This window comes from Pteropus medius, unplaced genomic scaffold, assembly GCF_902729225.1.
Source record: "Pteropus medius unplaced genomic scaffold, Ma_sr-lr_union100, whole genome shotgun sequence".
Lineage (NCBI taxonomy): Eukaryota > Metazoa > Chordata > Mammalia > Chiroptera > Pteropodidae > Pteropus > Pteropus medius.
The window spans coordinates 18,679,474-18,788,580 of record NW_024349797.1 but is presented as its reverse complement, the minus strand read 5'-3'; the positions used below and the strand labels follow the sequence as shown (position 1 = coordinate 18,788,580).

General features: G+C 42.9%; 1 protein-coding gene across 9 annotated transcripts; it reads right to left on the bottom strand.

The window, feature by feature from the left end:
• Positions 1-15,620: 15,620 nt before the first annotated feature.
• Positions 15,621-78,556, bottom strand: VRK1 (VRK serine/threonine kinase 1). Of its 9 annotated transcripts, none has more exons than XM_039884186.1 (14): positions 78,433-78,539; positions 58,799-58,911; positions 53,458-53,622; positions 51,163-51,218; positions 43,655-43,724; positions 42,636-42,723; positions 37,877-37,985; positions 37,666-37,758; positions 35,583-35,715; positions 34,653-34,773; positions 34,297-34,355; positions 31,559-31,737; positions 20,334-20,429; positions 15,621-15,839 (listed from the first exon to the last, which is right to left on the bottom strand). In XM_039884186.1, exons 3-14 carry the CDS (start codon positions 53,615-53,617, stop codon positions 15,711-15,713), a joined length of 1,293 nt encoding a protein of 430 aa, XP_039740120.1. In that variant the 5' UTR covers positions 53,618-53,622; positions 58,799-58,911; positions 78,433-78,539; the 3' UTR covers positions 15,621-15,710. The 9 variants fall into 9 exon arrangements, with proteins under 9 accessions (XP_039740120.1, XP_039740115.1, XP_039740114.1 ...); XM_039884181.1 differs by lacking the exon at positions 58,799-58,911 and adding an exon at positions 72,975-73,080 and having other exon boundaries at positions 20,334-20,426; positions 78,433-78,489; XM_039884180.1 differs by lacking the exon at positions 58,799-58,911 and adding an exon at positions 72,975-73,080 and having other exon boundaries at positions 78,433-78,449.
• Positions 78,557-109,107: the final 30,551 nt, after the last annotated feature.

Genomic DNA, 109,107 nt, shown 5'->3' with positions numbered 1-109,107 from the left:
TTTTAACTTCCTATGGCACAGATGTGACGGCCATTCGTGTTGGTCACCTGTTCCAATTCTCCTTCCCGGTACAGCCTGGGTCGTGCAACACACAAAAGAACAAATCCCTGAGACTTTAGGCCGCTGAGATTTCAGAACCGTTGGTTCCTACAGTATGACCTAGCCCACGCCGACGGCAAAATCAGGGTTGCAAATATTTGCAGGGTGCGAGGGCCAGGTTGCAATAGCTGAGCACGGCATCAAGCTACTCCCAGAGACTGTGGCCAGAAAAAGCTGGGCTCATATCCCACCGTCCCGCTAAACGGTGTGACTCTGGGCAAGTCACTTGACCTCTCTAAACATCAGATTCCTGGGAAACCCTAGGAGGCTTGTCACAGGGTCCCCGTGAGGATGAAATGAGACAACGCGTGTGGAACATCGTGAGCACGCAGTGAAGTGGGTTAACAGTGTTCACAGCTCTTTATATTGATTGTTACTATTACAAGAGTCTAAGATAAGAATCCCCTCCCCCGCCCCTAATAATATATTTAGCAGCCTCTACTCGAAGTTTCCAGAGGTTTTACCGCCTCACCCGGCTGCTGGTTATAGTTACCGTCACCTCTCTGTATTGGCCACCCCGCTTTAACTTCCACCTCGCTCGGCCCAGTTCTGCCTTCTCCAGGGACTCGGGAAAGTCTCATTCCTCGTTCACATGACAGATTTTCAAATATTTGTGAACCTTGACCTTCTCCACCGCACCTGCCATGACCCCTTGTCCTCTCCTCCGGCTGTTCCAACGTCCCCCCGGTTTCTCAACCATTCTCCATCCTCCCCGCCCTCATTCAGAAGCACCTCGATTTGTGCACACCCATGCACATGGGGCGCCAAGATGCAGTCTACCGGGCGCAGAGTGGAGTGGGTCAGCCGAGCAGCTCCGTCCGGCCATCGCCCTTCTGTTGACCTTGCCCAGGAGACAGAGGCCGACGCGAGCCTGCTGCCTTTCCCCGAGACCTGCTGCTGCTGGGCCGTGTCTCCTTCTTCCTATTCTTGCGTAACTGATATTTCTTTCCCTCAATATAAACGCTTGGCGAATTAATTTCATTTCCCAGTTTTCCTCATCTTCCAAGCAGTCGCTAGTCCTTCGGCGAATATTTAACCCACATACACCATGGGCCAGACACTGTGCTTAGTCCTGAGGTGACAAAGACCAAGGCGGCGTGAGGTGCACAGGCTGCTGAGGGAGACTGCGTGGCAGTCTGAGGGGCTGTCCAGGCACTTTGGACTCAGTATCATCCCGAGTACGAACTGCCACTCCTGGTAGACGGCTTCCTCTGTAAACACGATAGGCGGATGTCTACGCCTTTAGGTAAAAGATGATCAAAATGTGAAGAGGACCGAGCATCATGGCGGACAGGTGAGCTGTCAGCTGGCCACGATGCCACCCAGCGGCCCAACACCCACCTTTCTGCACGTTTCCCAGGACCGTTTGCCTTGCTAAAATAACATTTCACTATTTCGCTCTTTTTTATTCATCCTAATTTCCAGCAAAATATAGAAGAAGAAAATAAGCAAAGAAGGAGGGAGGGCGGGAAGGAGGGGGGAAGGAGGCAGGGAAGCAGGCGAACAAAAAAAACCTTAAAACGAAGAAAGAAAAAGGTTTCAGTTAGCGTCATCTGTTTACATAACTAAACCCAGAATATGCTGTGACACTGGTGTTTGATCTGCCCATCTCTGATCTCTGGTACTTTTCACTTTTTTCATTATTATTTGCAAAACTCCAACAATGTTTCTGCCACCACACCCAGCACATTCTAACTGTCCCCAAGTGTGCGGCAGGTCAGTGCTTGGTCACCTGGAAGTGTGTGACTACTCCTGCTGACCCCGCACTTCTCTTGAACTCCGAGCACCCCTTAAGGAAGTATTTTCCTTTATTAGGAAAATGGAAACAAATTAACAGGTAAATAGTTCTGCTTGTCATCTGCCAGCATTAACACAAGCCCTGGAAGGTAGTGGGCATCCGATAAACTGATTGGTAAAACAAGTGAATTTTTTGAAAAGAAGAGAGGATGGAAGCAGAGGAAGCCACTGGAGGGCTCCCCTGAGCAGCACGGGACCCCGGGTTCCATGGGGAGCCGAGGGACAGAGGCAGGGCTGGAGGAGGGGGCCCATCTGGACCCTTGTTTTCCTTCCCCACTTGGCAAAGCCTCACAGCTCCAAACCTTTATAAACATCTCTAGAAATGTTGAAGGCTAAAAATGAAGGAAACCTCCAAAACTGGAATGAAATAAAGGGCAAAAATAGGACCAGTCCAACGAGCCACTGCTAAGAGTTCCAGAGACACAGAGCAGAGAAATCAGAGGAGAGGAAATAATCCGACGACACAAGAACACCTCCCAGAACCGAGAAACAGAATCTCGGTCTGAAAGCGCCCGAGTCTGAGCTGGTCATCACGAGACCGTCAGAAACGCCCCCACCCCGACCCCCAGTGCTCATCTGTTCCTGATCCAGCCTCTCTTGAACCCATCCCTTCCCCCTCCCCCAATAGCGGCTCAGCCCTTTTAACCTATTTCCCATTTAGGAAAAAAAGTGCAGCTCGCTGCCAGTGTTAACTGACATAAACACGCTCTTTGAGGCTGAAGCACATCTGACTGGTTTTCAATGTGACGATAAAATATAAAAACTGTTCTTGGAGTTATTTCTAAACAGAACTCATCTCTAATCCTGATGTATCAGAAATGTCCGTAAATCGGATTCATCAGATGAATCTTCGGCTAACAACAAAACAACAATTCAAGAATAATGTTAACATCACACGTAGGAATGCTACATTTTCTACGATCTGACATTTTTGGCGATCGAGAATTATTTTGTAAATGGACGTACCACTACTAAAAACAGAATGCTATAAACAGAATGATGTCATTTGTTTCCAAAGACTATTGACATATGAGAGCGATGTGAAAACAATCATAAAAGTGAGATATTTCGAGGCAAATTTGGGGGGTAAGGATAGGACTGTAATCCGTGAGTTATCTCAGGGTAAACGCTGCAGCCGCAAGCATGACCGGTGAGTATTCTCGGGGCAAATGGAGAATGGGTTGAAATGGTCCAGTGGAGCCTGTCACTCCTCCGCATGTAACCCTCCAAGGCTTTTCATTTCAAAGAGAATAAAACGCAAACTCCGCTCCACGGCCCCGTGGGATGTGGCTTCTGCTGCTCTTGGGCCTCCTGCCCTGTCGTCCCCTGCTCCCCCACAGCCAGCCGCATGCTACTCAGGGCTGCGCAAACACCTGAGCCCAGCACCTTTCTGCTCGGTTTTGCCTCTATCGGGACCTGCCTCACCCAGGTGGCTTCCGCCTCCTCGCCTTCCAGGCCCCAGCTCTAACATCGCCTCCTCAGAGCTCCACTGGCCACCCTCACCAACTTAGCTCCCACCGTCCAGCAGACATAATTCAAAGTCACTGTTCTGGTTTACATTCTTCATTGTGCTTGTCACTATCTGAAATTATGGTAATTTTTCTATTTCTTATTTTTTTCCCTTACCACCTTATAAGTGCTGTAATTAAGGTGCGAAAACCTTCTCTGTCTTATTCACTGTAGAATCTCTAGGGTTTAGAACAGTACCTGTGGCAATGTAAGTTTTCAATATTTGACAAATAATAGAGTTCCTAGTATAACAAATGACGTGAAGCCTCACCAAGGCATGAACTATTACAGCACCCAGGATAAAAAGAAGATCCCAAGAGTTTCAGGGAGAAAGGGGAATCAGAAAGCATTAGAACTCTCCTCAGCAACATTAGATGCTAGGGGTCAACGGTGCAACACTTTTTTAAAAAATCTGAAGGAAAAGAATTTCCAACCTAGGCTTCTATACCCAGCCAAACTATCAGGTGTGAAGCTGGTTTAAAGATATGACATTTTCAGACTTGCAAGGACTTAAAAAATTAATAACTTCCTGTGCATGTCTTTCGGGAAGCTTCTGGAGGATGTACTAACACAAAGCAAGAGAGAGAATCAAGAAAGAAGCTATAGAAACTAGAAGAGGAAACACAGTACAGCAAAGTGGTAAATAGAAGGCCAGGATTACAGGGAGGTAGGGGGCTAGGTGAAGAGCTGGGCAGGAACCCAAGGACTAACCGATTTTCTATGGAACAAGAATAAAGACTCCAGGAGGGAGGCCTCTAATTAAAAAAGAAAAAGAAAAAGAAATCGATGGACTTTCTGGCATGATTGACCATATGAAAGAAAAAGGCTACTGGTGAGTATTATAATGGATCTGATGGCATAACTGAAAAAAAATATATGTAGAAAACTTTACTAATAATAGAAAAACAAGTGAGGCGCTTTTTAACTCCAAGAGAAACAGAAGTTTTACAGAGAAAAGATGTGATATCACAGTACACTGAAATAAACAACACCTACCTAGTCAAAATAATGTAAATACTGACTACCAATCTACCTAGAAAAAGAGCTAAGATCTTATCTACCATAACAAGAATGCCTGAGTGTTCAAATTCATAGTGAGTTCATCAATGTCACAAGAGTCAAGATCAACACACAAAACTCAATCGCATTCTTTACACTAACGATGGACCTGTGAAAACCAAAATTAAAAACACACCATTAACAACTGCTCCGAAGAAAATTCAGTACTTAGGTATACACTTAGTGAGATTTGCATACTGGAACTTAGGAAATACCGATGAAAGAAATCAAAGACCTAAATGAATGGAGAGCCATATTGTGCTCATAGATCGAAACACCCAACATAGTAAAGATGTCAATTCTCCCCAATTTGTTTGAATGTCATTTCTACCAAAATCTCAGCAAATTTTTTGTAGACGTAAACGAGTTTATTCTAAAATTTACATAGAAAAGTTTCTGTGACAAAACAACCTTTTAAAAAAAAAAAGAGTGAAAAAAAAATCATTGGCATCGCGCTACCTAACATACAGCTTACTACACGACCGCAATAATCAGAACGGTGTGCTACCAGCAGAGGAATGAGCGTGCAGATCAGCTGAACCGAAAATCCAGAAATGCGCCCACCTACAAACACGCGCAGCTCCTTTTTGACAAAGGCGCATGAGCAATTCAACGGAGCAAGGATAGTCTTTTCAAAAAACGGCCCTCGAACAACCAGACATCTATAGGCAGAAAGCTAAATCTTGACTCGAAAACTCAGCCCTTACTCAAAAATTAACTCAAAAGGGATGACAGACTTCAATGTAAAACACAAAACTAGAAAACTCTTAGGAGAACTAGGTCATTTCCAGAATCTAGGGCTAGGTGAAGTTCTTAGACTTGACACCAAAAGCGCAAGCCATGTAAAGCAAAACCGATGCGCTGGTCAGTGCCACACACCGCCTGTCTGTGCCCCGCCCCCGAATCCATACGTTGAGATCTACCCCAGTGTGGCAGCATCGGGTGGGGACTTTGTGAGGCAACTAGGACTGGGTGGCGTCAAGCGTGGAGCTCTCATGAATGAACTGGTGCCTTTACGAGTCCCGAGAGAGAGCCAGCTTCCCCTCTCTGCTTTCTGCCACGCCACGTGAGGGTACAAGAAGTCGGCAATTCGCAGCCCTCGCCAGAGCCGGGGCACGCCAGCACCCTGACCTCAGACCTCGGCCTCCAGAACCGCGAGCAGTACAGTTCTGCTGCCGAGTGCCATCCAGTCTGCCGTGTTTTTGCTGCAGCAGCCTGGCGAGGACCGTCAGGATCTCTTAACAATCCAACCTTCTGGGCAGAGACAGGAGAATCTCCTCTAGGGACACCGACCGTCCAGGGGGAGGAGGCTTTATCACATGGCAGTGCAAAGGGTCCCTTTTGTGCATTACTTCACATTCCTGCCACCCCAGCCCAGGCCGCACAACTAACTGCAGGTTTCCATCAGCTCCTGAGTGTCACCGTCCCAATGGCCCGTCACCTTCCCTGGGATCTGCATGGGATGCCTGCCAGGAGGAGTGGACGTTCCACATGTGCAACTCGGAAGTGTGGGAAAGTGGGCTCCCCGAAGAAAGAGAGTTGGGGTGGAGGCTGTGAGAGACAGCTCACTTGGGCTTCTCAGACCGCCCTACGAGACTGCAGTGCCAGTCACCACCGGCCGTGGCCGACTCGATGGCATCCCCGTGACCGCGCTCCCTGCTCCCGCCTCGCTCCTTCCTGCGATCACATTCACAAATAAATTGCCCCAACATAAGCCTTTGTCTCTGGATCAGGTTCTTCTCAAAACGGCCCACCCATGTATGGAGAAGCCAAAAAAAATGACAGCTCCAAACTCCTCCCTCTCCCTCACACACTCTCAGAACTCCCAATTAGCTTTTTAATGGTTCACGTTTTTACACGAACAGACAGCCAAGGATCACTAGCCATCTGAGAAAACCATCTAAAATGGAAATAAAGACCAAAAGCAACAAACGGGATGGGGGAGCGAGAATGTAACTTAAAGGACGAAGGACAAGAGACAAATAGAGACAAGCAAGCTTCCCCTACTATAATTAAAGCCCTCAGCCTTGTAAGATCTTGCATCCATGAACCAAGACGGGAATTTTTTTTTTTTTTTAAGGACATTAGGAGAACAAAGAACTCTTGGACAAGAAGTGTTTTAAAGTCAGAAGAATTAAAAGAAAACATTGAGGAAATCCTCCCAGGAAGTAGGGGTGCAGGGGGAAGATGAGACAGAAAACAGGTGGGTGGCGGGGAGAAAGCCAGAGCCGAGAAGATCAGCTCATGACCTTCACTATCTGAATGACAGACGTCCCAGAAGAGGAGAGAATGACTTCAAGTGTGCTCAGCGGCAACCTAGAAGACACCAGAGTAATGCCTGCAAAAGACTGAAGGAAAATTATTTCCAATCTGCAATTCTACACAAGTCAAGCTATCAATCAAGAGGAAAAGTAGAACAGACATTTTTAGACCTCCAAGATTCGAAAAAATTTAGTAATTCCCACACATCTTTTTCTCAGGCAACTAATAAAGGATGTGCTCCATCAGGGAAGAGGACCAGAACAAGGAAGGGGAACACTGGACACAGGTGACCCCACAGGAGAGAGGCAATGGTGACACCCCAGGATGGGGGAGGGGTGACAAGGGAAGACCGTCGTGTGCATGTGGGAGGCTTTGAAAGTCTGCCTGAGGACTGCGCATGGCTATGGAGCCGGTCACTTGTCCTCAGTGTGGACAGGCAAAGCCCAAGTCTCTTCCATCGATGGAATCATGAAAAGATTCTCAGAGATGCTGAGAATGCTGTAAAACAGACCAAATGATGAGACAATGCATCTTCTAACGTCGTGAGCAGGTACATGGAAATCTGGCGTTTGACCCCACAGTTCGGCTAGAGCCTTTAAGTTGCAATACAGAGAAAATCGCAGCTCTCATTCTTACACACACACACACACACACACACACACACAAATGGATATGCAGATTGTAGCTCTGGAAGGCCATCCAAACCAATAACAGTGGTTATTTCTAGGGAGAGGAACTAGGATTAGAGAAAAGGAGAGATTCTTCATTTTATTTTATATTTTTTGCCATTGATTCTTTCAGTTTGGAATGAAATAAAAACAGGATTCTTTTCTATCCCGATTCCTGGAAGGTCCGTGATCTTCAATTTAAGACTTTTCACTATTTACCTTTATTCCTACTGATTTTTGTATCATGTACCATGTCACGTATTACCTATTCGAAAAGTGAAGATCTCCTAAAAATTAGTTTAAAGTGAGGTACAGGTAGGTAAGGTCTAATAAATACTACATATTCACTTAAGCCCACAAAGGTCATCCTTCAACACCTAGAGGGTCCCCTGAAAAACCACGGCAGGACTGTGTCTGCCCTGTCTTCCTTGGGAGAAGCCACCAAGCGCTGACCTCTTCAGCGTTTGTGATCTGATTCTCAAAGCCAGTTCCATCTTCATCAAAGAGCAATTAGTTATAGACATTCTAATAGTATATTAAGGTTATTGCACATAATCTAACACTGGATAAACGGCCTCTCTTGCCCTCTTCCCTCGGCCTCTGGCAGAGAACAAAAATCACCAGAGGCCCTTCCACTTTTCTGATCCTTTGCTAAGACAGGTGACACTCGTCACCTTTGTCAAGGAGGCCACACTTTCAGTGATGGTGTCTCAGCCAAATAGCCCAGGGCTGGAGAAGCAAATCTGGACGAAAGATCACATGTGGATGTGGGCTACTAATCACACTTAAGATGGAAACATAATTATAATGAATGCTTGGGTCTCACTGGAATCTGTCTGCCAGGTGGCCTTCGGTAGGGAAGATGGTGCCATCGAAACCAAAGCTTGACAGCAGTTCTGAGGGTGTTGGAGAAAGCTAACTGGAAGAATGGCCAGATACTGGGAAATGGAAAGCGTTCCCACCCACTTACTGCTTTAAAATTGTAGGATTGAACTACAATTCCTAGTATCTTCTGAGTAGGGAAACAGAAAAAGCGACCACCTAGACTTTTTAAAAATATGTGTATTTTTGAAGCAGAAAAACTATTCACTTCAAAACAGGACATTAGCAAAACTGGCCAGGGATAGGGTAACTGCCTCAGATGCACTCAGCTGAGGTGAGTCAAGGTGACAATTATTTGCCTACTAGTTTCTCTCCACATCTTCATTCCCAGGATTCTGGGAATGAAATGTCAGAAATGAAATGTCAACTGAAGGTGCCCTGTACCAGCCTAATTTCTTATGACAGTCTGCTTCGCAAATTATAAGGAATTTTTGAAATTAAGTATCTTTGAAAATGGAAAACAGACCCACTGTCCCATTTTGAAGGGGGGGGCAGTTCTTATGTAGAAAGTAAAAACAGTAAACTAATCGACAAGGGTGGGGGGTGTGTTGTTGAAACGGTCTTCTGAATTTAAAAAATAACAACAATGAGGACTATCAATTAGGCAGCGAGTGCTGTGAGCCTATGTGCTGGCTTGTCTACAGTTTTTTTTTTTTTAAATGTCTGGCAGAATGTTTTACAAACTAAACCCAGCAAGACTACAATTCTACCAGAAGGTGCCTCAGATGGTTCGGCTAATAATTTCGATCAGCTGAAATGGAGAAAAACATCATTTCAATTATTCACTTTTCAAAAACCCGTCAATTTTAAGTTGGAATATTAATCGCCCCCTTCTTACACCCTCTGTCACCATCAACCAAATAAAACCCAACCCCCAAAGAACTCTCACGAAAAAAGGAAAAAGGAGGTAGGCAGTGAGTTTTCAATATGTCGATGCACTAAAAATCTCGTCGACGATGATTCCTGGCCACTCGCAAGTCGCGTCCAGCTCGTGTGTAGCTGTTGGAGGAGAGGATGGTCCTTTAGAGAACTCAGGGGAGGCGGGCCCTGCTACTGATGCGAAGATCTAAGCGCAAGCCACTATATATTGGCTTTTGTTTTAATAGCCTTTTAACCAACTTTGTTAATGGACTGAATGCAATTTAGATATGGAACTTGGCTAAAACGTCGCTTCAATTGGCTATTAAAATTTAAGAGCCAACTAAGATAGCTAATTACAAAAAAAAAAAGCTCCAGTGATAATGCTAAGCAGAATTAGTAATAGCAAATGACAGTCTGTCTAGCCTTATTCCCATAGGGAAAGAAACTCTTAACTGAGAAGTCAACCAGACAGTGTGCAGCAAACTTAATTGCGTTACTGGTATTACGGCATGCGGATCCGGCAGCCCGCTGGGACGAAACAGGGACTCACGTCTGTCAAAGCGGAGAAGAAAGAGACTGTCCCTTTGACATACCAGTCCGGCAGGTTCCAGGGAAGGGTACTTTCACCCACAGTTGATAAGTGCTCTTTCTGAGGATCATGCCTGCAAACTCCCACGGGGACTAGCGGGTGAGGGTGGGAGGCAGAGACCCTCCGAGGAGCAGGGTTCCAAAGGAAAAGACCCATCACTTGCACAGAATTAGATTTTCCCTCTAGATATTTAGGTCTAAAAAAGACAACAGTGAATATCTGAGCGCTAAAAAGTTGAGCTTAGAGTGGGGAAAATGTCCTACTTCTTTGCTTCATTACAGATACCCTCATTATGGCGTCAGCTGAAGTGCAGACCGGCACGCCTGTGCAGATTTGTCATGTCTGGTGGCCACTTTGAATCGGAGGTACTGGAGTCTTTAACATTCCCTCGTCAAGTGTCTCCCTGCTGTGCCTGTAAATGTCAGTCCAGTTTTTTCACGGCTGTGCGCACAGATTAGAAACAGCGGGGGAGCCTGGGAGTGACTACAACACCAGCAAGGGCACTTGTCTCCGTGGCAGCGCTCAAGTGATTCTTGGAACGCAGGACCCTGCTGTTTTCTAATATTTACACACAACTGGAGTCACAAGAGCAGTGAATGCAGTCTAAAGGCGGCTCGCTTCTTTTGTTAGGGACTTTACATTCAAAAGGAAATATCGACAATAACACCCACAAAATTTTAAAAGCCCTTTTTTAAAAGTTTCCTATTTCTCCCCAATTTTGCTGCTAAAAGATCAAGCAGGTATCATCGCGACGGCTCGCTTAGCTGGGCCCGAGTGGCAGGCGGTTCCCTGGGACCGGCAGGGGCTCCGGTTCTCGACCTTGAACCTCGAATGCTTTGCCCACTGTGGCTCCCCGACCTCTGCAGACGGACGGACGGGGCCTTGGAAACCGTTTTGACGTCACTTCGGCCACCTTTGCTTTCTGTACACCTTGTGTGACATATCAAAGACCTATTTGGGGGTCGTAGCACCTGGAATACAGACTTCCTCAAAACCCTTGATAGGAGCTTAAAAGGCGGGGGGGGGGAACCCCACTGTGTCTCTATGTGTATCTTGGAAAATGTCGAAATGACCCTTCTTTAAATTATAAATGGAAGGGTAAATCACATAGTTTTGTCCTAAGCTTTGAAACACCAGCAGAGGCTTTTTGGGACTAGGACCTTGAGGGGACTGGCGGGGTACAGGGGAGGGCACTGCACAGGACCCAGACCACGTATTTTGCAACTAGAGTGTTACTGGATTAGGTGTCATGGTCCTCCAGTCGGATGGACTCATGCATTAGCCCGGATGAAGTAAACGAAGACAGAAGAACAAAGCCTTTTATTTTTGACGGGGGGCGGGGGGAATGCCCAGAACTTAAAGGTCTTCTCTAGGATCTGAAGGCACGTTTGTCTCCTCTCTTGACCAGGCATCTAATAGGATGGATATGGAACCCCGGCCGTAACTTCCCCAGGATGGAATAACCTAGAACGCCCATGTTCAGGGTTAGCAGACCCTTCCGCTGCTCTACTCTGACTCGTAAGAACTCGCGTACACTGGACCCCAACGAGGAGTCAGAGAGCGTGCAGGGCCTCCTCCCACCTCTGAGGATTACACCAAGGAAGCCCGTCACAAACTTCAGTACGAAGGTTTCTGTGTCAAGGTCAGAGAGAATACTGAACACAGAGTTCCCACTTGTTAAACAAACTGTAGCCCAGGTGTTATAAGGTGTTCATTTACATAACTGGTCACTTTTCACTCGCTTCTAAAAGATATCAGAAGCTGAAAGAAACCTACGCAAAGACAGGAAGAGAGTTCAGGCTACTGTGCCACTTCCTCCCGCCTCCGAATTCTGGATTCATGCCTCTACATCTCTTCTAGCCTCTGCACTCCAGGCACAAAGATTATCTTACAGATCATCTCCACTCATACTTCTGATAATTCAGACTTCTAATAAATGTTGAACTTGACAATAAGTCAAAAAGAGGGGAGGTTTTCGAAGATCACTTGCAGTGGTTTATAAATAAAACTGTAATTTGCTCGATGCAGAAATTTTACAGGTAACTTCATGACCAGCCAAACCACAAAAATTCAGGACTACTATTCATAAATTACATAATGCTACTGCCATAAAAGAAACCACCACCAGACAAGTAACACATCCTTCGTGCAGTGGAAATGGCAAGCATTTTATATGTAAAATAACACCCGAGTGCCAGAGTTGCCTAAACCACGTGGTCAGTGGCATACTGCATAGAATCACTAATACAGTGTGTGGGCCAAATTTATCAAAAGACCCTTTTCCAATATTACTGCATCAGTGATATAGTAGAGCTTCATGAATGAGAGGGGTACAGAATAACCTGCAGAATTAAAAAAAAACCCACAAAACTTTATCTATGCAAACTGTTATAACTATGAAAAATTATGTAGGCATGAAACAGGATGAAAAAATAAGACGGCCAAAGGACAAGAGTTTGAATTTTAAACTGATGATGATGTAAGTCAATTTTTCTTTCATTTAGATTTGTTAATGCAATTTGGGCAATAAATAAGAATTAATAAGTTAAATGGCGTTAATTAAATCAGCATGATACAGACAGAAGAGACAGATCACTGAAATCAGAGTTCGGAAACAGACCCTGGTATAAGAACTTAATACGTAATGAAGCAGACGTCATACACCGGGATGGAAGGGGAACGGGGCAGAGAATTCACGTAACAAATGATACTGGAGCTACTGGTTAGTTATTTGGGAAAAAATCCATTGCGATCCTTACCTCACGGCATACACACCCCAAAATAAACTTCATGTGAATTAAAAATTTTGAAGTATTAAAACAAGAAAAACCTAGAAAAAGTCACGGTAAATATTTCTGATCTCAGGATGGGAAGCATTTTAGAACACTGGCAGAGGTACAATGAAAAAGATCGGTAGGCTAAAGCCATAAAAATTAAACTTCATAAAAATAAAAAATATATCTACAAAAAGGAGGCCAGAAAGAGTTAAGGGTTAAGATCGCCAAACAGTATGAACACACCAAACCGAAAACAAATGATCAGTTTATGAAAAAAAAAAAAAACAAACCCTGCTTAGGCTCGCTAGCAACAACAAAAAAAATGTATCTTATCGAACTATAATAGTGATACTCAAGGATGACAAAAATATAAGTTGAGCACTCTGATTTACTGGGCAAAGTGGTAAGTGATGCTTTTTTGCAAAGCAATTTGATAATATGCATCCACAACCCCTTCCATTCTTACGGTCTTTGACCAAGTGTTTCTCTTCTGAAAATCGAAAGAAATATTTGTACGTGAGGACAAAAATTTCTGCCTAATTTTATTCAAGAATATTGTTTATCTCAACACTAAAAACAACTTAAATGCCCAATATTAGGGAAACAGTTAAGAAAGTAGAAATCTATACGAAAAAAGTACAGAAACATAAAAATTTTATTTATGAAGTATCTGTAATGACATGGAATGTATTTAATGTTATCATTAAAAAAGCGGTATGTAAAGCTTTATATAAAGTATGATAATTATTTAAAGATAAAAATGCGAAGAAAAGACTGGAAGAAAATGGGTCAAAACACTAATGGTGGTCGCCTGCAGAGGCTAGTTTGTCCTTTGATGGTTTTCTGTATGTTCTAAATTTTCTACAATGATCATGTATTATTAATACACTCTGATAACCAGAAGGATAAAGAGCACTAAAAATAAAATTTTAAAGAATAAACAAGCACATAACACCCAACTCTATCGATACAGACACAAATGCATATCATCTATGTATGTTGCTATGGAACTCGGGTCTTCATATGCACATATAATTCAGTAATTGAAAGAAAGAACGGGTTTTCTAGCTCTGGCCTATTCGGCTTTTGTCTTGAGACCACCTCTGAAGAACGCCTAGAAGCTACTTCACGTCAGAGAGTGCGTGGTTACTGAAGATTCATCAGCTGCTTTCTAGAAAATGCAGAGCACACACGGCTCCTGCTGTGAGGACAAGACCCCGGCACGGGTGTCGGTCCTCGACAGACCAGGACCTCGGCTCGCGAAGGACCTGGAAACGGCAGCGCAGGCAGGACAGAACGGCGCCAGGAGCACATCAGAGGGTGGAAGGCGGGTGGCGAGGGGAGGACAATGGCCACGTCCACGGAAAGCAGGGACCGGAAAGAATGAAAGCCACGCACGGTGGAAACAGTAAGCACAGAACCAAAGAGGGCAAGAAAAACGCACCGAACTCCGAATGCCAGGGAGGTTATTTAACCATTTTTTTTTTGAAAAGGCGGGTAAGAGAAACCAATGCAAGGCAGAGGACAGAACGGCAGAACGAGGGATGCGGCTGACGAATCAAACTGGCTACTCTGGCTACTAGTTTTTAATTTCTGCAGCCCTGCCAACAGAGTAACATTCGAGAAAACGCCAGCACTTGTTAAAAACAATATGTGAGGGAATATCTGTTTTCTTAATATTTAACCAACAGGTTTTGCTATGTTTCTGTGTTTTGAAAAATAAAAAAGGCTAAGGCATATATACACAAAAACACACCACACACATTTCATCCTATTTTAAGCGTCAATGTGTTTGAAACAGAACTTGAGAGTTGATTTAGGTGTTACAAATAAACGCGGGACCATAACACTGAAGAGTACTAAAATTCGACTTTCTACACAACGCGGGAGTCTCTGCCCAAAATCTAGCTTTCTACTCTGTAGAGACAGAGAGCTCTAGGACTTGAGGCGGCATTTCAAAGATTAGCCTTCCAAGGATAGCCGCCTCTCCGCGCTGCGTTTTTCAACATCTGACCGGTGCGGTGATAAACGCTTCACGTGACAACTAAACGATCCTCACCAGGGGGCAAAAAGCCACAGCCGTGGTGCAGGGTCAGGGCTGCTCAAACGTGGTTCGCCCCTGACAATTTCTGATCTATCTACATCGTCCCTGTGCTATTATTTACTTAATATTTTCTTCAAATCAACTTCCATATTTTAAAAACTGAAATACTTACTTTAGGCTTGTCCTAAGCAGTACAGAAATCAGCAGTTTAATATGCTACTTATATTTTGAATACATATTAAAATAAATGCTTAAATGTGTAAATAAATGTGTGTCTCTTCACCGTCTAAAAACCCTGTCCGTGCTGTAAGTTAAGGTAAGGTCCACCACCATTTACGGGATCCGATCCCACCCCAATTTCTCTAACAAAGTATATCTTGAAGTTATTCATAAATGTTTAAATTCCAAGTTCTTGTTCCCAAGGCAACTATAAAAAATCCACATCTTAAAATCTCTAATCACTAAAACTCTGAAGTGCTTGGATTACTGTACAAATATTATATGCTACAAAAAGATGAAGCTTGTAAGAAAAAAACCTGTGAGTGAACAATATATGTAGATATGCAGAGACAGATATATTTCGCGGGGCTTCCTTAAAGGAAGCCAGTCTGGAAAGCCTCTCATCGTGCCCACTCTTGATACTGGCCCGCCTGTTTTCTTCCCATAGAGCTTGCACACTTACATAATTCTTACGTAATCTAACTTTCGAACATACATATTTTCTCTCTCACAGATATAATTATTCCACTTTCTCTTTCATAATCCTTTCCCTTCTTTGTACCTCTCATTTCGTATAGCAGGTGCTGAAGAAATGCTCGTGGAACTGAACAAAATCAATGTAAACCAAATCTTACGACCACGACAAATTGTGTATTTGTATCACGCAAAAAGAGGCCTTTATTTTAAGTTTGTTTTTTTTTTTTTTATCTCTTTAAAAAGCCTTTGTCAAACGTTTTGTACACTCTGGGAAATATATGACAGTTAGAAGATGCACATCATAGTAATTTTTCCTACGAGTACTCTAGAACCTTTCACAGACAACGGGAGGCAGCTGAAAGAATATAAACTAAAGATTCACAATTTTATAAATTAGCCTTTAATAAATTGTACGAAGTATTTACTTTCATAAAAAAGCTTGTTTTTCAAAGACAGGTATTTCACTGTTACCCCCACCCGCAAGACTCACATGAAAACAAAACAGAAAAACAGAAAAAACTCAAATGAAAGGAAGAAAAGAGAAACTGGTTCACAGCATTTGATTTACTTCTGGACTCTCGTTCTGGTTTTTGAACCTTCAAGAGAAAACAAAGAAATTAATCATTAATTTACAAAAGCAAAAGAACAGAAATATTTCTATATATAGTTATTAACATTTTAAATTTTATTGACCGTGACGCTTTAGAGGGATGAAATTTCGACAAAGGTGTAACTGTTAATACCCCGAAGATCTTAGTGAACTGTCAATTTTCTAACATGTCAAAACATATGCAAAGTCTACCGTCTACTCGAGTTCATCAGAACTCTTCCACTGATAGAACATACCCAGTTTACATGGGTCCCGAAATATTTCTCCCCCAAAATTTTATTATACAATTTAAAACATTAAACTCATGTAAAGCATGGCACCACAAGATGAACATTCACTCGATGGGGGAAGCGATGAGGTCAGGCGTATTATGAAAAGCAAGAAATTTTATTCTAAGCGTGATGCCTTTCAAAGCCTGTCCCCTACACTCGGGAGAGCACTGGGCTACTCCAAAACGCAGTCCTTCGCACTAGGAACGGAACAGATCCCGACTGAGTAGCCTTCTAGAAAAGCATCGGATCTGATACTGGTCTAAGTAACTCATGACAGTTCCTAGTCAACTACTCCTGCGCTGGAATAAACCGGTGATGCTTTGTCGGGGGCATGGGAGCTCTGCCTCACCACGCCCACCCCTGCCCCACCTCCAGCTCCAGCACAGCAGAGTCAGAGGACGCCATGCGTCAGCCTGACCACGACTGCCTCGTGCTGCCACAGGAAGTGTGCCTTCCGGCTGCCTCACACTTCGCTCTCCAGGGAAAGAGCAATGGTACCAGTGTGAGTGGCAGCCGTGGCTCATAATTAATCAATGAATGCACCAAACAACAAAGAGATCGATACTTCTTTTCTGAAACACACAAAACAGTCTTTGAATCTAGGACAAAATATCTACCACACATGTCTAAGGTGAGTGTCTAAAGGTTTTCTGATCGCAGGTTTATTTAGTTATTTAACTGGAACATCCGTTTAAAAATTAGTGCTCTTTTATTTTTCCGTCCTAGTTTCTATTCGACGGCCATACACTATATTAAAGCAAACTTCAAACATATATGAGTATCTTTTTTTTTCTGCCACTTAAAATGCATAGCCCGTAATTATGGTTGGTTTAAACTTTTGAGTTTTTTCTTCAGTTTTTGTGACATAGCCTTCTTTTAAAATTATCCCGGGGTAGATTTTTAGGTTTTCATTTAAGAATTTTGAAATTAATTTTGCACAGACAACTGAGAATGCTGTGATTGCCTGCGAGAGGCATAATGGGATATCCCAAGATCAGGGTCAATAACCTATACTGGAGTACATCTCCCTTTCAATCCATTTCGAATCTATAGTCACATCACAAAAGACATTAACGTTAACAATGATTACAGCTATACTCGAGTATTATCACTTTCATTAACATCCCAATGTGACATTTTACTCTTAAATTAAACATCGCTGCTGCCTATCCTCTTCGATCTAGATTTAAAGTTTCCCCACTGCAACTAAAAGTTCTATCACCACCCGGAATTTATTATATAATCAATATTATGCAACTTAGACACAATATTTTCCTAATAATTCTCACTGCTACAGAAAAAAAAAATCTAGTTTCCTTCTCATTTCTTTAAAAAATATACTCATTTTCATCATACGCTACCACCGGTTAAAAAGTCCAATCAGACTAATGTATAAAATTTAATATTCGAAAAATAAAATATACCAGTCTGGGATACTCTTGTATGATTTTTATAATGCAGGAGGCAAAAAATAAGTGGGAAATTTCTTTGTACAGTGTCCTTAAAAATACCTCCTTCTTGACTAGACCATAGATATGACATTTAAGAAGTAAACATAAATCATGTTTTCCTCACAGAATCCTCGAGAATGGGCCAAAATCCAAGGTACTTCAAAAAAAGAAAGAAAGAAAAAGAAAACACCAACGAGACTTGGTTTTTGAGCACTGTCCATCTTATGAACAGCAGGGACAAAGCATACTAGCCATAAATATCATGGCTACTTTAACTAATTTTTAGTACAATTCTGAAATATTGGCATGGTTTTGAAATGCCAGAATACACATGCTTTTTTAAGGCTTATCATTTTGTCGGGGAGAGAAATTACTTACAGTGAATAACCAAATTTTCTCAATTGGTAAAAATTATGCCTTGCATAAAAATAAAAGGATTAGAGGCCTCTGTTCTTCTTGAAAACCACCCTGTCACCCCCTCTTTCTTTGAGAAAACCTACACAATACACATTTTGAAAGCTTTCAGAATGTGTTCTTACACAATAGGCCCCCAACTAGTCGAAATGAGTTTAGGTGTATCAAGAAAATTATACATGTTTTTAAAATGGTCTAAATAGATATTAAAGGAAAGTTGCTCCCATTTGCTAGGCACGGCATTCTGAAAGAGCACACAGTGAGAAAAATCTCTTACCATATTGTAAACCATAAACTGTGTTTGAAAATAAAATTGTTAATGAAGAAACTGACATTTCTAAAGCTGCTGTTAGAGGTAACCATTCTTCAAATACATTTATGACACAAAATCTTAAAGCTCTAAAACAGAATTTGCTGAATTGCATTACCTTTTTTAAAAAATCCAAATGCAATAATGTGCCTTCTTCGAGTTACTTTAAACTGATGAATACAAATATATACGTTTTCGTCACTCCTGGCTTTTATTTTTTTTGCTAAAAGCAATAACATTTTCCCATCTCAAGTAAAATTTCTCTCATCAATGAATGTTTAGATACTAAAATACCTTAACTAGCCTTATACTTTAGGGGAAAATGAATTACAATGGGAAAATAGGAAAATAGACAGCATTTAAGTAAAGCAATTCAGAGTTTATATGAATAAGGGAGAATCTGATTACTCTTTATCTTCTTTGTTTAATCAAAAAAAATCTGGACTGTTCTTAAATTAGCGATGGGATCCACTCTCTTCTTTTGTCATTAATAAACAGAACAAAAATACTCTCACGGTAAAAACTATCAATAGAAGGACCTTAAGTTAAATTCTTAGGTATAAAAAACATTTTTTATAGTTATAGCCAAATTTAAAATCATTATGTATCAAAACAAATACCTCTGATGCTCACTAGGCAAAGTGACCACGACCCCAGGCAGCCTGGAGAGACCGAGTCCTCCTCCTGCATAGCTGTGAATTCGCTTTGCTCTAAACGGGTATCGACCTTACTAGAACAATGTAGGGCTTTCCTAAACTAAAACAGCCAGTTGTAGAATTTAAGGGATTTCTTTAAGGAAGAATGTGACTCTGTCTTTGTAAATGCTCCTCAGTCTCGCTCCCACTCAGTCGTAGCCGCTGCCGCTAGCCTCTGGCTGAGACAGGCTTCCGTGTACTGCTCCTCGGGACGCCTCACTTCCTAGTGACAGAACGGACAAGACAGGGGGCAGGGGAACAGGAGGGAACGGAGGACGGCGACAGAGAAGGGAGAGGGACCACTTCGAAAGCTGCAGCCTCCAGAGTGAAGTCACGTACTCCCTGTTCAGACACCCCGAGCGTCCTCTTGGGGGAATTCAGAAAAACCTAAGTTTATGCAGATAGACCTATGTTCCATCCGTAATACGTAACGAAGAAAATGTTCAAATCGGGGCGAAAACAGCTCTTTGCGAGCTGAAGCTCCGCCTTCTACAAACACGCACTGGGGCCACAGTCGGAGGAGGTTACAACACACCGCTGACCTGACTCAACAGGGCACTTACGCTTTAATGGAATTTTTACCAAAAAATTCTCCTTTTCTATTAAAAATCAAGGACCAACAAAATAATAAACAAAAGGCAGACAGGAGAGAAATCTGGAAAAATACACGGTATAGTAGCCAGCGCTGAATCTCTCTTCATAGAGTCAACAAACTTATGAGACCTGGGACACGCTTCTCCCTTCTGGGCGCCCCCGCCACCCCCAGGTCGCCCACGCACACCGCGGCCGGGCCCTTCACCCACCAGACCAGGCCAAAGGCCCCCTGGGCCTGCCCCGCGGTGCCGCTTCGCTAATGTCAGTTTGAGTCATCCAAAAAATAACTTTAGGCTTTGCTTTCTGCCTCAAGAGCTTTGAAAACTGATGATCTAAGGCTTTGATCCCTTGTGTCCCAACTTGTCAAGACAAGCAGAGCTGGCACTGCGTGGGGACCGGCCTCGGTGCACGGGCGGGGGTCGGGGGGCGAGCGCGGGGAGCGCCTGAGAGGTCAGAGCCCTGCGCCCCGGGTCTAAGCCTTGTCCACCGCCCTGCCGGTTACACGCTCGGGGTCTTGGGGTCCAGATCTGCAAAACGAGAGTGGCTCCCGGTCCCAACTTCATGACTGCTGTCAACAGCAGACAACACGTGTGTCCAAAAGACACTGTGACACATGCTACGCAAATGTAAGACCTTCCCCTGTGGTATTTTACCATGACATCTAAGTGCCGTGACCCAAACAGTGAGCCCCCTACTCAAAGGGAATCGTGTCGCCGTGGCAACGGCCCCCGGAAGCCGACTCAACTCACGAGTCCGCATGGCCTCCTCCGCCGGCGCCGGGCAGCAGTCCATGTCTTCCACGCTGGACTCCGTGCGCTCCTCCACGTCCTTCTTCCGCTTCTTGCGTATAAAATTATTTTAAAGAGAGAGAGAGAGAGAGAGAGAGATGTGGTCTGATGGTCGAATAAGTAAACATACAGACTTGCCATGTACTAGTATATACGTGAATCCACACCGGGGAGCGTGGGTGGAAACAGGCAGAGCGCACAGTCGCCCGCTCGCCCGAGGGCGGCCGCCCGGAGACCGCCGCAGACGCATCCGGCACGCGGTACTGTGCTTTTTCCTGTGGACACACGTTTTCACTCAAAGGAAGCACGTAAGGCTTCTCTCTGGCACGCCAGATTGCCAGCATCACTACTCGTGCTTTGCGGCCGCTAAGTAAAGGTGACTCGAACACAAGACAAGCACTGATACTGCGACAGTCGGTCTGATAACCCAGACAGCCCCTTAGAGACTAACGGGCGGTGGATCCTCGGGCGACGGGACGATTCGTGTGCAGGGCAACGGCCTCAGATTTCATCCCACTACTCAGAACAGTGCGCAACTTAAAACTTATGAATTGTTTATTTCTGAAATTTTCCACTTAATAATTTTGGACCACTAGATGCAACCTCGGAGGTGGCTGCCAGAGGCAAGGGGTAGATGTGGGAGAAACTGAGGTTCAGCACCTTGAACCGCCGGTAGGCGGGCAGGGGGTACACCTGTGACCTGCACCTCTGACTTGACGCTTGGTGCAGCTCATCGCTGAGAGCCACGTGTCACCGCCAGCACTGATCACACAGAAACTGTTACAGCAAAGTGCTTCATAACTCGGCATCGCCACTCACGGAGGCCGGTGGCACTTATCCGCCCCATTTCACAGTGTGTGTCTGGCGGGTAACCCACTGGATAAATGCGAAGATATATGCCTCGCCCCACACAGTACATCAGTGGTAAAATTCTATCCATGAATCAATAATGGCAAACTTCCAATAAATGTTTTCTTCTGATGTATTTTTATGAAAAGCTTAAGAGGACCATAAACCTTACAATAAAGGAAGAGTCTGGAAAGTACTTAGCTCTCGTACAATCTCAAAAACAGGTTGGATTTTCTTTCCACCATTCTCTCAGGCCTTTCCTATTTTCTATTTACCTTTCCAGGTGGGTGTTACTGCGGAGTTGATGCTTAGATTCTGATACCAGCCATGCTCCCCAAATGTTCATTCAACTTATTATTTCCTATCACTAGGACATTTTCTAACTACTTCATTTCTGTATAACGTTTTTAAACTAACATTTCTATACTTACGTATAACTTAGAAGGACTTTAGTAGTAAATTTAAAACTTCATATTTTTCATATAACTTTACAGCACGTGGTCTCAAATTTAAATGTGTTAAAATGCAAGTTATAACTCAAAGCTTCTCTAAGTTGCCTAAAATGAGTTTGTGCCATTTACGAAATCATGTGATACTTCCCAAATTTCACTGATTCCCAAATTTCGCTGATTGACAATAAATCAGAATATCCTCATTTATATTTTCTAACAATATTAAGTCACACTTCATCTGAGAATTTTCCTTGCTTCCGGCCATTTTGTGGATAGCTACAAAAGAGTATGACACCTGCTGACGGCACAGTGCTCTTTCTTAGTGCATACTGTGGGTTCTGTTCCTAAGAGAACCGTGTGGCGAAGTCACATCTATTCAAACCACGTTATCCTGAAACCTCCAAATGGTCAGAACTGTTAGGTATATATTACAATTAATCCTGCTGTTTCAAAATATTCTTAAGGTGGCCGTGGAAAGATCAGAACTCAGAGATACCCCCGCCATGTTCCCAAAGAAAATGCTTCACATATGCAAAAATAACAACTAGATTAAGCTTAAGAAACTTTAAAAGCATTCGCTTAGCAGATGTGTACATGGAGGTATTCCTTCTCAAAGATCGCTGTGGGAGTGGCTGTACCATCACACAACCGATGCGGGAAGGGGAGAGTGCCTTACATCTTCCTTTTCCAAAGTGTTGCTTCATGATTACCATCTAGACCCTGCTGGGCTGAACAGATTGGCTCGATAATTACATACAATAACTGCAGTGGGCAGGTAACCCTCGGCTGGCACGGGGCAGCTCCCCTGCGAGGACTTCCATATGCAAACGGCGCTGATGGAGTGCGGCAGGCCCTTCTCTCCTGCCGGTGCACGGGCCTGATTAACGCCAGCCAAGACTCCAAGGTTAGCGTGTCAGCAGATTTGTGATGCATTAGGCAGGAATAAACACAGACACTTTGGTTCGTCCAGACCAAAATTAAGGACGAATATTTCAAGACTATACATTGCTTTCCGTACAGGAGAAAATGCATTTTACGGTTTCAGGAGGGCAGATTTTTAAATGCTCATTCGAAAAGGAGCTATCCAATACATTCTACCCAAGAACCTAGTACATTCATCTTGTTCTCAAGCTTATTTAATAAAAAGGAGCTTTCCTAATCTCCTTGCAGGTAAATTACACAGGGATGAAAATCAGACAGCATTCAACCAACAAAAGAAACACCTGTGTTTTAAGCAGCACGCCTCGGTAAAGTGCCGAGTTTCATTAATGCACACTTCCGCTGGGCATCTCCCGCCTAACTTTTCTGATAATGTATGCAGTTTGGAGAGAAAGGGCCAATGGTGTACAGACTAAGACCAATTTTTACAAAAAACAAAACAAAACAAAAAAACCTTCAAGAATCTAAGTACAAATTGCCAGTTATAAAAATAGTCATGGGAGTGTATAGTACAGCATAATGAACAGTCAGTAATATCATAATAACTATGCATGCTGTTGAAAGGGTACTAGACTTATTGGGGTGAACAGTTCCTAAAGTATAGAAATGCCTAATCACTATATTGTACACCTGAAAATAATATAATATTGTATGTTGAATGTAATTGAAAAATAAATTAAAAAAAAGGAAGGAATTCTGACCCATGCTACAACGTGGACGAATGGTGAGGATGTTATGCTCAGGGAAATAGCCAAATAGTACGTGATGCCACTTACATGAGGTCCCTAAAGTGATCAAACTCATAGGAACAGAAAGCAGAATCAGGGTGCCTGGAGCTGGGGAAGGGGGAACGGGGAGTTAGTGTTTAATGGGACAGAGTTTCTGTTTTGTGAGATGAAGCGTTCTGGGATGACGGTGGTGACGCATGCACGACAATGTGAATGTACTAATGCCACTGAACTGTGTACGTAAAAAATGGTACGTTATATGTATTTTACCACAAAAAGAAATTTTTTTAACCTGTATCTAGGTATGTAAAATTCCAAACAATCTACTGCCAGCTTCTTTCTCTTGATTATCTCCAAATGCTTCGTTTTGTTATTTGTCAAAATAACTTCGGAGAGTGGATACGGCTGTCCCTGGGCTTCTGCAGGGGACTGGCTCCAGGACTGCCCCATGGGTGCCCAAATCAGAGGACACTCCATCCCGTATACAAGATGACATGAAATCTGCATACAGGCTACCGTAGGGTCTGCTGACACATCGCTTCAATTCACGTAGACTCAGCACATGGCAAAGTCTAGTTTTCTCTTTGGCATTCTGGGATTTTTTTTTTTTTTTTTTTTTGAGTATTTGTGATCCGAATATGGTTGGATCAGCGGATATGAAACCCGCAAATGCAGAAGACTGACTGTATTTCAGTTCTCTTTGAACAGAAAGCAGCGTCACAAAGTGATTATGCTAATATCTGATTTTGTCATATTCCATACCAGGTTTCACAGGTGCCTTTTCTTGCATTTATAAATGAAACTAAAATATTGTATGACACACAAGAATAATTTATAAACTTAGGATAGAGTTTTCATTTAATTCAGCATGGCTAAATATCTTTAAAAAATTACGTTTTAAAGGGCATTAGCGCATATATATACACATTGTATTTTTGAAGTGTTCAGATATGGTAGGCTAATATTTAGTTAATTAGTAGCTTCTCACTTCCAATTTAGAAAAGGAGACAAACCACCCAGATGCATTCGGACTGACAATTTACTAACAGTCTAAATACTGACTGGAGACCAGTTATAGACTTGAAGCTGTTTTAATGGAAAAGAGTATTAAAATCCTCACAGGCAAAAAAAAAACAAAGACCGATTCTTTGCTTCTCAAGTCAAACGTGAAAGGATCACCTCGAGATGCTTCCAGGAGCCTCTCAGAAAGGCCGGATTCATGGCTCTGTCGAAAGAGAGGGGTACCCAGGGGCTGCTCCTCGGTTTCTCCCCTAATCACAAAAGCCAGGAATGTTCATTACAGAAACTTAGAATACACAGCCTAAAAACTAAATGTTTGGTACGGCACATGTGTCAAAAACAAAGAATTCTAAATTCTCACGAATATGTGACTGCATTAATCAGTTCATCTTATTTCATTTATCTGATTAAGGCCACTTGAAGTCACCATGCAAAGTGTACATTTTGTAAATTACTATTACATTCCTTGGAACAGAAGAAAACCAAGAGGATGTGCGGGTGTTTCCGCTCTGGCTGCTGTGAAGTCCGGGCTCCTGGAGCTCCGCCCGCCCACGGCTCCGCGAGGCACTACGCTCCCCCGCCCCCACAGTGGTCCCAGGGAGCCCAGTGCACAGCCGGGCTTTGGCTGGAATGTGTCCCTCCCCGCCGGGTTACCACACATGGAGTGCTTGGCGGGGCTGTTCTCACACGTGTCTCTGTTCTGCTATGTGTCCTCCTGGAGGGCCAGGACTTCGTGTCCCTCATCAGTGGAACCCTCACGGGGCATTTCCTTCCACAACGACACGCCCTCAATCTTAACAGAGGCAGAGGTCCCGCGGCATATTGACAAAGCACCTACTGTGTGCCTGGCACTGTTACAGGCTTCATTCTCAAGTTGAAACAGACACTAAAAAATTAAGGACAGAGTAATTTTTGCTTTTAAAAAAACACTGAGTATGCACAAGTTAAATTTCTAAAACGGTGTTTAAGCCCTGTAAGAAATCATTTCGGAGTTCCACAAATGAGTCTTCTTTAGTATCTAATGTAATCCCACAATCATGGAATTTCATTCTATGAAGTATCAATCCATATGTAAATATAAAACGTGCATGACTTCAGGCTCAAACCTTAATTTTATTTGTTTTGGTGGTAGTGTTGTTACTATTTATTTGTTCAAATTTAGGTCTCTCGCCTGTCAACACTTTTAGTTATCAACTCTGGAGGTGAGAAGAGGGAGTACAATGCAAGTAATTTTGCTAATTATTAACGGGTCTGGAGGAAGGGGTTTAGCAAAATAAAATGTTTAAATACATGGCTAACGAAATGTGGAATATCTTATGTTCTTCACTAGTTCAAGCTATCCCCACTCTTATAATGCTATGAAGAATTAACCATAATTGAAAAAGATGCCCCAAAAATTACTGCTAATTCACAAGTGTGCCGAAAAAATACTGATGCATTTTTAGGCACCGTCAGAATAAATAAGTGAAACAAACTTCATCGGGTTGGCAATCGGAACTGCTTGCTTGCGCCGTGAGCAATACATTCTTTAGCAAAAGCACTACTTTCACAAAGTAGATGAAATATGTCTACTTGCTTACTTGGAGCAAATATGTGTCCCTTCGGAAGTTGGATCTGCTGACAAAAAAGGGCTGCTTTACAGCCCCACTGTCACTCCTCCTCCTAGGGAAGAACACTGAGTTGGTGAGCAGACAATGAGACAAAAAATAAGCCGAACCCTGATCACGTGACATGCAGGAACACTGCATGCGTGAGAACTTACTCTCATCAAATGTCTGTATAATAATGGCAATCACAGCCTGGAACGATCTCCCAGCAGCATTTCTGAAACCAGTAGATCCAACTTCCCACTTGTTGGCAACAATGGCCTTTCATGACGAATATCATTCATATCACAAGGACTAGGAAACTTCCAACATGATCAAGCCTATAGTCACTTAACGACTGAAAGAAGTTTCCACAGATTCAGTAAATCAAGGTCTAGAGCAGCCCCCAGGCCGCAGACCGGTACCCGTCCATGGCCTGGTAAGAACCAGGCTGCAGAGCAGGAGGTGAGTGAGCAAAGTTTCATCTGTATTTGCGGCCACTCCCTAGCGCCAGCATCACCGCCTGAGCTCCACCTCAGGTCATCAGGCACTAGATCCTCGTAGGCACACCAGTCCCTGGTGCCAAAAAGGTTGGGGACCACTAGTCTAGAAGACAAATATGTCACTGTATTTTTTCTATGTTGGAATTAATATGACACCTACCTCCTCATTCATATTTTCCTCTAGGGGTTCTATGACCTGCACCATTAATGTTAAAAATTTTTAGCAAAGTTAAGCTGTTTCAAGGGCAATATATGAAGAGATGCAAATGGGCATCTAGTCGTGCCTTAATTGTCTTTAATATCGTATGTCTCATATCACTAGGAGATTTTTAAGTTCCTTGAACTCTCTGAGAAAAAAAAGCTTTATAAATGTATAATAATACATAATGGTTGCAAGGCCCTGGACAAATCACCTAACCTCTTTTGAATTTATTTTCATCATTTGTAAACAGATGCATCTCACATCGATGCTGTAAGGTATACATAAAATAATTCAAAAGTACTGACAGAACACTACACAACTGTTCAACGATAACCTAAAGCTATTAGAAATACTAAGCACCATCAAGTCCCCTGGAGAATTCTCAAAATAAAGCATAAGACTTGGAAGCTGTAAAGAGGCCAACATTTATAAGTAAATATTTCAATGAAAACCAACCCTACGTATGTCCTGGTGGGGAACCGAACAATCTCAAGCCATACCTGAACGAGACTCTTACAAAAGAAATGAGGCTTAGAGTTCTCTTAACAACAGACTGCCTGACCTCCCCGCATAAGGCTACGTCCATGAAATACCTAACGCCTACCACACAGGCAGAAAACGGCGAATACAGAATTCTCTGGCACTTGGAAGTCCTCTGCTTTATATCAGCTACCTATAACCCTTTAGCATCAATCAACAGCTTCAGGGGGGAAAGTCAACTTCAAACTGACTAGATTCATATACTTTAATATGGGTAAATTGAGGGGCTCCACTGTGGAGTCTTCATTCCACAGTAATCACCACCTTGCCTTTGTTGCGAATCAACTTTTATGAATTCGCAATCATTTCCTATTCAAAACCTATTTTAACACACTTGCCAGCGAAATGTAAACCCGTCTTCATTCACATCTGCCAGAGACCCTAGTTCATAAACTGACTTTTAAGTTTGTAAGGTCTTAGCTCAAAAGAAGGCATTAAAACAGACTCCAATGAGAACGTCCCACGTGTTGTTTTCTCGACATCGAGAAACCGGACAGACTTAAGACAACTTAGGGAGACAATGCGAACAGTAAGGACACATCAGCATCCACTGGTCACTGGCTACGTGTCCAGAACTGTTCCAAGCACTATATACATCTCGTTTAATCCACACAACAAAAATCTTATGTGCGAGATGGAGAACATTATTTTTCGCACAGAAAGCTTTTAGAAAATGCATCCTTCATTAAAAAGAAATGTATCAACTTCAACAATCCAAATTTATACATTTAAAATATAGTTTCTCTTTATCATGCTGAAAAAGCTAGATCGATTTTCACCAAATGTGGAGGGTCTACTTGGGGCAAGGGTCTACTCGGGGCAGTCCAGCCTAAACTCTAGGCCACACGCTGTGAATGAAGTAGGCCTGAGGTACGACCACCTCAGAGGAAGAGGAAGCCATCCACCAGAGCGGCTGCAGACCTCTGGTTTGCAGTGCAAGGCCTTTGCTCTTGTTCAGCTCTTTGTAACAAGTGCCAGCGGGGATTTATTTAATAATGGTTAGTGATTTTTCTGAGAAACTCTAGAAAAGCCAACTAGCATATAACTTAAAAAACTCTGGAGGTGGCAAGCAGGGTATGTGCACATCATTCATTAGGAGCAACAATACACACTGCCTAGAGATGAAAAAATAAAACAAGTTTCAGGGCCACTCTCCAGATCCACCCAGTGAACCCAGGTGTGACACCCAAGAGAGCCGAGTCAACAGCACCCTTTTCGCTGGCTTGGGCAAGCAACTTAATCAAAACCCTACAGGAAAATAGCTAATAGAGGTATGAATGTCCTTTTAACTTGCTGAGTTCCTTCTAGTAAATTAAGCTGTTCTTACCCCAGATGGGAAAGGACAAAATTCTTTAAGGACAGAACTAATGTTATTGATCTTTGCAGCCCCAGAGACCTAGCCTGGACCAGGCACATAAATTAGACCTTATACATAATTATTGAATGTTGATTTAAGAGTAGACACTAAATCTAATAACTGTTAGAACTATACTGCCAGATTCTAATGAAAGTGTTTAGTTCTAATCAACAATGAAAATCTTTGGCTGTACTTTTTAAGGGCAGATTGATTATTAGACTCTTTCTTCTTCAGCTTTACGTCATTCCAGAATTCTGTGCTTTAAATAAAACTCTTAGGCTGTTGAGACAGAAAACATTTCCCAGTGAGTCAATTCATATTTTGCTTGTTTCCAAATATTTTGTATCATAATCAAGCAGGGCTGTAAAAAATGGATAGAAACTGTGTTTCATTTCATTGTTGATTAATTCTTACAGGTTTTATACCATAATGGATATCTCTTAGGGACATAAAGAGAAACATATATTGAATTGATTACATCTGTCCTTTCCCAAAAGATCTGAGTCTGATCAATACAAAGAACATATACTTTCTTATTTTTTCTGAACTTACTGTGGTAATCATTTCATAATACATTTAAGTCAAATCATTATCCTGTACACCTTAAACTTATAGCACTCTATGTTGATTATATCTCAATAAAACTGGAAAAATTAAAGATAAGGCATTAGCAAAGATTTTTATAAACTTAAGTGCTGTCAGACTTAAAGTAAGCTACCGAGTCAGAGGATGTGGTGTATAACGAAAAGAGTCAAGAAACTTCAGTTCCAATGCTTGATTTTGCATAAATCACATAATAATCTCTTAAGGTCCTCTGCAGTCCTAAAAATGGATTTGCAAGAAATGAATGGGTTCAAAAACAAAAACTACAGTTTATATGGATTATTTGAATAAATTTGAAAAAACTTTTAAAAATTATGACAAAAAGGAGGAGCAAATAATCTAATTTAAGGATTAATGTAGTTTCTCTAACCATAGGATCATATTTAGCTCTGAGCTTCCTAGTAACGAGGGCAAAAAAGACATCCTGATTATATACCCTGCGCTAAAAAAGAAATGGAACACTTAGTTCTCAAAAGAGAAAATTTTTCTTTAGAGGGCACCTTCGACCTTTTTCAATCCGTGGAGTTCTGCTTTTATTTGTTTTAAATATGGGGTATTTATAATTTAGTTGAAGAAAATGTTCTAGGGCTTAATAAAAAAAAGAAAAGTTTAAAAGAAAACTGGTCAGGTCCAACTCTTTCACTTTCACAAACAAAAAGACAAAAAGCCAAGAAAAATAATAACTCACCTACACTTACATGGCTACAAAGCAACTTCACGATCTTACCTAATCCTAACTTTTACTAATTTCTTTTTAATACTAAGAATAGCCCTGTGTCAGCCACAATAAACAAACAAACAAACAAATAAATAAATAAAAATAAGAGCAGTAAACTAATTAAGGAAACCTCATAGTTCGATTTGGTATTCCATGTTTCCCCTTAAATGAAGCTTTATACATGTAGCTTTACACAATGATCCGACAGGAGTTCCTGGCCTTCTGATCTACCCAAGGACACAAGGGAATTATTAGGTCACAGATGTTCGCTCTGCAGCAGACTGACCTACTCAGCTGTAAAGTCAGCCAGCCTGCAGAAACCAAATCACTCCAGCACATGGTCTAAACAGTGGTTTGCAAAGGAAGGGGAAGCAGCTCTGGACATGTGCTCACTGCAAGAGACCTTTACTTCTCAATGAGTAAATTCTAGGGAAACAACTATAGAAGCTAGATATAAGTATTAATGTAAAGAAATCTGTCCTGAGCAAGAAGATGCTCTATGTTTATCCATGTATGTAAACTCTAAGTTTACTAACTCCCTGGAAAATTCCACTCAGGCTTCCATTTTATCCTCTTCCTTTCAAAGCTGGATATGGCTTTCGGCACCCTTGCTGACCACAAACATGGAGTAGATGCAGTTAACACAAAACTTGCAGGGAAGAATGTCTATGTGATGCATGTGTATAATTTCAGATTCCGTGATGAAATTACTATTTGCCAAAAAAGCAAATTCCTATTTCTTTTATAAGTTAGAATTACAAAAATCCTTTAATTTGTTGCTTCTTATTTTAAAGAGAGAAAATCTGTTTTCAACCCCTTTCCCTACAGTTTGGGATATGATATTTTCAAAGGAATCTACCACAACTGAGTTAATGACGGTAAAACTGGTCAATAACGTAAGAATATCTTTCTTCTAAAAGCAGTTTCCTTTTCCATATAATAGCAGCTAACATGTTTTATTAAATAATTTTTTGGATTGTAAAGGAAATCAGTAAATCAACAATTATTAGAAATAACTTATAATAAACCAATAAGCTAAGGTATACCTGTAAAATCTAAAAATTAAGCTGATACCAAGTTATTTACATGGCTGCACAATACTTCTACCATGAAGTTCATTATTTCTTAAATTGCTCTCTAAAAAATTAATCCCCGACATGCGTACACACAGCTTTACGAAGTAACATTTCTCTGTGAAGAGCAAAATAATGTTCAAATGGTAAACACACCACACCAACGAATAAGAAAACTTTAAAATGGTAATTTTCCAAAGGCCGGTTTTCAAATGGTAAATACTTTGACCACACCAACAAACAAGGAAAAACTGAGAGACAAGATCAATCCTAGGGGCTCGCTTGGGTAAAAGAACACCCTAAATGAACTGAGTGCCACGTCAAAATCCCTCTGCCAGATACTGCTGCCCCGAGTTAGAATCGTTTTAGAAATTTAATAACCTGCTACTGTATATAGGAAATATATAAATGTTCATTTCCCTACAATCCTCTACAATTTTTCTGTATCCTAAAGAGTCTGCCTTTACATAACGGTGATAAATGTTTAATTGCCAAGCAACCCGTTATTATTTTCTCTACTGAGCTACTGATTTACTTTACTAAAATTAATATCTGTTGTCATTATAATCACAGGAAGTCCAAAGGATAACTAACTCAGTAGTAAAATTCACCTTTGTTGCAGTTTTTGCTTTCAAACCTCCGTTCTCCGCAACGCTGAGTTCCAGTTTGCCATCGTCCTTACTCCCTATAGATTTCAGTCCTTGCAAAAGAATATCTCGTAAATTTTGATAAAGAGGCTTTTCGACATAGTCCAATAATTTCACTGTTTCCATGTATTTAGCAATTTCATCTAAAAAAATAAGAGAATTATTTTATAACTTTTTTAATCATAAATACAACATATTTATTTCTTCTAAGAAAGTAGTTTGTGGTTATAGTCAAATTAAATGCAAACATATATCTTGTTAAAATATTTTTTCCAAATCACTTCTTCAATGAAAAGTATGCTTTTCAACTCAGTAATTGTCAGATAACTCAAAAAATATATTTTGAGATACAATGTAAAAACATTTTTGTAATAGTAAGACAGTAAGGCAGAAGACATACTTAAAATGTAAACATGCACAAAAATAACTCCCATAGTCTTAAAGGTATCAAAAAATACAAAAAGACCTAAAGATTATTAAGTAAAATGTGCTTAAGTACAATGAATAGCACAGCCAATATATATATACATAATTTTTTGCTTTGTGTAAACAAAAAATAAAATATACCAAGAAAGAGGCAGGGTCTGGTTTTCCCATAAAAGAGAAAAGTCAGCTTCTGAATGATGAAGGGTTTGCTCTACACTGAGGCAGAACCGTCTCTAAAAGAAGGAATCATACTAGTCAAGATCAGTACCTTTCAGCATCAGAACTCCGTCTGCAGGCTCCTGATGCGCACATACGTCCCCCGCCCGGCCCTCTCCCCGGACCCCCAGACCTGTACATACACGGCCTCATACCGTGGCTCTTGGATGTATGTATAACTGTCACCTCAAATCCCAACAAATCTAAACCTAATCTCCTGAACCGCCCCTAACCCTGCTGCCTCTACGCTGTTCCCTGTCTCGGTTACCAAGAACTCTGTCCTCCCGGCTCCGCAAGCCGAGAATATTCTCCTCCCACACACCACGCCCAACCTCTCAAGAGATCCTGTGAGAGCCCCTTACACACACGACCGTATACACGCACTCACACGCACAAATGTTTATTAAACACTCACTATGTGTCAGGCAGGATTCTAGATTCTTGGGATACAGGAGGAAAAAAGAGACAAAAAAATCTGTCCCTTCGACTTTCTTAATCTGATAACAGGGGATCTGCAAAAAGCCTAAAACAAACGTCAGCAAGCACAGTGAAACTGAACGCTTTCCTTCTGAGGGGACAATGGCAAGGATGTCCACTTTCACCACTGCTATTCCGAAAGGTCACGTGTGCTTTTACCAGGACAGGAAGGCAGGGAAAGAACTAGAAGGCACAGTGGAATAGGAGATATAAAACAGTTCATTCACAAACATGACTGTATGTAGAAAATCCTAAGGAAACTATTAAAAAAAAAAACTATAGGTGACTTAACAAGGTCACAGGATGCAAGGTTAAGTCTATAAATACCTACTTTTATTTCTATAGACTAACAGCAAGCAACTGGGAAATGAAATTTTAAAAAATACATCCCTTGTAATAGCATCAAAAGCCTCAAATAAATGAAAGATAGGCAAGATTTTTTTTTTGCAGAAACAACTATAAATCACAGTTGAGAGAAATTAAGTGAGACGAAATTGAATGGAGGATCCCCGCCCCCCATATTAGTGGACTGGAAGCCTCGATGGTAAAAGACATCAGTGTCCCCAACTGGTCTACAGTCAACGCGATCGCACCCGGAGTTCTACACACTGGCGACGCAGGGGATGTGCAGGGAAGGGACAAGGTGATTCTTAAATATGCGAAAGGCCAAGAATGGCAAAACCTCAAGGTCAAGTTTAAAGAACAACAGTGCTGGGGCTTGCAACTTCAAATAGCATAAGGTTAGAGCAGAAATCCCAGAAGAGAAACAATTAAGCAAAGGCTTGAAAAGACTTCTAAACACACCCACCGTCCACGTCTCAGTCCTGCCACTTCCTCTGCCTGCGCCATCGCAGAGCCTCCCAGCCTGCTCCCGCTCGCTCCCTGCCTTGCTCCCCTAGCAGCAGCCCTCAAAGCAGAAGCTAGCGCGATGTCCCTTAAAGACAGACAGTTCGTGTCACTTTCTACTCCAAATCTTACACTCTTGCTCGAAGTAAAAGCCAAGACCTTATTAAATGGCCTACGAGGACGCATCCTTCACACACACCAGGCACTTACGTTCCTTCTGCCCGCGAGTCTCTTCCCGGATTCCCACATGGTTCACTCGTTTCCTTCCTACAACTGCTCAGTGTCACCTCCTCAGTCAGGCCACCCCTGCCCACCCTGTTGTATTCCCTGCTTTCTTCTCCTCTCCCTCGTATGAACCACGTGATATCCTGTAAAATTCACTCATTTGGTTACCGTCTCTCTCTCCCAACTAGAGCCTTCGCTTCGTGAGGACAGGAATTTGTTTTGTTCACTGTCACATCCCTAGTGTCTCGAAAGGTCCCTGGCACACAGTAAAATTTCAGTAGAAAAGGTGAACGAATACATGAGATTTGGTCCCTTTCCTGAAAGCAATGAATAACTGAATGGAGCTCAAGTACTCGTGTAGCCCGCTTCTCGGAAGCGAAGTGCTTTTCTGATGACAGCGGGTCCCACACCTAAACGCTGACGTGAAGGGACAGTCCATGGACATCGTGACTTTTTTTTTTCTCCCAGAAAAAAAAAAAATCCCTGTGAATACGTAAAAGGTCTTTTCCTACCTGGCTTATTTTTCTCAGGAAAACATTTGTCCATCAAACCTGCAATATTTTCTCTGTATCTGTTAAAAATTAAAGAATGAGTCATTGTTTGAAGCTTGATGCCATAGAAAATTATTAATATTCAATAGCAGTAAACAGCACGTTGAGTAGCACTGTGTCACACCCTAAATATGCTTACGGACATTCCTCTAAGATAAATTACACAAGAGACCAAGGAATCTTACTCTTTAACACATACTTTCTTATTTCTACATTAGTATAAGTTGAAACTACAGTTCCAGTACAAAAATTCTGACTGAAAAACATTTGCCTTATCATGAGTTTGCCCAAAATAAGTTATTATAAGTCTCCTTTACCTAATTTTGGAATCTCTAACATAGTTAGGATCTTTCAAATTATCCTCCCAGGGAAGATGGCCGCTAAGCCACTGGATCATACAGTAGCCAAGTATTTCCAAGTCACCGCGTCTCGACGGGGCTGTGAACACAGAAGCAGCAGGATGAGCTTACCGAAATAATTTTTAAGGTATAATTTCAAGTATTTCTAAAGCAATAATTGTGCAACAGTCAACTCTACAGTCTTGTTTCTCATCATAAAATTTTGACTGCATTTAAAAAAAAGTATTGAACATTGGGGAGTATAAAAGAAATAATTACCTCCAACTAATAATTTAACTTTAAAACCCAAACTGGCAAACGCGAGAGTTTTCAAACTGAGACTATCAGTCTAGGAAACAAATTATAAAACAATGACATTTAATATTGCCCTTGGAAAACCTGAAGATATTAAAAATGCTGTGAGCTGTTAAGAGGGCCAGAGAACTGGGGGTTTTAGCACCCCACGGTGTTGGGCACGGAAAAAAGAAACGCCTGCTGAAGAAACAGGCTAAGAAACAGATGACAAAATAAAGTTTATCTGCTATAAAGTTAGAGCTGCATAAGAAACTTACAGACTTTTGTGTGCGTGGGGGCGGGGCAGGAGGGAAGGGAAAAGAGGGGGTGGGTGGGACAGGACATTCCGATCAAGCTAAATGTAACCAAAAAAGAAATGGGCGTTGCAGCCGATTGAACCACATTCACTGCTGAAAACCATGGTGTCTCCGAAGCCGAAGCTCCGGCAGGAACTGTCAGTCGCACAGGCACGGGGGAGGCTAGCCTCGCCCTCCGCCCCCATCCATCTTGCCTCTTCAGTCTCATCTACTTATTTACTCATGCGGAACCGGGAACGGTGCAGGCATCTGGTGGAAAACATCAGCTGTGGTTTTTGTTCAACTATCATGGACGTACCCACGCCATTGTGCGCGTCGATGCTGGTGAATTCAATAGTGCCATCGTGACATCTTTTGGGGTCTTCTTTGTATTCTTTGTGGATTCCTTCCGGGCAGTATCGATAAGCAAGGCCATAATCTACCAAGTACACCTGTAAGTTTCCAAGTACCAAGACAAACTTAAGGCAGAGTGAGGCACATACACCCCTTTAAAGGCCAAAACGAAGTGCTGGCATTTAAGGGTGACTTCACTATAAGGCCACAGCACAGCACCCAGACAAGTTAGAGCCTATATGCCAACAATGGCAAAGGCTTAATTCTGAAAGACTTTATTTAAAGAAAAATATTATATGGCCATGTAGCTACAGCCCAGATAATATCACCTGATTTTGTATATTGTTTACCTAAATATGTGCTATCATTAATCTTGTCTCCTCAGTTTGAGCGAGGATTATACACTCATCCTTTTTCTTACAGTCTGAAACAAAACTGAGCACAGAGTAAACCATCGACACTGCGACACAACTACCACACTCGTGTATGACCGCGAGCTTAGCCGGCACGGGATGCAGTAGTTTTCTATGTAGTCTTAGTAGTTTTCTAGTAGTCTTCTATGCCTCTGCTTCACCACTTATAAAATAATCAAAGACCAATTCGCTTCATAAAAATATTTCAGATCATAAAAATGATCTGAAGAACTTTTAGATGAGGCTCTTATCTACATTTAAATATTATATATTTAAGTCAAGTCTTCATAATTAAAACTAAATTTTAATATCATACACACACACATCTGTGGGCATGTTCGTGTGGGACTGATTAGCATCGAAAGCTAATAAATTTGGCTTTCTTCTATTCCATAGCCTCATATTACATCTCTAGTTCTGGATAACTGTCTCACCAATGTATGCAATTGGTCACGAGAGGGAACTGAAGTAAAAATATGGGGATGACCTGGCACATACATCTAATACTAAAAAAAAAAAAAAAAATCCCATCTAAAGATATGCCCAAATAAAAGAGCTGTAGAAATATTTCCATACAGACAAAAGGCAGCATGTTTTAGTCAACTACAAACTGAAATGGGTTGTATTTTTATTTATTATATAAGTCCAGTCTACTTCAATTAATGGAGTCCTTGTCATTCAGACTCTGAGCTACGTTTTGTTTGTTTTTAAGCTAAAACATGTGTTATACGTACATAGAGCCTTTATGGCCACCACAATGGAGATGGAGGAGGGGAAGCAGACATACGAGATCACAGAAAGAGAAGCCAAGGATAAAGGAAAAACTAAGCAAGAGAAAGTTAAATATGGGTTTGAGGAAAAGCAAAATAAAGTACGGACTATCGACACAAACACATTTATACTGTTTAAATATTCTTTCCTCATACAAGATCAAGTGAGAAGTGAGACACTGGAGAGCAGTAAGCGCAGTCACGCGCCAACGCGTGTCAACCAAACCTCGCTTAGGAGAATCATGGAAGCGGCTACACGAAAGTTACAGATTCCTTTACATTACCTAAACTAACCCAAATAAAGGTAAAATAACATTAGCTTTTCTCCTTTCCTTAAAAAGTAAAAACTACAAAGCAAATGTAATAAACTAAAAAAATGCAGATTTGAATTCCACACCCTAACTGTGCACAAATTGAGACAGCTAAGATATTTCTATAAACCAATTGATTTGAATAATCAACATGTTAAAGACCAAATTTTCGAAGTAACAGAACACTTTCATTTGATGGATTTCTTGAACAAAGGAAATAAAAAAAATGACAAAGCAGACAGGCAAACATAATTCATTGGTGCACTATATAATTTTAAGCTTCCACCCCCAAATAGCTATTTGAAATTCATTTTGTATCACAAGCACTTCTTCTGAATATTATTTAGGGCAAAATAGCCAACTTGATAAAGTGCCAAACAAATCCCATCAAAAATGTAGAATGTTAACTAGATAAAAGTGTCAAGAAGAAATGTTATTATTACCCTATCTACTTCAAAAAGTAAAACTTCTGTATGGGTTCGAAAGTTCAAAGGAACCATACATGTTTTCAAACAACAGGTTCTAAATAGTGGAAATTAAAGTTATAAAACTACCTGGTCAGGATTCTTGCAGCTCAGAAGAAGATTGGAAGCCTTGATATCTCCATGCACATACTCGTGCTCGTGAATATACTCCAGAATATCCAGCTATGAAAGCAGCACACAGGACAAATTAGTGCAGTGCCCGACACCGACCAGCAGAGGACCGAGCTTCAACACAACTAGCTCTACTGGATTAAAAACAAGAAGCATGTAGCTCACATACAATTCTTAAGCTTAGCTGCAAGACAGTTTTCCGAGAAAACCTTTTGGCATTTGCTTCATATATTTTCTGAAGGTCACTCCCAAAGCGATCCATTATCATAAACCTGTAACTAAAGGCAAATGAGAAAAGTCAATGAACAAAACATAACTCGGGAAAATCTACTTTGCAATGAGTACTCTTCTTTCGAAGTAGCTTTTCAAGACAATGTTTAGGAAGAGAGAAAAGGCAAGAAAGACAAACATCTGAAACAATTTCTTCTAACTAGAATTCTCAAGAGCTGAGAGAGCTTTCCTGGGGCCTCCTGGCCGCGGCCAGTACAGGAGACAGTATTCCAGTAAGTTACAGAGAGAATCCAACAGATTCTTTCACAGTAAAATAGAACAATCTGAGAATGATATCAGCGTTCTTTCTCATAGCTAATTTATGCTTCTAGATATTATCTTCCTGTGACCGATTTTCTCTATTTTTAAGGCACATTTTAGCATAGCAGTATTACATACCATTCCGTTAAAATCAAGATTGTCAAGAGATGCTGTAACAATAGCCGCATTCAATAAAATCGCTTAAACGATGTAAAAGGACTGTATATGAAATACTCAACAGACAAGATTTGGGGAAGAGGAAATACTCTTGAAAAATGCGAAGATTTTTGGTTTTGCCACAAACCAAATATGTCACCTTAGTCAAGTCACATCGCTTCTTCAGGCCCCAGTCTCCACGGACATGGGTGAGTGAGGAGGCAGGGCTCGCACTCCCTAAGGACTTTCCTAGCACTCTGACTCTAAGGTTCGGCAGCCACGCGCCATACGTCAGCGTGGCCCGAGAAGCATCGCCCAGCTGTGGTGACACGGCTCATCTTCTGCTCTGAGGACCACGTCAATCTTTACAAAGTTTCCTGGGTTCTGACTTGTCTAGTTAAATCACCCAATAAATCAATCGAGACCACACTCAAAATGCATCATGATGAGAAGTACTTCGTGCTCCAGTAAGTGGCAGAGCCACGCTTCTGACCACTACACCACACGTCGGCAGGACACAAGAATCCCACTTACAAGTTTCTAAGATAAAAATACGATATGACAAGTTCAACAGGGAAGGAAGAGCTAACGTAGAAGACCATACGCCAAACAAAGGATTCAGAATTCTATCCATTTTTGAGCTGGAAGAGAATAAGAGATCATCCCGTCTGAACATCTTTTAAAAAGTAATTAACGTCTGTGGAGGGAAAGTGATTTGTCCGAAGCCACACAATTACTGGCGCACGTGCTCATCCATGATCTCCCAGCACCTGGACCTCCAAGGTAACAGAGGGACAATTCTGACGGCCTGATTTCCTTCGTAACAACGGGTTTTCCAACATCGACGGATGAGCACACGTGTACGTGTTTGTATTTTACAAATGAGTGATGTGAGAGTGTGATTATTATAAAAATGTATACAAATATGCACGGGTAACAAAAGTACCACCTCTGTTGACAGTCTCAAAAAAGGCTAAAAGAAACTGTTCAATTCGACGAGAGATCTATCAACAAATCCCATCAAGGAGGTCTTGCTTCACACGCACAGGCCACAGCACTCGGTGACAGCCCCTTAACTGCCTCACCATTTCTAAACACACATCGCCTGGAGCGGGATTCTGTGTGCCGCACCTAAGTTTTTACCATGTTCCTCTGGGAAGGCATTTCTACCACTGAACAGTAAAATGAGAGTTATTCCTAAGTAACTCCCCTAAAGCAAAACCATCGAGGTACAACACGCCCTCCCAAAAACCTGGGTGAAACAATGCGAACAACAGGAAAATGTAAATCAATAGAAATAACTTCATAATGGCAGCAGATAACATTTTTATTCTGACCCTGTTCTCAGCACTATATACATATTAATTCAAATGAGTTTCAGGGGAAAGTAAGGCTCTCTGGTGGATGGGTGGGGCTGGAAGAACAATCTTACTTTCTACGTCTTTATTTCTGTAAGAACCAAAATGATTATTTTTAAGAGCGTCAACCTAAAAAGCAAATCAATACCTTGGAGGTGATTTCAGAGACACTTCCGGCAACTTCACGCTATGGAAGAGACAGGCTGAGAGGCAAGGTGGCCACTAGTAAATGGCACGTTAAAGGTAAACTCAGTGAGTCTGGTTCCGGGGTCCCTGACTCTGCAGCACCCTCTAGTCCCCACGGAAGTTCTCCCGCTGCGCTCCTGTCAGTCAGTGGACAGAGTCCCCCTTCCATCCCCACCAGCTCTCCAGGCCCTGGTCACTTCACAGGAGCCGCACGCACACGTGCACGCACACGCACACACACACACACACGCGCGCGCACACGTCCTGTTTAAGTGGCTGTTTTATCACAAAACGGGATAAGACTGTATAAGGTAAAATGTGCTTTGACAGTGTTGGCAACTTTAAGAAAAGGTGCCATTCCCAAAACAAAGGAAGGAAGAGAGAAAGGAAAGAAGGAAGGAAGGGAGGAGAGAGGAAGAAAGAAGGGAAGGCAGAGAGGGGAAAAGGAAGAGAGGGAGGGAGGGAGGAAGGAAAATAACAATGATGACTGCAACTAACATTTACTGAGCACATAGTATGTGCCAGAAAATCCCCCTTACGATTTACATGTTTTCATTTCATCTTCCCAATACTCCAAAAAGTAAGTACAATTATCCCCACCTTACAAGTGATAGAAATATGGAAAACTAAACATAACCCCGGAACCACGCCTGATGGAGCCGAGTGCAATCTAGTTCAGTGATGTTTAAATTTTATTGTGATATAATTTTTGTTGTTTAAAAAAAGTGTATCCCAAAATTCTGGAAGGAGGAGAAAAATTCTGTTATTCTACCTTTAAAATGCTCCAGTCCCCCCACCACACTGCCCTTCCAATCATTTGATAACGTGCTGTTCCTGAGGGGTACAACCGCTGTGCCCTGGAGTGCCACCACATGCTATCTGCTTTCTAGCAAGTCATCTGTGAGGGTGTTTCCTGCCCAAGTCCCCTCTTCACAGGCTCCGATACACCACGTAAACCAGTTCTCAAACGCCACCTGCACCATCCTGTCACCGTCCCTAGTTCAACACACAGGTTCCAAACCGCTCTTGCCTCCCTGGGTCTTCGAGATCCGCCTCAGTCTCCAAGTTCACCTCCTTCTCTCCTTCACACACGTGTCCTTCGCTTGCTAAGGAAGGGTGGCGGACAGGCCGCACGCGGGCCGAGGCCTGCCCTGCCCTGCCCTGCGTCCGCATCCCCCTCCTCGGTGATTCTCTGAACCAGGAGCTGTTCACATTCAACGGATGACAGACTCCTCTGAGAGTAAAAGCTAACATGGGTTTTACACATTTACCGAGAGCTTTACCTTTAATCACTCTTACTGAGCAGCTGTTACTTCATTTCACAGATGAGAAAAACAAGGCAAAAAAGGAATCACTCACCCAGGCACACGTCTTCAGGGACCAAACGCAGACGGACCAGGCAGTCTGGCTCTAGAAGCCTTACTCTTAAATTACTTCCTCAGTCCTTGATCTATACTATTTCTCCAGAAAATCTCATAAAATATAGAACCTTGTTCCAGCAAAACACATGTGACAGACACTGAGCATCACTTCCGGGAGTCTCCACTCTCCCTGGGGGACACGTGGCTCCACGAGGAGGCCTGCCAGGGCCCAGGCGGCTGCCCGCCCACACCGCGCCCAGCTCTCTCTCCTCTCTCACCAAGCCAGTTTGGCTCGCGCATTCCGTCCTCCTCCACGCAGCCAACACGTGCCCGGGCCAACCGCCGTGACCACTCGGCCCTGGCCGGTGACTGTTTCAAAATGAACTCCAATCAAACTCGGACTGAAAAACAGGACAGAGGTCAGTCTGCCACGAGACGCCAAGCCAAGGGATTCACTCTAGGAAAGTGACACCCACCGGAAGTCATCTTCTCCTGGGGGGTACTGTGTGCATGAGAAGCCACCAACTAGGGCAGCCACCTCAAGGCCACGCAGTCCGGGGTTGATAGAGAACACAGCTGAGACAAGGAGGACAAAGGGCAAGGTAAAGGGACCTGGGCCCTTGCTAGTTACCTACGAGCTGAACCAAAGTTTTCCTTTATTTGCTGGTGAAAGCATTCAAATCCCACAAATCCCAAACTTCAAAGCTCAGCAACCAGCCTCACTCCACACACTGCCACTCAACTACTGAAAAGGTATCGATTATACATCAATCTACCAGAGGTTTTCTCCTACTCAACTACGCCAAAACATCCTCACCATTTTCCAAACTCCTAAGACCCACGAGAGTCGGAATCACACAATTTTGATGTAACTGTTCTGTCTCACACACGTTTCGTGCTAGTCTTCCCTCCTAGCCGGACTGAAACCTCACAAAAGGCAGGACGCTGCGGAGGGCAGATGACACATCCAACACGAAAGACCCAGCTGAAGCCGAAGGGCTTCCTTCTACATAAGGGATGTGGAGTTTTTTGTTTGTTTGCAGGACAGATCTGGCTCTGTTCCTACTTGTCAGCTGGGCTGCAGCCCGTGGCTGCAGGTACAAGCCCACCCCCCACCCCCGCCCCGGCGAGAGGCGCTGCCGTTTCTGACATCGAGTCACAACCTGTCCTGTGGGAAGCAGAGGGCAGCACTAACCCCTTGCTCACCTGTCACACCCCCGCTCAGCCCAGAGGAGGCCCAGCAGCACTGCAGGTGCTCAGGGAGAGATTCTTAACTAAACCGACTACAGTGACTGCTCAGAAAAGGGAGGAGAGAAACAAACATGTATATTTTTACCTTTTTCCATTTTTATCGTGTAGACCAGAACCCCAATATTTAGGAACACCCAGGTACTTCAGTTTATGGGTACGAATCCATTTCTGAACTACAAATTAAAACAGATGCTTGTGATTTCAATTCTGTTGCCGTAAATAATCTTTTAAATCATTAAGAGTAAAATGTACTTATACCTATAATAAGATTCGCTTTTATTTATTCATAAAAAAGAAAGTAAGCAGTACATTATAACAGATAAAAAGTAATTCAAAGCATTTTTATTAACCTACAATAATATTTTATCCTGCCCTAAACATTGTCTTTACAATTAAAAATCTGCAAAAAACATTCTTAAAAAAATCAAACCACAGTACTGTGGTTGCAATTTATAGCCTTAATTATGTAAATGTTTACTTGCTTCCTTAGAAAGACTTTTCAATTACCCCAATCTCAAAGTTTTTTACCTCATTCTAAAGTCCCCAACTAGGAAATCAAGCTCTAGGAAAGATGGGAGGCTTCCTGGAGAGACCGTCAAGCCTCTGTGACAAGGAGACTCGCTGGATTCTCAGAGGGGTGAGGAGGAGTGGGAGGGGAGGAGGAGGGGAGGAGGGGAACAGAAAGGGCCCAGGAGGCAGAAAGAGGCCCTGCTCTCCACCTGGATAGTCTGTTGCCAGTTCATCAATTCTGTACCCCGTCCACACCCCCATCCCAAGTTATGTTCTCCAGAGTTTAAAAAATACTCAAAAAGATTTGGAGATCCTTGAGCCATACTCATGGATTAGATTTCTCAACTTTTAACAACATTTCCTAAATCATAATTTGTTTATTAACTTTATTCTACATATAGATACACATGAAATCTTACAATAAACCCATTAAAAGACCGAAATTCTTTTATACAAATCTCATTTAAATAGGATACATTTATAAAGTAAAATATAAAGAACCATAATATAAGATCCAATGTTTTAGTCTTGTCTTAAACCAAAAATACAACGAACAGTGGTCATGTTAAAAGCATAATGTGTTATATTTCTTACTTTGCTCTGGTTTGGCAGCTCGCTGGTAGAACTTTAATTCAGTAAAAAGAGGTCCATTGTCACTGGGTTCCTTGAAAATAGGAGTTAATTAGTACTAGCAGTAGTTAAAATTACTGAGTTATTTTCAGTGAACCTTCAATAAAAGCTAATAAATCAATTTTTCTTTCCAAACGATGAAGGTTTGATACTTAAGTTTATAACTATGTTGAAGTCAAACCCTTTAGAAATATTTTCAGTATTCTCAGAATAGTCTGTAAGTCTTATATTTCTCTCCAGTTCCAATTTTATAAGTGATAAATTATATAACATTAGATGAACAGCTCAGTCTTTGCTGGAGTTTAAGAAAAACCTTTAAACTTATTTTTATCTTTATTAAGCAAAAACCAGCAACCATGTTAACCATTTCACCAAGCGGCTACAAGGTATTTTTGAGATTTAATAAAATTTCAATACTTGATTTAACCAATTCGTGGCAAAATCCCATTGCTTTCCTGTTTCTCATTACAGTTATACACAGCTGATCAGGACTGGCAGAAACCGAACTTACCACAGAGGGTTCTGGAGCTCCAGAGGAAGCAAGTGCTGCCCGTTTAACTGCATCCTTTCCTGCCTGACACCGACTCCCACACGTCTCAGACTAAGGAGGCGTACAATTTACTTCCCACACAGCTTAGTATCAAGGGGAAAATGGAGCTCGATAACAATTGTTTCCCACCAATTTTACTGGACTAGTCGTTTCACATTTTAAGGGACATTAACAACTAAAATTATTTGCAAAGAGCTATATACTCACAAAAAGGTATTTGTCAAACAAGAAATATCAGCCCGTTAGGAGTTGTCTTGTTAAATAAATATGAGGTTGGAAAGAGCTTATAATTTCATGCACCTTTTCAAATAGTCTGATTAAAATTGGTTAGTATTTATTCAATGTTTGATATTCTGTGTTATCTTGTTTATTGAGAATCTTGTTTACTGAGAATTTTCAAAAGATTTTTTTGAAAAGCATCGAAAACTGCAAATCAAAAAACTAACATTTTTCAACTCCTTTTAGAATTGCTTTTCTTTCAGGAAGAATGAGGAAATTTTTAAACAGAATATCTATATAGCTGTAGTTCAAGTATCAGTAGAATATCAGAAGTGATAAATGAGGGCCACTACTTAACTGAGAAAATATTCGTGAAAATATATAGTTTTCAACGACTGGAGATGCCTTTTGCAAATGCATAAAATATGTCCTTTTTAAAATTTTTTTTATTCACGATTTCCTCACTGTCATAGAAGTTAATTTTCCTCCTTGAGGTTTAAATATAACCACTATATATGTGCAGTCCTAAAATATCAGATACCTTGGAATTCAAAAAATAAGAATCCCAAGTTAAAGTACCTAAAGGAAAACTGAGAAGCAACCTGCAGAGTAAGGCAGGACCTAGTTAAGACAGAGCGTTCGACAGCAAATGGGCAACACATATGACACTTGGATCAGAACCTGACAGTAAGCAGGCCTGTGTGTTACAGGTAAGTCTACTTTTCAGCCCGGTCTTAGAAGAGATTGGAACTCTAGGGTTTGGCGCGTCAACACTGCTTAATAAGTAGAAACTAACCAATATACTAAGGTGCGTGTGAGCACCAAACCCCTAATTTGCAGACTGGGCACCTTGATTTTTGCTGTGCCCTGTGGCTCCTTTCCTGGCAACAGTGATAGCTACACAGACACGTGTGCATGTTCAAAGCCTGCAGCCTGAGAACAGGCGTTCAGCAGGGGTCAGGGACTCAGTGAAAGACATGAAGAAATGAAAATTCACAAGAAGGAATTTTGGTAAAGTTACTCTCCAAAGGCCAACTTTTAGACTAGCTCATTAATATAATTCGGGTTCAAAAGGGGTTTTCCTAAGACAAATTCTGGCTTAATACGCATCAGTATAAAATTCTGATTTATTCAGTTTTGACCTATGTCATATCAACTTCAATTTTCAAGCTTTCCATCAGGCAATAATTCATTAAACTTATAATAATGAGAATCAACCTATAAATCAGGCTATTATAATGAGAGCCCCACTACACTGAAGGCTCTCTGAGCTCATACCATACTTTTTCTAATACAGCAAGACTCCATTATAACAAAATAAAGGAGCTACTTCCTTGGCATTGCACGCTAGCCAAAGCTAGCTATTTCTGAAGAAACTACCTTAACTCATAACTAAAATTTTATTAACATATTTCAAATCTAAAATACTCTGCCAACGCTATAATAGCCAAGATTTAGAAAAGAAATCAGGACTGACATTTTAACTAGAATATCACTAAACGTTTCTTTAAGACTTTTAAGTGTCAAAATGAAGATGACAACAGAAAAAAAATTAAAATGTGATACATTTCAATGGCACCATCTAAAAGCAACTGGCTGCCATTTAAAAATGAAGCTGTATAAAGTTTCTCCTTCCTACCAAAAAATGATGATGTCTGAATTGAAAATTCAGGTCACTTCTCATAACATCAGTGAGGGGACATAAACATCAGTCTGCAAACTTCTTTCCACAGCACTTCGAAATACAGGTTTAATCAGTTCAAAAGGAAAGTGACCTTGACATAAAGAACTATTAGGACACAAGATCCACAAGCCTGACTTCTACCCCTCCAGTTCTGCTATTAGCTCAATGACATGACGACAAAGGCTAAGTGTAATTGAAAGAATTATTATAAAGTCTGTAAACAAAAAACCTCAAAGAGAAATTTTTCTCCTTGCATTATCCAACTTATTACCAATTTACCATTGCTCTCTGCGCATGCATTTTCTTGAAATAAAATACACACAGTGTCTCTCAGTTATCTAGAGACGGAGAGCACAAGGCTGCCACCCCCGGTGTCCCAGTGCCACAACTCCAAAGCTGCCCCATAAGTCAATAAGGGGTAAGACCCTAAACAAAATCAGGCACATTCGTTTGACAGGAGAGAATATATTTAGTATTTACCTAAATACCTATGTTAAATATGTATGTCTTAGCTTCATTTCAAAGCCAACTGTAAAAAATTTGTGGGTTAACTATTTGGAGCCCTTTCATAGAGCAGGTATGCATATGAGCAGCTACCAACATTTTTGACACGAAGATGGAAGCCCCACCAGAAGCACGGGGTACCTGCAAGCTCCCATGCCAACACAAGGACCCCAAACGAAGACAAACACACACACGCATGTGTGGTCAGCCGAAAGCAACCACGGTGGCCTGTGCGCCAGGCTCCACCCGGGGCTCTCCAGGCGGCTTCACCAGACACCCGCCACCAGGTCGCACGTCCAGATTCCGATTACGCTGCCCAAGTGGGGCCAGGAGCCACTGCTCGCTATGCTGCTTCCTTATCAAATCTAACGTCACATTAAAAAGCAATCTGCCTCTGATTATTTCTTACCATTTGCTGAGGTTTTCTCCTCTAAAGATAAAATACGTGCTCATTTTATAGAAAACTTGGAAATACTTTGACATTTTCTTCACATACATAGTGATTTTATAAAACTACCTCTACTCTGTAGTTTTGTATCGTGCTTTTTATTTAGTAATTAATTATGAAATTTCCCCAAAGTGTAGTACCTGTTCTTTGAAAACATGATTTTTAATAGCCCTTAATGTTTTATATGACAAATGTTCATAAATAGTTCAGATTTTAATACTGGAAAGATCTGATACTCATTTTATATGTTTATGTTTGATGAGCCATTTCAATTTTTAATATTATAAAGCTCTGAGAATAAAAGAATTATGGAACAGGAATGGACAGAATTCTGGCATAGCATACCACAAATGAAGGCAGATTATGAATGGGCCCACTTTAAAAGGCTAGCCAAGTAATGGAAGTGGGTGGCATTAAAGTTAAAAGGTGGTGAGAATTATGGCTAAAAAGTTTTCAAAAGAATAAAACAGGCATTTAAGGATAGCATGCAGAAAACAAAATTTAAAATAAGGTCCTTATCATGAACTAACTCGACATCTAGTTAGGGAGATAAACACATAAAAAAACTAAAATCAACTAATGACATGAGGATATTAGCACATGAAATTATAAAATAAATGGAAATAGAATGAATGCTGCAGATTAAAGGGGTTCAGAAGAGACAGGTATCAGAGAAGAAATGAGCAAACAGCAGTTACTAAACTCTTCCTTAGAGAAGAAAGAGAAAGCAATATTGTTTTGTTTATGGCATTCTTCCAGGACCGCAAACTACGACACTGAGAATGTTACTGAAATATTAAATGCAAAAGAGAAATCAACTGAATATTTATCACTGTCCTAATTACAACGAGAAGGAGTAATATAGGCTAATGGAAACAGGACCAAATTAAGAAACAGGAGAGGCAGAGTCCTGAACTAGGTTTGAAAACAAATGGCTTTAAACTTAGAAATGCAAAGTAATTTGCTACCTTAAGCAGTTAGGCAATACCTGTTACCACACACTTTTTTTGCATAACTCTGTAAGCAAAAAAGGTAATAAAAGTTAAGTTACATCTAATGACAACTAAACTACTTAAAGTTACCCATAATAAAGGATATCATAATTCTAAACTAAAATTCAATTTAAAGCAGCTCAGGTTCCACAGAAGAAGAGAGACATGGTTCCACACCAGTCCGACCTCTCAGGCATGGCGCCGGCGCAGCTGCCCCCCAAGACCTGGAAACGACTGGGCAGGTGTAACCAACTGCAAAGCGGTCAGAGGTAACCATGTTTTTTGAACCTCAAGATGATGAGAAGTCATAAGGGGCCTTCCTTTCTTCTCACGGTGGAAACTTTTTAAAGAGCCTAAGAAGAAACTAATCTCACCCATATATATTAATATTTTAATTTGTTGTGTCAAAGCCAAATGCAGATAATATTCTGAAATTCCATGCAAATGGCCCCACTTAATGGGAAGAATTTTCGTTCCTCTGATATAGCATCAAACTGATAATTTAAAAAAGAATGTTATTCGACGAATGAGAAAGAAGAAAATTCTAGAATCAAAGGACATGAAGAGAAGTGAAATGGCAGAGAAACACACCACTGACACAAAGTTCAAAGTTATCGATTTTACTTCCACTTATGGGTGTGATGGAGCAACTGGGACCCAATTTGCCCTCCCACCGTAAAGAAGTATAAAAATTGGACGAAATGTAGGAAATTACTGTTTTCAGACATTAGACAAAATAGGCAGCATAGAACAGTGGCCTCTAAAGTTAGGAAACAAGCGAAGCGAGCCCCATGACAGCCCCGGCTTTCCTCAAAGAGGCACTGGGGTACTGTGGGGGGAAGTGGGGAGACCAAACGCAGCGCTCCAACAACCCTGACACCAAAACCGAACCAGATTAGAATTTTTTTAATATAGAAATATTAGAGAAAAATTAAAGACCAATATCCCTCATGAACAAACATGTAAAAATCCTTTACAAAGTATTATTAGCAGGTCGATTCCAACATCACATAAAAAGCGCGATACGCCATAACTAAGTGAAGTGTATGTTAAGAATACTAAGTTGGTTCAACACTCAAATGTCAATCAATATAATTGCCACATTAACTGAATAAAGGGAAAAGAGTCCTTTGATCCATCTCAACAGATGCCGCAAAAGCATTAAGAAAGTAGCCAAACTACAGACTGGGAGAAAATATTTACAACACATATATCTGACAAGGGACTTATAACCAGAACACCTCTCTTACTACTCAATCATGAAAAGCAAAACAATCTTGTTATCTAAAAAAAGGGGGGAAGGATTGTCAAAAGCCTGAGGAGGTAACCCACAAAGGAAAATGTACGCATGGCCAAAAAGCACAATGGGAAAATGCTCAAAATCAGTCTTCGGGTAACTGCAAACCAAAACTGGAGCCACCGCCACGCTCCCAATGTCATGGCTACATAACACACCAGGCTGAACAACTCCTGGCACCAAAGCGGCCATGGCACGCCCAGGACGCCCGGGACGTCACAGGTGCATGTGTCAAGTCACACAGCCACTTTGGTGGAAATCTGTCCGGTGCTTTCTTTAAAATTTAAATATATACTGCCTGCCCCTATAAGCCAGCAATTCTATTTCTAGGCATTTACCCAAAAGAATAAAAACCTCCATCCGTCAAAACGCTATACGAGAATGTCTACAGAAGCTTTATCGTAACAAACTGTGGGACCCACGCAAAGCTCTACCAACAGAGAGTGGAGGCAAACTGCGATGTGCACCACTGAGCGGTTAAGACTGAGCAGACAGCTGGGACGCCATCGGTGCGCATGAGCCTCGACGACGCGGTGCTGAGCACAGGGATCAGAGACGAGACACGACATGCTGCAGAGAGCCACCACGTGCCGCGGTAGAATCAACGACCGTGCGCAGCAAGGAAAACTCAGACAAGAGGCTGCCGCCAAGGGTGAAGGAGTCGGGGTTTGAGCAGACGAGGACACGGGGAATCTTTGTGGGGTGACGGAAATGTCCTATATTTTAATCGGGGTGGCAGTTACACGGGTATATGTACTTGTCAAAAAAGTATCCAAACTGTTTACTTAATATCCAGATATTTCCTTGTAAAAACTATGCCTGAATAAAAAAATGTCAGACACAATCACAAAAACGATTCGGATCCAAGAGTTAACTCAGAGGTAATCAAATATATTCCTTTTTGAAAAGTGAGTAAAATAAAAAACAAACCAAACCAAAAAACCGTGGGGTGATTCTAATTCCAGAGTTCTGTAGCCTATGGGGGAAAGAAGGAAGCGTGGGAGACGTGGTGGTGATTTGCCCACAAAACAGACCCGTTACCTCTTCTGTTTAACAGACACGTTCTACACGTGTATTAAAGAACTCGAGAGCGGAGTTACAAATGTTGGCGAGCAAAACAACACATAATACACGGATAACAAAAAAAAATAGTCGTTAAAATGTCTTTTAGTGTACCAATACATAAACTGACCTGGCTATCCAAGTACGCTTATGTCAGGCGGATGCTGTCAACTCTTATTCATTTCAAATTAATTTCAATGACAGTATAACCAAAGAAGTTCCAAAGTGATCACAATTAAATATATAATTTATTTACTAAACTGGAAAAGGAAGGGAAGAAAATTGGAAATAAAGAGAAGAAAATTGACCAAGTAGAAGTTCAGAAACAAATGAAAGATAAAATACAACAAAATTTCAGTAAAGAAGTAGTCTTACAGGATGTAAATACAAGAAGCATCTCATCTGCTGTTAATATAGCTGAAATAAACAGAATGAGCTGAACATTTTCATTCCACATCTGCATACCTCTGTGCTTTCTTTCATTTTTCCCGAAATACCAATGCCAGTCTAAATCAAAAGGCAGGAGACGGCCTTTTTGAACTCAAATTATTTAAAACTATAAAGCTGCTTTTGTAGCTCATTAAATATTTATGAAATATTATTATAATGTAATACCTTACGGTTTTAGTTATCAAAAAGGATGTTTTACAAAATAAATACAGTACTACACTAAATCAACAAAAAAGAAAAAAAAAACAGCTCAAATATTTTCTTACCACTTTGACAACACAGGGTGCATCGCTGCCCACGGATTTTGAAGAATTCATATCAGCTGTTTGAAAAAGGGTTATACGTAATATCAGAACAAGAAATAGCATCATTATAAGTAGCCTGTTACTAAGCTTTTATTAATATTTAGGTCTGTATATCGATAACCCCTTAGAATAAATTTCAGTTCCCAAATATATGTTTCAGGATACCATTACAGTATATTTCATTAGTTTAAGCATTCTTTTATATTTTAACATGTCTGAAATTGGAATGCATCTTACAATGGCTGGTATCTTCAATTCGATCATCAATTAAGTAAGGAAAACCCTGAGTTAAAGATTTCTTTAATTCAAAAAAGTATGCATGGCCTTTGATATGCTAATGTATGTTGTGAATTCCTAAGAGGATGATAACTGATGTGATTTCTTAAACTGAATAAACTAGGGAATCCTTTTAAGTAGGAACATCAGGAAGGTAAAAAAAAGAGGGAGCTAAAGCTCCAAAAAGCACTAGTTTGGGGGGGAAAGCTCATCTAGACGTAGGATGCTAGCACTAGACCTCCAAACTGCCATCCAGAATAATTTTAATGTGGCTGTCATTTTATGTCACGCACGGTTACCCTAGAATACTGAGCTAAGAATATAAGGTTGTCTATATTCATTAAACAAATATTTTTACCTACTGTATGCCAGTTTCTAAGAAACTGATTCATCGGTGAACGGGAAAAAAGAATCTCTACTCTTATGAAGCTAACATTTCAGTGGTAGGACACTGACAACAATTAAAGTATAAACTACGTTTGATGGTGATAAGTGCTGTAGAGGAAAAACTAAGCAGGAAAGGAAGGGAGGCAGTGTTGCAAAGAAGTAAGAGAAACCTCACTGACAGGTGTCACTGGAGAGGGGGCCTGACTGCACGGAGGGAATAAGCTGTGTAAATATCTGGGGGAAGAACATTCCAGGCCAACCAGCACCATGGCCCTGAACTGGGAGCCTCCATATGTTTGAGGAAAGCAAGGAGACCAAGATACCTGGAAAAGAATAAGCGAGTGGCAAGTAACGAGACAGACCAGAAAAGCAGCAGGAAGCCAACAAACACAATGAGCCTGACAGGTGACATAAAGCGGTTACTATACGGATGAAACGGAGGGCCAATGGGAGGTTTTGAGAAGAGGGCTGCCAAGATCAGACTGTGCTTTCTAAAACATTCTTCCGGCTGCTCTGTGGAGAATGGGGTGAGAGATGGTGGTGGCCTGAACCAGGCTGGTGGCGGACAAGGTGGTAGCGGGAAGTGGTCAGACCGTGGACGGATTTTCAAGGCAGCAGGAATGAACTGGATTGGGAGAGGTAGCGGTAAGGAGGACTCTGGGTTTTTGGCCTGAGCAACTGGAAAGAGGAAGCTGCTGCTTCCTAAGATGAAGAGAACTGCAGGAGGGGCTGGTGCTCTGGGGTGTCTGAGTCTGAGATGCTTATTCAAAATCTACACTATAAATATCAGTATTCTGAGAAAGAGGTTGCTTGAAAAAGGGTTCCTCTAAAAATAAAATTTTATAAACCTCCATGGCAGAAATTAAATACTTAAATAAATAATGAACTAACTGAATCAAGATTAGAGGTGGAGTAAGAACAGAGAATGGAAAAGTTGGTGAAATAGATCAAAAGCAAAAATGAATTGCGTTGTGTCACTATAATATTCTTGGTGAAACAGGCAGCTTTAGAAGTAATCGGGTAAAATATTTTTTAAATCAACAATTTAGTTAACCTACAGAATCTCAGGTTTCCACAATGGGGCCCCAAAATTTTCAGGGTAAATATGCTAATATGCAGGGTAAATCAGGCCTAATATGCAGTTTGTAGGTCATTCTCCTAATTCTACTATGATGACTATTAGGATGGTCTAGAAAGGAAAAGAAAATCTACAACTGTTAAAGATCTAAAAATCTCTAAATTAAACCAAAACAAAGGGAGTAAATCCTAACTGGGTACAGGTAAGGAAAGAAATATGGCTTACTTTGGGTCTCAAAAGAGATTCAGATTATACAGAATACCTTAAAAATCCAAAGCCGCAGTGCTCACTAACGGCAATATTACAGGTACCTGATCCTCTTTTCCTACTGTGACTAAATGAACCACCATCTCCCCCACTCCCATGTCAGACGCATTTCTGCCTAACCACACAGTAACAAGCCGACTACAGATATTAGAAACATCCTGTAAAAGCTCATAATTGAGAAATGATTTTGATACAAAAGTACCTAAATCTTTGGACTGACAATTCATTGGAAGCAGTCACACACTTACCAAGATATATACACCCAAAGCCACCTTGGCCAATGGGTAATCCCAGTTTCCACTCCTTTTTTGACATGTCGGTGATTATCTCCCCAGCCGCAAACTGTTCTGCAAGACGTCTCTTTCCGGGGCCCTGCCTTCCGGCCTGAGCTGCTTTCACACGAGGCATTCTCCCTGTAACGTAAAAGAAAGCAACATCAGACTTACAATACTGGAAGTGCTCAAAACGTTTTTCACCGAGGAAAGCTTCTGTGCAACACAGATGCTGATCAAGTTCCTACTCACGCTGAAACTTAAAGGACATCTGTTCTAATTTATAATCTCATTTGATTATCTCTTAATTTGGAGAGGAAATAATAAATAATATATGCGATTACTTTCGAGAAAACATTTAGTCTTAAGTTCCAGTAGTATAATATCATCTATGACTAAAAATGCTATTTAGCAACAAAAACAAAACAGAAGCGCTCTATGAAGTTGAGGGGGAAAGTGCATCCAATTAGAATGCATACTGCACCGTAAAAACGATGAGTGTATAAAGGTCGACACTGATGTGATAAGAGCACAGCACAGAGATTGAAAACACAAGACAATTAACACGATGGGAAAGGGAACGATTTTTCTGAACTTAAAAAAAAAATATGAAGCTACACAATGAAAGGTCACACCACGTACATAAATCAACCTGGGATAAGTACCGCTAAGACGAAGCCTAGTTAAATTACTGCACTTAACAGTATAATACTCTTTGAGCACCCAGAACAAAACAATGATACAAGGAAAACAAAATCAGATTGCCATCACTTTGACAGCAACACTTTATGCCAGGAAAAAAAGTAACGTATTTAAGACTCAAGGAAAGAAAACATAAACAGAAGATTTTATATTTAGTTAAATTTCGAGTATAAAGACTTCAAAGTGTTATCAACATGGAAAAAGGGAGTGACAATCTACCAGAAAACAAGCCGCAGATATCCAAAATGACTAAGATAAGAACTGATAATGAGCAGTAAAGAGATATTTATTTGTAGAACCTGAGACTCAACAAAAGGCTTTAGAGGATAAAACACATAATCGGTATATATTCTGATAATGCAGATATGGTAGAACTGTAAAAAAAATTGGAGAACATATGCAAAAAAAGTAACTTTCCATTCTGATACCTGTTTATTAACTAAGGCTATTGAATGCATAAATGTAGAATAATGCAAGTGAGTAATTATGTGACATCTGAATTCTATTATCGCTTTGTATCCTTAAAAATCAGGATTCAAATATGGAAGAAAAGGAATACAGAGGAAAAACAAAAGACTTAAGGTGAAAAATGTTGTACATTTGGAAATATTTTTAATTCAGAAGGCATTTTATCTTTTACAAAGACCACACACACACCTCCTTTGTATTTCCTAGCCCCATTCACAAAAAAGCTTAGGAACCACAACCAGCCCAGAAGCAATGAGCATTCCTGGTATACAAATTGTATTCTTGAAATAACCATTTCTTGTTCAAAGAAACCAGGTTCCTTGAAGAAACAACTGATTACAGGTCTGGAACTGGAAATACAAGCTCGACCTGGAACATCTTTTCATTTCTAGATGTCAAGGAAGCTATCAAAAACTACTGGAGTTACGTCAAATATGTGTAAGGAGCCAGCGTGAAAGATACGCCCACTGACCAAAGACTGGCCAATGTGATCATGAAAGATAATAACCACAATGGATTAAACCACATAAAATGGATAAATCTAAGAGCTTAAAACTGTAAGAAAACCTAAGTGGTCACCTTTAGAGGATAAGAGAAAACCACTGAATTTTGAAGTGGTAAATAAAGGGAAAGAATCAAGCATTTATCCTTTTTACATGAATTATACCACTGGATAATCAAACAGAAGATGAAGAGAAATGTCTCCTTACAGAAAATTTGCAGCTAATGAATGACTAAGAATGGTTTAGGTTAACACCATTTCTACCTCCTGATGAATTAATAAATCCCGACACTGAGCACTGATAGCTACTAACATCAAAATATGAGCCGTATCAAGGTATTACATGCCTTCTGATAAAAGAACACACCACAACCCATGAAGTAATTTTGCCAAAAAAGAAGTAAAAAATAAACAGACCCTGAATCTTGTCAAGCCTACCCATTTATGGGCTATGAAGAGAACAGAAGAACATGACAAACTGTAACACAGGAAAGCAGTCAGCACAATCCCAACTGTGGGGAACCATACGGTACATATAATCTGATTTCTTCAGCAAAGAATAAAAAGAAAAGATGGAGAAAACTAGATTTTAATAGACTTAAAGCAATATATCTAAAACAAAACAAAGTCAGGCAAATCTAAACTACAGTGTTTAGGAATGCCGTTTGAGTAATAAAATTGTAAGAAAATGGAAATAACTACCATAAAAGATAAAAATTACTTTGGAGAAGCACATGAAAGTTGTAATTAGGATGGGCACATGGCAGGCAAAGTTCTCTTTCTTGGTGTGTGTTGTTGTTATAAAAGTACCTTATAAGTCATTAAGTATTTGCTTTATAAGGTTTTCTGTATTATGAAGTATTTTATGGTTTTAAACATGAAAAATTACTGTTCCTATAAGTAATGATCACCAACGGAGCAAAACTAGAAATCTTTTCATATTCCATGAGGTTGTCCATTCACGCAAAATGGGAAAAAAAAAAAGCCCCCTAAGTAAAATCCGTACTTCATTTCCTGTGTGAACCACTGGTAGCCTTGTGCTTCTTAATTCAGAGGCACTTCTTATATACTATATTACAGAAACTGGCTTTGTATTACAAATAGTCTTCCCGATTTACTTCTTTCAATATTGTTTATTTTGAGCTTTTGGATTTTACATCATCCTTAGAAAGACCTCGCCCATTCAAATTTTTTCAAATATCTCCCATGTTTTCTTTTAGTTGTTTTATGGTTTCATATTTTGCTGGCGAAGTTTTGATCTGTCTACACTTGCATTGGTATAAGGTAAGAATCTAGCTTTTTCCGAATGGTTATCCGGTTCTGGTTTTTGTTTATCTTTTCCTTTCCTCAGTCACTCACACACGTTAAGGCAATCCACACTATTCCAGGAACTTAAATAGTCATGCCACCAACCCGAGTGAAATAATACAAACGAAGTTCACACAAAGGTGTTCCTTGTAGGTACGAGATGACCAGTTTCTTTTCAAACAAACGAAAAAAGAAAAAAATAGGTTCATTAGCATTTGAAACTAACTGTATGCTCGGGTGAAAACCTCCCTCACACTTGGTGGGCTCCACACGAATGTGAAGAAGTCACTTCAACACACTCTGGTGCTCTGACAGGAAGAGGCCATGAAAACCCAAACACTTCTTTAAAATGTCCCTAAATGACACTCCATTCTTCCTGTGGCTTCTCATGGGAAAAGATGCATAGACCTCCCTTCTGTAGCCCCTCCAGTCTCAGGCAGGGCTGAGGGACCAACAGCCACGTCAGTGCTAACGAGCTGGCTTCTGCTGGGTGCCGGACAGGTGATGGCAGCAGATTAATAAACAAACAAGGGGTCAAATAACACATCCTTGAAAATGCTGAGAGACATAAAAGACCTAAGCAAGTTCGGCCAGTATGCCACATACTCGTAACAGGGCAATTTAACACAGTAACCGTTCCCTTAAAAAAAAAAAAATCATACCTAACAACGGTTGATTCTTACAGCGTGCTGCTGGATTCTATTTGCTAATATTTGATTTAGGAATAAAATTGATATCCATAAGTAAGACTGGTCTGCAGTGTTTTTCTACTACATTTATCTGTTCTATCAACATTACACTCACTTCATAAAGACTTTAGCTTTTCTTCTTTTACAACATAAAGAGTTTAAACAGCATCTAAATGATCCAGTCCTTATAGGTTTTGAAGACCTCAACTGGGAAAGCCTGACTGACCATACCGAGAGTGGCGACGCCAGGAGTGACAATACCATGAGGACATGGGACAACTGGAGTTCTCACGCCCGGTACACCACTTCAACCACTTCTGAAAATCTGTTTGTCAGCAGCTGCTAACTGACCCAATCATTCCTCTTCTACGTATCTACCTAAGAGAAATGAAAACGAGTCCACCAAAAAACACATAAAAGAATGATAATAGCAGCTTTATTCAAAATAGCCAGACAATGGAAACTCACATGTCCAACAACAGAAAAATATGTATAATGAAATGGATGAACCCCCCAAACGCTGTGTTTAGAAAAAGAAGTCAGACCCAAGAAACATAGTGCACGACTCCATGTATACGAAGTGTAATAACACACAGAACTAACCCAGGATGACGGAAGTCAAACAGCGGACGCCGCTGGGGGAGGAGTGAGGCCTGGGAGAGGAAGGGTTCCGGGGGCTGGGTGCGTTCTCAGTCCCACCCTCAGTGATCTTTAAACCGCGTGTTCACTTCGCAAGAATTACTCAGGTTGTGCGCTTCTGATTTACTTCACTGTTCCTTACTTACGTAAATTTAACACAGTAAATTACACACAGTGTACGTGATAAGACAGCCAGGGTCCAGACAGCAGATAAAAATACACAAGTAACTTAGACAGGAAAATATTAAAACTTATCTATTTGTAAAAGGTGGTTGACTACTAAAGGGGGTGAAGGAGAACTCTACGGGACACGGCAAACGCAGGGAACGGTTACTACCTACAAGGCTAAGGGAGACCACGCAAGAAAGGCGCTCTGCACTGCACAGGCTGTGGCCACGGCCGCTGGGAGGCAGCGTCCTCCGGGGTCCACAGGAATCTGCCCGCTGGGGTACTGGTGGGATACGAGAAGCTGCCTGCTGGGGTGCCAAAGACCGTCAGGAGAGTGAGCCTGGCCGGCAGCCACCGCCCCCCGAGAGGGAGGAGACACCCAGCACACTGCAACACGAGAAGCCCCTTCCTTGCTCTGCTCTGCAGTGTGCCTCCCCCACTCTCTACTGACAGAACCTAACACTGTGCTGGACAGGAAAAGAACGCTTACAGGGCCTCGCTCGACTATCACGAGCAGAGCAAAGAAAGGTGGGTTTGGAATTGAGAAGCTGTTGATAACCCGCACAAGTGAAAACGCAGACTGATCAATCTGACGTGTGCACATCATACACCTCAGCAACGACCACGTGCATCACAAGGAAGAGCATCTTCAGAACGCCAGGTTTCCGGGCCCTTTCTGCCGACACCCACTCCTGTTCTTCCATACAGAGGCTTGCTGGCTGTGCCCCTCGGGGCGTGCCACTCGCTTCAGGGAACACTGTTCCGCCAGCGCCGTCTGAGACCTGCGTCTGCCAGCCCTGAGAGTGGCCCCTTTCGGCCCCCTCCCACGCCCTCGTTTGACCTTCACTGCACTCGGCGGCCCCTCTTATTCTCTGGTCCGGGTCACAGAAGCCTCCTAGTCTTAGAGAATAGAAAATGTGTTTCTCAATCTCCTCGTTCCTTTTCAGGTGATTTCTGAAAAGAAGAAAGCAGAATTATTTAAAATCAGAAGTCCCTGCTCAAAAGCTGTAATAAATAACACAACCACAGCATTTGCTTCAGAACGTTAGTGACTTTTCTAAAGATAAAATGCTAATTGGAATTAAAACAATTGTTAGTACATTACAGTTTTCTTCCAATTAATGAAACCAATACCCACATTAAGGCTTCTACTTAAGGATACACTGAGGGGCACACACCTACACCAAAGTAAATCTTTCCACATAATTTCTGCCCACTGGGAGCAAAGCAAATCCACTACTGAGACAGCCGGTCCAACAGAGAGGTTTCGAGAAAAGAAAGTTTACCAGCGCATAATCCATTACATAACCCGACCACTTCTTTTCCCATTGATATTAAATGAAATGCAGATGCAAGTGAAAAGCACATCGAAATGCAAATCGACACTGCCCTTTGCTGAAATCATTCACTGGCATATTCCCTATTAGCATATTCACCAAAATTTAATTGTAAACAGAGTGATTATGGTACTAAAGTTATTAAATACACAAAGCAAGCTGGCACTATACATATTCAGATAGAATTTCAGTGGCAGATCAACTTTCACGTCTGAAACAATACCCTAATTAATAGTCAGCTCTGGTAATAAAATGGGCCTGTTTTTCGGATAACATTCCAAAAAAAGTTCTATGAATATTAAAATAAAGTTTTGTGAAGAGATTTTTAAAATTTCAGTAGTTATATTTATCACAATATGGTACTGTATTTAGACAACTGGCATTTTTCAAGTCCTGGAGTCAAATTTGGAACAATTTCTTTTTTTAATCTTCCACTGAAGAGACGGAAAAGCTTGAATGAATCAAATGATGCCACTTACTGAGCTCTATGAAACCATCATACCCACACTGGAAAATGGCAACGCTGTAGAAAGCTGTTACACGCTGGATGCCTAGTCATAAATTTTCCCTAAAACAGGTATGCACATAAGTTCCTTTTGAGGGGGTCATATATTTTTATGAAGTTTTCTTGAAAGTCATAACCTTCTCTGGTGCTTTTAAACTGCGTTAATTCAAGGGTACTCGTGCACGAGCCGGACGACTCAGCAGCCTGTTCACATGGTACCACATCTTAGCTCCATCTTTGCAGCGTAACAGAGCATTTTCTCACCCTCCCCCATCTACGATTACTGAAATGTTTCCACACCCAAAGATCTCCCTTCCTCAGCAGGATATGACCTCTGGTTTCACATTGTTCTTACCTCTCGCTGCATTTGATAAATGCTTCCTGTAAGTCTATAAGCTCCCTGGGAACAAAAACTGTCTTACAGTACACTGCACTTGGTAGGAATTCAATAAATGCGTAAAATTAAACAGCAAAGGGTTAATTTCCCCCCCCCACCAAGTACCTGTCGCCAACTTTATGCTTAACATACATCACCCGACTGCAGTGGTCGCTGCCACTCCTTTCAAAGTCCAGTGACTGAAATCTCTCCCCACTCTCTACAGTGACTGTTAACCCCTGTTTATTCTCCTCAAAACTAGAATTCCCTTCCTAATTCATAATTCTCAATAGATGATCTCTTTCCCAGTTTGAAGAAAAAACCAGAGGCTTCAGGTGGGAATTCCCTACCTTTCCAAGACCCAAACCCACAAAGCACTGGACCCACATCAAGCCCAGCGTCGCACCCATCCTGTCTCCCTTCTCTCCTGTTACCTCTTCTAACATCGGGTCCCCATGCGCCTTGTAACCGGCCCCCAACCTCCTAGGACTTAGACCATTAAGTAATCCTTCTCTCAGAGATCCTGCATCCCCGCCCCCTCCCCTCCGTCCCACCAGCTCTCAAACGTGCTCCTGCTTCGCCCATTTTTAAGTGCTTTTCAATCTCCCTCCACTATCATCCCAACTTTCTTCTCCCTTTCAATGCTGAACGTCTTAAAACTTGTCTGCACTTCCTGAGGCTTCCTTTCTCCGCACTTAGCGCACGACTCAGTCCACCCGGACTCCGCCCTCGTGAGCCCCTCTCGCTCTTGCTAAGGGCACTAAACCCACGGGACACTTCGAATCCTCTCCTTTGTCTGCCCGGCAGCTCCGTCACTGTTGTTCGTTGTCTTCTCTTCCTTTGCGGGCACAATACAATCCTATCCTGGTGTCAACGACTGAGCCGCTGTTCAGGCCACTCACAGTGTAGCTAATATGGGAGACGCAACAATGAGTAACAGCTTATGCTTTTAAGGAGTTTGACTTTTTGAGGTACACTTTTCTAGGATTATATCTGGTTAAAAAGGCAGAACACCTACATACACCTCCACGGCATACACCAAAATACAAACTTATCATATGAGAATAAATTATATAAAAGGAAAACATGCTGTTTAAAAAAATTAAAGATTTTTGGAAATAAAATTAAAAGCTTTAAAATTAAGATGGACACATATATTGAAAATATAACTGACTAGTATGTTTATTCCTTTAAGCTAAGAGACCTCAAGAGTTTATAGTCTCAAGATATTTGCACAGCATGGTCATAGCAGCAGCATTCAAAAGTGCCAAAAGGTGGGAGCAGCCCAAGCGTCCATCCATGGATGATGGATAAACAAAATGTGACCCACACACAGCACACGATATCGCTCAGCCTTAAAAAGGAAGGGAAGTGACACAGGCCACGTGATGAACTGTGAGGGCATTAGGCTAAGTGAAACAAGCCCGTCACAGAAAGACAAACACTGCATGATTTCGCTGCTATGAGGGTCTACAGATGTCAAATTCATAAAAACGGGAAGTAGAATGACTGCCTGGGGCTGATGGAGGGGGGAGAGTTGTTTTATCAGTGTAGTTTCAAATTTGCAAGATGAAAAGAGTTCTGGAGACTGTTTACGCAACAGTGCTTAACATTACTGAACTATACACTAAAAAATTAAGATGGTAAGTTTTATGTTATGTATTTTTTCCCACGACTAAAAAAAGTAAGATAAGAATTTATAAATGCAATGGATAAAACGGACAGAAAAATTAAGTTGAACCAAAATACCACCAACGTATTCTTGGTGATTATGGCATCCAGCCCCGCTACCACCGGGGCCAGCCTTCCATATACACGCACAACTGGAAAAGCATTACAAGTGGTATTATTTCAAAGGTTGTTCTTATAGATGCTAATTATATAAATCTCCTAGTTATTACTAGCAATAAATAAAGCTTAACTGTACATTATGTGAATTTATGAAGAGCAGTGATGTTTACTCGCTCACTCAACAAATGTTTACTGATAACCTGCCATGTGCCAAGCACTGTTCTAGACACTTGGTATACTTCAAGCAACAAAAAAAAGGTCCTGCCCTTTTGACACTTATAATCTAGCAGAAAGAGACATAAAAAAGAAAAATAGATAAATTATCTAATATTTTAGAAAATGTACGTGCTAAGAAAGACATGTACGTGCCAGGGGGCTGTGTGTGTGGGGAGGGGGGAGTTTAAAAGATGAACTGGTAAAGCCTCACAAGCAAGTGACATTTAAACAGAGACCTGAAAATAAAGCGAGGGAAGCTAGCCATGAGGTTATCTAGAGGAGCATCCCACAGCAAGGGAGCAGCAAGTGCAAAGGCCCTGAGGCAAGCATGCCCAGCTTATTCTAGAAACAGCAAGGAGGCTGGTGCAGCAGGCAGAGAATCAGCTGGGGATGCACTGACTGCCGTCAGACATCCAAGGGCATGGTGTGGCCATCACGTCCCACACACGGACCAGTGTAAGGGCACTGACTTTAACCCTCACCAAGATAGGGAGGTTCTGCGCAGAGAAGTGGCCTGCTCTGACTTCCACGTTCAAAGGATCACTGATGCATTGAAGAGACTGGAAGGCGGCGAGGCAGAAACAGCCAGGAGTTATCACGATGCGGTTACTACTGGAATAACTGGTGACTGCATCGGTCCTTACTAAATAATAAGAATGTCAATTTTTTAAAACTGCACTGACTTTTAGCCACTGAACAGAGGGGTGCAGAGGTTTTCTTTCATTCTCTTTACACAAGCGATCCTCCCCACAAAAAACAAGTCTTCAGTGCCAAGTAGAAACAATTGATATTAGTGACAGATGGTCTACGAAACATGCTAATCACCTCTTACTCTAGATTTCCTAAGCTCTCTCTTTATGGCAATTTAGTTCACCAGGAAATTAAACACTCGAACTCATTTATTCAAAGGCATTTATGAAACACCTCCGAAATATGTGCCGGAAACTGTGCAAAGGGCTGGAAATACAAACATGAATGAAATGCAAACTCTGGCCTCAAGAAGCTGTACTTAGCTTCATTCAGAAACACCATCACATAATTATGATTTAATATTATACCATCGGCTTCAAACAAGAATCGATAAAAAGCCCTCCAGGTAAAGAATGTTTCTGAATCCTTGATAAAACTATTTATTAAAGACAGTGAGCAGCTGTAGACAACTACAAAATTAAACTTAATTTCACGGTGGGAAAAAGTGCCTCTTCCCGCCATATGAGTTTTTAAGATATTAAGAGCTGTGAAATTCCTCTTTCCTATTTTCCAATCAGTGCCAGAAAGTGCAGAGCAAAAGTATAAACTCAGTGACCTAACTACCCATCACGGGAGGCAGTACCTCCCAATCGTGGCTAGCCATCATGACGACCAATGGAACTCTGAAACAATGAAGGCCCCACTCCCCAAGGGCCCGGGCGCCCGTGCGTTTTAAGGCCCGCAAGAGCTTGGGGTGCACGGACTGGACGGCTGGCTGAGAAGTGCTGGGGGATCTTCCTTTCCTCATTAAGTCATTCATTTCAATGAAACGGCTCTATCACATACAACTCAAATGGCTTAAAGAACTGTAATGAAAGCCCCCTCCGGTTCGTTTGGAAGTTGAGTAAAATAGATAAATTAGTGAATGAATTGATACAGGGTGTGCCAAAAAAAAAAAAAAATCACCCTTTATCAATCCCTTCATATCCCAGGCCAAAATCACTCATTTATATTTCAAACCTACTTGGGATTAAGAAGTAATTACACATTTTGGTGCAAATGGCTTCCCATCGAACTACAGTAAGGTAAATAAAATCAAACAAGAGATAATCGGTCAACAAAGGACTTCATCATCTCTTCTGCTAAATTACATCAGAAACAATTTGAAAGCAATACATCTAAAGACAGCTCTCTTACAAATGAGCCAGCCAATCAGGAGTTGATTACTGCGTTTGATTAGTGCTAAGAAATCATCTGAAAAATAAAATACTGAATCTTGAGTTTATATAGCCACTTCCCAATAATACAGAGGGTCCTCACATATTTACTTCGTTATGTCCACACAAATCCTACAGTTGAGACAGAACAGTAAGGATATTCACAGACATAAAAGTATACTTACTACCAATGCCATTCAACAGGAAAACCTGAGACACAGGAAGATTGACCATGAGCTCCTGCTGGGGAAGTCCAAAAGGTCCCGTGGTTTCTAAAGTATGAAAAACACACTGCAGGGCACCTTCAGTAACATTAACAAAAGAGTCAGACATAACACAACAAATAGTAAGCATACAGAAGTGAACCTCCAGAAATAACAATCCTGTAAATGCACAGGTTGATTCCTGAAGATTACGCTAAACTCAAACTGTGATACAATCTCTAGTAGCGGTTGTCACACTAGTCCTGTTTTCATGCCTCAGTTGGAAGGAACCAGGTGAAGACTCACTCTGAAGACGAGAATGGGCGTCTTCAGAGCAGAAAGGTTTCCTCCTGGCCATGACTTTTTTTACTTACAGTAGGAAAGTGATCAATGTTACATTATAAAATTTTGGTATAGTGAATAAAATGTTTAAAACAGTATCAAATGTACTTTCTCAACTTTCATTTCCTTTAATGAAATTTCCTTGATTTCTAAAAGCTCTAAAAGAAGAACACTAACAGTGGAAATCATTTGTCACTGAGACCCCACAGCATGGACCAACTTCAGACACGAGCCCAAGACACCTCACTGCTGCCACTTCCTCCCCAGGGAAGGGTTCCCATAAGTCTCCGCTGCCCGCTTCTCCTGCTGGGTTCTGATGTGGTGGGTAGAGGGTCCGTCCCTGCAGTCCTAATAGGCCGCCAGGAACCAACTGCGAAGACGACACTACAGCACACTCCTTCGTCTACACCTAGAGGTCAGAGACACCCCGCTCATCCCAAAAGGCATCGCACCTCAGAGGGAGCAGGTCTACAGATGGGGACTTCAAAGGAAGGTGACACCTGGCCCCTGACCCATAAGCCCCAAAAAGAAAGAGCTAAAAGGAAGCAAACATTTCCTAAAATCAGAGACTGCGCACTGAGTTGTCCATACTTTTATGCAACACTGAGCATATTTGGACAATTTTATAAATGACAGATTTTCCATTAGTTCTCCTGTTTGGAGGACAAAAGTAACTACCAAACTTTGCTGTTACTTCCCTACGCACTCACTATTAAAGCTATACGAGATAGCTACTGAAAAACAGTTTTCCTTATATATTCTTGCAGCAGGGTTCAAAGGGAGAATATTTCCAAATACTCCAAAATAATTTGGAAATTAGTATAACCAAATAAAATAGTCAAAGTAGAGCAGAAGTGTACTATAGTCATTAAAAAATTCTTGATGAAAACATAAAAGAACTTTTCAAAATCTGGGAGACAAGGTTTTTCTAAGCAATACAAAATGAAACAATCTAGATATAAGAAAAATTGATAACTTTGACAAAGTAAAAATAAAAATTCTTCACTGGTAAAAAAATACCATTAACAAACTAAACAAATAAAAAACATCTACAAAACATGTGACAAAAGGCTAATTTTCTTAGTATTAAAAAAAGTCTATTACAAGAAAAAAGACAAAAGAAAAATGAAAAGTGACATGAAGAGGAAAGCTCACAGAAAAAGAAACACAAGTGGCTTTATAAAAATTCATTAGGGGAATTTTCAAATACATACTAAGTAGAGAAATTATATAATAAAGTCCCATGTACATGTCACTTTCAACAATTATCAACACGTGTCCAGTTTGTTTCTTCTGTATACCCCAGGTCACTAGCCTCTCCTAAAACAAACGCCAGACATCATACCACATGTAAATACTTCTAACAGGTACTTTTTAAAACAAAGCCACTATATATCATTGTCTCACCTAACAAAATTGACTGTAATTCCTTAATATCTAATAAGATGTGTTCAAACCTCAATTGTCTCAAAAATAATGTCTTCTTACAGCTGATTTTTTAGTCACTGAATCTGGTTGCTATGTCTTTGAATCTCTTTAATTCAACAAGTGCCATCTCCTCATTTATTTTCTTCCTTCCCCTTGTCATTTGTCCTGTAAAATTTCCCACATTTTGAGTTTTGATTGTGTCCTTATATTGTCACTCAGCCTGTTTCCCTGTAATTTCCGTTACTGTCGCTGCTGCTCAGACTGTCCTGTCTCTGGTATCCAGCCCCCCAATCCCAGGCCGCGAAGAACGCCCCTGTGTAACAGGCTGGGAGAACGCGCCTGGGGACCAGCAGGACACCTCAGTACGCGTGCGCTAAAGAATCCATTCCAGGATTTGGGCTCTGGTTGGGTAATTTGGGGGAGTATATAGGGAAGATGGAGTTTCTCTACATTGGATGCCATCAAAAAGAAGGATAATTCTATGTTTGGATATCTCTGGAAATCTCTCCTACGGGAGAGGGGACTAGAAGGAGATGAGGCTGTAACTGGTAAGGAGGCAGCAGCCAAGTATTTGCAGGCGGCACAGCAACCTGGGTTTTGTTCGTGCTCTGTCTCCTTTCATCATGATCCCAGAGAAACCCTGTCTCACGTGTGCTGAGACCGTGTGCACTTGACTGGAGCACGTGACCGCTCTGAGTGCCACGCCAGCTTCTGAACCCAGCTCTTCCCTTTCTCCAGTCCTCTGCACTAGGCGAGGAAGCCACTGTGTCCTTCTGACACGACCCCAATAGTCTCAGATATTTTCCTTATTCTCTAGTACAAGATATTCTAGTACAAGTTGGCCTCCGAGATACAGTTAAGTGGAAAATGCAAGGGAAGAACCCTGTACGAAACATTTCTATCATATAAAACGAAGGGACCTATTATTCATGTTACACATGTATAAAAACCCCAACATTTTGGTAAGTAAAAAGACAGATAACCCAGTTTGTTGAAAAACGGGCAAAACACTTGAATAGGCACTTCACAATACAGGATACCCAATGGCTAACGAGTATGTGAAAAGGTGCTCGAATCACTAGTTGTCAGGGCAATGTCCATTAGAGCCACACCGAGATCTTCTACACAACCACGGAATGGTTAAAAAAAAATTTTTTTAACGTTTAACTGATCGCTCCAAGTGGAGGCAGGGCTACAGAAGTCCTGGACTCCCCTACTTTGCTGGCAGGAATAAGAATTGGTACAACCACTTCAGAAAACTGTCTGGCAGTATCTACCCATTAAAGCTGAAGAGACACATACACTACGGCCAGCAATTCTACCCGTGGATACTCAGCTAAAATGAGTATATGTGAACCAAAAGTTACGAACGAGAACGATCCCGGCAGCATCGTTCATACCTGCTCCAACGCAGAAACCACTCAAATACCCATCTACAATAGAACAGGTAAATACATTGTGGTAAATAATTTGTGCTGGTTTTTAAAATATAGCCACCAACTTTTTAACACAACTCCCATAAAGACAGGAGGTTTAGGTCCCCTCCCCTTGAATCCAGACAGGCCTGCGTCTATTTCAACCAACAGAGTCCGTTGGATGAGATGCCATGTAACTCCCAAGGACAGTCGCTCTCAGGAAGCTTCCTCTGGGAACCCAGACAACACACTGCGAAAAGCCAAGGCCTCGTGGAGAAGCTGCAACCAAGGCACAGCCGTCTTTACCGCAACCACTGTGCTGGCGACGAGCTATTTCCAAAACAGAAGAGGAAGCGTATGCACTGAAGAAATTAAGCCACCAACTGAAGCCCCTACACATGCAATGTCCAGTTGGAGCTTGGTGTCTCATTTCAAGAGCCCAGAACGAGAAAGCTCATCTCCAAGTGGCTGTGATTTTGCCTACGACCAGAGAGACTGCTAACTGGGCGTTTCTTAAACCTCTTCTCCTCCTCAAGGGGACCTCTGCTTATGGATAATGCCATTAACCCCCCTCTGGTCATGTACGATCACCAAGCCCATGACAGCCTTTTCAGCAGCCATATCTGAACACTATCTAAAAAGTCCACCGGGGACTCAACAGTTGAGAAGAAGCAAAGCAAGTTTCAACTAGAAGTCTGTCTCCACTAAAACTGTGCTTTCGATACACCACTGGAACAATGAAATAGCCACTTAAAAACATGTAGGTGCTCTAGTCAACGGTCCCAGATGATCCTGGTCTTCGAGACATCCCAGCCATGCACGTGAGTGGAAGGACCGCCAAATGCTCCAAGCACCACAGAGCAGGGACAACTGTCCCCACCACATTCATAACCCGCACGGCTCGTGAGCATAAAATGGTTGTTGTTTTACTCCACTAAGTTTGGACTGGTGTGTTATGCAGTAATGAATAATCAGAAGTATAGAGCTATTTTAAAAAACCACAACAAACTACATAGAACAAACAGATGAATTTCAGACACACTGTAATATAAAAGAAACCTGGTAAAAAGGAGTACATAGGTTATAATTCCATTTATATCAGTTCAAAACCAGGGAAAAAAACTAAGCTATAGTTATAGAAGTCTATAACTTCTATAACTTCTGTAGTTATAGAAGTCAGAAAAGTGGTTACTTTGGGTGGGGGTAATTACTGGAAAGGGGCACAAGCAAGGCTTCTGGAATGCTAGGATAGTGGATGTCTTGATCTGGGTGGTAGTTATACTGTGATCACTTTGTAAAAAAAAAAAATCATTGAACTAGATACTTAAGATTTGTGTACTTTTTCCAGGATATTATGTTATACTTTAAAAAAAAAAATTCACCAGTAGAATTTGGTAACCCAAGAGATGTAAAGATAAAAAGGAGAAATATAGGATGACTCCAAGTTTTCAGGCATGATTGACTAATACCGCCATTGACCAAACGGTTAAACCTGGGGAAACACAAACAGGAACAGAAAGCAGAGACCAGGCCCTGTTCATTCCATATTCACGTACCTACCACGGTACTGAACGCAGACACAGCAGCTTCCAAGACAATCCTCTCATTCTCGTCATACCTCCTGCCCGCCCCTCTCGGTCTCCTTTGTCGCCTTTCTGCCCACCCGTTCTTAATACTGGGATTCCAATATTGGGATTCCCCAGCCTTTCAATCGCTATCTTCTTCACACACACACACACACACACACACACACACCCCTCTTTCTCCTGTATTTTCGATCTCAGTTGAGGGTATCATCACCTACTTGCTCTTTTAAGCTAGAAACCCCACAGTTGTCCAAGATTTAGGACTGCAGTTAGCTCAACCCAATAAAAAGAAATTTCACAGGATAAACATAAGCTCTCATGGTTGGACCCCAAAACGAATGCATGAAACAACAGAATGAAGAAGATAGGGCTCAGATAAACCTACGGGGTTTAACTCGAGGTTGAGTGTATGATATGGTCATCAAAGGGCTACAGCTGATAACAAGAATACAGTATGCAGGAGGCAATATTCCTTCCTCTATTCACAGAAGTGCTGTATCTAAAACAAGAGATGTGGCTATTTTTTACTAATCAAGCCAGCGGCCTGGAGTACTGCATTCAATTCCAGCGCTACAGTTTTAAAATGGCATTAAATCAGAGGAAAGCCACCAACGCGGTGAACTGACATGAAATCATGCCTTGTAAGAACAGCTAATGAAGTAGATGGAGACGCTTCAACTCAAAAAAACTGGGAAGACCGACGACTGCCCTCACGTATCTGAAAGGACGTTGTGTGGAACAGGGCTTCGGCTTGTCCTGTGTGTCTCCAAAAGACAGAAGCAAGTAGAAGAAATACGCAGACTGCTGCTCAATATAAGAACTTGCCAACAGTCAAAACTTCATTAAAAACAGGACAGGCTGTCTCTACAGCAGTGGTTGTCGTGGGGGACAATTCTGTCCCCTGGCTAGGGGTGACGCTGAACACACTAAAATTCAGAGAACAAACCTCCACAGCAAAAAACTTGATCCATCAAGACATCACTAGTCCCATGGCTTGAAGAACCCTATTCCAGGGGAGTGCGGTCCCTGTCATCGGAGGTTTTCCATTAGAGACCAGGCAACATGATACTATCCAGTGACTTTCAAGAATGACGACAGCACAGCTGAAACTTATTGGATTTCGTTAACTGATGTCACCATTAAAAAAATAAATAAAATAAAAAATAAAAAGAATGATGGGAAATGAGCTTAAAAATAAAAATGAACTGTTTCAAGTCACTCTCCAGAGGAAGCTATCTCCAGGGATGTTAAAGTGGTGATGGTGATGATGATGATGATGATGATGATGATGATGATGATGATGGATTTACTGAACAGGGACTGTGGGCCAGGCATTACACCGAACGACTAATGTACATATTTCAGTTAATTCTCACAACCACCCTATGCGATAGGTATTTTTACCTTGATTTGATGGTAAAATTAGGTTGCCCTAATGTCCTACAGCAGTCAGTATCTGAACTCGGATCTACCTGAGTTCAATTATATACATCACTGTCCAAACCACACATATCTAATGACCTGCTAGAAACAACTGAAGTACCACATACTCTGGAAGTAGCGGGACAATGCTTGAAAAGGTTTGTGCTCATTGCAAACCTAGCTGGCTAAGAGAAAGGAGAAAGGATTATCTGAAGTAGTCCTGCAATGAAGGAGAGAACAATTATCCTGATCGTCCCCAGTTGCCTACTTCTGTAAGTGCCAAGAAGCTCTTATGTACCCACAGAATCGCAGTCAGAAGCTGAGATTAACGATGGCATCCCTTTATCCACAGGCGTGAAAGCTCGGGATGGACAGACGTTTGAACATCCCCGACTGGGAATCCTGCCCTTAACAAATACACTAGATGCAGATACATGGTTTCTTGGCTGCCTACACTCACGCCCATCTGTCGGCATGGCACGGTGCCTGCTCACATGTTGGTCAAACTGTCACTAGGGCATAGGTGCCAAGCAATGATAGTTTTAAATGGGCAGCTTGCATAGCACTGTAAGAGCTTGCTCTTCAGCAGAAAAAAAATTCTCTATACTACTGAAGGGCTGCAATCACAAGTGATTTATACTTGGTCAATCTCAATATTTCGAGGAAAAAAGACCTAGACTAGTAGAAAAGAGTCAGACTAAGGAAATTAAATCAAACGGAAAGCACTTTGAAGACAAATAAGTAGTTGAGCTGGGCTTCTCACACTGCCAATGCTCCACTAACACACGCCACAGTAATGCTATGCAGTGACATCCTTTGCTCAACGAGTCATCATTGATTCTTCTTAAAAATGTAATAATATGCTTTTCTATGTTCTAAACTAAAAAGTAGAAATGCATTGATATTTAGTAGTTTGTCTGACATTAAAGAAGTTCTATTTCCTGAGTGGTTATTTTTTAAATGACATAAGTCTAATCTGTATCTAAGATAATTGTTTAAATGCACAAAAGAAAGCAGAAACTAAATGAGAGTCCCAGAGATGAATAGAAAAAAAAAGTCTAATTTGTTCGGGAAAAGAAATCAAGAAGTGAAGTGGGCGCTAATAAAACAGAAACTAAGTGTCTTCGTTCACAATAAATTAGGACTTGAGGGCTGCCACCTGTCACATCCCCAACTTTAATGTTCCCAAACTACATCTAGGTGCCCGTTCCACCCTTAAAGATCTTAGGGATCACGGGCCTGAAGTATCTAGCGTCCTCACTGCCTGGAAACGCTTCCCTAAGATTAAACCCAAATGCTGCAGCGAGAGCCATCTGTCCTTATTCAGTGCTCAGTGGTTTTGAAGGAAAGCTGGTCATCACTCTCTGCATAGTTCTTCACATACAAGAATCAGGACATACTGATTAAACAATCCCTGAGTCTCCTCTCTGCCATGATAAATAAAAGTGATTCCATTAGTTTTTCCTCATTAGACCAACTTATCAACTACGTTTTTATCATTTCAGTTGCTCACCTTTTAGACCTGATAAGAAACGTCATCCACACCAACAATGAGCCAACAGAAACCACTCTGCTTCCCACATGTTCAACTTACTAAAAGTAACACTAATACAAAGGCAGCTAGAAGTCCAGCAGAGTCCTCAGTATCCATCTGGAAGACTGTCAAAGTCTGAAACCTACCAGTATTCTGGAAAGTACTAGGAACTCAACAGTCTGACGTGACGCCACATTCTTAACCTCCTGGAAAACACATGTAACACAAAGCGGTAAGTCAAGTTAAGGGCCATGGTTACCACCTGTCCCTTCCTACCAACTTATCGCTGCCATGCATGGCCTTAAAACAACTTCTCTTGAATATCATTTGCGCCGTATCGTTTTCCTGCTCAAGAACCTACAGTACCCTCCTAGTAGCCAAGGAGACTGATTACGCCCCGCACCGTCTAAGCAGCAGTCTCCTGTACTCATGAACTAACTGCCCTTCCTTTACTTCCCTGCTCCCCTTCACCTGCATGGCTCCCCAAAACAGCCAATTCTGACTTATTTTCTCTAGGGCCTATCTTTGCTCATGCTACACTCTAAAACGTTTTCCAACTTCCTCTTAATCTATACACACTTTTTTCAAGACTCAAGCCATGTCATACCCCCATAAATCTCTATTAATTTTTAAACTTAATTGTTTACTCATTTCTTATCTTCACTTTGGTATGCAGTTTACAGTGTGTGGCCAACTGATTCTTTAGAAAGGTAAAAAAAATAAATAATTCAACAGGGCAAGGGTAATTAATATTTTCAACAAATGGTTTTGAAACAGCTGGACAAAGGACATACAAGTATCATACAAGGACCACACGCAAAAGGAAAAGAAATAAGAGAACCAAGACCTAAACCTCATATCCTAGGCAAAAATTAACCCAAAATGGATCACAGATCTAAATATAAGACATAAAATTATAAAACACTTAGAGGAAAACAAAGAACACCTTCCTTACCTAGGGTTAGGCAAAGAGTTCTGAGACATGCATGACACCAAATGCGCCATCCATATATCAATAACTTGGACTTCATGGAAATTAAAAACTTGTGTGCTGCAAGACGCTGTAAGAGAATGAAAAGACAAGCCACGGACTGAGAGAATAGATTTACAAAGCACACATTCGACAGAGGACCTGTATTCAGAGTATATAAAGGGACACCTCAAACTCAACAATAAGAAAACAAACAATGCAGTTACAAAATAGGCAAAAGTTGAACAGACAAGTCAGCAAGTAAGATACTGATAGAAAATAAGCACTTGAAAAACATTCAACGTCATTAGCCATTAGGGAAATGCAAACTAAAGCATGAGGAGATACCACTACACACCCATCACAATGGATACCACAAAAAAATGCCGCCGACACCAAATGCCGACAAAGACTGGGGGAGACTGGATCTCTCATTCAGTGATGACGGCATTGAAAAATGGCACAGGTAGGCTAGGAAGTCTGGCGGTTTCTTAATGACATACACTAACCCTATGATCCAACAGTTGCACTCCTGGGCATTTGGCCTAGAAAAATGAAGACGTACACACTCATACTAAAATCTGTACATGAGGGCTCACAGCAGCTCTCTCTGTAATGGCCAAAAACCAGAAACCACGCACAGGTCCTTCAGTGAGTGAAGGCTAAATGCAATGTGGTAGAGCCATCAGTGGACAAGCACAGTACAATTACCAAACTAGAAAATAGGCACTGATACAGCATGAACTAAACTATTTATTCAAATTTCAGTTTTTACCTTCTTTTTGTTTGTGTGTATAGTTCCCTGGCATTTTATCATGTGTAAAGACCCATGTAGCTATTATGATCAGGATACAGAACTGTCCTGACCCCCAAGAGATTCCCTTGTGCCACCCCTTTAGTTATGCCCCACTCCCAGCCCTAACTCCAGCAAAAACTAACCTGCTCTCCATTTCTATAATTTGTCATTTCAAGAACATTATATAAATGTTTGAAACTAGCTTTTTTCACTCAGTACATCTCTGAGCTCCATCCAAACTGTTGCACGTGTCAATAGTTTGTTCCTTCTTATCAGTGGTGTTTCATTATTGGGCTATTCCACAGTTTACTTAACCATCTCCCACTGAAAGACACGACGGTTGTTTCTGCTACTTACTATACACAAAGCCCTTGGGAACACCATGTACGGGGCATTATTCCTCTAGGAGAAATGCCCAGGAGTACGACTGCTGGGTCATATGTTAAATGCATGTCTGACTTTTAAAGAAACTGCCAAACTAATTTCCGGAGGACCGTACCACTCTGTACATTCCTACCAGCAACATGAGAGGCACTTTCTAAAATATTTTCTAAAAGACTGGAAAAAAAAAGATTAAGCCTTAAATGGTATAACCTGACCACAGCTTTTTAAAAATAAATTTTAGAATGTTTTTCCTGACTCCCAAATAATACTTTTTTCTTATTACCTCTAACAAAGAATTTATAATGAGATATAATCTGTATGTTGATAGCTCTGTGTGCATAATCTGTATGTTATATAGTAAACTACAATAAGAAGTGAAAAAAAGCAATACTGCCAGTAGACACGGTAAGTTTGTTTTTATGTCTTTTAGACAGTCTGTGAAGGCTAAAGGTTTAACGTACTTTCTAACAGTGTTACGAAATGTGAGCACAATGCTGAGCACAATGTGTTTACACAGAGTATCAACAAACAATGCCTTTTGTTCAGCTGTTACTTGGTGAAATGATTTGAGAAAATTAACCTGAAATAAAACTGTAGTTTAGATTTCTAACATCATAATTTGTTTTTAAATTTTAGGTATAATTGACCATTAGGTAACAGAGTCTCTTTGGGGTTCTTGAAACCAAAAGCTAGGCCTAGAGCAGACATGTCTGCCCCACGTACAAACAGCCCAAGACTGCCTGCCAATCTGCAAAGAGAAAATGAAAAAATGCACAGGAAGAAACTAGAGAGCCCCCAAAAGAGTGGGATGGTGTGGGCCTTCTTCCTGATAACTTTCCAGGACCAACTATGTTGCTCCAGATAATGAGCTCCACAAGGCAAATGTGCCCTTCCAATAAAGTACGCTACTTGCTTAAAGTATATGACAGCACATTTCCAAATCTCAGAGTGCACTTTAATAACCTGCATCTAGTACATCTTCCCACTTAATGTATATGGCTTATTGATAAACATTTTCATGTGTGTTTAATATTCATTGTAAATATCTGATGTGTGAGCAGTGTGTCTTAATTTTCAGACCCTAGAGTACTGGTTTCCATCCTATGGGCCAGAGACCCAAGGACGGATAGGAGTTACTGCAAAAAATCATAAAAATCCACATGCCGACATGAAGACTAAATAAATAATGATTCACAATGCATTCTTCCCAGCTGACAAAGTTGTTGCTATGGCTAATAAAATTCTTAATAAGTTTATTAAAGAGTGTTATCAAAAGTAGTTTCTTGTCATTAATATTTATTGGTGACTATTAAAAATCTAACTCCGATTACAGGGGAGGGCACACCTCATATCTCTTTAGGCTCTCTAAAGAGGTTTTCTTTTTAACAGTATTGCCCATACATCACCCAGAACAAGAATAGAATGTGCCTGCATTTGAGTGCAAAGATTTAAGACAACTTTGGGAGAGATAGAGCAGGAGTAATTGGGAAAGTCCATGAAATTGCTTCGGAAGAGCAACCTCAGATGCTAGGTACTTAAATATCACTGAGGAGCCAAGGGGGAATAATACCCAAGGGCATATATCTACAATGGCAAGTGGGGACATATTCCTAAGGGTTTGGGTCAAAAGAGCCAAACATCCCAGAGTACAATCACACCTTGGTTACACCACTTAGCTAAGTGCTTGTCAGGATTCTATCACCTTTCTAAATTAATCTTATATCTTTATTAGAAATTCCATATTTACTGTATTTTACCAATAATAATGTAGTTTTCAAATGTGTCCTACACATTTACTGACTTCTTGTGTGCTGAATGCTAGATAACTAAAGTCAAAAAGAATGACCTCTATTAATATGAAACAAAGAAAACTTGCTTCAACAAAATACTACAATAGCAAGAATACGCTGCACCTAGCAGTTCCTGACATACAGTAGGCACATGGTAGCTGAATAAATGAGTCCATTTCTGCTCACTCTGAAAAATAACCTCAGTGAGCGCATAAAATATTCTGCCAGTCTGAAAAATTCTCCAGTCCCATTTAGTTACAAATCCATTCTCAAAACCCATCAAGACCAATTTTTATGAAAGCCTCACCCACACATACAAAAAGGAAGAATTCCCATTAAGTTCACTGCCTGATAAATGGAGATATCAGCATCTGCACAGCTGTATAAATTAAAGAGTCGATCTTTATTTGATATAGGGCAAATTGTAAAGCTTTGCTTCATTTTCAGTAAATTTTATTTTTCAAATCAAAAATATTCTCAGTTCTATTTTTCAAATCAAAATTCTATTCTTAGTACATTATGCCTTAGTAGAGATGGCTTTAAGGGAAAAAAATACAGTTGTCGAAATAAAAATCTTGTTTCTTCTATTCTAGATATCTGGGACATTCACTTATATATTTGTTATTTCACATTTGTTCTCAAAAACAAAAGCTGGCCTATTTAAGAAATTTAATTTTAGGATCTGTCAACATTTTGAATGCATTACTGTTATTTTTAAAATATACACTTGCATCCTGGAATAAAACTTAGTATAAGCATAACCATTTCCTGGGCACTAACTAACTTATTATATGCCAGATTCTATGCTTGACACACTACTCCAACATCTCATTTGTTTAACAAATATCCTCTCATAACTTTTATAGCACTGAACATAAGAAGCCATTACACTATGAACTTGATACTATTTGTACTAGATACTAGCACTAAATTGACAACATGCTTAACACAAGCTTGTTATTAAATTCAAGTTGTTCTACTGTATTAACACAGCATCTCATCGGAGATGTTGAGATGCAGAGAACACCATCTGTGGTGGCTTCAGCAGAGAAAGCTAGTATTGATTACTTAAGTTACAGTCCCTTCTCTAGGTAGCAGATGAACATAACCTTATCTACCCGGAAATTTAATTCCAAGTACTGCATGCCATTTTGAACAGCACAAGCATAATCTGAACAAAATGATTACATACAGAACCCTTGCTTCCCTGTGAAATTGCTTTAAAATTGTGGATTAAATTCTCCCCAAAAGTATCATGCTCAGCATGTCATGAAAACTAAGGTGTCTTCATGCTGAACTCTTAAAAATAGATGCAGCTCTACAGTTTTTTGTTTTTTTTGTTTTTTGGTTTTTTTTTACTCTCAAATTTCAGATTCAACAGATGGGCAATTCCAGTTAAAAACAAAAAACAAAAAACAAACTAATTAAAAACGCTCTTCAACAGTTCCCTAAAAGCACCACCCTCCCAAAAGCAAAACTGGTATTTCTAAGTTGCTCCAAAAAGGGAGATGAGGGAAAGGAAGAGTCGATATAAAAAAATAAATAATAAACAAATGTAAAAAATAATAAGGCAAAAGAGTGACCTGATAGAAAAGTTAGAAAAGTGGATGGTCTCAAAAGGTACCTAGTGTCGTGTTCTCTCTCTCTCTCGTTCTCTCTCTCTCTCTCTCTCTCTCAACCCAGCGACTCTGGTGCTGTTTGTAAAATTTAACTAAATTACCTAAGAGTTTTCAGACCAGGGCCAAAAACTATTTCGACAATTAGAAAAATTATTTGGTGCTCCTGTATCAGTAAAAGGGTGTCATTCCGTCACCAAGGGAAACGGAGGAACTGCCTGTCAAAGGGATAGGCAAATTCCTGTAAAACTCCCCTCGGAACCCCACCGCCTTGCACCCGACCCTCGAGAGCAAGCTCTCACCGGGCCTCACGCGGACACGGACAGGAAAGGGAAGGGGCGGTCCTGGAAGCCATCCTCGGGGAGGACAAGCTCAGGTCTCAAGTCAAACGTCACCTCTTCTGAGATGCTCTACGTCAACCCCACCACCCTGGCCCACAATCGCCTGTCCTCGTTTTAAAGCTTTTCAGTATCTGCGAATTATTCTGTTTGCTTCTATTCCGTGTTTCCCCTACAGAATGTCAGCACCATGACAGCTGAGGGACCTTCGTCTTCCAGGCTGGCACAGAGCCCACCTTTCAGACCGGGCCCCGAGCGACCAGGACGCGGAGCAAGTCTGGCGATGCCAAGACGCCGTCCGGAACGTAGCACTAATCCCGGGGACCCGCTGGCTTGTGCAAGCCGCCCGGGGCCGTGGCCGGGCCTGAGGGAGATCAGGCTGGGGGAAGCCCGCGCCGCCCGCAGCCTCCTGCGCCGCCTGAGGTCACGGCCGCCCGGCCGTCCCAGCCCCGGGCCGCCCCCTGCGTGGCACCAGCTCGGCGCCCGCGCCCCCGGCCCGCGCCGCCTGCATCCCCCTACCCCGAGCCGCAGACCCGTCTCCTGCTGCCCAGTACGAACTTCCCGCCGCCTTCGTCAACTCGCAACTCCGCGGCAGTGCCGGCCCGTCACACTCTGCAGTATGAGGCCTTCCCATTGGCCCGGGGGCGAGCGGGAGAGGCGGGGCGAGCGGGCCGCCCCCTGGAATGCCGGGAGCCGCGGGCCGGCGCCCCCACTGCATGCTGGGAAGTGAAGTCTTTCCCAGGCCGAACCAGAGGGTCCCAGTCGCTCTGCCGCCTGGGCTGCCAGGGAATGAGGTTCACGGCCTCTGACTCAGCCCTGCTGCTCAGAGGCTGTGCCCTTCAGGGCTATTCGAACCATAGTAGTTATCACTAGGCTTCACGGTTGCTTGATTTATTAAATAACTGTGTTAGCAACGGGTAGGATCTAAAAGAAGTCCTGTGTTCCCACTGGCTGCGTCTCTCGTCTGCCTACTTGAACTTGGGTGTTTTCCACCTTCTGGTCTGCCACTCTGGAATGCTTGTCCCACACAGCTTGATCCAGTACACTGTGGCCTTGTTCTGGAAGCAGAATGTTAGCTCTTCCACTTTGTAGCTTTGTTAAGTTAACCCCTATGAGTCTCAGTTTCCTGTTTCCATCAGGATTAAATGAGATAATATATAGACAGTACTTTGTACATACTAGGTACTCAATAAATAGCAGATAATATTAATATTATTCTGCCCACCCATCGACGTGTGTCTAAATTCTACCTTTCAAAACCTACTTCAACGTCTACCTAACCTCTAGTCCTTCACCCATAATTTTCTTATGCCAATTTGCTTTGTAGTTACAGTCAGTTGTCTAACCTCCATCTCCCATGAGAGTATATGCTTATTGTGGACTGGGACACTGTCCTACATCTAAATCACCAAAACTACAGGCAGAGGGAGATTTACAATGAAGCTTAGGGAACAAAAGCTTCAGAGCCTCACTTGCACAGGTCCCTTCTACAGCCCTGGGAAGGGCCATAACAAAGTGTTTAGATCATTTGAGGGTGGGAGGTTATTTGCCATGTCAGATATTTCTGTATGATTTTCTCAAAACCTCCAAAGCTGTGGGAGCTATAGTCCCCACAAAACCTGGAATCGCTCTGTCCACTGGACAGTGCACTACTGTGCATGATGACCTACATTTGCCCCTCCAGGTCCCCTCACCTGCTCCACATCCAGCCTGCCCTCCACCCCAGGAGGCTGAGCTCTACAAACCCCTTCAAGATTCCTGTGCCCCCCGGATTCTGTTGGATTTGACCAGTGGAGAACCCCACTAAGGACTAGAAGGAAAGACAAAGGTTGCTGAGGGTAGGGATTCCCCCTGGATCCTTGTTAGCAAAGTCACCTCCAGTTGGTTGGGTCCCTTAGCTGAAGGACACTATTCCCTGATTCTGCCCTCCAACTTGCGGTGACAGCTTCCTTTCTTCACGCCTCAGATCCGCAGATGAAAACACCACAGGCTACTGCTGAACCACAAGTTCCTGCTTCGTTACTGTGGTTTCCACCCCCACACCTTTGCTAGTAGTCTCACTGTAAATAAACCCTCCTCAAATTATCCTGTTTCAAATGTGTCATCTGCTTCTTGTTGAGACCCTGATGGAAACCTATGCACAAGGTGAGCACTCGATGAACATTTGTTGGCAAAGAGTTCTTAAGATTCACACATCTTATGAGTGTGGAATTCCCCAGCAAGACTCTGTGGCCAGAATCCATAGAGAGAAAAATATTCTACACACACACGCACATGCACACACATGCGCACCCACACACACATGCTAAGAAAACCTGGAACAGAACTTATCTGTCACACCGTGACCATGTTCCCCTAACCTCACCATCCACGTGCAGAAGAACTCTTCCTGCTTCCACACTGGGTTGACAATCGGCTGGCCTTAAAGCACAGTGAAACACGCAACAGTTCATGGAGTATTCCAAGATGAGAATGGAATGTGTTTATTCTGGAGCTCATGGCTCCCTCACCCTCAGTCGGGTGGCTTACTTCGAAACACTACTTAAATGCAGCTATGTTCCAAGGCACTTGCCAACACCTCCAATACCACCCACACGTGCTGAAATGTCCCACCAGCGCAGAGTATGGCAGGATACAAGTCCAAGCTGCCATCACAGAGACAGTTTGTCTGAAATGCCGTAGGTGGGGATGCAACTCTGGAACATAGGAGAAGGCCCCCCATAAATGTTTATGAGTTATGCTTGGTATCAAGGTCAGGGTTGTGCAGAAGGTTGACCAGTGAGGACTTTCCGTGGCTGGGCTTTGGAACTTAAGAACTGAACTAGGGAGGACAGGTTCAGAAATATAGTCCTGCCATATACTCAAAAATGTCTCTACATCCAAACAAATGTTTACTGAGCACCTACTGTGAGCCAGGGATTGGGCTAATCTCTGGGACTCGGGTTCTGGTTCACCTAATGTTTAAGGTGGCCCTACTATGTGTTAAGCTCTGTGCTTTTTCACATATATTATCTCAATTCTTAAAGAAGAAAAAAAATCTCAGATTTAAAGAGTCCAGGTCCCCTGAGTCTTGTATACGCAATCTCAGTACATGAGGAAACGTCTTATAAGGAAATAATTTTGATGCTGTGATAGAGATTTGTAAATGCTGTCATAGTCAAGAAGCGGGATTCCTGGATAACAGATCATTGTGGATAAAGCAGGGTGACCCATGAGTGGGTTCAACCCAGTGAATACAAATTTCTATCTGCCTAGCAAGGGCAGACTAGCCAAAAATCTATATACATGAGATCTGTATGGATTTGCCAGATAAGCCCTGGAGTGCCCTTATTTATTTCCAGGAGCTGCCCCAACCCTGTTAACCCTAGCACAAAGGCACAGAAAGGTCGCCATAGTACAGGGCAGTTCAGGAAAGAGTGAGGAGGTTGGTATAGGCTAGATCATGGTGGAAACTCTGTCTGTGAAGTTCAAATGAACGTGATAGTCACTAGCAAGCAACACTGCCCTGACAGGCTGCCCAGCAGACGCTGGCTCTACCCACACATCAGTTCACGAGTCCTTGTCCTTGTTACTTTCATCTGTAGAATGGGAACACTCATCCTAGCCCAACCAGTTCTCTGCCTCCAGGTTGATGGCAGGTGAACAAGGTAATGTATAAGAACTTTGATCTACCTGGAACAAAGCTGCTAGGCTGTCATTACTCCATTGAAGCAAGGTAACAGCGACCCAGGGAAAAATTACCTCCTGGGAGGTGGGAGAGGGGAGAGGGATGGGGCACAGAATGTGCTCAGGGGCCTTCTGAGGACTCTGCCCTGGTTTCTTCTCCATCCCCTTTTGCTGCCTCATCTCATCCCAGGTGCCCGCAGCCCTTAGTTCCATTTTAAAAAAGGATGTTTAAGTGTCTACCAGGCACCAGTCACAGTGTCCTAACAGATTTACAATCCCATGGAAGAGGCCGACACGTCCACGGATTCTAGTAGCGCTTATTTTGGTGAGCATTTATTACTGGCTGAGAAAACCATCTCATGTAACCCTGAGAGGTGGGTAGTATGATTCCCCAGTGCCCAGACGAGGAGACAAAGCCCCAGAGGAGTGAACCGATTTGCTCATGGTCACACTGCTAGTGACGAACAGAGCTGTCTGACACCATATCCACCCTGATATCAATCGCAACTGCTGATGTCGGCAAAGGTAATGAGATAAGCGCTAACTGGTGGCACAGTCAGTGCAGTGACGATGTGGGAAGAAGAGCAAGGTGTTCTGCCCGGCTTCACAGACAGGTAACGCCGACCTGCTTCCTCTGCTGGACTAATTAGCGGCTCCCATTGCAGTAGTGATTAGGTTCTTTGGGGTTTAATGATGCAATAATTGATGAGTATAGATTATTCTGCAGTCAGAAGTGGATGTGTGGAGTTTTAAAGTCTTAGGGAAATGTCCCCTCCTTCTCTTTTTCTTCATCCTGATAATGATTGCATTCATAATGAGAATGACAATGATATAATGACGGCCTCCATTTGTTAAGTTTTAAGCGTTTTCTAGGAATCGTGTTAATAATTCGCAAACGACATTTCAAGAAATCTTCACAGTAACAGTTGAAGTTTGATATTATCCCCTCCTCTGAGGCAGAGATAAGAAAACAGAAACTCAGACAAGCTAAGTATCTGGCTGATGGTCACACAGCTAGTAAGTGATTCAGTAGGACCATAAGCCAAGGGTTCCACTGACTCAGAAGACCGAGCATAAACCACTCTCCACATAGTGCACCAACCGCTCATCACTTCATGGGTTTGATCTCCTGAGCTGCTTTTCAAGATGCCGTAGTTATTGGTCTTCCCCCAAGTTTTGAGAGATTAATAGCACAGGAAAATTCTTGCACCTCCCAGAATGACCAAATTGTCTACCAGTGTGCAGGTGAAACTCTCCCAACTCAGGATGACATGCGATATCTATGCATAGCTTGCTTTCTGCTCACTTGTCAGGAGAAGTGGCAGTTACGGTCCCCTGACACTTAGCACACCTTCCTACCCGCTTCTACTGTCTTTTCCTACTACAGAGGCCTAAGACCTGCATTTCCCAGACATCTTAGTGCTTAGAGATCTGGATACAAATTAGGTTCCCTCAGTTAGATTCCCCAAGGAAGATTTGGAGGGCAGAAGTGAGGTGTCAACACAGTCCTAGAGTCTTGGGATTTTTCTGCAGCAGTGTTAGAATGCAATTAATTGTGTTGGTGGCAGTAGTGGCTTCCTGATCCCTGGGTGGCAGGTACAGTTGGGAGTTTTTGTACTAAAAAAATTTAACTTTGTCCCCAAAGTGCTCTGGCCTTTGTCCTCAGCTTCTGGGAGGTGATCTCTAAGACCTTGGAATGTCACACCTAACAGGAGTGTCTTTGTTTGCCTGGGAGCCCGAAGTCATAAACATGATTTAGGCTGGGGGCCGATTACGTCAGAAGGACCGACGATGCAATTTGTGGTGGGTGCTTTGGGTCACGCGGTATTGGTCCACCTCTGGAGGGACTAGAGACTGAGATCAGCCAGTTGATAGTCAATCGTACACTTGTGATAGAGCCCCAGTAAAAACTCTAGACACAGAGGCTTAGGTGCCTGGCTGGCAATGCTCCAAGCATATTGTTACACGTTGATACTGAGAAAGTAATTCTGTCATAACTCCATGGGGACAGGACAACTGATGATCTGCATTCGGAACTCTTCTGGCCTCTGCTTCTGCTCTTGGCCGGTTTAAACCTGTATTCCCTCCCCACCTTAAACCATACTGATAAATATAACAGCTTTCAGTGAATTCCATGCGTCCTTCTCATGAATTTTCAAAACCGAGGAACCTCCCCTCCCAAACTTGCAGTCGGTGTCAGGAGGGAGGGTGGTGCACTGTGTTCCCTCCAACTGTACAGTTGACACAAAGTCTCACAGTTCCCAACCTAAACTCTCTAGTCCCAGCAGCAGCCTCCACCTTCTTCCTCTTTCGACTGTGGCAGAGCTAGTGGCTTCCGTAGCAAGGCAACTCTGCAGTGCCCCAGCTAGCACCTGCTAGCCCAGCCTTCTAGCAATGAGCGCCTTAACTCTGTATTAAATCCCTTTGTGCTTAAGAGACCTACAATGGTTATTGTGTCTTTTGTTAAACTAATACAGAAGAGGAGCTGGCCCTGATACATGACATCTCTCATTGATTCTAACAAGCAAGCTTTTCACATTTGAATCTCCCTGAAATTCAGATATGTCTTGCAATCGATACCAATTGCAATTAGCTGTGCTTTTATTTTTTCTCCATTAATAACATAAAATCATGGGACATCCTACAGTTGATGGAGTCTCAGATTCGATTAAACCCTAGGACACCTGGAGCTTGCTTCATTAGACCTTCTCTCTAGGTCGCCTCTCCTGCTCATTCTACTTCCCACGTGGCACAATGGATCTGACACTCCCAAACTCCCACGGGCATGAACCTTTCCTCCTTTCTCCCACTTCACACGTCTTGAAAGTAAGATAAGCATCCCTAAAGAAAGAGAAGCAGCGTGGCAATGTGAGAGGAGCACGAGTTTTGTGAACGCGACATGCCTTAGTCTGGAACCTCCCTCTGCTGCTCAACCGCCGTGTGATGTTGTCGAAGTTATTCATCTCGCCGAGCCTTCCTCCTCATCCGTACACGCTGGGAGTTGCTGGGATTAAATGGGATAGCATGTGAAAATGTCTTGCCTTTGGCAGGTGTTCAGGAAAGGTTGTTTCCTCCTCCGTCTGTTCATCCCTCTCTTATTTTCTTCCTTCTGAACATCACGGGGTCCACCTCTCATGTCGCTCCATATCCAGGAGCCAAGCTTCAAGCAGCTGTCACCATTTATTGTCAGTGGTTAGCCATAGATTCAGGTCAAATATACATACATGTTCACATCCAGCTGCCAAGTTACAAACAAGGAAAGGAAAGAGAACTTTTCTGAAAACAAAAGCAAATTGTTGCTTTTATTTTTGCAACTATCCAACTCTTGTTATGTTTTGATTTCAGGGCTGCTCCAAGATTCTGGGACAAAAGGCACTATATATAAGCATTATTATGAGACTCAAAGAGGCTCTGAGCAAAACAAAATCCTTTTATCATGAGAGAATTGGAGAGACTTGTTGCCAAATATAGTCACTGCATGAAAAATGCATTTCCTTTTCCCCTCGTACATTATTGCCATCGCCAACGCCACCTTCAAACTTTAACTAAACCCATAGCCCGTCAATGAATCTATAGGAAAATATTTTTAAGTAATAATAATTGACATATTTTAGCAGTTACCATGAGCTAGGCATGGTCCTAAGTACATTATATCTAGCATCTCATTTGGTTTTCCCAGCAATTCTATGAGGCAGTAATAATCATTAGCCTATTTTATAGGTAAGGAAATTGAGTCTTGGAGAACTTAGACCACTAGCCCAAAGTCATAAGCTAATAAGTGGCGGAACCAGGATTTGAACTCAGCTGTACTATGTCAAAAATTTTACACTGCCTTTATGTCAGAAGGAACGTGGGATTAAACAGTGAAAAATGGCACATGGCCCTTTATCTTTGGAAGTCTGCAATCTTATTATTGAGATAAGTGTCAAGCTCGAGGGTAGTCAGGCAGAGTTCTTTGAGAAGATAGAGTGAAGGGAGAGATATTTTGTTAATAAATTGTTCCACACCCCTCTCCTTCCTCCCATCCATTTCTCTGAACCCCGTGATTCTCCCCAGTTCTGGCAACAAGGACACTCCAGCTCCATCCTTCACAGGGGAGGATGCCACAAGCACAGGAACCAGAGAACAAAGATGGCAATTCTCAGCTTTTGAATTTTAAAATGCACTTTTGAAACTCAGGGCAGAAGCAATACAATTCAGAGAAGATGTATGAGTTTCAAAAGCCTGGACTTTTGAGCATCAGCAGTCAAGGTCTTGGAGGAAAGGCCAGAGCATAGCAGAATTATCAGCAGACCACTGTCTAGTCCACGACTGAGAGTGGGGAAGGGGCAGAAGGACAACGGAGGAAACAGACGAAGGTGTCGAGGTGTTGCTGAGAGGAGTCTGTGTGTATCTCACCCCTTCCCCACCCCAAGACTTATCCCAGGTAGTGGTGGTGGTAGAACCCCATATGGGACATACTTGATGTATCTCAGAGTATGGGGTCCAATCTTTTCTCCCATGCTCGGGGCTGCTTGCTCTGCTTCCATGGTGCTGTGGGCTCATGGGATCTCCCCAAAAGTTCAAAGTTCATATATTGAAGTCCCAGCACCTCAGAATGTGACTGTATTGCAGGTAAGGTCATTACGGAGGAGACTAAGTTAAAATGAGGCTGTTAGAGTGGGCCTTAGGCCAATCTGACTAGTGTCCTCATATAAAGAAGAAAGTAGGACACAGACACACACAGAGGAAAGACCACGTGACGATGCAGGGAGAAGATGGTCATCTACAAGCCAAGGAGAGAGACCTCAGAAGAAACCAAGCTTGCCAACACCTTGATCTCGGACTTGAAGAGAAAATGAATGTCTGCTCTTTAAGCCCCCCGGTCTGTGGCGTTTCGTTACGGCGGCCCCAGCAATCGCATACACATGGCGACGACAACTTAGACCACTGAGCCGCGTGGCTCTCATGTCAGCCAATCCCCGCACCCCAGAGTCTGCTCCTCCCGCCGCTCCTGAGGGCTTAGTGCTCCATCTACACCCATCTCTATCACACGCCAACATTTTGCAGGAAACTGGCTGTGCACCAGGCCAGGGATGTTGCTTCTTCTGTCACTCAGTTCGGAGGGCAACTCCGATGAGGCCAAAAATGTGAGCTGAGGGAGAGATGTTGGTGCAGCTGCACTTTAAATGTTCATTAGATGGACGGAATTCCTAGAAAATAGCAAAGGGGACAGGAATGAAAATGTGTTGCACCTCTGAAAATGTGATGGGGGCCTTGGGAGGATGCTGACTCATTTCATCCTCATTTCATCACAATGAAAATGTGATGGGGGCCTTGGGAGGATGCTGACTCATTTCATCCTCGTTAACAACCCCGAAAGGCAGGCACGGTTGTCATTACCTCACAGATAAGAATCGGGAGCTTTAACTGTGGTTGTGGCTAGTTAGTGACATGAAAATATGGGCTTCATAGCTGGGACTGTCTGGTTCCGAAGCCATGACAGCTCCACACTACCTGCTAAAACTCTAAGTCGACTTTTTCTCTCTCTCTCTCTCTCTCTCTCTTTTTCTGCATAGATGTCTCTGGCTAACACCTTGAGAGAGAATGAATAATCAGCAAGTTGGTAAATTATACTCAATTCAAGCAAACAAGCCAAGTGTTTTGCCTCTAACAGGTGTGGCTTGATGGCAGATGATTAGTGACCATTAATAAAAGAAACCCAGATTGCAATTCACCAGTATGTTTGAATTTCTCAGGACTTGCATTTCACACCAGGGAGCTGAGTTCAGCCAATATTTTCATAAGCTAACACCTGCGATAGAGGCATGAAGCCTGATTTAACTGAAGTAACATTCATCTTTGGGAATTAAAACGTAAACCAAAGGCTAGTTTGTGAACTTGATCGTTCTTTCCCCTGTCATTGGGCTTAACACAAAGATAAGGCCTCAGGTGTCTTAACATCTGTCAAGCAGCTTTAAGAGGATTCAGGGCACATTGAACCAGTAGTTTAACTTCCAAGTTTATTCGTTTACTGTTGAACAGAGGTTTACTGAGCCCCAGCCACTGTGCTTGGTTCTCAGGACGGGGATGAACGAGACAAGATCGCTCTCTCTCAGAGGACACGCTGTACTGGGGCTGATGGACACAGAGTGACAGATGCAGGATGGGGTTGATTACATGATGGGAGGGGATTGCCGTCTCTCTCCTCAAGCTCCCATTGGAAAATTCCATTCACACCCCAGGAGAACATTATTAGAAAGGAATTTCAGCCCTTCTCCCACTCACTCTACCCAAATAAGAAGTGACTTGTCAGATCGAGAAGATTGGGAGACGGAACTCAACTTGGGACCTAGTCGGTGCCCTTTCTTCCTTTCTCTCTCTCTCTCTCTCTCTCTCTTGCTGCCTGCTCCTGCTTCCAAGGGGTTAGAAAACTTGGGTCAGAACCAGTCCTGCCTTCTTGACTCAGATCTAGAGGCTCACAGGTATGGGGCAGACTCCTGTTGCATCTGGCTTGGCTCAGGGGAGCCAAGTTTCCAGCTGGGGCCAAAGTCTAAGGAAGCTCATTAGGCTACAGGTCAGGCCACGGTCTCCAATCCAGCTTTATTGATTATAAAGCTGACATTCAGACATTCATCTGTTTGATTCTATGTCTATAGTTCAATTTATTTCAAAACTCAGAGAGAAGGAGATGGAGTATGAGTTACTAGGGTTCGTAAACCCCAGTAGCTGTGACAGAGGGAAGTAGGAGGAGATGAGGAAATGAGAAAAAAGAAAAATAGAGGAGGGGTGCGTAACCTAGCGGGGGGCAGGCAGGTGCGAAGGCTTGGAGTATGAAAGCGGCTGGGCGCTTTTGAGAAACTGTAAAAAGCTCTCTGCATCCCATGACCCTTCCTGACCAGCACCTGCCGTAGCCACAGTCTCTCTCGACACGTCTCTGTCTGTGTCTCTGCTTCTTCGTCTTCTCTTGACCCTCTCTCTCTGACCTCTCCGACGTGCCATCTGCTCCCTTCACGCCACCAAAAGCACTCCTGCTCTGGTCACCAGTGACCACTCCTGATTTCGGTGAGCACGGTTCGGTTCTTACCTCACCGGCCCCCTCAGCCCCGAGGCCCGTTCTCTTCCCCTCAAAGCGCTTTTCTTCTCGGCCTCTGTAACATTCCTCCGCCCTCATCTCCTTTTCTTTTTCTCAGAGCTCTTCTGCAGGGTCTTCATCTGGCTCTTCGACTCCAGCTTCTGAGTCTTCCAGGCCCTTTTCTCTATGATCAGATACACGCAGATCTCAGAGGGCGGAGATTAAAACGTGGGAATCAGCAGCAAAGAGCTGGCTTGTTAGAAATGAGCATGGGACATCCGTGAGTTTGGATGGACTACCCGAAGGAGGGAGTATAGATTAATAAACAGAATCAGAGGGCTTTTTCTAACCTCCCACCGGACAGCAGCCAAGGGCAGAAACGAAAGGGGATTCGCCCTCGAAAGAAGGAGCCACTCTGCGGGAGATCCACATTTATCTGACTTTGCCACTAAGGACACTCCCCAGTCCACATGCCACAGGGTGGCTAGAACTCAAGAAGAAAGCCACAATCCTGTGAGCCCGAGGAGCCAGAGGATGGAGCGTGAAAGGCCCAAGCAAATGGGAAATGGAGGAGGGCGGGGATGGCAGAATGGAGGGAGCCACGGGGGCAGCCCTAACACCTCCACGTAAACGCCCCCGGACTGCTCGGCTGGTTACCGAATTGCTCCTGCAGGAGCAAGACTCTAAACAGCCCAAGAGAGAAACAACCGGAAGGCCGAAAGAGCAGGCAGAGATCTTGGCTACTGCCCATCGCGGGGGAGACGGTGCTGGAGTTTGAGTCTTGCCAACTTAGAGGAGCTTGATCAACCTTTCAGGCTGTCCACTGAAACCGAAAAAAGACCAAGACTCGAGAGGAAAGGCTATGTCCAAACACGAGGGAACTAAGAAACGGAAGGAGGCCCAAGGATGTCCGTAGCTGGCCTTAGGCACACAGCTAATGCGTGGCAGGGCTGGGATCCAAGCCCAGTGGTTCTGCGCCAGAGCCCAGGCCCTCAGCCCCTGACTCGAACCGCCTGGCTCTCAGCACTTGGATCCTTCCTTTAAAGCACTTGTCACCAAAGTCAACACCCAACATCATTGCCAGTTCAGCTGTTTGTCTCCTGCACGTGACTGGAGATCTATATAAGCAGAGGGCTTGCACAGTGCCTGGCGCACAGGCCGATAAATATTTGTTGAATTAATAAATGAATAGTTCGAGATGGCTGACTCAACGAAGCCTATGTGTGTGTAATGTATTAATGTATTTTTATTAGTAAAGACATATGATTAAAAATGCATTCTTGCCATATAATTTCACCCCCCACCTTATGATCCTAGTGTGAATTAAATCATCTATAATCACTCTGGCTCGTGGCTGCATTTATTTGTATGTATCTGTCACCGACTATTTTTAAGGAATTTCTAAGTGTAATAGGAATGACTCGGTATTTTGATTAATCAGCTCAGTAGGGAAATTTTCCATGGGTAATCAGACTGAACATAAAGATAGAATTCATGCTGGGAGTGAATGGAGAGGAGGAGAAAGAGGGAGAGAGGAAGACAGAGATAAGACTTTTTTTTTGTGCTCAGAAAGGCAGTTTGAGTCAACGTTACGAAACTTATAAAGTTTCTGTTTCATCAGAAACTTAAGTTGGCAGCTGTGTTTGCTTCCCGTGGCTGCCACAACGAATTACTACAGCTCTGGAGGCCAGAGTTTAAAATTCAAGTGTCAGTAGGGCCTTGATCCCTCCATAGGCTCCAGGAGAGAATCCTTCCTGCCTCCTCCAGCTCCTGGGGTCCAGGACATGTGGCAGCATTGATCCAATCTCTGCCTTCACCTCCGTGTGGCCTTCTTCCTGTGTGCAGCAAATTTCTCTCGTTCCTCTTCTTAGGACACCAGTTATCGGATTTCAGGTCTACCCTAAGTCCAGAATGATCTCATCTCGAGATCTTTAATATCTGCAAAGAGACCCTATTTCCAAAAAAAGACAGTCACAGGTAGGGGGGTTAAGATGTGGACATATCTTTTTGAAGGCACAATTCAACTCACTACAGCAGTCATGGCCGATGTTGCTGTCATAATTCCCTTTAATGGAATTGAGAGAAGAGGCTGTGCTGACAATTTCCCACCGACCCCGGGTGTTGCTGGGCATGTCTCCTGCTGCGTGTCCTCCCCAAACTGGAGGCTGCTCTGGCCCAAGCACAACCACTCCGCAAGGTTCCCACTCTTCAGAGAAGGACACAGAGGCCCGAAAGGGTTGTACATCTGCCAAAGGAGTCAAGGGCCCTAACCCAGGTGTGTCTTCCCCAAAGCCAGGGATATGACCGTGCACCCTGCCAGAAACACGCCATTGTTAGAAAGCCACCGTATTCTTTAAACTCATTTGTTAAAATGCAAACACTTCTCGAGACAGGCTGCCCAAGCCTTCATGGGAACCCAGATTATAGAAGAGTGTATTAGATCGGCTTCTTCTAGAACACAAGAGATCCCCCGGGGTCATGTGGGCTGGGAGGAAATAAGGAAGAGACCTGATACAAGGGTAGGTTCATGAATCGAGAGACTGATGCCCAGAGGTGCTAAGTGACTTCACCGAGAGTACACAGCAAATCAATAGCGCATAATCGAAAATCTGCATAAGGAAACTTGGAGGGCATCAGCCAACTTGGAATATCCCAAGCTGGCTGTGTGAAAAAGTTGCTGTCAGCAGAAGCAAGTTGAAATAGCAAAGCCCTCGCCGGACTCTGCGGAAAGGCTTTCTTGGGTCGAACCTTCCGAGGAGGCCTCTCTAGCTGCATAGTTCAAAAGAGGAAAGTTAAAGCACATGGACTGCGGGTAAGAGACCTGAGTCTCAGCAGTAGGCCTGCTCCTAAAGACTCAAGGGACCTTGAGCACGTAGCTGCTCTCTTTTGGACCCAGTCTCCTTAACTTGGACTTGATAATCTCAAAAGTGCCTCTAGCAATACGTGTTTATTATTCATAAGCTTCCATAGCTTGGGCAAGCCTCTGGGCCAACTAGAGTTAGATCAAACCCCAAATGGATATCTGTCGTTTCCTTCACTGCATCCCTTCCCTCTTCCTCTCTCAGCAGCTCCCACTATTCCAATGAGAACCATCCACTGTAACTTTCACTCTGACCTCACTTCCACTTCTGCTCTGGAGTGGGCATGTGACCCAGGCCTGACCAACCAGTGTGTCCGTTGCACCCTGACAATGGTGATTGGTTCAGGGGTAGACATGTGATCCAATCTGAGCCAATGAGATTTAATCCAAGGGCTTTTGTTGAAAATATTGAGAAAAAGAAGTTCTCCTTCTGTTGGCCTTGCCAAGCAATGAGAGTATGAACCTGGAGCGAAGGGAGGGCGGCATGAAGGGGGAGCCTGACTGACCACGCTATCAAGAGACCGGTAACGTTGCTGGAGCATCTGGATGCACCCTTACCTGAACCCAGAACACTTCTGAATTTTTTAGTTATGTGAGCCATTATGGTCCCTTTTTCTTTCTTCCTTCCTTCCTTCCTTCCTTCCTTCCTTCCTTCCTTCCTTCCTTCCTTCCTTCCTTCCTTCCTTCCTTCCTTCCTTCCTTCCTTCCTTCATGCCTTCCTTCCTTCCTTTCTTTCTTTCTTTCTCTCTTTCTTTCTGTTTTTGCTTAAGCCACTTTGAGTTAGCAGTTGCAACAAAAAGTTTCCTGATTGATTCAAAAACCCTCATTTTAAGGATGAGGAAATGGAAATCAAGAATGAGGAAATGGCTTTTTCATATAATCTGACAGAGGAAGCACCTTAGAGCCCATCAAGTTCAATTCCCACTATTTACAGATAAAGAAACTGCTGTCCAGAATAAGACAGGACTTGTTATGTGTATATAACACACACACACATCACACACACACACACCACGCACATCACATCACGCACAGACACACACGCCGCTCTGCAGTATCAGCCACCTTATTACAATGCTGAGAAACTCTGTTTATCATCGAGCATTTCATACATCCTATTACACGTGAGAGAATTATTATCTAGCCCGGTGCCGTGAAATGCTTTTTCCCATAATGGGATTTTACTCTGGAAGTGTATTTTGGTATTAAAAGGTTCCACTTTATAATGTCGATGGTTCAATCTGTGATCTAAAAGGCACTTAAATGCTTTGAACAAGAGGCATAAAAAGCTTTTATTGCAAAAGCCTTGCTGGGTCTACCAATTTTGCCATTGATCCCTTTCCCCAGAAGGCTTCTCTGGAAGTGGCCCATGCAGCGGCAAACCCCAGGGCGAGGCTGGACCTCCAGGTGGCGAGTAAGACACATTTCACAGGGCTGCGCTTTCTGTGTGCCCATTAGCAGACACCAAAACTGTTCTAGATGAACCGCAAGGAGCTCCTCCAGGCACATCACTCAAGAAAGACACCTGAGCCATCCAGAAATAACTCTCAGTGTGTTTTCTCGGCTGGGTCACTTTATCCATAACATCAGTTCCTTAAGATCAGTTCCCCACATTCTTGTGAGGGGCCAATCAATTACGGTTGCCAAGAAGCTTGATACATACAGGTGCTCAGTGGCTGTATAGGGGCCCCATCTCTGGTCGACATGATTCTTCAACACCTGAGGGGTTTGGGGTCCACTGAGAACAGTAGTGTAGTGGACAGAAGACTTAGAGCCCGAGGGCCACTGACTGTCACCTCTACCCTGGGCAAGTCACTGGCTTCTCTAAGCCTCCTCTTCCTCATTATGAAGGGCTTTTGACTATGCCATGGAATCATCACGGTCATTCGTGATGTGTGTGGACCAGGATGACTGCCTCCACCCGATTCCATGTGACACTTCAGTTCAGTCACCTGCCCTGGAAAAGAGAATATGATTGGCACCACGTGGTCAGTGACCCATCCTTTGCCAATAGCGGGGAACCAGGGACGTTTGGTCCACTGCCTGCCTAGCCAGCAAGGGCAGAGCAGCAGGGAGAAGCTGGACTCACAGAACACTTCCAAGGAGGGCGTCGTGGACCAGTGACCCCACCAGAGTTCCAGAGGGACTAAGTTTAAGAAACGTGATATCCTGTTCTTCCCGCGAGGAGTTTTCCAGAGCCCATCGGCACAGTTAACGCCTAGAGTCAAAGCAGGAAATCAACTTCGTTTAATCTCGGGCATCCCAGATACATTCCGCCACAAAACAGCTTTCTCCCAAGCAGCATCTGTCAGCATTCCATGGCCTTAATGGAAGGCAGAGCACACTGGGGGGTGGGGTTCCAAGATTCCAGACGCTGAGATGGAATTTTCCAGCTATTTCTTAGCTCTGAGATTCCTGCCGATACTTCATAGGCTTCCATTCGGGTATTCCGATGTGAAGCCTTTCCTCAGGCCGCACGGCCCGCCTTTTCTCAGAGCATTCATTCATGCATTCATTCATGCATTCATTTCCGCTTCACGAAATGCATTGCATCTCTCATGTCCTCCCCTAGACAGAAAGAACACCCTCAAAAATATGGTTCCTGGATGCGAAGGACTCATCGTCTAAAAGGGAAGGTAGATACGTGAACAGACAATTACCAGGCAGAGTGCCAAGGTCCACAAGATGAGTGTGCACCTTGTAGGCTGGGGCGGAACAGGGCGGACGTCAGAATAGCCTTGAGTTGCTGTCGGAGGAGATAGTCAGAGGAGGAAGGAATGTGGCAAAGGCAGCACGTGCAAAGGCCCAGAGGGAAGACACAGGGACTTTTGGAATGACAAGTAACTGAATGAGGATGGACAATAGAGGAGAAGGGGAGAGGAGGAGAAAGGTGAGTGGAGGGCAGACCATGAGGGATTTACTGAGCCGAGCACACCAAGTAGCTTAGAGACCCTTCAGTGGTAATTGAAGAGCCTGTGTTTGGGAGTAGGGGTGGTGGGGAGGGGTGACGTGGTTAGATTTGTGATTACGAATGGGCCCATGGAGAAGGCCATGGAGTGACCACCTGGAACACAGGATAATGGCTGACAGGCAGGATGAGCTTTAAGGGTTAAAGATGGCCGCAAACCCTGTCGACCTTCTGATCGAGAGGTGAAGTTCATTTCCCTCCCTCTGAATCAAGACTGGCCTTAGTGAATTATTTGGCTAATAGAATGTGGGAGAAGGGACACTGTGTGAATTCCAAATCTAGGTAATAAGCATCCTTGGAGTTCCCACCTAGCCTTGAATACTCACTCTAAAGGGGGCCAGTGGTCCAATTCCCTTCGAATCACCAAGCTAGGCTATGTGGAGACATGTGTGTTGAAAGCGAGATGCCCATCCAGCCCCAGCGGCTCTAGACGTCTCAGCCCGGTCATCAGACATGTGAATACAAATGCCATCTTGGACGATACAGCCCTTGCGAACACAATGTGAAGAAGAATCAGGAAACACAGCCAGCCAGCAGCCCTGATTGAGCTGTTCAGACAGCTCCAGCTCAAGACATCTGAGCTGAGTCCAAGCCATTGCTGCTCATGCCCCTACTCCCGTTCTTAACCTCAAAATTGTGCATATAATGAAATGGCTATTGTCTTATGTCGCTAACTGTTGGGGTGGTTTAGTATTCAACAAGAAATCAACAGAACACCAGACAAACTCAAAGCACCAAATTTAGTTAAAAAAAAAAATCCTACGAAAAAATGGGAAATAGTACAGGTACACAATAATAACACACACACACGCTATTAATGCCATATTGCGCAGCGCGCCAAGACGCCAAGACACACTCACATTACCAATAATAATACACACACACACGCACACACACACACTTCTCAGGCACAACTTCTATTTTATAGTTCATTCTCACCCTGTCTTCTGCCCTAGCATGTGTCACTTCATAGCCACAGTTCTGAAGGCATAGGGGAAGTAGCCCATTTGAGAAAAAAAAAAAAGAAAAAAAATGGAATAAATAAGAAGAACATCACTAGTAGGTGAGTTTCATTAATTAATGAGAATTTAATGCAATTCCGGGAGACAAGCAATAACACCATGTCAGTTGGTGTTTTGTTCCCATAAAAAGATCTTCTCTGCAGAGACTTCTTATGTTCCTGGGTCAAATCCAAGACTGCACTGCAAAGCCAGCAAAAACTTCCCTTCGAGGAAGGCATTTAGGGGAATTTCAAACCATTCGTCTCCTCCCAAGACTCAAAGTCTACCTAGAGAGCGGAACGTGAAGCTTAGCCTCATCTTTGCCTCTGTACTGGAAGCGTGGGGCTGAGAGAAGCCTTGGGGAGGGGAGGCCACTCTGCTGGAAGGAGGATGACAGGCCTGGAGGCCCTAGCGTGCTCGTGCTGCCCAGGCCACTCCAGGAGAGGCCCCGGCCCTGCTCTGGGACCTGCGCTCAGATCCCAGTTCTGAACCTCAGAGTCTCTGTAACATGACCGCTATTCACCTGTTGCAAGGCATTGTGGGGCCTCAAGGAGGGATCCTAAACTCTGTTAAGTCTGGAAGGAGCCTTGAGACCAGCCTAAAGGGTTGTCATGGGTTGAATTGTGTGTCCCCCAAATTTATATGTTAAAGCCCTAACTCTCAGTACCCAGAAAGGTGGCCTTATTTGGATATCGGGTCATCGTAGACAGAATTTCTTAGAATGAGGTCAGACTAGAGTCAGGTGGGCTCTAATCCAATATAACTGATGTCCTCATATAAAGGGGAATTTTGGACACAGACACACAAGGAGAACGCCATGTGCGGAGTGGAGATAAACTGCCACAAGCCAAGGAATTACTAGAAGCTGGGCGAGATATCTGGAACAGATCCTTCCCCGGAGTCTTCGGAAGGGGATGGCCCTACTGACACCTTGGTTTGCGACTTCTAGGCTTTGGAACCGTGAGGCAATAAATTTCCGTTGTGCATCACCCAGTTTGCGGTAGTCTATTACAGCAGCCCTAGGAAACTACTACGGGGAATCGTTCGTTTAACAAACATGCTTTCCTTGAACCTCTTCTATGTCCTCGGGCCTCTAGGCAGAGATGAACGAGACACAGTCCTTCCTGGTACTCAGGGGCCTTCTTGAGAGAAAAACTCATTGCAAAGCACGTGCTGAGTTAAAAATAAAGGCAGCCCAAAGGTGTGGAGAGGAAGATCCTAACCCAGCCCAAGGAATCAGGGAAAGCTTCTGAGGAGAAGTGACATCTAAGATTTGGATGACCGCCAGGGCTGCGAGATACAAGTGCCCCCGTTTGATAAGTGCCACTGTTATGTTTCACCTGGAGGATTCTGACACTTGGCTCTTGGTCTCCTATCTAAAGATAAAACCCCAAATGGCAGGGGTGGCCGAGACAGGGGTTCTTGTTAGCGGAAGGGCAGCTAGGGGTGCTGGAGAAGATCAGCGAGGTGTTCTTGTGACCTCACAATTCTCTGTGAACTCCATGGGTGGGCAAGGGTCGTAATTCCATGGACCGTAAACCCAACAGAGTCTAGGTCAGAGCCTGATGCCTAGGAAGTTTTCTGAAAGCGTTTATTGACCTGAAATGAGAACAGAACTGAACCCCAGCCCAGCCCATTCCTGGGGTCACATAGACAGCTCTGACTTCCTGCTCCTTCTCATCTGAGTGGACCCACCCATCAAGTTCACCCATCTGTGGCCAATGTGATGGATCAGAGGTGGGTGTGGGGTGCATAATACAAGATGGCAGCCAATTGGGCAGGTGACCCAAGCTGAGCTAATAAGTGTCTTCCTTCAAGGATTTTTAATTGAATAGATGGGAAAAGAGATGATGAAAGAGAGAGCTAGATGGGCCCCAAGAGAGCCTGAGACAGAGACTGAGACCTAGAGAGAGAAAGAGATAGAGAGAATTTGAACAGCCTTTGTCCTTGGTACTAGTCCTTTCCTGAGGCTGGCAAAGTCCACCTGGTTGAGACAGAAGCTAAAAAATCCTTTCGTCCCTGCCTCCAATCCCACTGGCTCTTGTGAAGGATGCCTACCACCAGGTGCCTGGTGGGTTATTCTACAACTAACGACACAGTGAAAAATGAGAAAAATTTTGGCAAACTTTAAAGAAAATACAATTAATTGCCATTGACATGCTCCCTTTCGTTACACAAGCAAGCCCTGGGTTTAATCACATGCATTATTGTAATCAGCCTGCCAATCCCATTTTGAAATATTTCATTTTTGACATAATTACAGTAGAATGCCCACAACCCATCAATAATATGGATAAGGCAAGATTGATATTGTGTTTCCAAATGGGACCTGGCAAAGCCATTGTGGCTTTTGTTCAGGCATCTCCGGCTCACGTCGTGCTGAGTTTATGAGACTATCTAGTGCAGCGCTCAGCAAAGCCTGGGAAACCCCACTCGTTGGAACCGTAACTGGGAAATTTCAGTCATCCCGGCCTCGCATAGGTTATTCTCGCCGAGTGACAGATTCGAAATGAGCGCTCTCACCTGGGGCCTTTGTGCATAGATGTTTCTGTGAAACGGACACCTGTCGTGAATGGCTCTTTTGTGTTCGTTTACCTCATTTTACTTATTCGTCCCTTGCTGTATAGCAGTGTGTTCGTGTCTACTACTCTCAAAAGTAAAGCGTGTGCATGAGAAACTATAGAATTTGGACTTTGGACTTTACCAGGTTTTTCAGCCACAGTCACGCCCCTCCCTCATCCCCAACTTTTTGTCTTTTCATTTCAAGGTAGAGCTTCGCCTTGATTCCCACCAATGAGTATTAGAAGCCCTAGACAAATCCTCAAATTGTTCAAAGAATGACTTTTTTTTTTTTTGCATACAGAATTCAGTTCATGAAACAGGGCAAAAGCAAGTTCCCAGTGGTCTGGGATGGGTCCTCAGTGTGACTCTGGAGTGGCTATCCCTCAGATGGCTTCGCGCAGCACTGAACGCCCATCTCAGAAACTGCAACATGGCCAGGCGCCTGCAAACTGCCCCTGGTGCCAACACCTTGACCTCAGACTTCCCGCCTCCGGAGTGGGAGGCAATGCATTCCTGCTGTGTTAGCCACCCAGTTTGTAACCCGAGCTGACCGATACTCTCAGTAAGGCAGATGGATGAATTAACCAGAACCTTCATCCCCCACTCCACCCCCCAGCTCCTGGTTCGTCAAGGCTGGTCTGCTTATAGGCTGGAGGAGTCGTCTTATGTCATTTAAGGTAGGCACCTCGGTATGCCTCCCTCTCTAAGCTGTTACCATTTTAATAGCAACCTGGGACCATATTATATGGTGTCTCATTTAATATGACCCAGGAAAAAGTAAAAAAGAAAGGGAAGGGTAAAGGAAGGAAAGAAGGAAGGAAAGAAAAAAAATTAGAAGGTAGGATAGCGGCGGGGAAAGATTCTATAAAGCATAGGAATTAGAAAACAAAACAAGATCCGTGGAAAAATAAATGGGAACGCATTAAATTCTTACATTAAAAGTCAGAAACTCAGAGTGACTTGTTTTTTAATCCAGATAAGTGTCGTTCGTAGGAGGCGCAACTCAAAAATGACACAAGAAGAGTGAAAATGAAGACGTTGGAAAAGATGCAGCCCGTGTTAGGAAAAGAGCGCAGCTGCAGTCATAGAAAATCTAAGACAGTGGCACACAGCGCACGAGTGAGATTCCATACTGATGAAGTACGACTGACAGTAAGACGTCATAGTCACGGAATTATTGCACCTGACACTTTATTTTAAAGTTTTAAAGCAGGAAATTCACTCACACAAAATTATAGTATAAGTCTTGAACATATTTTTCTCAAAAACGAATGGGTCAAATAAAGAAAGAAAAAACAGACAGATTTAAATAGCACAATTAACAAGTTATATGTAATAGAAACATGAAATGTTGAACCCAGAAATCAAAGAATATATATTCTTTTCACGGAATACTCATAAAATCAAATCATGTAGTACACCATACAAAATATTTTTTTTTAAACAAAAAAGAAAAATGATTCAAACCAGAAATGATTCTGAGCACAAGATAATAAAATTAGGAATTAACAACATTAAAGACAGCTAAATAAAGTCGATTTGCTTCAAAATGTTAAAATGTCACTCTAAATAACTCCTGGGTTAAAGAGGAAAGCAAACTAAAACTAAAAACTATTTCAAAATGAGCAATAATGAGAGTACTATATGTAAAAACAAAAACAACAACAACAACAACAAAAAACTGTGGATTGCAGCCAAATTAATATTCAGAGGAAAACTTATAGCCTTAAATCTTCTATTTGAAAGTAAGGATGATTGAAAATAAATGAGCTAAACATTTAACTCAGAAACCAAAGGGTTAGAAGGAACAATAAAATAAACCTAATGATGGTAAAAGAAAGAAATTAAAAAACATAAAATCAGAAATTAAATAAAAAGTCAAAAAGCAAGCAACCAGGAATAACAAAAACCTGTACTTGAAGAGACAGATGAAATAGACATTCTTTTGGCGAGTCTGTTTTATCATCAATTCATTGAAAATTTCTGGAGCAACCACTACGTGCCAGGCGTTATTCTAGGCACTGGGAAAAAAAGTGAACAAAACAAAGATCTCTGTCCTAATGGAGCTTACACTCCAGTGGAGGCGGGGAGATAACAAATAAACCAATGACTAAGATCTAAATACGTCTGATGAGGAGTGTTATAGAGAGGAACAAAGCATGGAAGAGAGATACAGAGCCCTAGGTTGGGTTTGGTTTGCAATTATAAATAGGATGGTGGGGCAGATACCTGGAAAAGAGCCATCAGGGCAGAGAGAACAGCAACTGTGAATACCCTGAGGGAGGCACATGCCTGGAGTGTTTGCAAAAAAGGCAAGAAAGAAACTGTTGGGGGCGGGGGAACAAATATATAATAGAAATGAGAAAGAGGCATAAGCACAGATAGAGGAGTTTTTACAAATAGAAGTTATTGAAAATGTGGCTTATGTTAATTATATGCAGGGGTCAGAGGTCGTAGCGAGAACCTACAATAAAGTGGCTTAAACAAAAGAGAATTCACCTGTCCACTTGCACAACTGCCTAGAAGCTGGCGCGGCGGCCTCATAGCACTAAGGACTCAGGCCCCTTCTGCTTTACTGAACTGTCATCCCAGCTCATCGCCAGCTGACTCACCTCCAGGTCCCCCGTCGAGGCAGCACGTTGAGGGAAGAAGGGGCGCACGCACCCTATTAAAGGCATGTGCCAGAAGTCGCACACAAACATCCCTGCCTTCATGACCTGAATCCTGAAATCTTCCACAATCTGAACTTTGGAACGTGGCCACATCTAGCCACAAGAGTAGCTAGGGAAAGTTGTCTCATTACAGGCATTTGTGCCCAGGTACAAATCGAGCGTTCTCTTTTCTTAGAAAAAGGAGAGAACAGATATTTGTGGACAATTAGCAGCCTCTGCCGCAGTAGCCAAAAATCTCTCTCTTAAAAGTCACCATGCCAGATGGCTTTAAGAACAAATTCTCCCAACTCTTCAAAAACTAGATAGTTTCATAACATATCAACTGTAATAGAGCATGGAAAAAGAAAGTTTCATTCTTTTAGGTTGGCATGGCCCCGATACTAAAAACAAGTATAGTGCACACATAAAAACTATAGGTCAATATCGTTTGTAAATATAGAAGCAAATTCCTAAATAAAACTTGGTCTATTAAGGGAATAATGCAACTTGATTGAGTAGAGTTGAACCTCAGAAATGCAAATATTGTTCTAGTCTGCATTACCTATTCTTTCCTTCTGCCTTTTTGTGACTGTAACTAACCCCCAATTTTTTCTGGCAATATGGCCACTGAGACAGGGACTACATTTCCCAGCTTTCCTTGCAGTTGGGTGTGATCAGGCGATTAAGTTCAAACCGATGGGATGTGAGCAGAAATGATACCTACAATTGCCAGGTTTTTGCTCTAAAGAGGAAGCTGTGTTCTCTAGACTCCCATTTTCCCCTTTCAGTTGGCTGGAAAATGGAGAGACTTGAGCAAGTTTGGAAGCTACTAGTGTAGAACAGTAGAACCAGCCCCGGGCCACTTACCCTGGACTATCACTGTGAACGCCTATGTCCTGTCTAAGTCATTGGGTTTTAGAGTGTCTTTGCTGCACCATTTTAGCTGATGCCCTAATTAGTAAACTAATACTATAGTTACCAGAAATCGCCACAAAGATAATGTCCAGTGACGAATCATGAGGCATTCCCATTAAAGCCGGCAGCCAGAAAAGGGTACCTGCTCTCTTTGGATGTCCTAAGGAGCCAAAGCAATTAGGTGAGAGTAAAATAGCAAATATTAGAAAGGAAGAAATTTCCATTTCCATTACGTGCAGGCGATATAATTATCTGCTTTCCTACCGAAGAAGGACTAGGAATAATAAGAGATTTCAGTAAGTGGCTGGAATAGATACAGTTATGCGCCACATAATGACATTTCAGTCAACGACGGACCACCTATACGATGGTGGTTCCGTAAGATGGTAACGGAGCTGAGAAATTCCTGGTGCCTGGTGACATCGTACCAGTCCTAACGTCGTAGACAATGCATTACAGATGAGTTTGTCCGACCACTCTCTAGGTCCTGAAGGTTCTCAAGAACCTGTGCTTGAAGGCTTCCACTGCCAGAGAAAGTATCGTCCTCCGGGATGACCTGTTCCTTCAATCTACCTACCCACTCCCCACCCACCCATCCATCCGCAGCACCATTGCACAAACACTATTGAGCATGTATTATGTACCAGCCATGGTGGTTGACGTGGTGGCTTTTGAGTTGAACACATCACGGTCAGGCTGTCAAGGAACTCGGAGTCTAGTGCGTGTAAACAAATAACAATAACACAGTGTGACAAGTGTCTCATAAAGCCCCTTGGCACTGTTGTGAGAGAATGGAGATGATTTTGGGGGGTGTCAGCAGAGATGGCACTTTATCCACGAGCTGAAGAACGTCTGAGGGATATTCCCCAAGCAGAGAAGAGAGGAAGAGCTTTACAGACAGAGGCAACGGAAGACTGAATACAGAAACACGCACACATGATAGGTTCAGAAAACCACAAATAACCAGGCAGGAGTGAGGGTCCCTCAGAGGGAGGGGATGGGGTGGGAAAAAGAACATCAGACGGTGGGCCTAAAAGCGGGGCAAGAGGCAAAACTCTGAACGATTTTGCAATCCCCGCTTTAGTTAAAGTTTTGGTGAGTAAAATGGCCATTCTCTAAAAATCTCCTTAAGAAAATATTCAAAGAATCCCCACGATGTTCTCACATTAATCTGTGCTGCCGGCTCAGGCTTAGATACAGCTTTGCAGAATACATTTTTTAAAGTTTCATTATGCCACTGTACATCAAAATAGGCCAATATAAATTATAATACGGTCATGCCAATAGGACTTGCAAACACAATATTTTAAGTTTATATTGCATTCCAAGACCCATAAAAATTATTCCAAATGGCTGTTTGCTTTCCGAAGCCAAATGAAAAGGTATTTGCAATTTGATTATTAACAAATCAAATCACTGATATAATATTGGATTCGGTACATCTCAAACTTACTGAGAGTGAAAAATTCTCAGTGGTCAATTATGTAGCATGGCTGGTTTATAGTTTCCTGTGTGTCATTAAGAATAAGCACCACAGCCAACTCCGATCTTATTTTGATTTATTTTAACCATTTCTCTGCTCTGAGAATTTCTCTCTAGGCCTCTACCAGGCATTGGAGCTTTTCTCCAAGTAAGGCAGGCATGAGGATGACTAGATGGATAGCTGACTACATGCATAGAGCAATGGGTGATGGCCAGCCAAATGGATGGATGGACGGAGGGAGGGAGGGGGAGGGAGGGAGGGATGGATGATGGATGGATGGAGAGAGGATGGATGATGGAGGGAGGGATGGATGGAGATGGATGGATGGATGGATGCACGGATGGACAGATGCATACCATTTTAATGCACACCAGATTTTAAGAATTAGATGCTGAAGAACGGAATTGCTTTCGCAGTGGAAAGTGATCGTTTTCTGATTTCTCACACTGAGACTTTTTATTTTTTATATTGCCTTGTGTTTCGGCCCTGTGTTCTTAACTAATGTAAAAGTCTCTTTCTTTAGATATGTTCAGGGCCTTTCAAGAGTAATGGCTAGAGAGAAAACAATATACTATAAGTCCTCGCTTAATGTCATTGATAACGTTCTACAACTTTAAGCTAAACGATGTATAAGAAAACCAGTGCTACCGTAGACTAAATGGCAGAAACGAGAGGTAAGTTCCTACAGCATCTCGTCAACGTTATAACAAAATGACGTCCTTCTGTGTATGCACATGAGTAAAATGGGGCATCCTAGACTGGGCCTCCTGTGCAGTGTCTCTGATCCCTGCAGATGTAGGAGAAAATCTCCCTCTTCCAGCAAAGGCACCTCTCTTCCTCTTGGCTTCAAGCTGAGCCCCTAGTTTCAAGGACTCCCTAGAGGACCCAAACTCTGCTGAAGCGCAGAGATGCACGACCCAGGAAAGGCAGGGCAAGGCGTCCTGCAGGGCAGGGTGTGTGGGCGCTCGCCTTGCGTTCAGGTTCCTTCCCTCAGCGTGGACAGGACTGGGGTTGGGGGAAGCCACGTCTTGTCCAGCTTCGCTCAGTTTTTAAGCCTTCTGCACGTCGCTAGCAATGCTGCTGGTCGCCTCTCCCAGGTAGATGCTATTGATGGCTTTCCCAAGCTTCCGGCTCGGACATTCTCACACCTGAGCCTCACAATGAGAATTATTTCCTGATTTTTTCCAAAATAAGAAGCTGCAAAAGTTTGGGAAAGTTATGTTTCTTACACAAGGTCATAGGAATGGACATCTGTTTGTGCCTATCCGGGGTCCTTTCATCCGTCTTACTCTCTCTACTGGACCACAAACCCCTTAGAAGCAGGGACTGTGCCCGCTCCATCTCTGTGTCTCCCATGGCTCCTCGAACAGGTCTTGGACAAGGAAGACCTCCAAGGCTTAAACAAGCATTGTTTAAAATTTACTGAGGAAAGGAAGGAGAGGAAGGACGAAAGGCAGCATAGGAAGTAGGGGCGGCACACGAGCTTGGCACCCCAGCCCGGGTTCTAACGTGGGCTCTGCCGGTTGCCAGGTAGACCCCACTTCCTCATCTGTCACATGGGATGTAATCACCCTTCCCCACCAGTTGCATGGCTGTGGGATACAATAAAGTATGCAAAGAGGCTTTCAAAACCCTAACAAGCTCCCCAAAAGCAGGGGTTGGCTTCGTTAATAGATTGGGATGCATGGGCTCCAGGGTGCTGATGGGGACGGGGAGGGGAGCCGGCAGGGTCCCCATCCTCCGAAGATCTGCCACCCTCCCTCCACCTGCCCCCGCAGCCCTCCCCAGACCCAAAGAATGAGCACTGCCCCCCCAAAGCTGCCTGTCACGGCCCGGGGCTAAGAGAGCCTGGGAGCCCCATCAGATTTCCTCCCTCCCGCCTCAGATTCCCCACCCATTATTAGCCCCGAGTGGGGAAAGAGACATGACTAATTGTGCCCACAGTTGCCTCCTGGCATGGACAATTAGCCACCTGCATCTAATTCTGAGGGACCCAGAGGCTAATTGCATCTGCCAGACCCATGGGCTGTGTGTGAGAGTGTGTGTGCGTGTGTGTGTGTGTGTGTGTACGCACGCATGTGTGCATATATGTGTTTCCTCCAGCTACCAGCAGGCACCAAAGTAGAGGCTGCTAAAATAAGTGGGTATTATTGCATTTAACATCTACCAAGAGCCTGCTGGCCCCTGAGCACAAAGGGACTCGATCAGGACATTGTCCTTCCCCGAGGAGGAGGGACAAAGGCGGCTTTCACGGGTAAATGAGTACAGCACAGTGCTGGGGTTGGCGAGCGCCCTCTGAGTCTTTCCGGGGGTGAGGTTGGGGCCCACTTCAGGGTTGCCGCTGTGATCAGAACCACCTGCCTCGGGGTCCCGGGAAGGTGCCACCCAGGGCCCTCCTCCCTCTGGTCTGGTCTGGCAGAGCACTGCGCATGCGCCACCTTAGCACTGCTCCGTGGGCCTGGGAGCCTCCTCTCTGGCTTGGGAGCACCTGCAAGGCCAGGGTTCCTGCGTGTTTGTCCCTCCCCTGGCTCAGGGCTGCGCTCACAGTAGGTGTTGAGGAACTGTGTATGAGATGAATGAATGAATGAATGAATGAACAAATGACAACTGCGGCCTCGGGAAGGGCTCCTCCAGGTTTCGGTCCTGTATAATACGGACAGCCTGGCACACCCTCGTGTCTCACAGCCAAGCCTCACCAGCAGCAGGCAGGTCCTCCCAGGGGGCTGGCTTCCGACTCAGCCTCGACACCTTCTCGCCTTCCCTTCCGGCTCCTGAGCCACGCTGAGTGCCTAACCTGGGCTGCCATCCTTCAACTTGGCTCTCACGCCCTCCAGCTTCTGAGGACTCCGGACCCCATCTAAGGGAGTCCCAATCTTCCCGTCTTCCCCCTTCAGTCTTTCTACTTTGCATCTCCCTAGAAAATGTCCTGCCCTGGCCAGTCCCTGGGAACCTCACCTCACCAGGCCAGCTCACCTGACTGCAGTGGGGCAGGAGGACGGGGTTTGAGCCACTGGAGCCTCTCGCTGGCCAGGCCTCCACCTGGCCCGTTCTTCTCGCCCACAGATGTTGCCGAATGTGGCTCGGTTGTCCGCAGGGGACTCTACCCCAGCAACGGGGACGTGACTGTTCAAGTCAGAGTACATCAATGTCGCTCTCAACTCCCAAGTCTCAATGGCTTCCGACGGTAAGGTTTATTTGTCCACAGGACGCAGCCCAGCGTGGGTTTGTGGGCCGCTCTGCTCCATGCAATCATTTGGGCCTCTTCCCTCAGGCTCAGAGTCCCCCCCCATCCCATCTGCATCCAGCAGCAGGTGAGGGAAAACAGAGCTGCGGAATCACATACAGAGTGTGGTCATCGTGACTCACTGTGGCTTCATGGTACACACGGCAGAGTGCATCTCCCTGCTACTGAATTTGGTCTTAGGCCTGTGACTCGCTGTGGCTAATGTGCTGTTAGTAGATGAGACGGAGCCGAGGGTTGAAAAGCGCTTTCACACTGGGACTTGCCTCTTGCACCCACACCATCACATGAGAGCTTCTCCTAGGTCATGAGTCTGGGCCCCAGAACGAATGCCATTGGCGTCAGCCTGGGTCGAATCCTCAAGGAGAAGCAAAGCCAAGTCCAGAGCTGCTGCATCCCAGCCCATCTGCAAAGGTCTCAGGGAAAAACGAATGCTACTGCTTTATGTCGCTGTGGTTCTGTGATTGTTTGTTACACAACAAAGCTGACTTACACACCCCAAACAACCATTTGATCCCGATACGCCTGTGCTCACTCTCAGCTTTCTGGATTCCAACTCCAGCTCCCTGACCTCAGCTTCGTGTAGAGCCTCAAGCCTCCCCACACAGCTGGAGCCTTAGTTGACCTCTCCATCCTGCGTTAGGGGAGGCCTCTCCATGTCCGACTTCATCTCTGGGGGGATCTGGGAAATTATAGCATTCCCATTATTGTGTGGTAATTAACCAACTACATGTCTGTAAACCCTCTAGACCAGCACTATCCAATAGAAATAGAATGTGATTCGCATATGTAATCTAAAATTTTCCAACAGCCACACTAAAAACAGTAAAAAGAAGCAGGTGAAACCAATTCTAATCATAACTTTTAGTTAACCCAATATATCCAAAATATTATTATTTCAATGTATAACCAATATTAATTATTTAAATTATATTATTATATCTTTCTAACATATAATAAATATTACTTAAGATATACGTTACTTCAAAATATTTTATATTCTTTTTCATACTACATCTTTGAAGCTCCGTGTGCATTTCAAACGTGCGGTACAAACGTGAGCCACACTCCAAGTGCTCAGTAGCCACAAGTGGCTTATTGCTGCCAGGTGGGACAGCCCAGATCTGGCACATGGAAAGTGGAACTCAGTGCCACCAATGCTTAGCATGACACCTGGCACATAGGAGGGACTCAGTAAATAATTATGGAAAGAATGAATGATACACGTAAAGGCACTGTGTTTCAAGCTGGTTTTGGTGGCAGAGCTACTACCCATGGTAAAACACCAACAGCTTACGCAGATCAAGTCGGCATTACAAAGAATGGTGGTCGTTTTGAAAGACCAGGTTGGCCGGTGCTGTGTCCGAGTCTACCTACTAGTCTTCCTCCAAGACTCCATATGCGAACTAAGACCTAACCTCAGGCGGGACTTCTCAAACGCATTTGACCATGAGATATTATTTAAGTTGTACTGTTTTGTCAGGGTGCCAATAGAGGCTCATGTAATATCATTTAAATTAAACAGCAAAAAAAAAGGGTCTCAGTTGAATTAATTGCGGTAAAAAATGATCAAAATTTGATCCATATGCTTAATATAAAGTAAACATTGAATAATTGCACCAATAAATGTTAAAATTATGAGATAAAATGCATAACAAAGACTGGCAATTGTCAAGTAGAAAACACACAGCTTGGCATAAGGCAGGCAAAATGTACAACCCGCTGCCGAACATGACACTTCCTGCAGCGGGCGATCTGTCACATGACTTACCGGTGTTGTCAGGTGCAAGAGACCCTGTCCCAAAGGCAGATGATCACTTAGGAATAAAAGGTACCACTAGTAAACGGCTTACTGTGTGCTAGACTCTCTTCCAATCGTCTGCACTGGGTCCTACCATCAGAGCCACTTTACAGATGAGGAAACTGAGTCACAAAGTGGGGGAGTCATGCCTATAGATTCTGGTTCCAGAGCCTGCTCTCGCAACTGTGGCATCGGACAGCCTCTCTCGCTGAATCATCGGAACAGCTCTATCGACAAGCTCAGCATTTTTCTAACATATACTTGAAAATGCACCAGAGAGGAAAAATGCCACCAGCTGTGGTTGTGCCCTGTTCTTTAGAACATCTCACGGAACCTCTGTGCAGCCACCGGACAGAGTTTGAGAAACGGTGTTCAGGAGACATACGCCAACCTGATCATGTTGCCGGAGCCAATATCAGCCATTTATTGATTGACTCCTTCACTGGGCTTTCTCTCCACCTCTATTTCCAATAAAGCAAGTTACGATAAAGAGAGGCGACAATTAGATCAAGCAGAGGAGGAGACAATACTGCAGACGATGCTACAGAAAGGAAGCCCAGAACTTCCCAGCACCTGGAGTCCAAAGGGAAGGGTGGCCGGCCACGGGCTCTTACTGATTAGAAGTGCACTCCAGCCCATGTGTCAGCTCCAGCCCACGTGCAGGAGAAACAATTTTTCTTGGCCAAGTGCCCTAGGATGCATTTGTCATAGGGACATTAGCATAAGTGGCACTGAGCAGTGTAATGAATTATGTCCCCAATAGTCATTTTATTTAAAAAATGCAGTGATGTTTTTTGGATGGCTCTTCTTATGTCACTGTGTAACCTTTGCTGAGGGCAAAATATTAAAGCGATATTCCACAAAGGGAATTCTGACGGGCGTTAAATACAAACCTGCCTTGTTTAATTGTGCTTCACAGGTGTTGCTTTTTTTTTCAAATTGAAGCCAAGACTCTCCACCAGCAAAAAGATTACGGCTCGCTTTGTTGCAAT

Bases quoted from the DNA above. Each gene is read 5' to 3' on its own strand.
- VRK1 (XM_039884178.1), bottom strand. From the start codon at position 78,547: ATGGGAAGGCCTCATACTGCAGAGTGTGACGGGCCGGCACTGCCGCGG. The intron at 51,219-53,457 runs GTAAGTGTGTGA...TTTTTCAAACAG, and splicing joins CTTTGGGTGTATATATCTTG to CTGATATGAATTCTTCAAAA. The intron at 43,725-51,162 runs GTAAGAAAATAT...CCTATTTTCAAG, and splicing joins CACCCTGTGTTGTCAAAGTG to GAACCCAGTGACAATGGACC.